The 144,179-nt window shown below is 43.9% G+C and overlaps 6 protein-coding genes across 10 annotated transcripts in view; 3 read left to right on the forward strand and 3 right to left on the reverse strand.

Annotated features, from left to right (window-relative positions):
• Window positions 1-9,778: 9,778 nt before the first annotated feature.
• lamp2 (lysosomal-associated membrane protein 2) lies at window positions 9,779-17,434 on the forward strand. 2 transcript variants are annotated; one of them, XM_060927709.1, is made up of 6 exons: window positions 9,779-9,942; window positions 12,738-13,318; window positions 13,423-13,560; window positions 13,756-13,810; window positions 13,901-14,071; window positions 15,902-17,434. In XM_060927709.1, the coding sequence occupies exons 1-6, from the start codon at window positions 9,900-9,902 to the stop codon at window positions 16,048-16,050; spliced, it is 1,137 nt and encodes a 378-aa protein (XP_060783692.1). In that variant the 5' UTR covers window positions 9,779-9,899; the 3' UTR covers window positions 16,051-17,434. The 2 variants fall into 2 exon arrangements, with proteins under 2 accessions (XP_060783692.1, XP_060783693.1); XM_060927710.1 differs by lacking the exon at window positions 15,902-17,434 and adding an exon at window positions 14,227-15,793.
• Window positions 17,425-68,420, reverse strand: atp1b4 (ATPase Na+/K+ transporting subunit beta 4). The gene is made up of 9 exons (XM_060927711.1): window positions 68,362-68,420; window positions 24,854-24,929; window positions 23,862-24,090; window positions 22,240-22,368; window positions 20,781-20,894; window positions 20,296-20,495; window positions 19,886-19,942; window positions 19,644-19,736; window positions 17,425-19,454 (listed from the first exon to the last, which is right to left on the reverse strand). Exons 2-9 carry the CDS (start codon window positions 24,917-24,919, stop codon window positions 19,293-19,295), a joined length of 1,050 nt encoding a protein of 349 aa, XP_060783694.1. The 5' UTR covers window positions 24,920-24,929; window positions 68,362-68,420; the 3' UTR covers window positions 17,425-19,292.
• Window positions 41,360-104,181, forward strand: tmem255a (transmembrane protein 255A). Its single transcript, XM_060927713.1, has 10 exons — window positions 41,360-41,465; window positions 42,994-43,136; window positions 43,542-43,604; window positions 54,619-54,708; window positions 54,810-54,875; window positions 58,240-58,328; window positions 58,520-58,591; window positions 59,028-59,190; window positions 71,333-71,473; window positions 101,633-104,181. Exons 1-10 carry the CDS (start codon window positions 41,411-41,413, stop codon window positions 101,774-101,776), a joined length of 1,026 nt encoding a protein of 341 aa, XP_060783696.1. The 5' UTR covers window positions 41,360-41,410; the 3' UTR covers window positions 101,777-104,181.
• LOC132890134 (uncharacterized) lies at window positions 97,757-99,573 on the reverse strand. Its single transcript, XM_060926922.1, has 2 exons — window positions 99,534-99,573; window positions 97,757-99,100 (listed from the first exon to the last, which is right to left on the reverse strand). The coding sequence occupies exons 1-2, from the start codon at window positions 99,562-99,564 to the stop codon at window positions 98,055-98,057; spliced, it is 1,077 nt and encodes a 358-aa protein (XP_060782905.1). The 5' UTR covers window positions 99,565-99,573; the 3' UTR covers window positions 97,757-98,054.
• zbtb33 (zinc finger and BTB domain containing 33) lies at window positions 103,217-107,352 on the reverse strand. Of its 4 annotated transcripts, none has more exons than XM_060927706.1 (2): window positions 107,231-107,352; window positions 103,217-106,521 (listed from the first exon to the last, which is right to left on the reverse strand). In XM_060927706.1, exon 2 carries the CDS (start codon window positions 106,517-106,519, stop codon window positions 104,603-104,605), a length of 1,917 nt encoding a protein of 638 aa, XP_060783689.1. In that variant the 5' UTR covers window positions 106,520-106,521; window positions 107,231-107,352; the 3' UTR covers window positions 103,217-104,602. The 4 variants fall into 4 exon arrangements, with proteins under 4 accessions (XP_060783689.1, XP_060783688.1, XP_060783691.1 ...); XM_060927705.1 differs by having other exon boundaries at window positions 107,218-107,352; XM_060927708.1 differs by having other exon boundaries at window positions 103,217-106,568; window positions 107,218-107,352.
• Window positions 107,353-128,264: 20,912 nt separating this feature from the next.
• The window catches only part of nkap (NFKB activating protein), a 19,434-nt gene continuing 3,519 nt past the window's right edge, over window positions 128,265-144,179 (forward strand). The window contains exons 1-7 of the mRNA XM_060927714.1: window positions 128,265-128,910; window positions 129,026-129,106; window positions 137,977-138,041; window positions 138,771-138,863; window positions 139,266-139,308; window positions 139,530-139,715; window positions 139,846-139,995. Coding sequence (XP_060783697.1) covers window positions 128,555-128,910; window positions 129,026-129,106; window positions 137,977-138,041; window positions 138,771-138,863; window positions 139,266-139,308; window positions 139,530-139,715; window positions 139,846-139,995 — 974 coding nt within the window. The 5' untranslated portion in view covers window positions 128,265-128,554. The remainder of the gene's footprint in view (window positions 128,911-129,025; window positions 129,107-137,976; window positions 138,042-138,770; window positions 138,864-139,265; window positions 139,309-139,529; window positions 139,716-139,845; window positions 139,996-144,179) is intronic.

Raw genomic sequence — 144,179 nt, forward strand, 5'->3', positions numbered from 1 at the left:
CCAAGCATCATCAAGACTGCTCCCCTCAAATCTGCCTCTGGGCAAGTCATCACTGATCATAGCAAACAGATGGAGAGGTGGGCAGAGCACTACCAGGAGTTCTACTCCAGGGAGAACACCGTCACATGCACGGCCATCAAAGAGACCACCCCACTGCCCATCATGGAGGAGCTGGACACCCCACCCACCATCAAGGAGCTCAGCAAGACCATTGACTCGCTAGCCTGTGGTAAAGCTCCAGGTAGCAATGGCATCCCGCCTGAAGTCATCAAAGCCGGCAAGGAAAGCTCCCTCTTGGGCCACCTACAAGAGCTTCTGCTACAGTGCTGGGAGGAAGGGACAGTACCCCAGGACATGCTTGATGCCAAGATCATCACACTGTACAAGAACAAAGGGGACCGCAGCAATTGCAACAACTATCGCGGTGCCTCGCTCCTCAGCATCGCTGGCAAAGCGTTTGCCCGCATCGTCCTCAACAGACTGCAGGTCCTCGCTGAGCGGGTGTACCCAGAGGCACAGTGTGGCTTTAGAATGGCCAGATCGACCATCAACATGGTTTTCTCCCTGAGACAGCTACAGGAGAAGTGCTGTGAGCAGAGATGACCCTTGCTCATCGCCTTCATCGACCTGACCAAGGCGTTCGACTTGGTCAGCAGAGAAGGACTCTTCACCCTCCTACACCGGATTGGATGTCTCCCCAAGCTCCTGAGGATGATCACATCCTTCCATGACAACATGAGCAGCACTGTTCAGTACGATGGATCATCCTCAGACCCCTTCCCAATCAAGAGCGGTGTCAAGCAGGGGTGCGTCCTCGCTCCAACTCTCTTCGGTGTGTTCTTCTCCCTGCTGTTGCGCCACGCCTTCCGACAGTCTGAAGACGGCATCTTCCTCCACACCAGGAGTGACAGGGGCCTCTTCAACCTGGCATGCCTCCAAGCAAAGATGAAGGTGCGGAAGGTCCTCATCAGAGAGATGCTCTCCGCGGACAATGCCGCCCTCACCGAGGAAGCGCTACAGCGACTCATCACCCGCTTCGCAGATGCCTGCCACGAGTTCGGGCTCACTATTAGCCTGAAGAAGACCAACATCATGGGCCAGGACGTCAGCAGTGCTCCCCACTTTGCCATCAGCAACCACACCCTCGAAGTGGTGGATAGGTTCACCTATCTGGGCTCCACCATCTCCAGCAACCTCTCTCTTGACACCGAGCTGAGCGTGCAGATCAGCAAATCAGCAACAGCAATGGCCTGTCTTGCGAAGAGAGTCTGGGACAACACCATGCTCACGACCAACACCAAAATGAGAGTGTATCAGGCCTGCGTGCTGAGCACTCTCCTCTATGGAAGCGAAGCATGGACCCTCTACTCCCGCCAAGAACGCAGACTGAATGCCTTCCACATGCGCTGTCTCAGAAGACTTCTGGGCATCACCTGGCAGGACCGTGTCACCAACACCAATGTCCTGGCCAAGGCAGGGATGCCCAGCATGTTTGACATGCTGACCCAGAGATGCCTGCACTGGCTAGGCCACGTCAGCTGCATGGACGATGGCCGCATCCCAAAGGACATGCTGTATGATGAGCTGGCCACAGGCTCCAGACCCACAGGACGACCCGCACTACGCTACAAGGACGTGTGCAAGCGCGACCTGAGGGCAGGCGGCTTCAACCCCGCAGACCTGGAGACGGCGGCCTCAGACCGCGCCGGCTGGCAGTCCACCACCAAGGCCATCATTGGGGAAGCCAAGGAAAGGAGAGAGACCCGGTGGGGGGAGAGGAGGCTCCGATGACAGCGGAGACTGCAGTCGGCACCAACAGACACCCGACCAAGCAACTTCACCTGCAGCAACTGTAGCAGACCGTGCGGCTCACACATCGGCCTATACAGTCATACCAGGTGCTGCAACTCGACAACTGATGGATGACCCCTGGCGCAGATCACCATGATCTTTTGAGATTGAAGGAGCCAACAACCTATGCACACTCCAGATTTATGTTTTGTCATCATAATTATTGTTTGTGCCACAATAAAAAAAAAAAAAAGTTTGTACCTTTTTAGTGGTAAGCATGCTGTGTAAATCAAATGGTGCTAATCCCCCCAAAATCCATTTTAATTCCAGCTTGTTATGCGACAAAATAGGACAAACACCAAGGGGCATGAATAGTTTTGCAAGATTGTGTGTGTGTGTGTGTGTGTGTGTGTGATTTTTTAATCGACTATATCTTTTAATGCTGAAGATTGTTTGAACCCGTTAGTATGTTGGGTATAAAATATATGGTATAAAAGTCATATCCCTATTTACCTGTGTGATATTTAATTTATCTACTCCTTCTTTTACTGTATTTATTCATATGCCAATCGTTGTTATTGTTGAATTGGTTTTTAGTCTATATACTTGTTTATTTACTTGTTGGCAGAAGTACCATGGGAAGGGTGGGTGGGTAACAGGAGGGTAAAGGTTTGTTTCTTCTAGTTTGTGTGTACATTTGTCAATTTACATGTGTTGAAAACCAAATAAAAGAATTGTACATGTATACACACACACATTATGTTATGGTGGTTTTTTTTTTCAGACACTATAGTAATCAAATATACCATGCACTGAGAGGCTCCGATTGAAATTATGGATTCTCTGAGGTGACTGGCATAGTACTATTTTCTGAGGGATGCAGCCAGAGTCACTGAAGAGAATCCATAATTACCGGTGCCTCTCAGTGCATGGTATATTTGATTTATATCCCTCATCAAAAAATTCCAAACTAAAAGCGTTGAGTGAATTTTGGCATAAACTTACTGGAGGCAGCCATGTTTGTTGTTTACATCAATGTGACCTTCGACCTGCGCATGTGCAATGTACCATGCTATTGCCTGCCTTGCTAGGCATTATCATGATACGTAGATCTACACACATAAAAATGCTCGCGGAGCCACAGCTGTGACTCGAGTCAGCCGTATAGCTTGAAATTGTGACGTCAGTTCGTGGTATATCCAAGATATACCATGACTAACTCATACCATATCCATCCATCCATTTTCTACCGCTTATCCTGGTCCGGGTCGCGGGGGTAGCAGTCTAAGCAGAGCTGCCCAGACTTCCCTCTCCCTGGCCACCTCCACCAGCTCTTCCAGGGAAATACCGAGGCATTCCCAGGCCATCATATCACCAGGAGGAGAACATATCCATATTTTTTTTGACGTCACAAGATACATTGCATAATCAATGGTGGAACTATTTTATGTCACGTGAGCTATCCTTGGCCAATCACTGCACGGAATTTTTTTTTTTTGGATGAGGGATATAATATTATTTAGGTCTTAACCAATCACTGTGCAATTCCCCACAACTCATCTAATACATGATCTACCAAGTCTGCCTAGAAGTTAGATTTATGTCTGCTGATATTAAGCTTAATCTGTTTATAGTGGTTTAGTATTTTTATACTATAGATCGATGTAAATGTATGGTGTTGACATATTTCATATATGCCGTAAGTCAGTCTGTAGGATGTGTACAGGGTCTGGTGGCTTGACATATACCGGTTTATTTTTTCGCGGTCTGGTTTCCATCAAATCGTGCGCTCTGATTGGCTCGCGAGCGGTCCAGAATCCTACGACCCAGACCCCGGTTACAGACCTTTGGTGACTCGCTCGTTCACAACAACAACAAACATAGTAGCAATTTTTTGTCAACATTTTTGTCGCCTAGATCAGGGAGGTGATCCAGATCAAGTTTTCTTTTGGGAAAATTCCGAGCTGACGTAGCTTGTCAAACAGGTTTTTAACGAGCTTGTCGGTTTGTTCTAAGCCCATGTTTACATTAGACCGTATCAGCGGATCATCAGATTAACGTTTTTAAAACGATTAGTGTGCACACAGCAACACCAATACACAATTTGTGTGCACACAGCAACACCAATACATGGATACGCTCGGCTCCGCAGGCATCCTGCGCTCCAAATCACTCCGCCCTGAACAGCGAGTGCCCTCTGGAGGGTGCGCACTCCGGTCCTGCGCAGCTCACAGAGCACGCGAGTGAAGTGCACAACCTGTGATTCGGGACTGAGCCACTGTGTGTGTGATCCCAGCGCATATCACTTACCACTTGCAAGTGGAAGGATGGCAAGCCTAAAGACAATCATAAGTACACAGTGGGCAGTATTTGCATCAGTATTTGCAGTATTTTCATACTTTTATACTCTTTAATGAAAGGTGATACAAGGCGGAAGTCCGCGCCGTTTTTCAGCAGTCGCGTCACATGACCAACGCCAGCGAATCAGGAAGGTGGATGTCACAGTGACGTTGTCCAATGACGACGCCAGCTAGAGCTCAGCACAGCGTATCCGCGTATCTCAATGTTTACACAGCACCGGACCACACACGATCTGGACTGAATACGTGGACCCTGGCGGATTCCCGTTTCTCGGCGTTTCCAGGCGGTTTAATGTAAACGGACAGTGCATCCGCGAAGAAAACGAGACAGATACGGTCTAATGTAAACTTGGCCTCAATATGGTTTCTCTTTCAGTCACTCTCATTTTCTGTTAGAATTTGGTAAAGAAAAAAATAAATATATTATTTATCTGCTTAAGGTCGGTCCGTATCATGAAATACCGTGACCTCAGCCTTGAAAATACTGACCTGATTTTGATTTTTTTTTTTTATTTGCCATAGCAAGATCTATATATGTACATACACTATGGCTGGGAAACCACTACAGCTTGCGCCAATTACAGTGGCCCTATTGTACCGAATCTGCATGTCTTTGAACTGTGGAGGAAACCCACACAGACACAGGGAGAACATGCAAACTCCACACAGAAAGGCCCCCGTCAGCTGCGAGGTTCGAACCCAGAGGCGACAGTGATAACAACTACACCATCGTGCTGCCCAAAGTGTGGCCCAGAGGCCTCGGTCAGTATTTTCAAGACTTCGGTCATGGTATTTCACGATACGGACCTCCCAGCTCGGCATAGTGGTGAAGTGGTTAGCACTATTGCCTCACAGCAAGAAGGTCCTGGGTTCGAGCCCAGCAGCCGACAAGGGCCTTTCTGTGTGGAGTTTGCATGTTCTCCCTGTGTCTGCGTGGGTTTCTTCCGGGTGCTCCGGTTTCCCCCACAGTCCAAAGACATGAAGGTTAGGTTAATTGGTGGCTCTAAATTGACCGTAGGTGTGAATGTGAGTGTGAATGGTTGTCTCTGTCAGCCCTGCAATAACCTGGCGACTTGTCCAGGGTGTAACCCGCCTCTCGCCCATAGTCAGCTGGGATAGGCTCCAGCTTTCCTGCGACCCTGTAGAACAGGATAAGTGGCTACAGATAATGAATGTATAGCACCTTCACTCAGTTAAACTTATATGTAACGAGTGGTCTGCTAACGTGGACTAGGTTCGGTTGAGGGGGAGTGAATTGACAAATTAAATATAATTATACAACTTTATTTACAAAATTAAGAGTTACAAAATACCTCTGTTCAGCGAGTATAAAAAATTAACACAAATAAAAGAGAGCTCATTCAAAGTAACAAATAAAATAGGGGAAAAAAAGTCTCTACCTAGGTAGTTATTGCGTGAAAGTATGACCAATGTTCGCACAAGAGAGTGAGGTTCCTGCTTGCCTGTATCATGTGGTGTAGACTATGTTGATCTTTAAAATCCAAGGGTCCAAGGTTCTTCAAACCGGTGTACAGAGTTCGCTCAGGATCCAGTGGGACTGACTCGCCATCAAAACTCATCCGTAGAAAAAAAAAACAAACAATCTTCAGTACATAACAGTGCAATGCAGTACAAATCAGTGTCATCGGTATCATGAGATCTCAATCAAAATTCAAGGATTAACTACAACGTTGACTACGGTAACCAAAATCTGTATGTATGAGTAGTTTAGGCTACTCATATCTGTAATTAGCTTTTAACTACAATTACACTTCCCTTCACAGGCCTAAAACGTGATGTTTTGCCCTTTTACTTTTACTACTTACTACTCAATGTATGAAAGAAAATGAACGTAACTGGGTTTTGCACCCATATCATTACACATCAACTTTCACACGGCTTCCATTTCGAGAGCGCTCGCTACATTCTCATTCTCACATTCCACGTGTGCCAACAGACCTAATGTGTTTAGCTATAGAACCACTTTCATAGAGAAACATACATGAACGGAGTACAACACAGATTACCATACGTACGACGAGTTTTACCACAGATTACCATACATAACTTCCAGTTACAACCCGAAATAATCTTCCAACCACGTCTATACAAGCACACCAATCACCTTGCATTGCTAGCAGACATCATACTACCCATTGGAGTACTCAAGAAACAACCAAAAAATATATATTCTTCAAGCTTTGTAACGGCCAATAGTGATACAATCTTGAAAAATAAACCTATTTTCAGTCAATATACTTCGAAATAAGGGCGGCACGGTGGTGTAGTGGTTAGCGCTGTCGCCTCACAGCAAGAAGGTCCGGGTTTGAGCCCCGTGGCCGGCGAGGGCCTTTCTGTGTGGAGTTTGCATGTTCTCCCTGTGTCTGCGTGGGTTTCCTCAGGGTGCTCCGGTTTCCCCCACAGTCCAAAGACATGCAGGTTAGGTTAACTGGTGACTCTAAATTGACCGTAGGTGTGAATGTGAGTGTGAATGATTGTCTGTGTCTATGTGTCAGCCCTGTGATGACCTGGCGACTTGTCCAGGGTGTACCCCGCCTTTCGCCCGTAGTCAGCTGGGATAGGCTCCAGCTTGCCTGCGACCCTGTAGAACAGGATAAAGCGGCTAGAGATAATGAGATGAGATACTTCGAAATAACCAAAAGTTTCCACTTTACGGTTCTTTACAGATCAGTATGGTTCAGCTGTGCTTCTCATGTATCTTGAGTGATTGGAGAATGAGAGAAAAAAATAAAAGTCCTCCCTTACAGGAAGTTACATCAAAATAAAAGACTTCCAGAAAATGTTTATTTTTACTAAACTACAAGATAATGAAATACAAATAAAATATATGCAATTGAATTTGTTTCCTTCTGGTTCCTTCTTAGTTTTTTTTTTCTTTACACAAAATACTTTGGCACAACTTTTATTGGAATTGCCTTTAGTAACCAATTTTAAAGTGCATATCCTGGACCAATTTCGGGGTTTTTTTTATACGAAAGTATGTCCCTTTACACACTCATCCAGAAGGGTCCTTTTGCCCAAGACCGTCTGTCTACAGCAGAAAAAATAATAAAATAACAAAACGCGTCTGGAAAAATCCCAAGCGAGTCTGGAGCCAGATTCGTGACATCACGTGCGGAAGCGCCAGCAGGCTGCGCGAGCTTTGCACGGTTTCAGTGCACAGCCTGTGTAGACCAAGCGCTCCCATTTCTCTCTCATTGTCCGGTCTTTTGGGAAACGATGAGTACTAATCCCATCATGATTGGTGTTGCTACACCCTCCTACGATACAGCTGTTCACCATTTTAATAATTACGTGATAACGTTGAAGAAATTTGCAGAAAACCACCAGGTCGTTTTCTCATAAACAAACCAGCACTGACATAGGATTCAGAGGGAGGCGTCCCGCAGATGACTTCATGAAAAACAATGTTTGCCAGGAAATCCAAATGCCAAGTTTTTACAGAGGCGGACCAATTCGCTTCAAATGGCTTGATTTCAACTGAATTTTTCTGGTATTGCATAAGGTAAAAAAAAATTGCACAAAATGCAAAATGTGACAGATACCGTATTTGACCAAAGTTTAATATAAAATAGGAGAATTACATTGATCTTGCTCCTGAATTTACCCGTGATATGCACTTTAAGGTGGGTTACAGATGGGTGGATGGATGGACCTCCCAGCTGGTAAATAACATATATTTATTTTTTTTGCAGTGCGGTTTTCATTAAATCCTACGCTCTGATTGGCTGGCGAGCGGGTCCGTATCCTACGGTACGGACCCCGGTTACGGACCTCTGGACTCGCTCATTCACAACAACAACAAACATAGTAGCAATTTTTGTCAACATTTATCTTTTTTATAAGATTTTTATCAAAAATCTTATACATTTTCGCCAGCATTTCTCAGCATAATAGCATTAATTTTACATCATGGATAGCGATAACGACAGTCTTCACAGCGAAAGCGAGTTTTACTACCCTGAGGAAGAAGAAATAAAAGAAAACATTTCAGGAGAAAGCTAAAAACCCGTAACTTGCTAACGCCGAGCAAAAACATGGCTGAATCCTGAATGACTCAATTTTGTATAAATGTATAAATGTATTTTTTTTCCTGCCATGGAAGTGCACTTGTATACAGAGGAGGAAGCAATCTGCATTACAGCCGTGAATGAGGATTCAAAACGGCGGCTCGGCTCGGTTTTCCCTTTCGGGCACTCTCGTTTTCTGTTAGAATTTGGTAAAGAAAAAAATCTCATCTCATTATCTCTAGCCGCTTTATCCTGTTCTACAGGGTCGCAGGCAAGCTGGAGCCTATCCCAGCTGACTACAGGTGAAAGGCGGGGTACACCCTGGACAAGTCGCCAGGTCATCACAGGGCCGACACATAGACACAGACAACCATTCACACTCACATTCACACCTACGGTCAATTTAGAGTCACCAGTTAACCTAACCTGCATGTCTTTGGACTGTGGGGGAAACCGGAGCACCCGGAGGAAACCCACGTGGACACAGGGAGAACATGCAAACTCCGCACAGAAAGGCCCTCGCCGGCCACGGGGCTCGAACCCGGACCTTCTTGCTGTGAGGCGACAGTGCTAACCACTACACCACCGTGCCACCCGTAAAGAAAAAAATTAATATGTTATTTAACAGCTTAAGGTCGGTCCGTATGGTGATATACCGTGACCTCGTCCTTGAATACCGACCTCGGCCCAGACGGCCTCGCTCAGTACTTTCAAGACTTCGGTCACGGTATTTCACCACACGGACCTCCCAGCTGGTAAATAACATATATCTCATCTCATCTCATTATCTCTAGCCGCTTTATCCTTCTACAGGGTCGCAGGCAAGCTGGAGCCTATCCCAGCTGACTACGGGCGAAAGGCGGGGTACACCCTGGACAAGTCGCCAGGTCATCACAGGGCTGACACATAGACACAGACAACCATTCACACTCACATTCACACCTACGGTCAATTTAGAGTCACCAGTTAACCTAACCTGCATGTCTTTGGACTGTGGGGGAAACCGGAGCACCCGGAGGAAACCCACGTGGACACGGGGAGAACATGCAAACTCCGCACAGAAAGGCCCTCGCCGGCCACGGGGCTCGAACCCGGACCTTCTTGCTGTGAGGCGACAGCGCTAACCACTACACCACCGTGCCGCCCGTAAAGAAAAAAATTAATATGTTATTTCACAGCTTACGGTCGGTCCGTATGGTGATATACCGTGACCTCGGCCTTGAATACCGACCTCGGCCCAGACGGCCTCGCTCAGTACTTTCAAGACTTCGGTCACGGTATTTCACTACACGGACCTCCCAGCTGGTAAATAACATATATATGTATGTAAATCTATCAGCTTCACTGCTGCAGTAATTTTCATACATGTTTTTATTATTATTATTATTATTATTATTATTATTATTATTATTATTATTATATAGTTTTGCAAAGGGGGCATATGAGGTGTGGTCACTCTGGACCACCACACGGCGCTAATCCAGGGCTGTTCACACAACCATCGACTTCAAAACTCCCCTCCTGTGGGGATTTCTGGTGAACCATGGCAACACTGTGGAGCAGCTCGCTTGTCATGTGACTTCCGATCAGCTGGGCTGATTTTCAGCCTTTTATAACGCCAGCTTCAGCTGCTCAGTCAGGTGTAGCTGCTCCTTTTTATTTTTTTTATTTCACACACTTGGTTTTCTAGGAGCTGTGTGGCGAAGTAACCGTGGATATGTTTCGCTGTGTTTGCTTGTTCATTTTGCTTCCTTCGTGTGGTAAATATCTATCCCTTTTAATTTGAATTCTCCATTGTAGTAACTTTTTATTCACTGAAATTTCAGGCCCGAATGCTAACGCTGGCTAGCTAAATAGCTTCCCAGTGTATTGGCAAAGCGGGCAGCTCGCCGTTAGTTAACAGTTGTTGTGTTTTTAACGTGTTTTTATTTATTTAAATGTCATGACGAGTTGTTTACTTGTAGAGTGCAGTTATGTTTGCTTGTTGAAATTTGACACGATTTGATGGCTCGCTAGAAACGGCTTCTCCTGGCTAGCTGTTTGTAGTTTCACTATTTCAAGCAAATGTTTTGCTAATGGTCAGTGATTGTTTCATTTTAATATAACATGCTTGTAGTAAAGACGGTGGTTTTTTTTTATTTTATTGTAATATCGCTTTTTTTTTTTTTTTTTTTTTTACTTCGATCAAATGAAGTGTGCTGTGGTAACTTATTGCCCTGTCGTTAAGGTGTTTGGCTTTTGGGCATGTGACCTGCTGAAGCTTTCCTTGCCAGTCTTTATTCGACACCATGTGACCAGGAGCCCTTGACATTTGAGTAACCTCTGTAAAATGTCTCCAGCTGATCATTTATATTGCTCTAGTTAGTCTAAACTGAAATCACGTCAATGTGAACTTCTAGTGTCCATTGTACTGTCAGGAGCACATTCAGTGAACGGCTGATTCTTCCACGCTGCACAACTGGGAGACACAGGAAATCATTCCTACCTGTTGCTGTACAATGCCACTGTGCAATATATGTATCTAGGAATCATTGTGTATATAAAGTCACTTCATCTTGCTTTTATTTAAAAATTTCAGGTTATCTTCTATTTTTAGACATGTTTACTACTTTTGATTCAGGAGCTTGGTTGCAAATATGAATTTCCCTCTAGGGATTAATCAAGGGATTCTGATTCTAAACTGCATTGCACTTTGCTTCCCCCTCCACCCAGTGTCTTTGACCTGATGTTGACAAACTGCAGCCAGGGACAGAAGCACAGGTTTTGGGTGTAATATGCATACTTGTTGCTTATCTGTGCCATTTCACTCCTGTTCCTGTCCTTTTAAAACATTACCCCTTAAATATTGCTAGCTTGTTAAATCGTTGGACCATGGGCTGTTTCAAAATAGACAATCCAGTCTGTACTCCTGCTGAAAGCAGCATGAACACGGTGATCTAATCTACTGAAGTTAGAGATGCTGACTAATACCCCTTTTCCACCAAATCAGTTCTGGTGCTGGTTCGCAACTTGTTCAACTTGCGAGCCAGCTGAGAACCAGTTTGCTTTTCCATAGCTCGGGGTGCTAAGGGGAGCTGCGTCAGTTACATCGCTGTGTTTGCATAAACCTTGGCACAAACATCGAAGCAGCAACAACAGTAATGAATGACTTTGCGTTTGTACAGCTGCTGCTTCTTGTTGCTTAAAAATGGTGACCTTTTGCGGTCTAAACCCCACCCCCCACATAAGCGGTTCTTTCCTCTGGCCCAGCAGAGAGTTGGTGCTAGCCTGGAACTGGTTTTTCTAGCCCCGGTGCTATCCTGGAACTGGTTTTTCTAGCCCCAGAGCCAGTTCTTTGTCAGTGGAAACAGAAAACCCGGTTCCAAACTAAGCACTGGCCCCGAACCAGCCTTGGAACTGCTTTGGTGGAAAAGGGGCATGATAGCTGGGACTTGTTAACCAGTGGTATTAAAATATACTTTTAGAATGTACAAGTGTCTGTGATCTGCTAAATAACAAAAGGAATAATCTAATGGGTTTATTTACTTTTTTAGCTGTGCACATAACAGTATAAACAGAACATGAGGATTCACCTTGTGTTGCAGTGCTGCTGTGAACGGAGTAAGATGGATCGATGGGGCTACATGAAAATTTGACCAAATGTGTTGTCCTTACTTTGTAAAGCCTTCTTGGGTTCATGAAGGGTGCTATATAAATTAAACTTGTTAAAGCAAATTGTAGCCAGACTTCCTGACGAACAAAACGAAGACCCCCATTGAATCCTCTGGTGCTGGATGCATGGTGTTGAATATTAATCAGCCAAGAGCCATCTTTATTTAAATGCTAATTATGAACATGCCTAATTGAAAGTGCAAAATGGGCTTTTTCCGGAGGAAGCACATATGGGCTAGGGATCTTCTATTTTGCCAGGCTGGAGTCTAGCAAGGTTCAATTTTACCACCAACTAATGATCTCTGTGCCAGTGTGGGGAAATGACAGGTTCCTGATGGTCCTTCCAGCAGAATCAAAAGTCCAGGGGTTGGTGCAGGATCTGAGCCAACTCCTCCCTATTAGCTTGAACCCATCACCCTAATCCACCCAGTGCTGTGCAACATGAAACAAACATTATCCAATCTGAAACATGGTCCACCAGAAGTGCCAAGATGGGAGTTGCTGGTATGGGTCTGACTCCACCCCATGGACTTTGTTTTGCCCTAAGGGGATTTTTGGGGGTTTCTCTCAGTTCATGACCTAGTTTAGAGTACCAGATTCATGAGATTGTTACTACCATAGTTCCTGTCTTAATCTAGATCACCTGATCCTATTAATCAAGGTCTTTAGATAATCTTAAGTGTCTTTGCCAGGTAGGTTGTCTGGGAAGAAATGCTGATCTTCAGAAGTGACCTTATTCACAAGTTTGTCTTAATACATGAGCTGCTACCCATGTTGGTGGTTTTGCTTTTGTTGGGGGTGGAAGTTCATTTGCTAGATAAAATCAGTATAGCATGCAGTTGGGTGTTTTTGTGTATGGCTGAAATGCAAGTTTAATACCTCCAATTTCTTTGCTCTTTTGTAGTTCTTGGGCAGGCTGATTTGCTTCTGGCAACACCTTCCAAGAGCTCTGTATCTTCCAATGATCAGCCAGTTTGGGAAGGTAACTATGCGTCTGTAGCCTTGCCTACCACAGAAGGCTCTGTCAAAGCTGTGATTGCAAGCACTCCTGAGCCATATGTGCCCGATGCTACAACTTCCCAGCCTGCTGCAGACAGCAGTGATGCAAAAGAAAAAACAACTCTGCAGTCTAATGCTACAACTGTTGCAACGACGGCTGCGCCAGCCCCTCAGCCCACCAATGCAACGACGGCTGCGCCAGCCCCTCAGCCCACCAATGCAACGACGGCTGCGCCAGCCCCTCAGCCCACCAATGCAACGACGGCTGCGCCAGCCCCTCAGCCCACCAATGCAACGACGGCTGCGCCAGCCCCTCAGCCCACCAATGCAACGACGGCTGCGCCAGCCCCTCAGCCCACCAATGCAACGACGGCTGCTCCTACAACTCCACCACTGCCTGAGATTGGTGACTATGTTGTCCGGGCTGAGTGGAACTCCTCTGCGTGTCTGATGGCAAGGATGGGTTTGCAATTTAGCTTCAGAATGGTATGTATATTCTGGCACAGTTATAAGCTGTTACAAGCTACTCAGTTCCTTTGAATATGACTTGGGCCTTTTTAAATGTTACCTTGTGTATTGCTTCCATTCAGGGAGACAGCTTTCAGACAATAAATCTCAACCCAAATCCTAATGTGACTACCACCAGTGGAACTTGTGGAAATAATGGCAGTGACTCTGCACTTGTGCTTAAATCTGACACAATTATTGTCCAGTTTATCTTCACCATTGTAAGTATTAAGTATGCTTAGACCAGTATACATTTGGCTGTTTAGATTTTGTGCAAGGTCTGCAAAATTAGAACCAAGATGTTCAGATTACTCTCCTTTGGGTTTAATCAAGCTGGTCAACCACTTCTGGTACTTTTTGAAGGATATTGGTGTACCATTAATCCACCCATGTCATGCTTCTCTGACTTTTTATAGCACTCAAGCAACTTCTTCATGCGTTCCTTGAATTTGACTGTGGTACCTGGAAGTGGTAAGTATCTTTTCAATGTGCAGCAATTGGTGTATTTTCTTCATGGCTCTCTCTGCAGTGACTTTCTTGCTAATCTCCCTTTGGTCCCAGGCCCCTCTTTCACTGCTGTCAATACTAGCTTATCTCTGTGGGAGGCATCATTGGGGAGCTCATACATGTGCAAGAAGGAGCAGAGCTTCAACATCACAGATGCTCTTATTTTGAATACATTTAACCTCCAAGTTCAGCCATTTGGTGTCTTAAATGACAAATTCAGCACAGGTAAGATCTGGCCACTTGTAAAACTTGACTCTCACTCAACCATGTGACTGTGTATAGAGATCCCATTTTTAATCAAGTTTTCCATGCTTCTTGGTTTGTTTGTCTGGTAATGTGAAATTGCAGCCTTATCATGTTCATCTTTTCTCTGCCTGCAGCCCATGAATGCTCAGTGGATGACACCAGCCTCTTAATCCCAATCATTGTTGGCGCAGCTCTGGCTGTCATGATTCTCATAGTAGTGATTGCATATATGATTGGTCGACGAAAGACCTATGTTGGCTATCAGACCCTGTAATGAAGTTCCTGAATCACAAATTACTTCATTAATTCAGGTTCTCTAACATAATCCTGGGGCAACTGCATCTGTTAACCTTTAATTGGCTAGGGCCACACTGTCAGATTTCTGTTTAATGTGATTTACTAATTTGGCAGCTCCTTAGATTCCATGTACTAAAATCTGAAGTGTGATGTGTCTGTTCTAGAATCATCAGCCCTGGTGATTTGTGTTTTTCCCCAGTTTTCTTGTACGTCTTTGCCTTTATTACAAGCAAGTGAAAGGTCATACTTTTCCACTTTCTGCAATTGGAGCTCTCAAATTCTGTGACTGACACTTTGCCCTATTTGTTTAGGGAGATTGGTCAAGTCATGTGGCAATTCCACTTTCATAGCTTTATAGTAGACCTTGCACTTTCTTCTGTTGCAGTGGCTTTTTCTCTTCCCCTCTGTGTACAAAGACATTAAGATGTACACTTGTTTTTGGGTCAGGTGAGGGGTTTATGGTTTGTATGATGCCATGTGGCATTAAATTGCACAGTTCGGTCTCAGTGTCATCTTGTCAAATTGCTTTATCAGCTTTGGAATAAGTTTCATAAAGGGAAGGCATTGCTTAGACACAGCCTTTGGTCGCTCTGTACATGAAGGAACCAAACTGGGTGGAGAGGAATACATACTTTTTCTATTGCGTATCTGAATTGCCTTTGCTGCAGGATCAGTTCTTGATGTCTGGGGCTTTTCCCCTCCAACCTAATACTCTGTAGTAGTTCCACTGGTTAACTATCTGCTGAATAGCTGCTCAGTTTAAACTTGAAGTGCAGTCTTCATCTGTTGGGTTTACTCTAAGAATTTAGACTATTGCATGAATATTTGACTGGCTGGCAGCACATGCAATCTTAATACCGCCTGAGGGTTTTAAGGTAATTCAGACTTTGGGGAAGGAATAAGTACCAAAAAGATGTGCATGTGATCAAACTACTTTGGACTTGATGCAGTTTTCATTTACTTTTGTATAACTAACTTTGGGTTGGAACATTAACTTCACTTTGAAACTGTGTGCTGTGGAGCTTTCAGACATGGTAGCATAAGCAGCAGTGAATAGGTATCCTATTGAATGCATGTATTTTCATGTCTCTCTCCAAAGTAGCTTTTTTTTTTTTATTTCACTTTTGGTGTGCATTTGATTCCATGTTGCTGAGAATCATTGTATCCATGTTCTTTCCCCACTGTTGACCTCTTAACTTTCTGTTCATGCTAAACTAATTGACCTGTTGCTGTCTGATCGGTTTGGCAATTTAGTCCTTCATGCATTGTTTAATGAAGGTGCAGTTAAGATCTATAAAGATGGATGTACATGTCAAATTTCCAGCTTGCTGATTTTATGCAATGTAATTTAATAAAGGGAATTCTAACTGGCACAGAATATTTAATAAACTGGTCATTGAAACAGCTAGTCATCAAGTGACTTCATAGCATGTTTTCTTTAGTGCTGTTAGATGAAGCATTTTTGTAAAGTGTTCCCTTCATCAGTTTCACAATGCATGCTCTCTTTCTCAGCTGAGGATTGCAAGGCTGATGAGGCAGGGAATTTCATCGTGCCTATTGCAGTTGGAGTTGTCCTCATTGTTCTTGTCGTGCTTGTCTTGATGGCCTATCTTGCTGGACGGCAGAGAAGCAGAGTCGCTGGCTATGAGCAATTCAAATAAATGATGCTCTTGATTTGTGCTGTTGGTACTACACTACATCTGACATGGGTTTAAAAATTGCCCCTATAATGTGAACTTCAATTCTAATACCTGGCTTTATGTGCATCTAAAAGGGCTCTTAATTTTCCCTTAAGCCAGCCCTCTGCTATTGAGGTCTGGCTTCTTCTTTTCTCCCCTTCTTTCTGTAATACCCTAACCTCTTTTCTTCTTTCCCCTGGCAGTGGAGGAGTGCTTTCTGGATACTGATTTAAGCTTTGTGCCGGTTGCTGTTGGCCTGGCTCTTGGCTTCCTAATCATCCTTGTGCTCATCTCTTACCTGATTGGTCAGAAGAAGAGCCACACTGGGTACCAGTCTGTGTAACTCTTCCTGCTGCCGCCCCCCCCAAAAAAAAAAAAAAATCAGTGCTTTGCCTATAGTCTTGAGCTTGTCCTGTGCTCTGCAACTGGTCCTCTTACTCCATCTTGCAAGTATCTACTGCTTCTGTGAAGTCCTCACTTGTCTGTCTGGTTTTTAAATTTGGCTTTTTCCCCTTAACAAGCAGCATGCCATGTTGCTACAGCGTCACTGGGTTGGATATTGTTAAATTAATCCCTGGCCTTGCACTGAATGCTTAAAATGCATGGAGAAATGATAGCTCCTTCAAGATTATCTATTTTGTGCTATATCCATGTGCTTTAATTTTCCCCTTCAGTGTAAATGGGTGGGTTTTTTCCCTTTTCCTCCCTGTACAACTTGGGCATGTATCACTTAATTTTGTGTTGGAAAGAAAAGTCTAGTACCTCTTGCACTTGGTACATTGTAAGGAAAAAAGGGACACTACTATTTGCAGTGAGCATTTGTAACTAAATTTCTCAACCCACTAACCTCCCTCTTGGAACAGTTAATATAATGTGGGTCAGTTGGCCAGAAGTGCTTTTTTTTTTTTTTTTTTTTTTTTTTAAATTGGATTAGGCTTTTAGTCAAGACTCACTCCATCTGGCAGTGGACCCCTTATTTGCTCCATTCTATTGACCATATAAATTTGTGTATAAAGTCAACCTTAAATATTGTGTGCCTTTTTCACTTTGTTCCTTAGCTTCACTAGAAGGTTCAATAAAATGCCTGACTTTGGTACCTTGGTCTGTTTTTGCATCAAATACTTAATGCAACTCATTGATCACACTTTTAGTTAAGGGTCATGTGAATTGACCTAGAATGATTGTAAAAGCTGGATCTGAGCAATTTTTGTGCAAAGGTCATAATAGTTTATTAAATAGCTTATGAAATTAAGCACAGTCCTTTATTTGCCAGTATAAGTTTGAAACAGCTCCCTGCTCAGCTTTGTTTTACTGCTGCATTTTGTTTTCTGCTATAGCCAATAAAAACACACTTCATTTGGTTAAATCTGGTCCATCTTTATTTTTATATGCCTAGAACATTAGGAGTGCTTGTTTTAAACATGAGACATTTGTGCTGTTCGTGGCGTTCAATGAACCACCACCAAAGAATTTACACTTTCCCTCTAGCCATCAGTTAATAACTATATGTCAATTATGCAAAGACAATTAATAAATAATACTGATATCTTTCTCACAGAGAACCAAAAGTATAGTATTTTCACCTTGAGTTTGTGGTTCTGTATATGCAGTCATGTAAAATGCTCTGTAGGGGTTTTCAGTGTAAATCCAGCAAAAAAATAACTTGATCAGAAGCATTGTTCCACACTTTAGAAAAATATATTTAAGACAATTTAGTTGTGAAAAGAAATCTAGTAAGATGTCTAATTTTTATTGCAAAGGAAGGCCATTCAAGCTTTAAAGTGCATATCATGGGTAAATTCAGGAGTAAGATCAATGTAATTCTCCCCTTTTATTAAACTTTGGTCATTTTTGTGCAAAATTTTAACCTTGCGCAATAGCAGGAAAATTCAGTTGTAATCAAGCCATTTGAGGTGAATTCGTCTGCCTTTGAGAAGTTGGCATTTGGATTTCCTGGGAAATATTGATTTTCGTGATGTCGGGGGTGGGACACCTCCTTCTGGATCCTACTGTACGTCAGCACTGGTCATTTTCTGCAAGTTTCTTCAACATTATCACAATTATTAAAATGCTTAACAGATGTATCGTAGGAGGGTGTAGCAACACTAATCTTGATGGGATTAGTACTCATCATTTTCCAGAAGACCGGACAACGAGAGAGAAATGGGAGCGCTTCGGGCGAGGCACTTGGAAGCCGAGGACCAAGCAGAGCCGAGAAAAAGACCAAGAAAATCAGCAATTCACAAGTTGGCTATTGCCAGGGTAAGAAATAATTCTGACATCTCATTCATCCAAAGGTGAAGTAACATTGCGCTCATGTGACAATTCCATATTTCAATACAAAATCGCTAGCTGTTAAACTTGGTCTACACAGGCTGTGCACTGAAACCATGCAAGCTCACGCAGCCTGCTGGCGCTTCCACAGGTAACGTCACAAATCTGGCTCCAGACTCCCTTGGGATTTTTCCAGATGCGTGTTATTTTTTCTGCTGTAGACAGATGGCCTTGTGCAAAATTACCCTTCTGGATGAGTGTGTAAAGGGACATACTTTCATAAAAAAAAATGAAATTGGTCCAGGATATGCACTTTAACACAACTGAAGGGGGGATCTTAAATCTAGCTTCATGCTGGAAACCTTTTGCAGTTGAGTTCAAATTGGCTGCCAATTGTTTAATACGGTTTTGATCTTTTTTTGAACTGTGTGGATATTTGTCATGTGATTTTTAGTGAGAATAATTTGCCATAGGAGAATTTTGTAGTTGATCAGTAACCCACATCTTGGTATGCACTTTTTGCCTTTTTTCATAAAGTGATTTGTTAATCACGTGTATGGCTTCAGAGCTAAACATCTCTTAATTTGTACAAAAGAAAAAACATACAACTGACTTTAGATATCTTAGTAAACTGACCCAATACTGACCCTCTTTACTGTACAGTGTATATCTACATTTTAACACATTTGGCTCACAACCTAACCTTTTTTTTTTAACTTAAAGTAGCAAATTTAATGTATGATCAACAATTTATGCTCTTGCACTATTCTAAATTATATACTGCAATGTTTTGCTCTTAGTAGCCTACTGGGGCATTTTGTAAGCATGTATGTGCTAAACACAAGTAAAAGGCACAGTGACAGGAAAATGGGTAAAGATGGTACATTTGACTATTTTAATCACAATGTACACAGAAGTTTGTTTAGCCCCATTGCATTCCTACTTCCACACTATGCACCAACTTGCAGATTAAAAGACACACTACCAAGGAAGCGGTCGGTTGGTGAATCATTGATTATCCCCTTGCCGTTTAGCTTACACTGCATGTGCAGATGAGCATCAAGCTTGAGATTGGGAAAGCGAACAGCCACCAGAGGAGAAGTGTAGTTTACCTGTACACAGTAATTTAATGAGATTAAAAATCATATTGTAAAATTAAATCATGATAATGAGGTTATCTTTCTTGGACATTCTGACTGTTAATTAAATTTAAATCTGAAAATGCATTTTTTTTTTTTTACAACATTTCAGAAATAAATATTCATTTAATAATTAGGTTAAAGTGTTGTGTGTCTACTTACATGCCTGAGCTTCCCATAATAAGGATAATACATCAAGTCAAAAATATTTTTTGGATAGAATTCTACTTCTCCGAGCTCCTCAGGCATCCCTTTCTAGACAGGCAGAAGGAAATGTAAAGATTATGACCATAAACTCACATCAGTGCATCCTCTCAATACATACTGACTGCTCAAGACTTAAGATGTACAAATTCACACCAAAAATGCAGCTTGCTATAATATTAATATAATATAATACTCACTTTAACAGTACATGTCACATTCACTGGAGTACCTTGACCTGGTAGATAGCCAAGAATCTACAAGATAACAAAAGTGAATAAAAACAAAAAATGGATGCATTTTAAATAGATTCAATCATCCACTATACAAATTGGTACATCAATCACGCCCGCGACCTTGCACAGGATAAACAGTTACGGATGATGGATAAATCAATCATAATACAAATACAAATCCCCCACTGGAATAATTTTGTGTATACACTCATTGTGTGAATCATTTTTAATAGTTATTCATTTTAAGAGCAAGATGTGGCTCAAGGCACAAGAAATAATTATAGTTACTCTGGGGTTTTTTTTTTTTACATAGTCCTCCATTCACTTCCTTTCTTTTTCTCAAAATTTGTTTATTCTTTTAATTATGCACTCACTCGGTTCATTTTGAGGAGGATGCAGGGCTTTCCATCAGCGTAGCCAAAGTCTCTCTGCTCCATGCCTGAGCATGGTCCCAGTGAAGACCTCTTAAACTGGCATGCTTTTCTCTCAGCGCTCTCCTCCAGGTTGTCCTGCATGAAGTACGTGCCCTGCTTGCATTCAATGTTACGCCTTTTCTGAACTGTGTCATCATAGGCTGGAGACATGCAGTACAGGAAGAGAGAGAGAAATAAACAAACCACACAATGACTAAACACCCTATAAGGCCTCTCAGTCTAAAGGATCAGCACAAAAGTGGGGCCCAAGCAGCCCAGTGTGACTGTGCTTAGCGTACAAAAGGGATTCCCCTTCCTCTGTTTCTCGAAAGCTGAGCAAAGTTGCCACAATAAAGAAGAGTGTACAAGGAGGAAGATTTGTAGATGCATACTTTAAAGAAGACAAGACTTCAGTCCATGAGAAGCACCTTTTCGACAACACTCACGTTTAAGCTGAATCTCCAGCGCTTTTGCGTATTTCTTCCATGAGCTGCGATCAGAGGCATTAAAGGTGATTTCAAATCCATGGACAACATCTACATGTGGCAGCATTATCATACCTGTTGGTTTGGTTTAAAAAAAAAGATTTAATTAAATTATTTTAATTTCAAGAACATGCATATTTTGCACAAATGAAAATATAAAAGGCTTGAGTAGCTTCTAATATTTGTTTTTCATGCAAAAGAGAAAGTATTGATGCACCAACACCAGAGATCATTAGCCAACAATTTACACTATTTTGATAACCTTTCTCAAGGTACTGATATTATCTCATCTCATTATCTCTAGCCGCTTTATCCTGTTCTACAGGGTCACAGGCAAGCTGGAGCCTATGCCAACTGACTACAGGCGAAAGGTGGGGTACACCCTGGACAAGTTGCCAGGTCATCACAGGGCTGACACACAGACACTCACATTCACACCTACGGTCAATTTAGAGTCACCAGTTAACCTAACCTGAATGTCTTTGGACTGTGGGGGAAACCGGAGCGCCCTGAGGAAACCCACGCGGACACGGGGAGAACATGCAAACTCCGCACAGAAAGGCCCTCGTCGGCCACAGGGCTCGAACCCGGACCTTCTTGCTATGAGGCGACAGCGCTAACCACTACACCACCGTGCCACCCCTCAATACTGTGATGATAGTGAAAATCACGATTAACTACTATTAAGTTATAATTTAGTTATTTAGCTTAGTATTTTGTTATAAGCCTTTTTTTTTTTTTTTGGCTTATTTATTGGTTCCTGTAGTATGAATTTCCCTTCTGAGTTTAATGAAGGCCCTGTGATGACCTGGCGACTCGTCCAGGGTGTACCCCGCCTTTCGCCCGTAGTCAGCTGGGATAGGCTCCAGCTCGCCTGCGACCCTGTAGAACAGGATAAAGCGGCTACAGATAATGAGATGAGATGAGATGAGTTTAATGAAGTGATATATTATCTTACTTGATTGGTCACATCAGTTGGATTAAACTTATGCATGTCGACCTAATGTATTTCTTCCTACTTCCTAACTTAAGGATCAATAGCTTCTGATTAAGTATAATTATATCAATTTAATGCATTTCAGTAAATCTTTAAGAAATTGAAAATCCGCGCCTTAACGTAGCAGGTTTGGGTTCGTTGGACCGAAAGTTCAGGAATAAAAATCTAATCTAAAAGTGATCTCAGAAAAGAAATACTGTATAATGGTACATATTTACTGAATGTACTTGGATTATGGTAATAAAGTAATTATTTTATGAATATTTGTTCGTTTGTTACTGACAGTGTTTTGCATCCATCCATTTCTTTCCACTAAAATGGGTCCCTGGCTGTAAATTTGAGAACTCCTGATCTAAAGTATCCTGATCTAATGGATTCATATGGACGCTATTTTCATGAATTTTAAAAGCACAAGACTTATACCTGGAGGCATCACCCGGTCATTGTAGGTCGGGGCATAAGGACTGATTGACCACATGAGACAGCACATACAGCCGGCAAACATAGCTGCCAGGAAAATGTACAATGCAGAGTAGAAAAAAAGAATGAGGCCTAAGACGAAACAAAGAAGAGGAAAAAACACTTATCAATAAGATGTTGTCAATAAGATGGAATTTTAACAGTTATATACATATTTAATTAAAATTGCTAGAAATTTGTTGGATTTATACAGTGGTTTACTTTTGTGTATGAAATCACCTGAATCAGGTAAAGACACAGAATTAACCAAATTAGATATCTACCTGACTATCACTTTTTTCATTCATGCTGCTTGCATGTCTGAAGCTTGGGCTATATTTGCACACTGAACACATGGGTTTGAATGGAAACAGACTGCAGCTATTAGGTTTATTTTTAATTTCCAATTAAGGGTCTCAACAGGATCAAATGAAGACTGAATGAAATTGGCTTTTGCTGCACAGGCATTTTTGCAGAGCCTAGCTGCAGCCAGACTTGTGTCCCTGAGCCACAATGGCCTTTCTGTTCAAGCTCAGTGAGAATTCTCCCAGCTGTCCTCTTACTCAGGAACATAGTGAACCTCCGGTTGCCATCAGAGTGACGCTCTTTAGCCACCGTCCAGAGCCACCAGCGGCTCCAAGGAGCCCGATCACCCCACTCTGGCATTGTGAGGCCTCTACACACTCTTCTACACTCTCTTTTCACAAGATTCACATCGTAGACTGAGGGGGCCCCTCCCCTGCTCGTGCAGCTTGCCAGGCCAGTTCATTTTATCTGCTCCTGAAACACTCTGCTAATGAAACCAAGCCTATTTCAATCAGGTCAGTATAGTTTAAAAGATACTATACTACATCAGCACTAGACAGGAGCAGTCCTGTTATTATTCATTTTATTTATGGGAACTTTGTGTCATTTGGACGACCAAACCAACAGGGATTCGGTGCGTTGTTGGTCCACCAACACTGTCTCAGCAAACCTCCACAGGAAGTGATAGTTGCCAAAAAAGTCAGCTTTAACCTTCTTTATAGGCGCGGCAAAGTTCCTGGGAGACAAGCACAATGCAAAGCTATGCTGCACTGGGGACGTGAGCGTGTATTCTTTTCGAGAGTTTGATGGGTTTTTGAGAATAAGAATGTGATTCCTGGCCAGCAAACGGACTGCGACAGTTGCTCTCCCGTCGTGAACCATTCCCCAGGCAGTCTGTTTTTGTCCAGCTTTCTCCAAGCTATCTGTGCACCTATGTAAACACTTAGTTCAGACCCACACAGTGACACATGCACACACACATGCACTTGCTTTCCCAGCAGAGTGTGCAGTGGCATGGATGAGAGAGGCATAGTTCAAAGCCCCCTCTTGTCTCATCCTGACCCAAAACCAATGCAAAAATAATAAGCTTTGCGCTCAATTGCCTTTGCTTGTTAGACATAGACAGAACATTGCTAATTAAAGCTTTTTGTTTCCAACCCAGGCTTAATCTGGAGGTGAGCTCAAAACACACTCACTAAAACAAGTGCTCATTGTTTTGCCACTTTGGTCATTAAACAGATTCACACACTCATTCATACACACTTTTACATTCTACTCACTCCAGCTCTTTCCTGATCGCCCCATAAACTCCTTGGTTTCAGGGTTCCACAGGTAAGTTTTCAGGTCATCTATCTTTTCATGCAGTGTCCTCTTGGGCTTTGGCTTGGGCTTCCATCTCTCAAAGTTGAGGTCGTCCTGCTCCAGAGGCTGGTGCTCCACCAGCCCTTCTTGCTCAACCTCCAAGGATTCAGCCAGCCCATGGCAGTGTTTGTGCATTGACCCGGCACGCTAATGTAAGAATAAAAGCACAAAGTAAAATGCATCCTTTTTTTTTAATTATTTTAAATTTCACAAACGAATCAGCTCAGATACATTTGGCAGAATTGTTTTCTTAAACACAAGCTCCAGAAATATGAATTCAATCCAGTATTACAGTCATCATGTTGTTACACGCACCTGCACTCAATGAAATCTATGAGTGATCACTGGGGATAGGGCAGTTAATTAATGAAGCAGACATTCTTTTCATGGTGTGAAAGTTTCATTCACAATCTCGGTGCAACATTCTTGTGAATAGCAGAAAAGAGAAGCACCGCTGACCCAAAAGAACCTCACTGGGGTGGGAGGATGGGGGGTTAATGTCCTCCCAGCTGCAAAGGAGAGCAGGGTCATTCTCTGTCCAGATGTTCTCAGCACTTTCGTTCTCAGAACAGAGTCACAGCACACACCGAGACCTCCATCTGAACACTGCAAAGGAGCCTCGAACCCCCATGGAGCAAGGCTTTCTTTTTCTCTTTTGCTTTCTTGAGCAAGTATGACACCCAGGATGTGGCCGGTGCGATAATCTATCCTTATCAAAGTGATTAAGAGAGAAGGGAGGTCCAATCCAATCCAATTTAAAGGCAATCTATAAAGCATGCGACTGTGTTCTGTCATAGAAGGACAGACCCTGGCATGGTGCCGACGTCAAATAAAGGATGAACTTTTTCCATCAGTGCTCATGACCCAAAATGGCAAAGTTGAAGCATGTTGGTGGAGTTTCTTTGCTTACCGCTTTTGGTGCTGAAGGTTCGAGCTGCAACTCTTCAGCTCCGCCTGCAGTGTTCTCGGCTTCCATGCTCCCTTCGCTGGAGAACAAAGGCACTTGTTAAACCAATCACATACACGAGCTTCTAACGCGCCGAAATAAAGATTGGCCCAAGTCAAAGAAGTGAAGTGAAGTGAAGTGAAGTAAGAGTGGTGGGGGGGAAGAAAAAAAAAAAGCTTACAACTTTCACAATGCAAGTGAACACGACCTAAAGGATATTTAAGTCCACCTGAAGAAAGTCTGAGCCAAGGCAAAAAAAAAAAAAACCAAAATGTACAAGAAAAAAAAGAGAGCAAATGTTACAAATTAATCTTCACGGTACCCAAAGGTAGGCCTAGTTCTTGTACGCTGGAAACCGAAACGTCGCATTGACACCGGATTTGATTCGAATTAAACTTTCAAGATTTGCTTTGATGTCATTGAGTTCCCTTTGAGAGCGGACAGTGCGCGCGGAGAGGCTCCTGCTACAGGGCCAGCATCCTAGTGAATGAGCTCGAAACTGCAGAGAGAAAGTGGGGGTGGGATAGAAGGTGGAGGAGGTTTTTTTTTTTTAAATCCCCGAAGATTTTTTTTTTTTTTTTTTTTGGGCTGAAGTCAGGGCCACTCTGTTTTTTATACGGTATTCTGCACACGCACAGTGCACTCTGGGTCTGAAATGAGACCCAGCCACAAGCGGTTCTGTCCTCATCCAAACGCACGGTTTGACAGCCTCTCCAAAACATCGAGCTATATTCTTAAAGCTGTTTTTGCCAGGAAAATTTCCTTAATGAACCTCTAAATTATTTTTTCTCAGTCATGCACTCACATACACACACACACACACACACACAGAGAAGCTTTCAGGATGTTCCCTCTCCTCTCTAGATTAAGAAAAGTTGTGGCCCCTGTGGATTATAATAAATTGCGCTACTTGACAACGGTTTAAATATTTGTATCCCGGTCACGTTGAACTCTGTTAGCTTGTGTGAACCCACTGTTTTTTTTTTTTTTTTTTTTTACATGAATGGAAATGTCGTCATGGAAAATTCGTTCTTCTTCTTTTTTTTCCTCCTCCCGCGTTTTTATTTATGAAGAGCACGTAGGACTGTGCACACACATTGAACTTTCACTAAATGAGGAATGGACTCAACACTTAAACTTTGTATTTGCTAAACTAGACCTGTATTGCCTTAATTCAATAGATTGCAAGAGGATGTGGATGGCCTTCTTGTGCACAACTTCATTGGGCAGCACGGTGGTGTAGTGGTCGCCTCACTGCAAGAAGGTTCCAGGTTCGAACCCAGGGCCTTTCTGTATGGAGTTTGCATGTTCTTGCTGTGTCTCTGGTTTCCCCCACGATCCAAAGGTTGACGTGGGGCAGCCTTGGGCTAAGGTGCAAGGTACCTGACCCCTGACTGCTCCTCGGGCGCTCTGCCCACTGCTCTGGGTGTGTGTGTGTGTGTGTGTCCACTGCTTCAGATGGGTTAAATGCAGAGGATGAATTTCACTGTGCTTGAAGTGTGCATGTGACAAATACAGGTTTGTTCTTGTTCTTCTGTTCTATACATCACACACTTGTGAAATTCCTCTCTGCATTTAACCCATCTGAAGCAGTGAACACACACACACACATACCCAGAGCAGTGGGCAGCCATGCTAACAGCGCCCGGGGAGCAGTTGGGAGTTAGGCGCCTCACTCAAGGGCACCTCAGCCCAAGGCCGTCCCATTTTAACCTAACTGCATGTCTTTGGACTGTGGGGGAAACTGGAGCACCTGGAGGAAACCCACACAGACACGGGGAGAACATGCAAACTCCACACAGAAAGGCCCCTGCTGGCCGATGGGCCCGAACCCAGAACCTTCTTGCTGTGAGGCGACCATGCTTACCACTTATGAATATATTTCCAAATAGAGGACGTTTGCATCACTTTGTCAGTGCAAACAGATAGATAGATAGATAGATAGATAGATAGATAGATAGATAGATAGATAGATAGTAAGCCCAAGCTCCTGATAGATAGTAAGTCCATATGCAACAGTAAGACTATGTTCACACTGCAAGGCTTAATGCTCAATTCCGATTTTTTTGTGAAATCCGATTTTTTTGTGAGGTCGTTCACATTAACAAATATATGCGACTTGTATGTGATCCTCAGTATGAACGAAAAGCGACCTAAAAGTGTTCCGTATGCGCATTGCAGGATACGACGACGTCACACGCAGTGAGCATGGCCAGTGTTTACGGAAGTAACCTAAAGTTTCCTGTGTATGACAGTAGCCAGCATGGAGTACCTGGCGATGATGCAGTTGTTGTTGTGACGGAGCCAGAACATGCACAATAGCCTGATGTTAAGTAGGAGGTTGAAAAGGAAGAGGGCAAGGGTTTTGGCTCAGGCGTTCTGCGGGGTAGTGACTGCAACCTCCGTTCAAAGGAACATCAAAGCCATGTTGTTGTAACTTTTTTTTTTTTGAGAGACCCGCCGCCTACTTCAGCGCAGAATAGTGACGTTTGTGGCTTGTTGATGACGTGTAAGTCGGATGAATGCGACCTGGCGGTTCAGACTGAAGTCGCATATGAAAAGATCGGATAGGAATCGGAATTAGGACCACATATCCAAACGGCCTGGGTCGGATTTGAAAAAAATCGGATCTGTGTCGTTCATATTGCCAATAAAAGCTCGGATACAGGTCACATATGGGCGAAAAAATCGGATTTGAGTCACTTCAGCCTGCAGTGTGAACGTACACTACGAGTAGTTTTTATATCATCACGACTGTGTTTCACAGACCTCCAGGGGCACCTTGGATTCGGCAATACTACAGTTGGCCACTGGGTGGCGAGGTTGACTCATGTTTACAAACCGGACAACCCCTACTGCACCTATTCCCTATTTTAAAGGCAGGGTAGGTAATTTATTTTAGAAGCAATTTTGTTATAGTACAACAAAATTAATTATAAAATTAGTCTTGAAATCATTTTTCAAATTACAAGATTTAAGTATTTAGAGTCCAACCGGAGTGGCTCCCCATTCAACTTATTAGACTACGTTCAGACTGCACCCTGAAACGACCCATATCCGATTTTTTTGCCCATATGCGACCTGTATCCGATTTGTTATTGACAATCTGAACGACACAGATCCGATTTTTTCACATGCGACCCAGGCCGCTTGGATATGTGGTCCTAAATCCGATGCATATCCGATATTTTCACATGCGACTGCAGTCTGACCGACAGGTTGCGTTCATGCGACCTACACGTCATCAACAAGAGACAAACGTCACTATTCTGCGTTGGCTAATCCCGCCTCTTTGGTGGAAAACAACAACATTTGTACAGTTTTCAGAATTTAAATAGACTTTTATAGAATTGATCAAGCTAATGGTGGATTTGGTAGGGACCTGGATGTTGATCTGTTAGCCTGATTAAATAAAACAGTTTCTATAACTGATTTATAACTTAAACCATCCTGTATTACAAGATTATAAGATTGTTCTGGAAATTTCCAGTAATTTGACACCTTCGGTCTCATTAGTCTGCTGCCCACATTAATCAGATTATTGTGTGAGTTCCGCCGCCACCACAAAAACCACATCGCCAGGTCTCGACTCATCTCCATAGCAAACTGCACTGGTGTTTATGCACCTTGAGCCAGCGCTGAGAGAAGTTGCAGAATTCAGCTGGCTATAAACAATCTAAATAAATATTTATAAAAATGTAGAAAAAGTTTATTAATATGACGAAATAAGTATGTGCAAATTATTAAGCCTGAATTAAGAGTTTGGTAATACAGTGGCCATATCCCAAATGACTGCCTACTGAAGCTCGAGTGCACTATATAGAGTTTAAAAATCCATTACTTCCTAGTAACATGTAGTGCACTTATATAGAAATTAGAGAGACATTTAGGAGTCAACCCTCGTTACCAGGCTACACGTTTTCAGTTCAGAAACAAAAACACACACGAGACCTCACACTTTAACACTAACCAGATAATTAAACAAACAAAAAAAAGAAATCATTAAACATGAAGAGTGCGCTTTTTTTTGTTTACGTATTACATAGATGTGGGGCGGCACGGTGGTGTAGTGGTTAGCGCTGTCGCCTCACAGCAAGAAGGTCCTGGGTTCGAGCCCCGTGGCCGGCGAGGGCCTTTCTGTGCGGAGTTTGCATGTTCTCCCCGTGTCCGCGTGGGTTTCCTCCGGGTGCTCCGGTTTCCCCCACAGTCCAAAGACATGCAGGTTAGGTTAACTGGTGACTCTAAATTGACCATAGGTGTGAATGTGAGTGTGAATGGTTGTCTGTGTCTATGTGTCAGCCCTGTGATGACCTGGCGACTTGTCCAGGGTGTACCCCGCCTTTCGCCCGTAGTCAGCTGGGATAGGCTCCAGCTTGCCTGCGACCCTGTAGAAGGATAAAGCGGCTAGAGATAATGAGATGAATGAGATTACATAGATGTGCTTATTACGTGTCAATTTGCGCATGCGGGACACTTTTGGGTCGTTTTCCGTTCATATTGGAGATCGCATACAAGTCTCATATAATTGGTAATGTGAACGGCCTAACAAAAAAATCGGATTTCACAACAAATCGGATATGGGTCGTTTCAGGTTGCAGTCTGAACGTAGTGATAGAGGATGACTGTGGTGCTGTTGAGTTTCCGTTCCCTTCCACCGGAGGCATGCTGGCTTTGGCATTCATCACCTTAAACTGGACCTTTGGTCCTGGATTGGGATTGTGTAAAGTGAGGACAGAACGCAGCCCGGTGCTCAAATAGCTACAAAATGGGCACACTGGAAGAATACGCAAACTTCACACAGAAAGGCCCCTATCAGTCATGAGGTTCGAACCCAGAGCCTTCTTGCTGTGAGGCAACAGTGCGAACCACTGCAATGCCATGCTGCTCATCAAATGCAACAATTGGATGGCCTATCTGCATGCACTTTGCCCATACACTAATTGCACTTGCAGGAGTCTCCCACAAGGCTCCATCCATACATTTTGGCATATCACTACAGTGACGTGGCCGCTCTCACAGCTTCAGCCATCAAAGTCTCTAGGGAACATTACAGTAGTGGTTTCCCGTTGCTTTCTACTGGATTATTATAGAGGTCTTCTCCTCTCAACCATTCACACTGACACCTACGGTCAATTTAGAGCCACCAATTAACCTAATCTGCATGTCTTTGGACTGTGGGGGGAAACTGGAGCACCTGGAAGAAACCCATGCAGACACAGGGAGAACATGCAAACTCCACACAGAAAGGCCTCCGTTGACTGCTGGGCTCAAACCAAGAACCTTCTTGCTGTGAGGTAACAGTGCTAACCACTTACAAAGCTGTAAAGCTGCTTTGCGACAATGTTTATTGTTAAAAGCGCTATACAAATAAACTTGACTTGACTTACACCACCATGCTGCCCCCCAAGGCTAGGCAGACATATCACAGACGCATTACAGACATATTGCTAAAGCTAATGAACTCATTGACAGCTGTGAGTTCTAACAATAGCCATGTTTGTTGTATACATTCATTATAATAATGTTAGGTGTTTTCTTAAAAGTGAATGAGGCATGAGGTGGTTGGATATGACAACGTTCCTCCCTCAACGCTCTCTCTTGTGGACTCATCCACCAGCAGTAGTCAGGCAGTGTGCGTTCATGTCTTTTGGAGATGTGGCCTTGGAGGGACTGCTGAAGGGAGGGGTGGGATTTTTCGGTCGGTTAGATACCTTCAAAATCTAGCTTTGTCTTGCTGGTTTCTCCAAAATTACCTGTTCTACCTTTAAAATACATTCTTACAGATATCACTACTACATTCAGCTGGGCACTTGATTATAATCAAAAATTCAATAACTCAACTTAATGTTGACTTGAATCCATTGACAATTTAAAAAATGTTTTCTATGAGTGATAAGTTTAAAAATTAAAAAGGTCTACGGATACAATATATAGGCACAATATTATACAAATTTAATGCATAAACAATGTGCAGTCTAATTGAATAGTTGGATTATGTTAATTAAAAAATTTTGCTTAGGGAGTTGATGGAAGGAGGCATGGTAGTGTAGTGGTTAGCACTGTCGCCTCACAGCAAGAAGGTTCTGGTTTCGAGCCCAGTGGCCAACGGGGGCGTTTCTGTGTGGAGTTTGCATAATCTCCCCGTGTTTGCGTGGGTTTCTTCCAGGTGCTCCAGTTTCCCTTCACAGTTCAAAGACATGTGGTTAGGTTAACATGGGGTGGCCTTAGGCTGAAGTGCCCTTGAGCAAGGCACCTAGCCCCCAACTGCTCCCTGGGCGCTGTAGCATGGCTGCCCACTGCTCTGGGTATGTATGTGTGTGTGCTCACTGCTCACTTGTGTGTAAGTGCATGTGTGTGTTTCCTGCTTCAGATGGATTAAATGCAGAGGACGAATTTCACTGTGCTTGAGTATGTGACAAATAAAGGCTTCTTCTTCCCGTGTCTGTGTGGGTTTCCTCCGGGTGCTCCGCTTTCCCCCATAGTCCAAAGACATGCAGGTTAGGTTAAATGGTGGCTCTAAATTGACCGTAGGTGTGAATGTGAGTGTGACTGGTTGTTTGTCTCTATGTGTCAGCCCTGCGATGACCTGGCGACTTATCCAGGGTGTACCCCGCCTCTCACCCACACTGTAAAAAATGTCCATAGAATTAGCAGTGAATTTATGTAAAATCATGACATAAAAAAACTGTAAATACAAAAACAATGAAGCAGCATGTAATTTACATCAATATACTGGAAAACTCCTAACCAAATACCACTGTTAATTTAACAGTAAGAATATGTTGAATTGATCATATTTTAGGGGCGGCACGGTGGTGTAGTGGTTAGCGCTGTCGCCTCACAGCAAGAAGGTCCTGGGTTCGAGCCCCGGGGCCGGCGAGGGCCTTTCTGTGTGGAGTTTGCATGTTCTCCCCGTGTCCGCGTGGGTTTCCTCCGGGTGCTCCGGTTTCCCCCACAGTCCAAAGACATGCAGGTTAGGTTAACTGGTGACTCTAAATTGACCGTAGGTGTGAATGTGAGTGTGAATGGTTGTCTGTGTCTATGTGTCAGCCCTGTGATGACCTGGCGACTTGTCCAGGGTGTACCCCGCCTTTCGCCCGTAGTCAGCTGGGATAGGCTCCAGCTTGCCTGCGACCCTGTAGAAGGATAAAGCGGCTAGAGATGATGAGAATGGGATGAGATGATCATATTTTTGTAGAATTTACAAATTGTTGTAGTTTAAACACAGACAGACTGTAATACAACCCCGATTCCAAAAAAGTTGGGACAAAGTACAAATTGTAAATAAAAACGGAATGCAATAATTTACAAATCTCAAAAACCGATACTGTATTCACAATAGAACATGGACAACATATCAAATGTCGAAAGTGAGACATTTTGAAATGTCATGCCAAATATTGGCTCATTTGAAATTTCATGACAGCAACACATCTCAAAAAAGTTGGGACAGGGGCAATAAGAGGCTGGAAAAGTTAAAGGTACAAAAAAGGAACAGCTGGAGGACCAAATTGCAACTTATTAGGTCAATTGGCAATAGGTCATTAACATGACTGGGTATAAAAAGAGCATCTTGGAGTGGCAGCGGCTCTCAGAAGTAAAGATGAGAAGAGGATCACCAATCCCCCTAATTCAGCGCCGACAAATAGCGGAGCAATATCAGAAAGGAGTTTGACAGTGTAAAATTGCAAAGAGTTTGAACATATCATCATCTACAGTGCATAATATCATCAAAAGATTCAGAGAATCTGGAAGAATCTCTGTGCGTAAGGGTCAAGGCCGGAAAACCATACTGGGTGCCTGTGATCTTTGGGCCCTTAGATGGCATTGCATCACATACAGGCATGTTTCTGAATTGGAAATCACAGAATGGGCTCAGGAATATTTCCAGAGAACATTATCTGTGAACACAATTCACCGTGCCATCCGCCGTTGCCAGCTAAAACTCTATAGTTCAAAGAAGAAGCCGTATCTAAACATGATCCAGAAGCGCAGACGTCTTCTCTGGGCCAAGGCTCATTTAAAATGGACTGTGGCAAAGTGGAAAACTGTTCTGTGGTCAGACGAATCAAAATTTGAAGTTCTTTATGGAAATCAGGGACGCCGTGTCATTCGGACTAAAGAGGAGAAGGACGACCCAAATTGTTATCAGCGCTCAGTTCAGAAGCCTGCATCTCTGATGGTATGGGGTTGCATTAGTGCGTGTGGCATGGGCAGCTTACACATCTGGAAAGACACCATCAATGCTGAAAGGTATATCCAGGTTCTAGAGCAACATATGCTCCCATCCAGACGACGTCTCTTTCAGGGAAGACCTTGCATTTTCCAACATGACAATGCCAAACCACGTACTGCATCAATTACAGCATCATGGCTGCATAGAAGAAGGGTCCGGGTACTGAACTGGCCAGCCTGCAGTCCAGATCTTTCACCCATAGAAAACATTTGGCGCATCATAAAACGGAAGATACGACAAAAAAGACCTAAGACTGTTGAGCAACTAGAGTCCTACATTAGACAAGAATGGGTTAACATTCCTATCCCTAAACTTGAGCAACTTGTCTCCTCAGTCCCCAGACGTTTACAGACTGTTGTAAAGAGAAAAGGGGATGTCTCACAGTGGTAAACATGGCCTTGTCCCAACTTTTTTGAGATGTGTTGTTGTCATGAAATTTAAAATCACCTAATTTTTCTCTTTAAATGATACATTTTCTCAGTTTAAACATTTGATATGTCATCTATGTTCTATTCTGAATAAAATATGGAATTTGAAACTTCCACATCATTGCATTCCGTTTTTATTCACAATTTGTACTTTGTCCCAACTTTTTTGGAATCGGGGTTGTACTAAAAGAGAATGTGATAGTTAAAATTACATCATTGCCCTGTTAAAAATTTTTTAAAAATGTCAGTAGAGGCTCTCTGGCACATTTCGTAAAACTCTAAATCAAATAAAATATCTGTCTAGTAGATCATTGCTTGTAACCATCATTTTGGAGCCACAAAAACCAATAATCAAGAACACTCGCAATTCATTCCTAGATGCTTTTTTATTGTACAATGAATATCCGTAATATTAACAGTTATGTATTGATTATTGTACGTTGAATACCTGTAAAGTTTACATTTAGTTATCATTAATTGTACATGGAATCCCAGTGAAATGTACAAGTTATTCTATAATGTTGTTTACATTTCACTGTATTTTTAACAGGATTATTCTGGCAACCACAGCTGCCAGTATTTTTCCGTAAAAACAACGGATTTTTTTTACAGTGCATAGTCAGCAGGGATAGGCTCCAGTTTGCCTGTGACCCTGTACAGGATAAGCGGTTATGGATGATGGATGGAGTTGATGGATTTTGTTTTACCTGTCTACAAAAAGTCTGAGAATCTCCCATTTTTTCCATCACAAATCACACACAGTCATGTTTCAGTGACTTGGTTTATACTTTACATCCATCCACTATCTGTATCCTGTTCTACAGGGTCGCAGGCAAGCTGGAGCCTATCCCAGCTGACTATGGGCGGGAGGCAGGGTACACCCTGGACAAGTCTCTGACACAGAGACAAGCAACCATTCACACCTACAGTCAATTTAGAGCCACCAATTAGCCTAACCTGCATGTTTTTGGGGGAACCAAGAGCACCCGGAGGAAACCCACACAGACACGGGGAGAATATACAAACTCCATACAGAAAGGCCCCTGTTGACCACTGGGCTCAAACCCAGGACCTTTTTGCTGTGAGGCGACAGTGTTAACCACTACACCACCATGCCGCCCTGGTTTATACTTTATCTTGTGTTATTTTTAGCGAAGAATAAACAAACAAAAACTGCTTCTTCGGTGGCACGGTGGTGTAGTGGTTAGCACTGTCGCTTCACAGCAAGAAGGTCCTGGGTTCGAGCCCAGCGGCTGACGAGGGCCTTTCTGCGTGGAGTTTGCATGCTCTCTAATGTCCGTGTGGGTTTCCTCCGGGTGCTCCGGTTTCCCCTACAGTCCAAAAGACATGCAGATTAGGCTAATTGGTGGCTCTAAATTGACCGGGAGAGTGAATGGTTGTCTGTGTCTATGTGTCAGCCCTGCAATGATCTGGTGACTTGTCAAGGGTGTACCCTGCCTCTCACCCATAGTCAGCTGGGATAGGCTCCAGCTTGCCTGCGACCCTGTAGGACAGGATAAGCGGCTACAGATAATGGATGGATAAACAAATAAAAACTGCTTCTTTGGGTAGCACTGTTGCCTCACAGCCTCACAGGTCCTGGGTTCGAGCCCAGTGGCTGACGAGGGCCTTTCTGTGTGGAGTTTGCATGCTCTCCCCATGTCTGTGTGGGTTTCCTTCGGGTGCTCCGGTTTCCTCTACAGTCCAAAAGACATGCAGGTTTGGCTAATTGGTGGCTCTAAATTGACCGTAGGTGTGAGTGAGAGTGTGAATGGTTGTCTGTGTCTATGGGTAGTATCTCACTGGGCTGCAACAGCCTGCGACTAGTTGGAGACACAACAATTGCGATAAAATATGCAAATTAGCAACAATTTTCACTTGGAATCACACTGAATTGATATTTGCATATTTTATCGCAATTATTGTGTCTCCAACTAGTCGCAGGCTGTCGCAACCCAGTGATTGTAGTATCTCACTGGGCTGCGACAGCTTGCGAACATCATTTGTGAGAGAGTTTCAAAAGTATCTTGAAACATTCGCGGGGCTTCTCAATTTCCTTGCATGAGTCGCAAAGTGTCGCTCCTTCGTTGCTGAAATTTTGAAAATGTTCAAAAAATTTGTGCGACAAAATTTCTCTCAAAATAATCACAGATGCATCGCTGGTGTCGCAAAGCCATCGCGAACCCTTCTCAAGTCAGTTTCCGTGAGGCTTCCTCTACTTCCCTGCCTGCCGAGGGAAAGCCAGGCTGTGACAGCCTGCGACTAGTTGGAGACACAACAATTGCGGTAAAATATGCGAATATCAATTCAGTGTGATTCCAAGTGAAAATTTTTGCTAATTTGCATATTTTATCGCAATTGTTGTGTCTCCAACTAGACGCAGACTGTCGCAGCCCAGTGAGATACTGGCTATACATTCGCACTTCCTGTCTCACGGAAACTGACTTGAGAAGGGTTCGGGATGGCTTTGTGACACCAGTGACGCATTTGCGGCTATTTTGAGAGAAATTTTGTCGCACAAATTTTTTGAACATGTTCAAAATTTCAGCAACAAAGGAGCGACACTTTGCGACTCATGCAAGGAAATTAAGAAGCCCCGCAAATGTTTCAAGACACGTTTGAAACTCTCTCGCGAATGACGTTCGCAATTTGTCACAAGCTGTCGCAGCCCAGTGAGATACTGGCTTATGTGTCAGCCCTGTAATGACCTGGCGACTTGTCCAGGGTGTACCCCGCCTCTCACCCGTAGTCAGCTGGGATAGGCTCCAGCTTGCCTGCGACCCTGTAGAACATGGATGGATGGAAACTGCTTCTTTGATTATAAGCAATTTTTATGTATTGTTTCTTATTGAGCAAACTCTTTGTAGAAAGTGAAAGCAGGAGCTATTCTGTGAGAAAAGTCAAGTCAAGTTTATTTGTATAGCACTTTTAACAATAAACATTGCCGCAAAACAGCTTTACAGAATTTGTACAACTTAAAATATGAGTTAATTTTATCCCTAATTTATCCACAATGAGCATGCCTGTGGCGACGGTGGCAAGGAAAAACTCCCTCAGACAACATGAGGAAAAAACCTTGAGAGGAACCAGACTCAAAAGGGAGCCCATCTTCATTTGGGCAACAACAGACAACATGACTAAAACATTAACAGTCCTAACATAAAGTCAGCTTCGTTGATGCTATAAACCCCCCACCGACGGAAACCCGAGCGCAAAACCATTCACGACAACCGCAGACCCAAAGTCAGCAAGTCAACCATAGTCCCAAAGTCAGCAAGCCAACCGCAGTCCTAAAGTCAGCAAGTCAACCGCAGTCCCAAAGTAAGCAAGTCAACCGCAGTCCCAAAGTCAGCATGTCAACCGCAGTCCCAAAGTCAGCAAGTCAACCGCAGTCCCAAAGTCAGCAAGTCAACCGCAGTCCCAAAGTCACCATGTCAACCGCAGTCCCAAAGTCAGCAAGTCAACCGCAGTCCCAAAGTCAGCATGTCAACCGCAGTCCCAAAGTCAGCAAGTCAATTGCAGTCCCAAAGTCAGCATGTCAACCGCAGTCCCAAAGTCAGCAAGTCAACCGCAGTCCCAAAGTCAGCATGTCAACCGCAGTCCCAAAGTCAGCATGTCAACCGCAGTCCCAAAGTCAGCATGTCAACCGCAGTCCCAAAGTCAGCATGTCAGCCGCAGTCCCAAAGTCAGCATGTCAGCCGCAGTCCCAAAGTCAGCAAGTCAGCCGCAGTCCCAAAGTCAGCAAGTCAACCGCAGTCCCAAAGTCAGCATGTCAACCGCAGTCCCAAAGTCAGCATGTCAACCGCAGTCCCAAAGTCAGCATGTCAACCGCAGTCCCAAAGTCAGCAAGTCAACCGCAGTCCCAAAGTCAGCATGTCAACCGCAGTCCCAAAGTCAGCATGTCAACCGCAGTCCCAAAGTCAGCATGTCAACCGCAGTCCCAAAGTCAGCAAGTCAACCGCAGTCCCAAAGTCAGCAAGTCAACCGCAGTCCCAAAGTCAGCATGTCAACCGCAGTCCCAAAGTCAGCAAGTCAACCGCAGTCCCAAAGTCAGCATGTCAACCTCAGTCCCAAAGTCAGCATGTCAACCGCAGTCCCAAAGTCAGCATGTCAACCTCAGTCCCAAAGTCAGCATGTCAACCGCAGTCCCAAAGTCAGCATGTCAACCGCAGTCCCAAAGTCAGCATGTCAACCGCAGTCCCAAAGTCAGCATGTCAACCGCAGTCCCAAAGTCAGCAAGTCAACCGCAGTCCCAAAGTCAGCAAGTCAACCGCAGTCCCAAAGTCAGCATGTCAACCGCAGTCCCAAAGTCAGCAAGTCAACCGCAGTCCCAAAGTCAGCATGTCAACCGCAGTCCCAAAGTCAGCATGTCAACCGCAGTCCCAAAGTCAGCATGTCAACCGCAGTCCCAAAGTCAGCATGTCAACCGCAGTCCAAGTCAGCATGTCAACCGCAGTCCCAAAGTCAGCAAGTCAACCGCAGTCCCAAAGTCAGCATGTCAACCGCAGTCCCAAAGTCAGCATGTCAACCGCAGTCCCAAAGTCAGCAAGTCAACCGCAGTCCCAAAGTCAGCATGTCAACCGCAGTCCCAAAGTCAGCATGTCAACCGCAGTCCCAAAGTCAGCATGTCAACCGCAGTCCCAAAGTCAGCATGTCAACCGCAGTCCCAAAGTCAGCATGTCAACCGCAGTCCCAAAGTCAGCAAGTCAACCGCAGTCCCAAAGTCAGCAAGTCAACCGCAGTCCCAAAGTCAGCATGTCAACCTCAGTCCCAAAGTCAGCATGTCAACCGCAGTCCCAAAGTCAGCATGTCAACCGCAGTCCCAAAGTCAGCATGTCAACCGCAGTCCCAAAGTCAGCACGTCAACCTCAGTCCCAAAGTCAGCACGTCAACCGCAGTCCCAAAGTCAGCAAGTCAACCGCAGTCCCAAAGTCAGCAAGTCAACCGCAGTCCCAAAGTCAGCAAGTCAACCGCAGTCCCAAAGTCAGCATGTCAACCGCAGTCCCAAAGTCAGCATGTCAACCGCAGTCCCAAAATCAGCATGTCAACCGCAGTCCCAAAGTCAGCATGTCAACCGCAGTCCCAAAGTCAGCATGTCAACCGCAGTCCCAAAGTCAGCATGTCAACCGCAGTCCCAAAGTCAGCATGTCAACCGCAGTCCCAAAGTCAGCATGTCAACCGCAGTCCCAAAGTCAGCATGTCAACCGCAGTCCCAAAGTCAGCATGTCAACCGCAGTCCCAAAGTCAGCATGTCAACCGCAGTCCCAAAGTCAGCATGTCAACCGCAGTCCCAAAGTCAGCATGTCAACCGCAGTCCCAAAGTCAGCATGTCAACCGCAGTCCCAAAGTCAGCAAGTCAACCGCAGTCCCAAAGTCAGCATGTCAACCGCAGTCCCAAAGTCAGCATGTCAACCGCAGTCCCAAAGTCAGCATGTCAACCGCAGTCCCAAAGTCAGCATGTCAACCGCAGTCCCAAAGTCAGCAAGTCAACCGCAGTCCCAAAGTCAGCATGTCAACCGCAGTCCCAAAGTCAGCATGTCAACCGCAGTCCCAAAGTCAGCATGTCAACCGCAGTCCCAAAGTCAGCATGTCAACCGCAGTCCCAAAATCAGCATGTCAACCGCAGTCCCAAAGTCAGCATGTCAACCGCAGTCCCAAAGTCAGCATGTCAACCGCAGTCCCAAAGTCAGCATGTCAACCGCAGTCCCAAAGTCAGCATGTCAACCGCAGTCCCAAAGTCAGCATGTCAACCGCAGTCCCAAAGTCAGCATGTCAACCGCAGTCCCAAAGTCAGCATGTCAACCGCAGTCCCAAAGTCAGCATGTCAACCGCAGTCCCAAAGTCAGCATGTCAACCGCAGTCCCAAAGTCAGCATGTCAACCGCAGTCCCAAAGTCAGCATGTCAACCGCAGTCCCAAAGTCAGCAAGTCAACCGCAGTCCCAAAGTCAGCATGTCAACCGCAGTCCCAAAGTCAGCATGTCAACCGCAGTCCCAAAGTCAGCATGTCAACCGCAGTCCCAAAGTCAGCATGTCAACCGCAGTCCCAAAGTCAGCAAGTCAACCGCAGTCCCAAAGTCAGCATGTCAACCGCAGTCCCAAAGTCAGCATGTCAACCGCAGTCCCAAAGTCAGCATGTCAACCGCAGTCCCAAAGTCAGCATGTCAACCGCAGTCCCAAAGTCAGCATGTCAACCGCAGTCCCAAAGTCAGCAAGTCAACCGCAGTCCCAAAGTCAGCATGTCAACCGCAGTCCCAAAGTCAGCATGTCAACCGCAGTCCCAAAGTCAGCATGTCAACCGCAGTCCCAAAGTCAGCATGTCAACCGCAGTCCCAAAGTCAGCATGTCAACCGCAGTCCCAAAGTCAGCATGTCAACCGCAGTCCCAAAGTCAGCATGTCAACCGCAGTCCCAAAGTCAGCATGTCAACCGCAGTCCCAAAGTCAGCATGTCAACCGCAGTCCCAAAGTCAGCATGTCAACCGCAGTCCCAAAGTCAGCAAGTCAACCGCAGTCCCAAAGTCAGCATGTCAACCGCAGTCCCAAAGTCACCATGTCAACCGCAGTCCCAAAGTCAGCAAGTCAACCGCAGTCCCAAAGTCAGCATGTCAACCGCAGTCCCAAAGTCAGCATGTCAACCGCAGTCCCAAAGTCAGCATGTCAACCGCAGTCCCAAAGTCAGCAAGTCAACCGCAGTCCCAAAGTCAGCATGTCAACCGCAGTCCCAAAGTCAGCATGTCAACCGCAGTCCCAAAGTCAGCATGTCAACCGCAGTCCCAAAGTCAGCATGTCAACCGCAGTCCCAAAGTCAGCAAGTCAGCCGCAGTCCCAAAGTCAGCAAGTCAACCGCAGTCCCAAAGTCAGCATGTCAACCGCAGTCCCAAAGTCAGCATGTCAACCGCAGTCCCAAAGTCAGCATGTCAACCGCAATCCCAAAGTCAGCATGTCAACCTCAGTCCCAAAGTCAGCATGTCAACCGCAGTCCCAAAGTCAGCATGTCAACCGCAGTCCCAAAGTCACCATGTCAACCGCAGTCCCAAAGTCAGCATGTCAACCGCAGTCCCAAAGTCAGCATGTCAACCGCAGTCCCAAAGTCAGCATGTCAACCGCAATCCCAAAGTCAGCATGTCAACCTCAGTCCCAAAGTCAGCATGTCAACCGCAGTCCCAAAGTCAGCATGTCAACCGCAGTCCCAAAGTCACCATGTCAACCGCAGTCCCAAAGTCAGCATGTCAACCGCAGTCCCAAAGTCAGCATGTCAACCGCAGTCCCAAAGTCAGCATGTCAACCGCAGTCCCAAAGTCAGCATGTCAACCGCAGTCCCAAAGTTCAGCATGTCAACCGCAGTCCCAAAGTCAGCAAGTCAACCGCAGTCCCCAGCCACAAAAGCACCACTGCAAGAGTCCAGAGCGTCCTCCAGGCGCGACCCTCAACTGTCCCCATACTGTCGGGCCGCCCTCCACAGGAGCGATGCGATGCGATGCGATGCGACTCCAACCAGACACAGGGCACCAAGATGGATCAGGCAGGTCTGAGGAGCAGAAGACGTCAGCATCTCGATCCCAGGACCGACATGTAACTAAAAATAATTATTGGGAAAATAATTCCCAACACTAAACGCATTGCCTTAGTTCAGATTTCTGTCCGACAAGAGCTCGCGCGTGTGGAGGACGGACAGTGCGCATGCGCAGATGCTGCGCGTTGGATGAAAACACGAGCACGGCTGCAGTGAGTTCGGAGCAGAGAAACGGACTAATGTGACAGCACAGGCATCGGGCTTGCTGTCAGAGAATGCTGCGGCAAACGAAGGCTTCCCAGAGTGGTTTCATTTTTAGTCTGAAAACATAACTGCAGTCCAGAAATGCCAGCAGGAGTGAATGCGCAGGCTGCTGGAATCCCGATGTCCGATGCTATGGGTACGTGCAAGGTCAATGCTGGACGGCTCGGCTTTGATCCGAACATCACCTTCTTTTCGGATATAGCAGTCGAAGAAATTCCACCATTTGTGTGTACGAATTAATATTAACATTACCGATGTCCTCGCTTATGAATTGTTTATATTATATGATATACGGTACAGGATTTCCCCATAGAAGCTTAACAATTCACCCTTACAGTCCTAACAGTAACAGTATATAGAGTAAATACATCGTCCTGCTCTAAACTAGTGTTATTTCTTATGTTGATGTGATCATTTAAGGGTATTTTTAACCTTGTAGGTGTGGCAGTGGATGTAATGGTCGCTAAATTGCTGACAAATGATTATCTTACTTGCACTCTGCGTTTTAACTCTACACTAGAGCAACTTGATCTGCTACAAACCAAAAAGAGTTGAGGGGTTTTCAAATTCATTGAGCTCTAGATCCGAGAGCCTGTAACTACTATGTTTGAAGCTCTGGATGCTTTGTTTACATTTTTTTAAATCTTGTAAACAATAAAATAAAGAGTCATCATTCATTATGCCATTTATAATTGATAACCATGCAACCAAGATGGCTTCCAAAATCAATATGGCTTTTAGTTATCAGCATAGCTGATGACAATACCTAGTGGTATTTGAGACAATGAAAATGCACTAAAGCATTCCAGATGTGTATAAATGATTGTGGGCGGCACGGTGGTGTAGTGGTTAGCGCTGTTGTCTCACAGCAAGAAGGTCCAGGTTCGAGCCCCGTGGCTGGCGAGGGCCTTTCTGTGTGGAGTTTGCATGTTGTCCGCGTGGGTTTCCTCCAGGTGCTCTGGTTTCCCCCACAGTCCAAAGACATGCAGGTTAGGTTAACTGGTGACTCTAAATTGACCGTGAGTATGGTTGTCTGTGTCTATGTGTCAGCCCTGTGATGACCTGGCGACTTGTCCAGGGTGTACCCCGCCTTTTGCCCGTAGTCAGCTCCAGCTTGCCTGCAGAACAGGATAAAGTGGCTAGAGATAATGAGATGAGATGAGATAAATTATTGTATTGAGTTTGGTTGGAGCTCACTCTAATCTGAAAAATCTCATCTCATTATCTGTAGCCGCTTTATCCTTCTACAGGGTCGCAGGCAAGCTGGAGCCTATCCCAGCTGACTACGGGCGAAAGGCGGGGTACACCCTGGACAAGTCGCCAGGTCATCACAGGGCTGACACATAGACACAGACAACCATTCACACTCACATTCACACCTACGGTCAATTTAGAGTCACCAGTTAACCTAACCTGCATGTCTTTGGACTGTGGGGGAAACCGGAGCACCCGGAGGAAACCCACACGGACACGGGGAGAACATGCAAACTCCGCACAGAAAGGCCCTCGCCGGCCATGGGGCTCGAACCCGGACCTTCTTGCTGTGAGGCGACAGCGCTAACCACTACACCACCGTGCCGCCCATCTGAAAAATCTGACCCAGCATGTGCACTCAGATAAGATCAAATGTTTTCATACCACTGACCTACTTATCGTCTTTATAGGTTCCTTCAAGAGGAGGAAGAGAAAGTCCATCACTGTGACTGCAATGTTGTTTGTCGTGTCTATACTTATTCTAGTCTTTGGCTTGGCTGCCACCACAAGGACACAGAACATCACGGTTGGAGGCTACTATCCTGGAGTCATTGTATGTAATCATGCTTATGTATTTAAAATCATCTTAGATGATCATTATTTAACGTTGATGACTCAGAAGGATTAGTCAGTAGTATTCTGTTATGTATATCTCAGAGAGAAGAAATCCATCTGTATAAACTGACTATAGCACATATAGTGACGTATAGTAATTTAATACTCGTTTAAGTACAAATTAGTAAATAATGAGCTACTTAAGTGTTTAATAGTTGTGACTGAAATGTAATGGTACTTGAATTGGCAACTTCAAAGCCTCTAGAAAAGCTGAGAGGAAAACAGAAGCTGAAAAAAGTGAATAGAAACTGTGTGAAAAATGAATGAGTGAGAGTTTGTAAAGCCGATACAGCTCTGACTCAAATGATAAAACCAGTAACAGCATCTATCTTGTTATTTTTAGCTTGGTTTTGGCTCCTTTCTCGGAATCATTGGGGCTCATTTAATAGAAAATAAGAGGCAGATGGTAAGAGGTTTTCCATTACATTCTTTCTTCATATCAATTTCTCTGTTTGTTTTTGTTTTGATTTTCTTCTGCTCACACATTTTAATTGAGCCATGACAATGACACAGCATTATATCTTTATATGAAAATCCACATTTCCTCCATTATGGGGCAGATAAACACACAGGTTATTGAACAGTGTGTTCATGTTTTTACTTGTGCTGTTACAAAAAAAAAAAAAAAAAAGAGGAACAGTTTGGTTCAGTAGTTTGAACATTAGACTATGTTCCAGGGACTTTGGTGAGCTGCACCCAGAAATAGCTCAGTGTAAGAGGAGCAGGATGAGAGTCCAGGCAGGAATTTATGGGAGAAAAAACTGCAGAGCAGAAGAAATATGAAATTGACATCATTGATTGCCAGGAGCAGTGGCCTAGTGGTTAGCGTGTCCGCCTCTCGATCGGGAGATCGTGAGTTCTACTCACGGTCGGGTAGTACCAAAGACCATCATAAAATTGGTACCTACTGCCATCTGGCAAGGCACGCTGCGAGTGGGGAGTCAAACTCTCGCGGTTACCAGAGGACTACCCCTCCACTGTAACCCTAGCTGTGTAATATAGGTGAGAGGCTGTGAAACAGAGATCGGCACCGCCAAACACGCCATTAAATGGTGCGGGAAGGACTTTGACTGCCAGGAGCAAGTGTCAGAATGGACACAATGCAATATATGGACATGACTGCATAAATATGGTTGTTTGTGAGAAGTTGGAGCCCCTAAAGGGGATAAGCAGATCACTAAAATTACATGTAATGTAAGGGCCAGTTAAGCAATAATAATTTAAGTTAAAACCAGTTAAAAATGAATGATGATAATTTCATTTTTGTTCATACAGACTTAGAGTATGTCAGTTTAAAATACACAATTAGTAACGTGTAAAAGGTTAAAAAAAAGTTTCTATGCTCTAAATCCTATGATGTGACGTCACTATATAATGGTAACTATGGTAACTGACTGTGTATACTTTAAGTTTCGAGTCAGAACATGGTGGAAGCAACACAGTCTTTTGACCGTGCGTCAGACCTTGTGATTTACCTTGTTGTTTTCAAGTAAACATTTTAAAAGACAAAGGAAGTTGTCATGTCTCGTCGCTCGCGTGGAAAAAGAGTGTTTTTTCGACTGACTCTAGAAGTGGTACAGTAAACAAAGAAGAGCTAACGGAGTGCCATTACATTTAGTTAAAAGACTAGCTTAACGAGCGGAGCAGCGGAGCTGGAATTGCACTGTGTATGTGTGTGTGAGCTGGGCCTGCTGCATGGAAGGAAAGAAGGAGAGCTCACCCAAGGATGCTGAAGCAGAAACGGACTATTGCTTGAAATATTCTCCAAGACAAGGTACTGTCAGATCCTCGTAATATCCAAGTGCATTAAGACAAGCAGACGTGAAGTGGATAATTACGGCGCTCGAGCCGAAATCAAAGGATGATTGCAAATAAAAAATGCAAGTTATGGATTTCTCCCTGTGAATTGTAATGCAAGCCTTGAGTCAAACAATGTGGAGTTTGGCATTATTTTGAAAGGTTGTATTGCACTCGTTTTTATGAAGAAAAGTGACTTTGAAGAAAAGTGCTTTTAAACTTTTGCATACTACTTGAGCCTTTACTCTGCAATATAAGATGGCTAATGAAAAGGGGGAAGTCATGGCCTAATGGTTAGAGAAACAGCTTTGGGACCAGAAGGTTGCTGGTTCAATTCCCCAGACTAGCAGGATTGACTTAAGTGCCCTTGAGCAAGGCACCTAACCCCCAACTGCTCCGGCAAGAGTGGTGGTGTACCTTGTGTCTGATTAGCCAAAAGAAAAACTGATGATGTGATCATCAGTTCGGGCATTGAACCCGACCAACTGAATGAAAAGGAGCCAAGATTTCTTGAGGATACAGTGGAACAGGGAAGGTCACGCAAGCTGACAGAGAAAGCACTACAGGAGAAATTACAAAGGCACATAGCACTGAGGAAACACAACTTAGGAGCTCTGACAAGTAAAATAAGGGACGTGGAGACATTGAAGGGTGATGCTCAAAATTTACAAAGAGTGAAAGAAGTGATGGGAAATGATTTTGCACTTAATCTACAGGAGTTTAGTCGCCTCAACAATGAAGTTGTAAATCTTTTGGCTGAAGATGAAAAAATATATGACCAGGAAAAATGGTTTGAACCCAAAATGGCATCCATCACAAAATTTATGAAAGAAACTAAAAAATGGATTGCAGATGTACATGAATCTGTACTGCAAAGAGAGAAGGATGAGGACGTTAACCCCCAAGATACTGTTAAACCAAGTGACAGCGTTTCTCAGGTTGATGTCAATGATGTTGGGCATGCCCACCCATGTGGATCTCAAGTTGGTTGCACGTCATGCACAACACGAGTCTCATCAACACGCATTAAACAAGAAGCTGAACATGCAGCCCTGCTTGAACGTGCGGCTGCACAGAAGAAAAGGCAGCAGCTTGAGCTTGAAATGACCAGACTTAAAGTTGCAAGGGAAGAACTTGAACTGGAGACTGCATTAGCTGAAAGTAGTGCAAAAATAAAGGTGCTCAAAGAATATGAGAACTCAGAAGATGGTTTGAGTAACCACAGACAAGCACAAAAGCTACAAGGTAGGAACGCGAAGCAAGAAAGAACCAGCTTTCCTCTTCAACCAGGCAGCATGAACTTTCACGCACCACCACAAACGCTGTGCATTGTGGCTCCACAAGATTTGAACTATAATGCACCAACCAACAGAGGTGAGGACATAATAAAAGTCATGCAAAATCAGAATGTAATTACTGAACTGCTAGTTAAACAACAGAAGCAATCTTAGGTGGTGTTTACATTAGACCGTATCCGTCTCGTTTTCGTCGCAGATGCACTGTCCGTGCACATTAAAACGCCGGGAAACGACTCCACAGGCGGAACAACTTGAATCCGCCAGGGCCCACGTATTCAACCCAGTTTGCATCTGATCCGGTGCTGTGTAAACATTGAGGAACTAGGAAACGCAGTGCTGAGCTCTAGCTGACGTCGTCACTGGACAACGTCACTGTGACATCCACCTTCCTGATTCGCTGGCGTTGGGATCACACACACAGCGGCTCAGTCCCGAATCACTGCTCGTGCGCTTCACTCGCGCGCTCTGTGAGCTGCGCAGGGCCGGAGTGCGCACCCTCCAGAGGGCACTCGCTGTTCAGGGCGGAGTGATTTGGAGCGCAGGAGGAAGCGCTGAGCCGCACTGAGGTTTATTTACACATTTCAACTTATTTACCTCCTTCAGGCGCTTAAACTCAGTGAGAACATGAACATCACAGCCAGGTGTGTTTATCTGCTGGAGAAGGTGTTCGCTTGCCATCCTTCCAGTTGCAAGTGGTGAGTGACTTGCACATGCCCTATATGCACTGGGATCATGTGACGTGCCGTCTAATTAGTCATGTGATTAGCGTATCCGTGTATTGGCGTTGCTGTGTGCACGCGAATCGTTTTAAAAGCGTTAATCTGATGATCCGCTCATACAGTCTAATGTAAACACCACCTTAACTACCAGTGAAGGATATTCCTGTCTTCAGAGGCGATGCACTGCAATACAAATCGTTCAACAGAGCATTTGAGCACTCAATAGAACAAAAGACAGACAATGATCAAGACAGATTGTATTTTTTAGAACAGTTTACAGCCGGTGAACCCCAAGAGTTAGTCCGCAGCTGTGCTCACATGTCACCCAGCAAAGGCTACTATGAAGCAAAGTGTCTGCTTCATAAACACTAGATAGATTAGATTAGATAAAATTTTATTGATCCCTTTGGGCGGGTTCCCTCAGGGAAATTAAGATTCCAGCAGCATCATTACAGATAAACAGAGAAAAGAAATAGAGAAAAGTTCTAGATAAATTAAAATAAATTAAGTATTTACATATACAAATATAAAAAGAATAAGATATGGGGAAGAGAAGGAGGGGGAAAGGGGGGAGAAGGGGGGCGGCGGCAGGAGAGATATTGCACTTTATATTGCACATTATTGCAATATAATTATATATATTATTGCACTATGGGGATGAACTACAGATCACCAGTGCATACATCGATATTGCATTAAAATGGCTACAGATCAAGTCAGATGATGGAAAGGCATTGAGTGCTTATGCAATGTTTTTGGTTGGATGTCGCAACTCTATGGAGGACATAGACTTCTTAGACAAGATGGACAATCCTACTAACCTACGAACAGTGGTACCCAAACTACCTTACAACATGAAAGAACGCTGGTGTGCTGAAGCTTTTGATATCAAAGAGCGAAGAGGCATAAGAGCAAGGTTTGCTGATTTAGTGAGTTACATAGACCGCCAAGCTAAAATAATGCTTGATCCCCTCTTTGGTAATATACCAGACAGCTGCTCAGTCACAACTGGAAAAACTGAGCACAAAGAAAGGTATCCTGCAAAGAGAGAGATCCGTGGAAGCAGTTTTGCCACAAACGTTTCAGCCGAAAACCAACAGTCTCCAGGATCATATGTGAAACCAGCAAACTCAAGCAAGACAGGGATTGCCTTTGAGAAGCCATGTTTGTACTGCTAGCAATCTCACACCCTAGCTACATGTAGCCAAATCAAAATGCAGCCACACAAAGAACGTGTGGAGTTCTTGAAGTTAAAGGGCCTGTGTTTTGGATGCTTCACCCCTGGCCATCTCAGCAAATTCTGCAAAAGAAGAATTGAGTGTAAAGAATGTGCATTAAGGCACCCAGACATTCTACACACACCAAAAAGGGAAGTTTCTGTCTCACCTGACAAGAGTGATGGTGGCTACGGAAATAAAGTAAGTTCTGTTTCATCTGAGAACGTTTATGGTGCTCACAAAGAAGTATCATGTGCTCGAGTTTCTATCACTCAAGAATCTTGCAGCCTCACAGGGGCCAGAGAACCTAAATGTGTGCTGTCAATAGTACCAGTGAAGATTAAGTCAGAAAAGAGTGACAAGTATGTGGAAATGTTTGCTTCATGGATCCAGGAAGTACAGCAACGTTCTGCACTGGAGACCTGCAAAAGAAACTGAACGTTAAAAGGAAACCAACACAAATACTTCTCAGCACCAAGGGTCAAAACAAACCTGGAGAACAGAAACTCATGAACAGTTATGTGATATCGGACCTGGAAGTGAGCGGACTGGAAGACAACAAGTATATTCAGTTACCCAAGGTGTACACTCACAGCAACATACCTGTTCACAGTGACAACATACCAAAGCAATCAGATATAGAGAAGTGGCCTTACCTCAAAGAGTACGCTTGCCAGAAATAGAAGCGGATGTAGGCCTACTTATTGGAGCAAACTGTCCAAAGGCAATGGAGCCATGGCACATCATCAACAGTAGAGATGGAGGACCTTATGCGGTGAAGACTGCTGTTGGCTGGGTCATGAATGGGCCCATAAGAAAAGAGCTGGACAACACAGAGAATAAACCACCTCAATGTTCAGTGAACAGGATCTCTGTGATGGAAATTGAGAAGTAGCTGGTCCAACAATACAATGCTGACTTCCCAGAGCGTAACTATGACGACAAAGAAGAGCTGTCACAAGAAGACAAACAATTCATGCAGTCTGTGCAGGAAACAGCAACTCTAGAGAATGGACATTACAGTATTGGATTGCCACTCAGGAACAGAAGGCTTCAAATGCCTAATAATCATTGTGTGGCAGAACAGCGCATAGCCACTCTGCTCAGAAAGTTCAAGAAGAATCCTGGGTTCTATGAAGAGTACAAAGCCTTCATGGACACCATTATTGACAAAGGCTACGCTGTTCAGTTCCAGCACATCAGCTGAACCGTGATGACAACAGGGTGTTCTACATTACCACATCACGGGGTGTACCACCCTAAAAAAGGAAGGTTAAGAGTGGTCTTCAACTGTACAGCCTTGTTTCAGGGCCGGTCCTTGAATGATGAGTTACTTCAGGGACCCGACATGACCACCACACTGGTTGGTGTCCTCTTAAGATTTCATGAGGAGCCAACAGCCATGATGGCAGACATCGAGTTGATGTTCTACCAAGTCAAGGTCCCAGAAGAGGACGCAGATCTCCTCTGCTTTCTATGGTGGCCCAAAGGCAATTTGGATGGGCCTATGGAGGAATTTAGGATGTCAGTGCACCTCTTTGGGGCCACCTCATCGCCAAGTGTCGCTTCATATGCACTGAGAAGAACTGCTGAGGACCACAAAACCACTGCATCCCCCGAAGCTGTGCAAAAAGTCCTGCATAACTTGTACGTAGATGACTGTCTGAAAAGTGTAGCTACAGAAGATGATGCAGTGACCTTGGCTCATGATCTTCGCACTTTGTGTGCCAGTGGAGGCTTCACTCTAACAAAATGGATGAGCCATAGCAGAAAGGTGTTAATGTCCATCCCAGAAGCACACCGAGCCAGTGAAGTAAAGGATCTGGATCTAAGCCATGACGCTCTACCAGTCGAGAGGGCTCTCGGCATACAGTGGAATACAGAAACAGATACTTTCACCTACAGTATGAAGCTGCAAGACAGACCGATGACAAGAAGGGGCATTTTATCCATCATCAATTCGATCTACGACCCCCTCAGTTTCCTGGCTCCAGTTGTCTTGCCTGCTAAACTCCTGCTGAAAAAGCTTTGTAAAGAGCAACGTGGTTGGGATGAGAACATAGCTGAAAAACATGCTGAGGATTGGAAAAAATGGAAAGATGATGTTACTCACCTCTCCAAGTTCTATGTGAACAGATGTTTGAAACCATCAGACTTCGGATGCATTGCTGCAGCACGTTTGCATCATTTCTCAGATACCTCAGAGTACGCATATGGCACTGTGTCTTATCTACTGCTAGAGAACAAGCAAAGCAAGAAGCATTGTTCTTTCCTGATGGGGAAAGCAAGAGTGGCTCCACTCAAACAGGTCACAATCCCCCGACTCAAACAGCAAAAAATCCTGCAGATCAAGCTAGCAGGGGCTTGAAGGCCAAGAGTTTGATGCAAGGAGGAACATGGATTAATGGACCGAACTTCTTGCTGAACAATGAATGTGATTGGCCAACACAACCTATAGAAAGGAAAGAAAGCCTTCAAGACAATCCAGAAGTCAAAAACACAGTTACAGTCAACACAATCGAAGTCAAAGATAACATGGAACCAATTAACAAGTTGATCTACTACTACTCTGACTGGCATAAGCTAAAAAGGTCGGTTGCCTGGATTTTAAAGGTAAAGAAAACTTTGCAGCAACTGAAGGATGAAAGAAAAGAGTTCATAAGAACAATCAGTCAAACTGAAAAGGACCCTGAAAGGCAAAGGTCAAAGTTAGGACAACATATGGAAAAATACAAAACAATGACAGAACGGAAATCACTTACCTTGGATGATCTGGTTGCCGCAGAAAATGAGATAATTATGTTCAGCCAAAGACAGAAATTTGGAGAAGAAATCAAAGCTCTGCAAAAAGGCAAGCAAGTCAGTTGCAACAGTCGGCTGTTCAAACTAGATCCAATTCTTCAAGATGGCACTTTGAGAGTCGGAGGAAGACTTAACAAGTCGGCTATGCCAGAAAACGTCAAAAATCCAGCGATACTCTCTAAGCACATTAGAGTCGCTACACTGATTTTGAGAGACATACACCAAAGAACAGGACACTGCGGTCAAGAGATACGGCGTGATGTTCACCTGCCTCACCCTCAGAGCTGTGCATATTGAAGTTGCAGACAGCCTCGATACAGACTCCTGTATTAATGCTATTTGACGTTTTGTAAGCAGAAGGGGTCAAGTCACCATCATGTGCTCTGACAACGGCACAAACTTTGTGGGCACTGAAAGAGAAATGAGAGAAGCCATACAGCACCTGGATAATGATAAGATTGAAAGAGCTTTGCAACCAAAAGGAATAAAGTGGATATTTAACAGTCCAGCAGCTTCCCACCAGGGCGGGATCTGGGAAAAACAGATTCGCACAGTGCGAAGAATCCTCAATTCCCTGTTGAAAAAACAAGCTGTGAATGATGATTGTCTTCAGACAATAATGTGTGAGGTCGAGAGTATCATCAATGGCAGGCCGTTCACAAGTATCTCTGGCCAAGTTTACATTAGACCGTATCTGTCTCGTTTTCTTCGCGGATGCACTGTCCGTTTACATTAAAACGCCTGGAAACGCTGGGAAACGGGAATCCGCCAGGGTCCACGTATTCAATCCAGATCGTGTCTGGTCCGGTGCTGTGTAAACATTGAGAATACGCGGATACGCTGTGCTGAGCTCTAGCTGGCGTCGTCATTGGACAACGTCACTGTGACATCCACCTTCCTGATTCGCTGGCGTTGGTCACGTGACGCGACTGCTGAAAAACAGCACGGACTTCCGCCTTGTATCACCTTTCATTAAAGAGTATAAAAGTATGAAAATACTGCAAATACTGATGCAAATACTGCCCATTGTGTAGTTATGATTGTCTTTAGGCTTGCCATCCTTCCACTTACAAGTGGTAAGTGATATGCACTGGGATCACACACACAGCGGCTCAGTCCCGAATCACTGCTCGTGCGCTATACTTGCGCGCTCTGTGAGCTGCGCAGGGCCGGAGTGCGCACCCTCCAGAGGGCACTCACTGTTCAGGGCGGAGTGATTTGGAGCGCAGGATGCCTGCGGAGCCGAGTGTATCCGTGTATTGGTGTTGCTGTGTGCACGCGAATCGTGTATTGGTGTTGCTGTGTGCACGCTAATCGTTTTAAAAACGTTAATCTGATGATCCGCTGATACGGTCTAATGTAAACCCCACCTCAGATGATGTGAATGGCCTTGAGCCTCTAACACCTAATCACTTATTGCTGCTGAAGTCTCAACCCAGCGGGCCACCAGGCATCTTCAGCAAAGATGACACATACACAAGAAAGCGATGGAAGCAAGTCCAATATCTTGCAGATTTATTCTGGACTAGATGGACACGCGAGTATCTTCCTCTCCTCCAAGAACGCCAGAAATGGTCAAGACCAAGGAGAAACTTTATTACTGGAGATGTCGTGTTACTAGTGGACAGCTCTTCTCCTCGCAATTCCTGGCTCATGGGAAGAGTAGTTGAAACATTACCGGATTCCAGCGGAATGGTGCGAAGAAAAACCAAGACCAATATCTTGGAAAGACCTGTCAACAAACTGTGCTTGTTGGAAGAAGCAGCATCAGGAGAGACGATTGAGTGAGAAGATGTGAAAAAAGGAAGAATCATAAGAAACCAGATTAAGTTGGACTGTTCAGAGATATTGAAAGTAATTTGAATGTTTGTAATTGCTTAGTTTTCTTGCCTAACCAATTAGGGGCCGGGTAATGTAAGGGCCAGTTAAGCAATAATAATTTAAGTTAAAAACAGTTAAAAATGAATGATGATAATTTCATTTTTATTCATACAGGCTTAGAGTATGTTAGTTTAAAATCCACAATTAGTAACGTGCAAAAGGTTAAAAAAAATGTTTCTATGCTCTAAATCCTATGATGTGACCTCACTATATAGTGGTAACTATGGTAACTGACTGTGTGTACCTTAAATTTCGAGTCAGAACATGGCGGAAGCAACACAGTCTTTTGACCGTGTGTCAGACCTTGTGATTTACCTTGTTGTTTTTAAGTAAACATTTTAAAAGACAAAGGAAGTTGTCGTGTCTCGTCGCTCGCGTGGAAAAAGAGTGGTTTTTTTGACTGACTGTAGAAGTGGTACAGTAAACAAAGAAGAGCTAACGGAGTGCCATTACATTCACATTTTTGTAAAATGTAGTTTGTAGAATGGTCATTAGGGTGCATCAGTTGCCCCCTAAAAATGAAAAGTTCCTCCGATCATGATGCATTTTTGTTCTTATGTTCCTTTTGGTAAGAAAACACACTGGGTGAAATATTTTGACAAAATTAAAAAGTTTAATGGTGGCACCAGGAGCTCAAAGTTATGGAAAAAGCTGCTATTTTATGACTTTTATGACAAAATTTCAATCACTTTTCATGAAACATTATGGCACCTTATAGAGTATCCCAAATATCTTAGATACACATTTTTAGTACATATTCTAAATATATTATCAAGCACAGTTTGAATTTTAGCTGTTCATTGAATCATTGTTCAACTACTTTTAAACAATACAAATGTATTATGACTCACATTAATGCTTCTCAATCCCTTGCAAAGGTTCTTAACATGATCTCTGGGTCACAAGAAATCAATAAATGGAGTCCAACATTGTGATTCAAACCTTACGCGAAAACATAAAATAAGCGTTTTTTGGCAAAAAATGAACCTCATGGTGCCACCATTAGACTTCTGAATATGGTCAAAAATTTTACAGGATGTCTTTATTGGTGAAAAGGAACACCCAAACAAAAATGCATCAGATTTTATGAAAGTGAGGGCAACTGATGCACCCTAATGGTCATGCAGTTTTGTTCAATGCAATGTTTGTACCTAGTCTGGCTCCATGGGGCTGTCAGTTGTAGAATGTAGTAAGTCATTGGGAGTGTTCAGATCCCTCCCTCTAGCAGAGCTGCGTGGACTACAGGAAGAATGGGATGACGTGAAATTGAATCCTCCCTGTTTCTGAGTCTGGGGAAGTAGAGAACTCATTCAGTGGGAGCTGGGCACAGAGCCAACTAGGGGGCACCAGAGAAAGGAACAAAATTACTCTAATCATATCCTCTACAAAGGGCTTCACACTTTATGACGCATGACTGCAAGGTAGAAGATACAACTAATGCCACAATCTTTATTAGTTGTATTGAAATACACAGAATTCAGGGTAATTAACACATCTGTGCAAAAGAAATGATCGTCTGATGTAACAATCATCATCCTCTGTTCAGAGAGAATGTTGACTTATAGCATGATATTACTCTGTAACAACACTGAAATGCATTATAAGTGGATATAAAACAAAAGTATTTGGACAAAGCAACTATAAAAATAAACAAATAGTAAGAATAGGTGGTGAGACTGCACAGTAAATTTCTGTCTGTGTTGCAGCTTGTAGCTTCCATTGTCTTCATCAGCTTTGGTGTGGTGGCTTCGTTCTGTTGTGCAATAGTGGATGGTGTCTTTGCTGCAAGACACATAGTGAGTTCTTCTATGTCTGATATTGCAAAAAGGATCTTTTGGGTCATATACAATATTTTCCCATTATTATGTACCTTTTTGGGTGTAATGTCATCCCACAGGACCTCCAACCTGTTTATGCTGGTCGATGTGAATACTACTCCAGTGTAACAGCTTTTGATTTAGATGTAAGTTCATTCTTCACTTTATAACCTTATAAATTTATTTCTCATAACCTAGATAATGGCATATGAGTGTAGTTTTTACTGCTTGCTTTTACAAACCCGGACCACAATGGAAATAAGTGTTATACACTTTGTGTTATCTGTGTATCTTAATGTACACTATATTTATGTATTTTGTGCATTATTTTAATAAATAAAATCAATCAACCAACCCCATTTGCAGAAAAGTTGGGATATATTCCAAAATGCAATAAAAACAAAAATCTGTGATTTGTTAATTCACGCGAAAGACAGTGGAAACGTGTGCTGTGGTCAGATGAGTCCACATTTCAGTTTGCTTTTGGGAAAAACAGACATTAAATACTCCATGCCAAAGGTGAAGACAACCATCCAGTTTGTTATCAGAGAAAGGTGCAAAAGCCAGCATTTGTGATGGTATGGGGGCGCATCAGTGCCCACGGCATGGGCGAGTTGAATGTGTGTGTGAAGGTACCATTGAAATGGAGCTGTACATTGGGATTTTAGAGAGACATACAGTGGGGCAAAAAAGTATTTAGTCAGCCACCAATTGTGCAAGTTCTCCCACTTAAAATTGCTGCTGGTGTATAAATCTCTAAATGGTACAGGGCCCAATTACCTCTCTGATATGTTGCAGCGGCCTAACCCAATCAGATCTACCAGATCGCAACAGAAAAATTTACTATTAAAACCAGTTGTTAAAACAAAGTGTGGTGAAGCAGCTTTTAGCTACTATGCAGTACATCTATGGAACCAACTGCCAGAGGACATTAAAAATGCTCCTGCTGTTGGCAGCTTCAAATCTAGGTTAAAGACCAAGCTGTTTTCAGATGCTTTCTGTTAAATAATTAATATTTTTACATTTTTTATAATCTTTACTTTCTCTGCATGTTTTAAATTTACTTCAATTTTATTCTATTTTATTCTGCTGGTTTCTTTTTCTTTTTCTCCTTTTTTCTTTTCGGCATTTTATTATTTTAGTTCTACTGTTGTTTAATTCTTATTATTTTCTTTTAATTCTTTTAATTAATTGTTTTAGATTAAAAATAAAATTATTTTATGTAATTTTATTTCTCTATTGTTTACTGTTTTTGTTTCTGTAAAGCACATTGAACTGCCATTGTGTATGAAATGTGCTATATAAATAAACTTGCCTTGCCTTGCCTTAAAAAGATGAGCGAGGCCTGTAATTTTCATCATAGGTACCCTTCAACTATGAGAGACAAAATGGGGGGAAAGGATGCAGGAAATCACATTGTAGGATTTTTAATGAATTAATTGGTAAATTCCTCGGTAAAATAAGTATTTGGTCACCTACAAACAAGCAAGATTTCTGGCTCTCACAGACCTGTAACAACTTCTGTAAGAGGCTCCTCTGTCCTCCACTCGTTACCTGTATTAATGGCACCTGTTTGAACTCGTTATCAGTATAAAAGACACCTGTCCACAACCTCAAACAGTCACACTCCAAACTCCACTATGGCCAAGACCAAAGAGCTGTCAAAGGACACCAGAAACAAAATTGTAGACCTGCACCAGGCTGGGAAGACTGAATCTGCAATAGGTAAGCAGCTTGGTGTGAAGAAATTAACTGTGGGAGCAATTATTAGAAAACGGAAGACATACAAGACCACTGATAATCTCCCTTGATCTGGGGCTCCACGCAAGATCTCACCCCGTGGGGTCAAAATGATCACAAGAACAGTGAGCAAAAATCCCAGAACCACACGGGGGGACCTAGTGAATGACCTGCAGAGAGCTGGGACCAAAGTAACAAAGGCTACCATCAGTAACACACTATGCCGCCAGGGACTCAAATCCTGCAGTGCCAGACGTGTCCCCCTGCTTAAGCCAGTACATGTCCAGGCCCATCTGAAGTTTGCTAGAGAGCATTTGGATGATCCAGAAGAGGATTGGGAGAATGTCATATGGTCAGATGAAACCAAAATAGAACTTTTGGTAAAAACTCAACTTGTCGTGTTTGGAGGAGAAAGAATGCTGAGTTGCATCCAAAGAACACCATACCTACTGTGAAGCATGGGGGTGGAAACATCGTGCTTTGGGGCTGTTTTTCTGCAAAGGGACCAGGACGACTGATCCGTGTAAAGGAAAGAATGAATGGGGCCATGTATCGTGAGATTTTGAGTGAAAACCTCCTTCCATCAGCAAGGGCATTGAAGATGAAACATGGCTGGGTCTTTCAGCATGACAATGATCCCAAACACACCACCCGGGCAATGAAGGAATGGCTTCGTAAGAAGCATTTCAAGGTCCTGGAGTGGCCTAGCCAGTCTCCAGATCTCAACCCCATAGAAAATCTTTGGAGGGAGTTGAAAGTCCATGTTGCCCAGCGACAGCCCCAAAACATCACTGCTCTAGAGGAGATCTGCATGGAGGAATGGGCCAAAATACCAGCAACAGTGTGTGAAAACCTTGTGAAGACTTACAGAAAACGTTTGACCTCTGTCATTGCCAACAAAGGGTATATAACAAAGTACTGAGATGAACTTTTGTTATTGACCAAATACTTAATTTCCACCATAATTTGCAAATAAATTCTTTAAAAATCAGACAATGTGATTTTCTGGATTTTTTTTTCTCATTTTGTCTCTCATAGTTGAGATATACCTATGATGAAAATTACAGGCCTCTCTCATCTTTTTAAGTGGGAGAACTTGCACAATTGGTGACTGAATAAATACTTTTTTGCCCCACTGTATGTTGCCATCAAAGCGACATGTCTTCCCAGGAAGTCCATGTTTATTTCAGCAGGACAATGCCAGGCTTCATTCTGTAAGGCTACAACAGCATAGCTTCGTAGACACAGAGTGCATGTGCTTGACTGGCCTGCTGCCAGTCTAGATCTGTCTCTTAATGAGAATTATGGCACATCGTGAAGAGGAGAATCAGACAACGGCGACCACGGACTGTTGAGCAGTTGAAGTCTTGTATCAAGCAAGAATGGACAAAAATTCCAGTTGCAAAACTGCAACAATTAGTATCCTCACATCCCAAGGGTTAAAAAGTGTTATTGTTTCATTACCCTTGAAAAAATGGTAATGATAATAATTACCATTTTTCACACAATGGTAATAATCCCTCTGTCCCAAATTCTAATTCTAATCCCATTCTATGTTTATTTATAAAATATAATTAATTTGGTCAGTAAAACTATTGAAAAGATTTTCTTTGTACTTTTCTCAGTTAAATAAAGGTTCACATGAATTAACAACTCGCACATTTTTGTTTTTATTGCATTTTGGAAAATTTCCCAACCTTTTCTGGAAATGGGGTTTGTAGATAGAGATGCAGTATTCACATATTCAGATTTTTTTTCTTCTGTTTTTAGGTTCACTGCCAGACAGCGTCACGTGTGTCATGTAATTTGCGTGTGAAGAGTAAGACATGCTACTGCTGTGACCTCTACAACTGTGGAAAGTATGTATAGACCCTTGGTCTCTCAGCGTATCCCTGTTTCTCAAGGCAGCTCTTAAGTGAAACACAGCTATCTTTGCTTTATCTTTCCTTTATCTTGCTCATGTTACAGTTTGTATTTTCTCTCACTAAGGGTGCTTTATTTTGCCTCAAACTCTGTTGGAAAAGACCGCCTGTGTTTACTTATGTTTCAGAGAACATCCTCTTTTGGGACTTCAGAATAAAGATGTTTTGAAAAAATTTAGGAAATCATCCATGATTTCAAAGTAGGTTGATTTTTTTTTTAGCCCCTTCAACAATATTGACAAGACCTGATTTGTTGTGGTTGAAGTACTCAGTGTGGCTGTGTACAGGTTGCGCAATTAGAAACATGGTATTTTTGAAATGAGAAAATTGTTTTCTGGTGCTTCTTCTTGAAGTGAAAACCAGGCCTCATCTCTCAATTCCGCAAGCAGCTGCACAGTATCCTAATGGAGTGCAACTTATTTGTGGTCTTAATAAAATCTTAAAAACCTTGCAGGCCAAATTTGGGGGTTGTATATATTATTTATGTCATGCTCTTCTTAAAAGTGACGTACACTTGGCAGACTTTTTATTTCATTGTTGTTCTTGCATGAAGGTCTTATTTCTGTTACTGGATTTCTTGTTGATACAAACTCATGAGTCTTTTGCTAAAATGCTTTTTTCTGCACTTTTGGACAGCCATGTTGACCCCAGAGGAGGTTACCACGAGTACACAGAAGTGCAGAGTTGCCAAGACGTTGTGTACCTTTACCACCTGTTGTGGTCTGCCACCATTCTCAATGTCATTGCCTTCTTCCTGGGTATCATCACAGCAGCAGTGCTCGGAACATTCAAAGACATGGTAGAATTTGAATATTGCATCTACTTTATGTAACTGTATCAAATATGCTTTGAATATGTAAACTTGTGAAAGGGTTCAAACATAGGGTTCCACTACTAGGGAATAATTCATTTATACGTTCATTTCTCTTCATGAACCGCTATAGTCCGGGAGCCATGGGGTCGGACCCGGAATTTTTGGTTAAAGTTTTTTTTTTTGCTTTATCTTATAGATTTGAGGTAGCTCTTCAAGATTTAAGAGAGTGCCCGGTGATATCCCTTGGGCAATTTAATATATTAACCCTTTAATGCACTATATGCCCAAATAATGGAAGAAAATACAAAAAAATAATATCAGTGTAAATACTGATATTAAATGCACCAAGTTGGCTGTATCTGATAGGTATTCACATTTTTCTCTATATTTGTCATTCAAATACATCAAATGTGGATTAATTAACCCTTTCATAACTTTTCCAAATTAGCGATTTTTATACAAGTATTACATAAACTCTACAGTTAATACAAAATAATGATCAATATCTATGTAAGAACTATACAGCATGCAAAAGAACTATATACAGCACACACACACACACACACACACACACACACACACACACACACACACTAATGACCAATAACTATGTAAAAGAACTATATACAGCATGCATACACTCACACCAATGATCCACTATGTAAACGAACTATCTACAGCATGTATACACTCACACCAGTGATCCACTATGTAAAAGAACTACAGCATGCAATAGAACTATATACAGCATGCATACACTCACACCAGTGATCCACTATGTAAAAGAACTACAGCATGCAATAGAACTATATACAGCATGCATACACTCACACCAGTGATCCACTATGTAAAAGAACTACAGCATGCAATAGAACTATATACAGCATGCATACACTCACACCAGTGATCCACTATGTAAAAGAACTACTGTATATACAGCATGAAATAGAAATATATAAAGCATGCATATACATTCACACCAGTGATCCACTATGTAAAAGAACTATATACAGCATGCAATAGAACTATATACAGCATGCATATACACTCACACCAGTGATCCACTATGTAAAACTACAGTATGCAATATATCAAGCATGCAAAATGGCATATACAGCATGCGCACACACACACAAGAATAGCAAAAGATACTGATTTTCAATTAACCAAATTGGCTGTACAGTATTCACGCTTTACTGTCATTCAAATTAGTCAAACATGTAATTGACCCTTTCATAAATTTGCAAAATTAACAATTTTGATACAAGAACTACAGTACATAAAGCATGTACGTGCATGCATGCATGCACACGCACACATACACATGCACACACACTAATGAGCAATAATTATGTAAAATAATTACATACAGTATGCAAACACACACACAAAACACAAAAACTATTTAAGGAAAGAACTAAGAGTTCAGATGAAAAAAAAAAACCTCTAAACCCTTTGCCATTGCTTAGTGTCTGTAAAAATATGCTTATGTACTGGATGCCAGCTAGTACAGAGGAGAATGTTAAGTAAACCTTACTCCCCAAAGTTTTAAAAGTCGTGCTAGTCAGTGGAAGAGCAGTGTGGTTTGGAGTGGGGGTGAATCGGGGACAATGCCCTGAATTTTACTAGGGAACCAGGAACATTACTATTTCAACAGTCAATATCGTAAAAATAAGCAATCTATTAGCTTAATGTATTAGCTTAAGGAAACCTTACTGCCCAACGTTTTAAAAGTCGTGCTAGTCAGTGGACTGGCTAGTGCACATGACTCTCAGTCCACAAGCAGTGTGGTTTGGAGTGGGGGTGAGGGTAAGGTTAACAGACTTTTGAGATGATAATCGGGGACAATGCCCTGAATTTTACTAGGGAACCAGGGACATTACTATTTCAACAGTCAATATCGTTAAAATAAGCAATCTATTAGCTTAATGTATTAGCTTAAAAAAATCAGTGACTAGCATTTACTAGGTGAGAGTTGGGTGTGCTAGCCAGTGTTGTGAAACTATGGGTCTAGTTCACTGGTGAGCAGTGAGTACATGTCACTGCTCTTTCATGATTACAGTCAAATAGTTTCTCTGCTTAGCTTATGCGTGCTGTGATCTTTTGGGGGCAGTGTGATTGACAGAGTTAGCAAGATAGCTACACAAGTTGGCTTGAATTAGCTAATTGTGTCCCTCATATGCCCCTGCAGAAGTAAACACAAGGATGACAATGGAGTGTATGCCTAATAATTTAAGGCTCGCATTAACAACCAAAGTAATAGAGTAATAAAGGGCTTTTTGGTATAAGCCCCGCCCCCAATTGCATGGCCCACACCCCCAACCATGGCTGGAACCCCACCCCCAGGCCTTAAACTCATCCTATTATGTTAACAAACACAAAAATAAGTATGATATATAGACTTTGGTGAACATAAAGTGAAGAATGTCAAAATGTCAGAATTTAGGCTATGACTGCAGCACATCCAACAATAAAGGGCCAATATCCGGAATTGCCCAAGGGATATCACCGGGCACCCTCTCTTATCTTAATGAGTAGACCTTGGACAACAACAAACAGCAAAAAAAAAAACTTTAACCGACGAAGCCAGGTTCAGCCAAATTTGGGCCTTTGGCTCCCGGACTACTATATCCTGGTCAGTATTGTGGTGGATCCAGAGCCAATCCTGAGAACAGTGGGTGCAAGGCAGGAATACACCCTGGATAAAACATCAGTCCATCACAGGGCACTACCAAAATCTGTTATGTTTTTTTAGTTTTGAAAATGCATAGAAATCCATTTTAATTGAGGGGAGACAAAATTACTTTGGAAGGTTTTCAGACCCCCTTCCTCTTTTCAGCATTTTATTGTATTAAAGATGTACAGTAATTTTAAAATGGATTAAATCACTTTTTTGGCCATTAACGTAAGATTAACTAAGATGCAACTAAGATTACTCTAAGATTGTTTTTCATATTTATTAAAAATCAATAACTAAAATCTCTGATTTAGATATGTATTCAGATAGGTTAAGAGCAGTCCAGGTGCAGGTGTTTTACTCTGATTGTCTTATGTTTTTAGAACTTGACTGTAGTCCACATATAGGAAATTCAACTAATTGGATGGATGATTTAGAAAGGCACACATCTGTGTGTATATGGTTCCACAAAGGAATTTTCTGCAGACCTTTGCAATCAGATTATGTCAAGACATTGATTTGGGCAAGGGTCCAAAACAATTTCTAAAGCTTCGACTGTTCTTAGGAGTACAGTGGGCTTTGTCATTGTGAAACAGAAGTATGGAACCACCAGGATTCTTCCTACAGCCAGACATCTGGCCAAATGGAGTAACTGCTAGAGGAGTACCCACTAAGAAGAAGCCTTTATTTGTCACATGCACACTCAAGCACAGTGAAATTCATCCTCTGCATTTAACCCATCTGAAGCGGAGAACACACGCATGCACACACAAGTGAGCAATGAGCAGACACATATACCCAGAGCAGTGGGCAGCTATGCTCCAGCACCCAGGGAGCAGCTGGGAGTTAGGCGCCTTGCTCAAGGGCACTTCAGGCCAAGGCCACCCCATGTTAACCTTACCACATGTCTTTGAACTGTGGGGGAAACCAGAGCTCCCGGAGGAAACCCACGCAGACACAGGGAGAACATACAAACTCCACACAGAAAGGCCCCTGTTGGCCGCTGGACTCAAACCCAGAACCTTCTTGCAGTGAGGTGACAGTGCTAACCACTACACCACCATGCCGCCACTAGAAGGGCCTTGGTGTGGGAGGTGCGCAAGAACCCAGTCATCACTTTAACAGAGATTCAGAAGTTCTCCGCAGAGATGTGAGAACCTGCTAGAAGGACAACCATCTCTGCAATATTCATTGAGACCTTTATGTTAGAGTGCATAGATGGGAGCTACTCCTGGGTAAAAGGCACGTAAAGGACTTGGAGCATGAGGAAAAAGATTCTCTGGGTTTATGAAACAAAAATTGAACCATTTGGGCTAAACCCCAAATGTTAAATCTGGCAAAAGCAGGTGCTGCTTATCAACTGGCTAATACCATCCCTGTGGTGAAGCATGGTGATGGCAACATCATGCTATGGTGTTGCTTCTCAGTGACAGAGACAGGGAGACTTAAAGAAAAGCATGGTCCACAGCTCACATGGCCTCAGATTGGTGTAAAGGTTCACCTTTCAGCATAACAATGACCTGAAGCATACAGTCAAGACAGTGCTGGACTGGCTTCGGGACAAATCTCTGAATGTCCTTGAGTGGCCTAACCAAAGTCAAGTTTCAAGTCAAGTCAAGTTTGTTTGTACAGCGCTTTTAACAATAGACATTGTCCCAAAGCAGCTTTACAGAATCTGAATGACCCAAGACATGAGCCAATTTTATCCCGAATCTATCCCCAATGAGCAAGCCTGTGGTGATGGTGGCAAGAAAAAACTCCCTCAGACGACATGAGGAAGAAACCTCAAGAGGAACCAGACTCAAAAGGGAACCCATCCTCATTTGGGCAACAACAGACAACATGACTATAGTATTAACAGTTTTAACATGAAGTCAGTTTCGTTGATGTTATAACTCATTAATGGAAACTTGAGTGCAAAACTGTTCATGACAACTGCAGTCCTAAAGTTAGCAAGTCAACTGTAATCCTCAGCCATAAAAGCATTACTGTAAGTGTCCAGAGCGTCTTCCAAGTGTGACTTTCAACTGTCCATATGGGGCCATCCTCCACAGGAGCGATGTGATGAGACTCCAACCAGACATAGGGCATCAGGATGGATCAGGCAGGTCTGAGGAGCAGAAGAGGTCAGCATCTCGATCTCAGGATTGACATGTAACTCAGAGGGACACACTTTTTTTTGGGGGGGGGGGACACAGGTTGTCAGGTATGCCCAATGTCACCTGAATAAGTAGGAACAGTATACATTTTGTGCTGAGTACAAGCAGGGACTCCGGCAAAACTAACTATGACAGCATAACTAAAAGGGAAGAGCCAGAAGGTAACACAGGCATGAGGGAGCCCCGGGACATAAAGCAGCCAGCCACTACACCGTCAACAAACTCGAGTGAGCAAGCGAGTGGGGGACTGACAGCATCCATACATCCCAGTTTACCAAAACACTCAATGTCTGAGGACCCTCCAGATCTACACCTTTACCTCATAAACACCATTAACAAAAGGCTTGACTGAACAGATATGTTTTCAGCCTAGACTTAAATGCTGAGACTGTGTCTGATTCCCGAACACTACTAGGAAGGCTGTTCCATAACTGTGGGGCTTTGTAAGAAAAGGCTCTGCCCCCTGATGTAGCCTTCACTATACGAGGTACCAGCAGATAGCCTGCACCTTTTGATCTAAGTAGGTGTGGTGAGTCATAAAGGACCAGAAGTTCGCTCAGGTACTGTGGTGCGAGAACATTCAGTGCTTTAAAGGTCAATAGTAGTACTTTATAATCAATACGAAATTTGATTGGGAGCCAATGCAGTGTGGATATGACGGGGTGATGTGGTCATATTTTCTAGTTCTAGTAAGGACTCTTGCTGCTGCATTTTGAACTAACTGGAGCTTGTTTATGCACTTATTGGAACATCCAGACAGTAAGGCATTACAATAATCCAACCTGGAGGTAACAAAAGCATGAACTAGTTTTTCTGCGTCATGTAGTGACATTAAATTTCTTATCTTAGCAATATTTCTGAGATGAAAGAAAGCTATCTGGGTACTGTTATCAATGTGAGTTTCGAATGAAAGACTGGGGTCAATAATCACCCCGAGGTCTTTTACTGCTGCACGTGAAGAAACAGAAAGGCCATCCAGAGTTACTATGTAATCAGAAAACTTACTTCTAGCTGCATGTGATCCTAGTACAAGTACTTCAGTCTTGTCAGAGTTAAGCAGAAGGAAGTTAATAAGCATCCAGTGTCTAATGTTCTTTACACATTCCTCAATTCTATTAAGCTGGTGTCTCTCATCTGGTTTTGCAGAAACATACAACTGTGTGTCATCAGCATAACAGTGGAGACTAATACAATGTTTATGAATAATATCACCCAGAGGTAACATATATAAAGAAAAAAGCAGTGGACCTAAGACAGAACTTTGTGGAACACCAAACTTTACCTCAGTATGTTTAGAAAAATCACCATTTACATCAACATACTGATAGCGATCAGTTAAATAAGACCTGAGCCAGGAGAGGGCCGTTCCCTTTACTCCCACAACATTTTCTAGTCTATCCAGAAGAATGAAATGATTAGTGGTATCAAATGCTGCACTAAGGTCAAGCAACACAAGCAGCGAGACACAGCCCTGATCAGACGCCAACAGTAGGTCATTTACTACTTTAACCAAAGCTGTCTCTCTAGTATGATGAGGTCTAAATCCTGACTGATACATTTCATGGATGTTATTCCTATGTAAATATGAGCATAACTGCTGTGCCACAGCTTTTTTAAGGATCTTGGAGATAAAGGGGAGGTTTGACATTGGCCGATAATTGGACAGCTGACAGGGATCAAGGTCAGGTTTTTTTAATCAGGGGTTTGATATCTGCTAGTTTAAAGGATTTGGGTACATAGCCAATCTTAAGAGAAGAATTTATTATTTTTAGAAGCGGTTCAATTACTTCAGGTATTATCTGTTTGAATAGACATGTAGGTAAGGGATCTAGTACACAAGTTGAGGCTTTTGATGCAGAGATTAATGAAAATAATTCAGTTTCTCTAAGGGGAGTAAAACATTCTAATTGCTGATCTGATACAGTTATATTGTTAACTACAGGGTCACTTACATTGTCTGACCTTAAATTAGTAGTTTGAATTTTTTGTTGGATATTTTCAATTTTGTCATTAAAAAAAATCATGAAGTCGTTGCTACTACATACTGCAGGTGTGCATGTGTCTATAGTGGACTTATTCCTGGTTAATTTTGCTACAGTATTAAATAGGAATCTAGGATTATTTTTGTATCTTCTGTTAGGGAGGAGAGATATGTTGATCTAGCAGCACTAAGAGCTTTTCTATACTTCAGGAAGCTCTCCTTCCAGGCTAATTTGAACGCTACCAATTTTGTTTGACGCCATTTATGTTCCAATTTTCAAGTGGTCTGTTTTAAAGTGCAAGTGACATCATTATACCAGGGTGCTATTTTTTTCTCTCTGATCATTTTCCTTTTAAGAGGAGCTACATTATCTAAAGTATAGCGGAACGTTGACTCTAAGCATTCAGTTCCCTGATCAAGTTCTGCAGGGGCTGACAGTGACCCAAAGTTGATAACTCTGGGAGATCATTTATAAAGCTCTGTGCAGTAGTTGACATGAATGTATGTTTAATACAGTAGTGTGGTGAGGTGCATATATTATTACTCAGACATATTTTGAATGAGAAGAGATAATGATCTGAGATAACTTCAGACTGTGGAAGTGTGACTATATTTTCTATGTTTAACCCGAATGTTAGTATTAGATTGAGGGTGTGACCACCATTATGGGTCGGTCCTATGGCATTCTGATTAACCCCTACTGAATCTAAAATGGACACAAACGCTGTTTTCAAAGGGTCTTCTGGGTTATCGAAGTGAATATTAAAATCTCCGACCACTAAAGCTTTGTCTAAGGAAATAACCAGGTCTGAGATAAAATCTGCAAATTCAGAAAGAAACTCAGAATATGGCCCCAGGGGCCTGTAAATAATCAATAACGGAATTAACTGGGTAGACTTATTTTTGAGGCTACATACATTATATTAGTATGAAGAACTTCAAATGTATTACATTTATAACCAGGTTTGTGGTTACACCTAGATAATCATTATAAATAACCACAATGCCTCCTCCTCTGCCAGTTAGACGAGGCTGGTGTATCCAGGAGGACTAGCTTCATTTAATGCTTTATATTCATTTGGCTTAATCCATGTTTTAGTTAAACAAAGTACATTAAACTCCTGATCAGTAATAAGTTCATTAACCATTAGCACTTTAGATGTACGAGATCTAATATTTAATAGTCCCACCTTTAGATCAAAGGTTCTGGCAGCGGCTGTACAGTTACCATAGTATGACCTAATTTTATATTGATTAGGTTACTGGAACAAACTCTCTGAGTATTTCTACTTTTTTGTTGAGCTCGGGGAACAGACACAGTCTTGATGTAGTGGACCCTGAGTGACGACTCTGTGCAGCTAGAAGACAGCCGGTTTATCCTGTTCATCTGCTCCCTGGCCTTGGCTCTGGATTGTCAGAAATTTACTAGGCCTGTTCTGAGACTATGACCTATGCTGCAAGAAATGAGAGCAGCACCTTCCCGAGTGGGATGGATACTGTCCCGCCCTAACAGGCCAGCAGTGCCCTCAAAATTAGCCCAATTATCTATAAAGCCCACACTGTTTTCAGAGCACCACCTGGACGACCAGCAGTTCAGCGACCATCACCTGCTGTAAGCTACATCACCATGCCGCATTGGGATGGGGCCAGAGCATACTACAGCATCGGACATCGCCTTCACTAATTTAAACACCTCTACAAAGTTACTCTTGGTAATCTCAGACTGACAAAGGCATATCTCATTAGCTCCTGCATGGATAACTATCTTTGAGAACCTGTGTTTGCCTAGGACCCTAAGATTACCTGCCATGTCTGGCGCCCTGGCTCCCGGTATACACCTGACTAAAGCTGCTGGTGCCCCTAAAGGCTGAGCTAATTTTACGTGCCATATGATCGAGTCCCCTATAACCAGAGCTCTTTCAGGTTTCTGAGTGGGTGCATCACTAAGGAGAGCAAACCTGTTCGACACATGAAGTGGAGGGGAGTGGTGCTCCCGTGGGCGAGGCTCAGAGGTAGCTTTGGCTCTATGCTTATGTTGCCGAGTCGTCACCCATTCACCCTGCTGTAAGGGCTCGAATGCCGGAGTTGGGGGATTACTAACTCCACCTAGGGCATCCAGACTTTCCCCTACAGAAACTACACTGTTCTCATTGTCACTGGCCTTCTCTAAAGCCTGGATATGTGCTTCTAAAACTGCAATTTTCTCCATCAGAGAGCTAACTAATCTGCACTTTTCACAAATAAAGCTGTCACTAGTGACGGAGGAAGAATGACTAAACATCCTGCACTCAGCACACTGAATAAGCTGAAGGTGGGCCATGATGAAAAGATTCACGTACCTTAATCGAAGATCTGTTGATATTAAAGCAGATTCGATGTGGATGGCCTCCACTTCTGGTCTTTACGCAGGAGGAGAAAAAAAGAAAGCTTCCGGTCTTGGCATTCTTCTGAAAAAAAAAAAGCGGAAAAAGGAAAGCCAAAGTGGAAAGTACAAAAAGGAAAGCGAAAGTACAATAAAAAAAATGAAGAGGATACTGGAAAATTATTTGTAGAAAAAATAAAAAAAAGATTAGTGATTAATGCCAACACTTGTGGAAAAAAAGACTCATCGCAAACAACTCGGAAACCAGGAAGTGCGTAGCACAGAATGCACATGCGCCAACTCAACTCAGCCCAAAGCCCTCATAGAACATCTGTGGAGAGACCTGAAGATGGTAATTCAGATACTCTCCTTTCAGTCTGGTCTGGATACTTTTAGAGATGGAAACTGAAATGAGAGATTTCAGGTTGTGGATGTTTTTAAAATAATTTTTTTCAAAATTGATTATGCTATGTCATCATAGGCTAGTGCATGCGTAGAACTTGGTGTGTGTGAAAGTGGGAAGGAGGACTTGGAATACAGGCAAACTTTTATCAGAACTTCAGGCTTGCTTTATTTTTCCCACTAGTGCATTTCAGCGAGCTTTGAACACTCGACAGAAAAAAAATAAAACTCCATCCCAAAATTTCAGGATTTCTCCCTGACTCAAGTCCATCAACCTTTTCCAAGCTCAAACTCCGGCATGTATGGGTGTGCATGAATGTTATCTGCACCCTCTGTCAACTCTGTCCCTGTCTCTTTGGTTCACAGCATTCTCTTTTTCTCCTGAAAGGATAAACAAAGCACACATAAGTCAACTCACCATGATTGCACAGAGGTGAGAAACATCATACATTACCTGCCAGTTTAATCAACCATCTCTCCATCCACAGCTGACACTCACCCCTGCCCTCAGTGCCATATACCTCCACCGCCCGACTCAGGCTGTGGAACCTTCCGGCCTGCAGCTGATACCACCACCACCAGGTCCCTGGCCTGTGGACCACCTCAAACTTGAATGGCAGCAGTGGCAGATTCCAATGAGTGAACTAGTCCACACAGAACTCAACTAACCTTGATAGGGCACAAAATCCGCAAGCGTGCTCCAATCACTGTGGGACTCCTTGATTACATGAGTTCCTCCTGAAGTACTTTTTTATTGTGTTTGGGTAAACAAAAGGGACAGCTGCACACACCCACACCTACAGAAGTCTTGATGTGGTGCAATACGAGATTTATGTGATTGGGTAGAGGCAAACGCGCATCAAAAAATTTCTCTTGCAACACAGCAACCTGTGCTCCCAAGGAGAACAAGAGTTGGTATTCACAGGGGACCAGGGTGGAATGAGCCAAGGCCACCTCCAGTCCTAGATCCTCTTTACAGAATCACCATTGTCAGAGCTGTAGGATTCTCCTCTCCGTGGTTTAAGGAGGCGGTATATTTGCAGTGCATCACTTCTGTCCATTTGCCTGTCTTTATAGTCAACTTCCCCAACTAACCGTGTGACCTCAAAGGGTTCTTTGCAAGTAATTTAGAGCTTGACATAGGAAACAATATGAGCACTTTTTCTCCCAGTGTGAATTCCCATCACCGGCCTGTCATACAGACAGCCTTTTTTAGGGCTGACGCAAATTCTCCTGTGTTAAGAGACTCATGGTGTGGTGTTTTGGTCTCAGGTCTAGAACATAATGAAGGTCCCTCCTCCTAATTTTCCCTAATGATATCTAATATGACACACAGCTTACATGAACTGCCATTGTGGGTCACACCATCATTCAGGGAGAAAACTGAACAATGGAATACTTTTTTTTTTTACACCACCTTTCCAACATGGACAAAACATGATCTGAACTCATAAATTAGTAGTATGCGAGACCATTATGGCTCACGACATGGCAGATATGTAACCTTTTAATTAATGTGATTGATCAAACCTACTGCCTATAACTAAATAAAATCATTGAATATTTTTGAAAGTTTTGTATTTTGTTTAGTTTAATAATTGGGCCAAAAAGAGGAGTGCCACCTTACCTTTGCGAGTGTTGCTGCCTTCATGTGCCATGTGAATTATGGTAAATCCTAGTTGCTGACTTGGAAGTTGCACATGAATGCCTTCTCAACTTGTAATTTCGAGCAAAAACTTCAGAAATAATTTTGATACCCAAGTTCCCAAGTTGGGAATACTTTCAACTTAGTGGAGAAGAGGACAGTTTCAGTAGTGGATGGTACATAATTAATTGTTTAACAATACAACTATCATTCATTGTTGCATGTGTACATAATCTAATCTGTATACACTTTACTTGATGTAGAACAATGTTATTTAGCATGTGCATTACTGAATTAAAATAGGGTTTCCCCAAGAATCAGGTAAGATGAAATCTTGCATCTGCCTTTTTTCATTTTGCTCTGACAACAAAGCAGTTGAACATGAACTATTTGTAATTCCGATTTCACAAGTGGGAAGTATAACCTTCTGACTAACACGTGAAAGCAGCATATGACTGTGCCCTCACAGTTGTCGACTTGTGAATTAGCAGATCTTGCACCCTGTCACTGCAAAACTGTTCATGAGCTTCTAGGGATTTGTAACTCACAAAGTATATGAAAAAATGTTTTATCAATATAATTGAATGTTCTGCTTCAGAGTTGTGAAATATTCTGCTGTTTGACAAGCGTTTGTGATGTTCTGATCATAAAGAATAGTTTAAAAACCATAATTAACCAACAGGTTTCTTCTACTTTCACTTAGGAGCAAAAAAAAAAAAATCAGCCTTCAAACTTTAAAGAAATAATGATTTTATATTTATTGTAATACTTATATCAATTGATAAGAAAAGTTTTCATTTTCTGATGATAAAGGTCATGGCTCTTTTGGACTCTTCGTTATTTGTTCTCACAGATAGAAGTTTAATTTATAATCATATCTGTTTTTTTTTTTTTTTTAAAGATGCCAACAGCTTCCCCTGACACATGTGAACCAGATTCTCTGGCCACCCCAGCAGCCCCTGAGACTCATGCCCCAACCACGCCCAACTCCTTCTACAACACTGCCCCCTGCCTTCCACCTTATACTGCCTATGACCTCCAGGTAATCAGCATTTAATTTGCTGCACTGTTGAGCACTGTTGGTTTGCCTTAGAAGTACTTACACCAGCCAGCAAACAACCAGTAGAGGCCCTACAGTTTTTAACCCTGCCCATTTCCATGTTAGTGACAACAAGCCAAACTTACACTGAAGTTACATTTTCAGGAATAGTGTCCTTTTTACTAGTTAAATGTGCTGACTGCAAAGTCATCTGAAATTAAAAAAAAAAATTATTGTGCATGGCATTTTCCTATGTCTCACAAGAATATCATGCGAACGAGATGTGATCATTTTCATGTGCTGAGGGTCACTTTTCTCCATTTTGGGACTGTTTTCCTACCTCCTGTGGTAAACAGTATAGTCCTATGGAAATAGCCAAATGTAAGGAGATTTTTTTAAATGCGAGGAGCTGTAACTAATTAGCATAACTATGGAATTGCGTCACACCAAGATGGCAACGTGCGGAAAACATCATGCCGATTACAAAAGTACAGATACATACATACAAAAGTACAAATGCCTACCAATACAATGTATTTCGAGGCAGGTTTCGTGCCAGAATATTTTGGGAAATTCCCGATAAAGAAAAATACCTTATTATGACAAAGGTAAGCTCAAATGTGGACTTCAAATAGTAATAAACAAGCCAGGGCCTAGATCTAGCATATTTTATGGTGTTTAGCCTTATCTACATTATCAGTACATAACAAACATGTTGCTAGCTGAGCCAAGCATTAGGTCTAATAAAATATACAGTCCCTGACAAAAGTCTTGTCGCTTGGGTACAAGTTGACCTTAAGTGCCCCTCAAATATATGTCTAATCAATTTTTTGACAAGAAATGGCTAATTTCAATCCCAACAGCTTTTGAAATAATGTTTTGGTGCCAAACGAAACTGCTGAAAAGCATTCTAACATTCACAGCTTGGTAAAGCCCACTGAGTCAGTTTTTGCAAAGACAAAAGTCTTGTCGCCTTGTCATATGTTGCACCCAATCATAGATTACAGCCTCACCTGTGATCAATAATTGATCAATCAATTAGTGGGTGTGTATAAAAAGAACCCCAGCACACCAGACCTTCACATCAACTGCAACTTGAACTCTGACAACATGCCTAAGATTCACCCTGAGACCAAAGCGTTGATTATCAAGAGGCTGAAGACCAGATCCACTGCTGAGGTGGCTGACACCTTCAATGTGTCTCAGCGTCAAGTACAAAGAATAAGAAAAAGATTTTAAGAGACTGGAGATGTTTTTGACAAGCCCAGGTCCGGCAGACCCTACAAGACAACTGCTCGGGAGGACCGTTTGTTGGCTCGAAAATCCAAGGCCAGCCCCTTTTCCGCTGCAGCAGAGCTCCACCAGGCCTGGTCACCTCAAGTCCCCATGTCAACCAGAACAGTTTGTAGAATTCTGTCTCGAAATGGCCTCCATGGTCGAATCAGTACCCAGAAACCAGCACTAAACAAAAGGCAATTAAGAAAACGTGTGGCATTTGCCAAAGCCCACAGCCTGCTAAAAGGATGGACGCTGGAAAAGTGGCAGAAGGTGGATTTCTCAGATGAATCTTCGGTTGAATTACATCACAGCCGCTGCAAATATTGCAGGAGACCTACTGGAGCCCGCATGGATCCGAGATTCACCCAGAAAACAGTTAAGTTTGGTGGCAGAAAAATCATTGTCTGGGGTTACATCCAGTATGGGGGTGTGCGAGAGATTTGCAGGGTGGAAGGCAATGTCAATAGCCTAAAATATCAAGAAGTATTAGCTACCTCTTACATTCCCAACCATAAAAGGGGTCAAATTTTGCAGCAGGATGGTGCTCCATCGCATACTTCCATTTCTACATCAAAGTTCCTCAAGGCGAAGAAGATCAAGGTGCTCCAGGACTGGCCAGCCCAGTCACCAGACATGAACATCATTGAGCATGTCTGGGGTAGAATGAAAGAGGAAGCATGGAAGACGAAACCAAAGAATCTTGATGAACTCTGGGAGGCATGTAAGACTGCTTTCCTTGCTATTCCTGATGACTTCATCAATAAATTGTATGAATCATTGTTGAACCGCATGGATGCAGTCCTTCAAGCTCATGGAAGTCATACAAGATATTAAATATGGATCTCACAGCACCACTACTTAATTCACTGATGTTATGCAACATATTTTTGTATTTGAAGTAAATTATTTGTTCAATTTTCACATTACTCTCTGTAGGCGACAAAACTTTTGTCTTGCCAAAATCTGACCTTTCTGTGTTCATTAAATGATCAATCTTTCTTCAGTGAAGCAAATTTATTTTAGCATATTAAACATAATTTGGGAGGGTTTTAGCTTTCATATGAGCCATTTCTAAAACCAATGGATTAATTCAAAGTCAGGTTATAAGCTGTTGTTTCTACAAAATGGATAAGTGACAAGACTCTTATCAGGGACTGTATCATGTCTAAAGTCCACATCCAAACATACATCTTCACGTTGCCCAAAGCTTTCACACTAACCTGACATAAAAGGCTCTCCACACACACGGGAATACTTTGTTGACAGCCAGTCATCCCGTTTAACTGCAGCTCGCCATTTTTCTCTTCTTTCTGGGTTTACCGGGAAGCGGTGAAAAGTTAAACCAGGCTTATCTTCATGTCTGTTATTACATCCAAAAGCACAACAAGTCTCTGGCATTGTTCTTTTAGATGTAACTTCTACAAGTTTATCTACAGATGTACTGAATTCAGCCTACAATCACTCACGTACTTGTGCCGGTTGCTGGCAAATACAAAGCTTGATCGGATAAACAAGTCCGCAGTTACGATGACATGTTAAAGGCCCCTATAACTCCATACTCACTACTGTGGAGTCAAGTCCATGCATTTTAAGGCCAAGATAGCTAAGCACTAGCTAGAAATGTAGCTATCTGTCCAGAAAAATGACAAGTCTTCTAACCTTAATCTATCTTGCAGTTGCACTTACTAGGCAGGCTTTCCTTTCCTTTTCCGCTGGTTTTTAGCTGGCGGGAGAGCAGAGTCCGCCATGTTTGCCCATGCTGACATGTTTTGGTTAAAAGTAGGTCAAACATGCCCCACGGTGGTCACGTGATATTGCTGCTCGCTTGCTTCAGCAATTTTCGTAATTGTAAAATGTGAGACACATTTTATCTCGGCAAAATGGTGACACGTAGGGTACACGGTGTGTGCAGTATCGTAACATTTCGAAACTCCAACAGCTATAGCCATAGAACATTTTGCCCAGAATTCAACTTTGCAGTCAGCACCTTTAAGTTGACCTTGATATCTCCCTGATATTTTTCTTTACAATAAATACATTTTATATTAATTGTTTCATGATAATTAAAATTGCATTGTTAATGAGGTACCTGACAGTTTTGGACATGACAGTCAAGTCTCATGAACTTTCACAACTTTTACAGTGTGCACCTGAAGCTGTTGACAGTTCTGTAACAAAGTCATGTTTTGTAAAACTTTCTTGTAACCTGTTCTAACAGACTCTAAGCAGTGAGTTCTTTGTAGGTTTTCTGGAACATTGCACATTTTGGTGTTTAAGCTAACTCACTGTATTGATATTATAACTGGAAATACAAAGTGGTGATAAACCAAAGCAGCTAACACTAGTCAAATTTCATAACAATTTACTATTGACTGCATGACCGGAGTGAAAACTTGATGTAGGTTGGTACGGTTAGCCAGTCACTCCGTTTTAAATGAACTTCACTGACAGAACAAGCAGAGCATAAAAGAACACATTTCTCCATTCAGAGGAATACCTTACTAGTGGTGTCAATTAGATGAAAATCATGAAGAGCTGCAATTTATTTCTTCAAAACTATGTTTGATTGCGGTTTACTCGTATATTTTCACTTAGTACATTACATTATATTTAAGTTATTGGTACAGCTACTGATACGTAACTTTCATTAACATATCAGCTACTATCAGTTATCTAGAAAATGGTAGCTCAAGTCAGCCATGACTCAAAGCTCAGAAAATGTTTTCCTGGCAGCAGTAAAATGAATATACAGTCCCCTCCAAAAGTATTGGAATGGCAAGGTCAATTTTTGTTTTTTCTATACAGTGAAGACATTTGGGTTTGAAAACAAAAGATGAATATGAGCTAATAGATCAGAATGTCAGCTTTCATTTCCTGATATCTACATCTAGATGTGTTACAAATTAGAACATGGCACCTTTTGTTTGTTCCTACTAATTTTTTCAAGTGATCAAAAAATTTTTGGAACATGTGACTGACAGGTGTTTCTTGTTGCCCAGGTGTGTCCTGTTAGATTGATAGTTAAACAATTAATAGCTCTGAATATCCACTCTTGGTTTGAGCCCTGGGTTTCACCTGTGAATTTGTTGTTTAAAAGAATAAATCAACATGAAGACCAGAGAGCTGTCTGTGGGAGAAAAGCAAGCCACCTTGAAGCTGAGAAAAGAGGGAAAATTGATCAGAGCCATGGCACAGACATTCGACATAGCCACTACAACAAATTGTAATGCCCTGAAAAAGGAAGAAACTGGTGGTGTACTAAACAACCACCATTGAACAAGTTGGCCAAAAAAAACCCCAGCAGAAACATTGTGAGAGCTGTGAAGAAAAACCCCAGAACAAGAGTTAGTGACGTGACATTACCAACAACCTCCACAGGGCAGGGGTATCACAATCCACCATTCAAAGAAGACTTTGAGGACATAAATATAGAGGCCATACCACAAGCTGCAAACCACTTATCAGCAATAAGAATTGGAAGACCAGATTGGACTTCACAAAGAAATACAAAGATGAGCCAAAAAAATTCTGGCTCACTTATTTTTATTGATGTACCTCATGATGACAGCAGAATGAATTCAGATGTCTACAGAAACAATGACTGAAACAGAAAGTTGCTGCCTTGCTTCCGTAATAGACTGGTGTCCCATAAGGCAGGACTTTCAACTGAAAGCTTCTTCTAAGGACGTTCATTTCAAACCAACTTTTAGGATAGCATTTACAGTAATGTGTGATGTCAGCACACCGCCTTACTAAACCAAAGATTTCACTAGGCTAAAAGATTGTGTAATACTTAAAAAAAAAAAACCTGGTGGAACATCTCACAACTAATTAGGTTAATTGGCAGTAGGTCAGTAACATGACTGGGTATAAATGGAGCATCCCAGAGAGGCAGAGTCTCTCTGTTGTGAAGATGATAGTGCAGTGGTTAGCACTGTCACCTCACAGCAAGAAGGTTCTGGGTTTGAACCTCACAGCCGATGGGGGCTTTTCTGTATGGAGTTTGCATGTTCTCCCCTTGTCTACATGGGTTTCCTCCCACTTCAAAAAAAGACATGCATATTAGGTACCTAACTGAATCTGTTGTACCGTGCTCTGGATAAAAGCATCTGGAAAATGCCTGTAATGGTAATGTTCACCACTCTGTGAAAGACTGTGTGGGCAAATAGTGCATTTTAAGGATAACATTCCTCAATGGGGATCATGACAACTACAGTGCATATCATTAAAAGATTCAGACAATCCAGAGAAATCTTTCTATGCAAGGGACAAGGCCAAAAAACAATAATGGATGCCCATGATCTTCAGGCCCTCAGGTGGCACTGCATTAAAAACGGACATAATTCTGTAGTGGAAATTGCTGCATGGGCTCAGGACCACTTCTGAAAACCATTGTCTGTGAAATACAGTTTGTCACTGCATCCACAAATACAAGTTAAAATTCTACCATGCAAAGAAAAAAACATTGTAAATGCAAGTGCCTTTACCACGAAGCAGACCCAGCGGGTCTGCTTCCAGGTATCATGTTGCATAGTCCACCAGGACTAAAATAAAGCAATGCCCTCATGCAGACTGGTCTAATGGTCTGACAAGATCCATACCAATTCTTTTGCAGGGGGTCTCAATCAGGGGAAGGGGGTGCAATGGCGCCTTGGGCGTGGCCAATGGATTCACCAGCTGGCATTCGCGGAATGCCACACACCACCTGTGGACATCCCCGCGAATCTCTGGCCAATAGAACCGGGCCATTACATGGGCTAGTGTCTTATCCTGTCCAAGGTGTCTGGCCATAGGGTTAAAATGAGCCGCATGGGATACAAGTTCCCTATGGGTCTTTGGAATTAACAACTGGGTTATTTTTTCACAGGTTTGAGTGTCCTGCATCACTCGGTGTAACCTATCTTTAATCACTACGAAGTACAGGCAGGAGAGTCTGGTGTTTGGCTGGAGGGTGTGACCATCGACTACTCTCACTGGGTAAAAGCATGATGCAGAGTCTCGTCTCGTTCTTGCTTTAAAGGGAAATCCTCGAGGGAATTCCCAACAGAGAGGAGGGGTGGGCCACTTCCCCTCTCCATGTCACTACTGGCCCTTTTCCACTACCCTTTTTCAGCTCACTTCAGCTCGCTTCAGCTCACTTCAGCCCGACACGGCTCGCGTTTCGACTACCAAAAACCAGCACGACTCAGCTCGCTTCAGCCCTGCTTAGCCCCTAAAACTCGCACCGTTTTGGAGTGGGGCTGAAGCGAGCCAAGCCGTGCCGAGTGAGGCTGGGGGCGTGAGCAGACACTCCCCTGTGCACTGATTGGTGAGGAGGAGTGTCCTCACATGCCCACACACGCCCCGCGAGCGCGCTGGGATCTGTAAACACCGCAAACCCGGAAGAAGAATAATTACGAATTATGAGAATTTCTGGAGCCTTATGCACCTCGCCTCATCTATACGCTCTTGCCAGTATCTGTCCGCGTTGTCGGTGACAACAAGCCACAGCACCAAGACCAGCAACACTAACGACTCCATGTCCTCCATGTTTATTGTTTACTATCCGGGTCGTGAGACTACCGCTTAAAAGATCACTGAATCAGTGACATACAGAGCATCGTGGACGAGTTCGCGGAGCGCAAGGCTCGTCGTATGCCCTTCAAATAATGCGCGCAGTAGGCTATTGATGTTTTATTATGAGCCATGTACAGTATGTCGCCTAATGTTTTTTTGTTTCTGAGTTACATGTTCGTTTGAAGGACTTAATGTACAAAATAACATAGTTGCACCCTGTAGTGTTGAAATTGGTAAACACAGTGCATTCAGTGAGGTTTGCACCGCCCTCCTTTTATTTCTGACTCTTCCTGTCACCGTTGCAACCTCTGAGCGCTCATTCGTATGCCCTTCAAATAATGTGCGCAGTATAGGCTATTGATGTTTTATTATGAGCCATGTACAGTATCCTAATGTTTTTTGTTTCTGAGTTACATGTTCGTTTGAAGGACTTGATGTACTAAATAATATAGTTGCACCCGGTAGTGTTGAAATTGGTAAACACCGCAGTTGCGGACATTTTGTAGCCTAAAATGATGTTATGATAAGCTTTAATAAAGGGCCCGGTCATTTGCCCCGCCCCCGGCCCGGCTCTGACTTGTTCCGCCACTGTCACTGATGTCACTGTTTGCGCTGCTTAACGACATCACGTGACGTCCACCCACTTTCGCTAACTCCACCCAATGTGTCCACCCACTTCCAGCCAGCACGGTTCAGCGCGGTTGTAGTCGAAATGCAACTCCAACAGCCCCGCTCAGCTCGACTCAGCCCAACTCAGCACGGCACGGCTCAGCCGCGTTTGTAGTGGAAAAGCGGCATATGATGTGGTGCTGACGTGGATGACTCTGAGACGGCTTCCCCAGACAATGCTACACTGGGATCCCGCCTGCTATTACATGCTCCATTAAACACTTAAACTTTGGCCAATCTGTTCCCAGAATCAGTGGGTGGGTGAGGCACAGGCTAACCGCTGCTTCTACGCTATGCTTTGTACCCTGAAATTAGATGAGAATGGACACTAGCAGATACTCAAAACATTCCCTGTACACCCAATACCTTCACCAATCATGCTCTCCACAACGCCTTACCTTGAATCAGGCTTTGGTGGATGGAGGTCTGATTGCAGCCTGAATCCACCAATGTGTGATATGTATCCCCTTGAATACTCACTGGTATGCGACACACTCCAGCTCGATCAAGGGAGGTTTCTGGCATGTCAGGGATCTGGACCACAACCCCTACTTTCATCGCATGGCACTGGTCCTGGAAATACCCAGGCTCCCCACAGTGCCAGCATACTGGCCCAGGCTTCAGCTCTGCACCGGTGGCTTGGGGATCACTTGTCTGAGGGGGAAAAGACACAGACACAAAAGGAGTGAGAGAGGAGCACCAAGGGCTTGACCAGCAGGCTGCGGGGCAGGGGGTTGTCCTTCTCTTCTGTGGTGCAGGGACAGGGCAGGAAGAGGGGGCAGGGGGAGAGAGAGAGAGAAGAGGCAGGATGTCCACCTGCTGCTGAAACCGCCATCAGATGGTCTTCCACTAACGCAAATCACTCGATCTAGCAATGCTGGGCAGTGGCACTAGACCCACTCTACTGTCTCTCCCGGCAACCGAGCAATGAACTGTTCCAGCACTACCGCATTGATGATCCACTTGGTGTTGCAATCTTCTGCCCTCAGCCACCATTGGCAGACATCCCAGAGCTGTTGGCAAAAAGCGAATGGCTGGCTGACCTCCTCCAGAGTCAGTCCTTGGAAGCACTGATGTTATTGTGGAGGTGCGGCCAACGCGTTGCAGGATGGCTCACTTCAGGTTAGCGTAGTCCAACTGCTTGTCGGTGGGGAGTTGTTGGGTGGTGAGCTGGGCCTCTCCGGTCAGAAGTAGCAGTAGGTTAGTTGCTCAACTGCCCCCCCAACGCCTCCGCGGCTTGCTCAAATAGGGCGAAGAAGGTCTCCGGGTTGTCATGATGCCCCAGCTTCACTAGGGTGATGTAGGGGAGGTCCTCAGGCACAGTGGCCAAAGGCCCCGCAGACACGAGTAGGTTCCAGAATGCCTGTCTTTCTTCCTGCTGAGCCTGCAGTAAGACTTTGAAGTACTGTTCCCGTCCCTTGTGCAGGGTGAGCAGAGCTTGGTGCTGGTTTTGTTGGGTGCTGGCGAGGGCATGTAAGAGATCCTTGAAGGCTGAGGACTCCATGCAGGCAGTTCCCTTCAGTGTCCCGGGTTTCAGCAGCAGTGTAAATGTCCCTGAGAGTGAGTGGAACACTGAAGCGCAGACAGGCAGGTAATGGTGGTAACTTTGCTCATTTTATTTCAGTATAGCTTTTCAGCTCTATCTATTGTGTCACTTCAGACACACACACACGAATGCTCTGGTCGGGAGACGAGCGCCACCTCTCCACTCTCTCCCTCCTTATCAGCCCTTAGCCATCACTGCAAAATACACACACACACAGCATCGATTAACCGCAGGTGTGATCAATTTGCCACTCACCTTCCCCGGCCTTGCCCTTCATTCACAAATTGACGCTTGACCATGCCCCCACTGCCACACATATATAAACAATATCCAGAAACACTGCCACCTTCTCTGTGCCCCAGTTCATTTATAATGGACTGAGGCAAAGTGGAAAATTTCAAATTCTTTTTGGAAATCATGGACACTGCATCCTCTGGGATAAAGAAGAGTGGGACCATCCAGCTAGAGCTGTAGCTGTTGATTATTTTAGTAATCAAGTATTCTACTGATTATTCTATTAATTAATCGAGTAATCGGATAAGAAACACTTTTGATTTAAAGAGTAATAGCAAATGTACAGGAGAAAAAAAAATTAACATTTTAATTCCTTATCACACATTACATCACGTTTTAAAGAAAATGTTTTCTGAAATGTAAAAACAAATAAAAATAACTAACTTTCAAGTTCCCCTCCTAGAACTGCCACCTTATTGTGGTGGAGGGGTTTGTGTGCTTGAATGATCCTAGGAGCTATGTTGTCGGGGGCATTATGCCCCTGTTAGGGTTTCCCAAGGCAGACAGGTCCTAGGTGACAGGCCAGACCAAGAGCAGTTCACCAAAAAACCCCTATGGAGAAAAAATCCAGGACCGTGACGTCGCCCGGTAGGACGCAGCCGGGGCCCCACCCTGGAGCCAGGCCCGGGGTTGGGGCTCGTATGCGAGCGCTTGGTGGTCGGGCCTTTGCCCATGGGGCCCGGCCGGGCTCAGCCCGAAGAGGCGACGTGGGCCCGACCTCCTGTGGGTTCACCACCCACAGAGGTAGCAGTAGGGGTTTGGTGCAGTGTGGATTGGGTGGCAGTCGAAGGCAGGGGCCTCGACGACCTGACCCCCGGACACAGCGGCTGGCTGTTGGGACATGGAATGTCACTTCGCTGGGGGGGAAGGAGCCTGAGCTTGTGCGGGAGGTTGAGAGGTACCGGCTAGAGATAGTCGGGCTCACCTCCACGCACAGCTTGGGCTCTGGAACCCAGCTCCTCGAGAGGGGCTGGACTTTCCACTTCTCTGGAGTCGCCCATGGTGAGCGGCGACGGGCTGGTGTGGGCTTCCTTATAGCTCCCCAGCTCAGCCGCCATGTGTTGGAGTTTACCCCAGTGAACGAGAGGGTCGCCTCTCTGCGCCTTCGGATTGGGGAGAGGGCTCTTGCTGTTGTTTGTGCCTACGGGCCAAATAGCAGTATAGAGTATCCGGCCTTCTTGGAGTCCCTGGGAGAGGTACTGAGGGGTGCTCAGACTGGGGACTCCATTGTGCTACTGGGGGACTTCAATGCTCACGTGGGCGATGACAGTGACACCTGGAGGGGCGTGGTTGGGAGGAACGGCCTCCCCGATCTGAACCCGAGTGGTGTTTTGTTATTGGACTTCTGTGCTAGTCACAGTTTGTCCATAACGAACACCATGTTCGAGCATAGGGGTGTCCATAAGTGCACGTGGCACCAGGACACCTTAGGTCGGAGGTCGATGATCGACTTTGTAGTCGTGTCATCTGATCTCCGACCCTATGTCTTGGACACTCGGGTGAAGAGAGGGGCTGAGTTGTCAACTGATCACCACCTGGTGGTGAGTTGGATCCGCTGGCGGAGGAGGAAGCTGGACAGACCTGGCAGGCCCAAACGTATGGTGAGGGTCTGCTGGGAACGTCTGGCCGAGCACTCTGTTGGGGAGGTCTTTAACTCCCACCTCCGGGAGAGCTTTTCCCAGCTTCCGAGGGAGGCGGGGGACATTGAGTCTGAGTGGACCATGTTCTCTACCTCCATTGTGGACGCAGCTGTTCGGAGCTGTGGCCGCAAGGTCTCCGGTGCCTGTCGTGGCGGCAATCCCCGAACCCGGTGGTGGACACCGGAAGTAAGGGATGCCGTCAAGCTGAAGAAGGAGTCCTATCGGGCCATGTTGACCTCCGGGACTCCTGAGGCAGCCGACGGGTATCGGCAGGCCAGGCGTGCTGCAGCTCGGGCAGTTGCGGAGGCAAAAACTCGGAACTGGGAGGAGTTCGGGGAGGCCATGGAGAAGGACTATCGGTCGGCCTCGAAGAAATTCTGGCAAACCGTCCGGCGCCTCAGGAGGGGGAAGCAGTACTCTGCCAACACTGTTTACAGTGCGGGTGGGGAGCTGTTGACCTCGACTGGGGACATTGTCGGGCGGTGGAAGGAATACTTTGAGGATCTCCTCAATCCCACCGTCATGTCTTCCACTGAGGAGACTGAGGCTGATGACTCAGAGGTGGACTCGTCCATTACCCAAGCCGAAGTCACTGAGGTGGTTTGCAAGCTCCTCGGTGGCAAGGCACCGGGGGTGGATGAGATCCGCCCTGAGTATCTCAAGTCTCTGGATGTTGTGGGGCTGTCTTGGTTGACACGCCTCTGCAACATCGCGTGGCGGTCGGGGACAGTGCCTCTGGAGTGGCAGACTGGGGTGGTGGTCCCTCTTTTTAAGAAAGGGGACCGGAGAGTGTGCTCCAATTATAGGGGAATCACACTTCTCAGCCTCCCAGGGAAAGTTTACTCCAGGGTACTGGAGAGGAGAATTCGACCGATAGTCGAACCTCGGATCCAGGAGGAACAATGCGGTTTTCGTCCTGGTCGCGGAACACTGGACCAGCTCTATACCCTTCATAGGGTGCTCGAGGGTTCATGGGAGTTTGCCCAACCAGTCCACATGTGCTTTGTGGATCTGGAGAAGGCATTCGACCGTGTCCCCCGTGGTATTCTGTGGGGGGTGCTTCGGGAGTATGGGGTTCGGGGCTCTTTGCTAAGGGCTGTCCGGTCCCTGTACGAACGGAGCAGGAGTCTGGTTCGCATTGCCGGCAGTAAGTCAGACCTGTTCCCAGTGCATGTTGGACTCCGTCAGGGCTGCCCTTTGTCACCGGTTCTGTTCATAATTTTTATGGACAGAATTTCTAGGCGCAGCCAGGGGCCGGAAGGAATCCTGTTTGGGAACCACAGGATTTCATCTCTGCTTTTTGCGGATGATGTTGTCCTGTTGGCTTCTTCAAACCAGGACCTTCAGCATGCACTGGGGCGGTTTGCAGTCGAGTGTGAAGCGGCTGGGATGAGAATCAGCACCTCCAAGTCCGAGGCCATGGTTCTCGACCGGAAAAGGGTGGCTTGCCCTCTCCAGGTTGGTGGAGAAGTCCTGCCTCAAGTGGAGGAGTTTAAGTATCTCGGGATCTTGTTCACGAGTGAGGGAAGGATGGAGCGTGAGATCGACAGGCGGATCGGTGCAGCCTCCGCAGTGATGCGGTCGCTTTACCGGTCCGTCGTGGTGAAGAAGGAGCTGAGCCAAAAGGCGAAGCTCTCAATTTACCGGTCGATCTACGTTCCGACTCTCACCTATGGTCATGAGCTTTGGGTAATGACAGAAAGAACAAGATCGCGGATACAAGCGGCTGAAATGAGTTTCCTTCGCAGGGTGGCTGGGCGCTCCCTTAGAGATAGGGTGAGAAGCACAGTCACTCGGGAGGAGCTCGGAGTAGAGCCGCTGCTCCTCCACATCGAGAGGAACCAGCTGAGGTGGCTCGGGCATCTTTTTCGGATGCCTCCTGGACGCCTCCCTGGGGAGGTGTTCCAGGCATGTCCCCCCGGGAGGAGGCCCCGGGGAAGACCCAGGACACGCTGGAGGGACTATGTCTCTCGGCTGGCCTGGGAACGCCTCGGTGTTCTTCCCGAGGAGCTGGCCGAGGTGTCTGGGGAAAGGGAAGTTTGGGCTTCCATGCTTAGACTGCTGCCTCCGCGACCCGGTCCTGGATAAGCGGAAGAAGACGAGACGAGACGAGAGACGAACTTTCAAGTTACCTTAAACCAGGGGTTCTCAAACATTTGCGATCTGGGGCCCCCTGACTGTAGCAAGTGTACTTTGAGGCCCCCCCCCCCCGAAAAAAGATAGATAAGCTATTATTATTATTATTACTGTTATTATTATCGTTAGGATTTTTTTATTGTTGTGTATTATTCTATTATTACAATATTAGACAACACAGTTCGAGACTTAAAATGTTCAATTTTGCCCTATATCCTTTTAAAAATTTCTGGATCCAGACGTGGTTCCGGATTACCTCCAAAATTTAAGTTCTTCATTGGCCCAAGACAAGTATCTAGTAAAATTTTCATGAAAATCTGTCTGTACATTTTTTTTTCTACAAAGTTGCTAACAAACATGAACAAACAAACAAACCCTACTGGAGTACCGGAGGTAGTGTTAACGAATGTCTCAGTGTGACACATGAGCCTGCTTTGTTTAGCAGAGTTCTCGAATTCTCAGCTTAATTTTAGTTAAACACAGCCTCAGGTCATCCTCAATCAGTGTGCGATTGCAGTACTTAGTTTTGAGCACGGTCAGTTTTGAAAAGCCTGCCTCACACAAGTATGTTGACGTGAAAGGTAGGAGAATTTTTAAGGCAACGTCAAAGAGCTGGGGGTACTCCTGCATCAGTGTTACCCAGAAGGATGTAAGAGAACAGGTGCTAAAAAGGTGCTTCAGCCTGCTGTCATTCTTCAGCTCAATAAGCTGCTCTTGCATTTGCAGTGACAAATTGTTTGCGATGCAAACAAATGGGTCCCGAACCCATGAAAATGACTTGAAATAAGAAACTAACTGTTGCTTAAGCCCAGACAGGTGATCTGCAGCTGATTGAAAAATAGAGGAGAAATCACTGCCGTGTACCTCAGTGATGAAGTCTGCAAGGCTGGGGAACGTCACAGTTTCTGACAATTATGCAGTCATGCCAGAGGACAAGTTTTTGGATGAAAGCATCCACTCTGTCAGCAAGGACCAACACATTGGAATCTCGGCCTTGCAAAGACAGATTCAAATGATTCAATCTGTCAAATATGTTGACCAAATACGACAAGGAAGCTAGCCACAGGGAATCATGGAGGTGCTTGGCCAGTTCCAAATTGCTTTCCAAACAACTTCACCTCTTCTCGCAGCTCATACAAGTGCTATAACACTCTCCCTCTGGAAAGCCAGCGGACCTCTGTGTGCAAGAGCAGCTGTTCATGCCCAGAACCCATTTCCTGACAGAGGACCCCCGAATAACCATGAGTTCAATGGACCCGACTTAATGTAATTTATCATCTGAACTGCCTTTTGAAGCACAGACTGGAACAGTGTCTGCTTTTTTTTTAGCTGCAAGTGCCAACAAGTCCATCTTGCTAACGGAGTTACCTGTTGAAGGCGTGTCGCTAGGCCACTCTCACGTCCTGTCATTGATCGCACCCCTTCGGTACAAATACCAACATACTTTTCCCAGACCAAGTCTGCATTTTTGACAGACAAGTCAATAAGATGAAAGATTGCTTCCCCAGTTGTACAGGATTGAAGAGGAAGACAAAACAGAACATCCTCTTCAATCCCCTGGTCTTTCACAAACCTTACATACAGTGGTGCTTGAAAGTTTGTGAACCCTTTAGAATTTTCTATATTTCTACATAAATATGACCTAAAACATCATCAGATTTTCACACAAGTCCTAAAAGTAGATAAAGAGAACCCAGTTAAACAAATGAGACAAAAATATTATACTTGATCATTTATTTATTGAGGAAAATGATCCAATATTACATATCTGTGAGTGGCAAAAGTATGTGAACCTTTGCTTTCAGTATCTGGTGTGACCCCCTTGTGCAGCAATAACTGCAACTAAACGTTTCCGGTAACTGTTGATCAGTCCTGCACACTGGCTTGGAGGAATTTTAGCCCGTTCCTCCATACAGAACAGCTTCAACTCTGGGATGTTGGTGGGTTTCCTCACATGAACTGCTCGCTTCAGGTACTTCCACAACATTTCAATTGGATTAAGGTCAGGACTTTGACTTGGCCATTCCAAAACTAACTTTATTCTTCTTTAACCACTCTTTGGTAGAGCGGCTTGTGTGCTTAGGGTCGTTGTCTTGCTGCATGACCCACCTTCTCTTGAGGTTCAGTTCATGGACATTTTTCCTTTAGAATTTGCTGGTATAATTCAGAATTCATTATCCCATCAATGATAGCAAGCCGTCCTGGCCCAGATGCAGCAAAACAGGCCCAAACCATGATAATACCACCACCATGTTTCGCAGATGGGATAAGGTTCTTATGCTGGAATGCAGTGTTTTCCTTTCTCCAAACATAACGCTGCTCATTTAAGCCAAAAAGTTCTATTTTGGTCTTATCCGTCCACAAAACATTTTTCCAGTAGCCTTCTGGCTTGCCCACGTGATCTTTAGCAAACTGCAGACAGTAGCAGCAGTGTTCTTTTTGGAAAGCAGTGTTCTTTTTGGAAAGCAGTGGCTTTCTCCTTGCAACCCTGCCATGCACACCATTGTTGTTCAGTGTTCTCCTGATGGTGGACTCATGAACATTAACATTAGCCAATGTGAGAGAGGCCTTCAGTTGCTTAGACGTTACCCTGGGGTCCTTTGGGACCTCGCCGACTATTACACGCCTTGCTCTTGGAGTGATGTTTGTTGGTCGACCACTCCGGGGGAGGGTAACAATGGTCTTGAATTTCCTCTATTTTTACACAATCTGTCTGACTGTGCATTGGTGGAGTCCAAACTCTTTAGAGATGGTTTTGTAACCTTTTCCAGCCTGATGAGCATCAACAACACTTTTTCTGAGGTCCTCAGAAACCTCCTTTGTTCATGCCATGATACACTTCCACAAACCTGTTGTGAAGATCAGACTTTGATTGATAGATCCCTGTTCTTTAAATAAAACAGGGTGTCCACCTCACACCTGATTGTCATCCCATTGATTGAAAACACCTGACTCTAATTTCACCTTCAAATTAACTGCTAATCCTAGAGGTTCACATACTTTTGCCACTCACAGACATGTAATATTGGATCATTTTCCTCAATAAATAAATGACCAAGTATAATATTTTCTCTCATTTGTTTAACTGGGTTCTCTTTATCTACTTTTAGGACTTGTGTGAAAATCTGATGATGTTTTGGATCATATTTATGCAGAAATATAGAAAATTTTAAGGGTTCACAAACTTTCAAGCACCACTGTAGGTAAGCACCTGAGCCTGCCCAGCAATATCAGTCGACTCATCTAACTGCAATGCATAGTAAGGACTCTAACTAGTTGTAGCAATTGCCCTTTAACATCACTGGCCAAATCAGAAATCCTGCGAGCTACAGTGTCATTGGATAGTGAAATGTCACTAAGTTTAGTGGCAGCGCTTTCCCCCAGCATTATTCTGCAAATACAGTGCCTTGAAAAAGTATTCATACCCCTTGAACTTTTTCACATTTTTCCACCTTACAACCATGAACTTAAAAGTTTTTTATTGAGATTTTATGTGATAAACCAACACAGAGTAGCACATAATTGTGAAGTGAAATGAAAATGATAAAAATCTCATCTCATCTCATTATCTCTAGCCGCTTTATCCTTCTACAGGGTCGCAGGCAAGCTGGAGCCTATCCCAGCTGACTACGGGTGAAAGGCGGGGTACACCCTGGACAAGTCGCCAGGTCATCACAGGGCTGACACATAGACACAGACAACCATTCACACTCACATTCACACCTACGGTCAATTTAGAGTCACCAGTTAACCTAACCTGCATGTCTTTGGACTGTGGGGGAAACCGGAGCACCCGGAGGAAACCCACGCGGACACGGGGAGAACATGCAAACTCCACACAGAAAGGCCCTCGCCGGCCCCGGGGCTCGAACCCAGGACCTTCTTGCTGTGAGGCGACAGCGCTAACCACTACACCACCGTGCCAAAATGATAAAAATGGTCTTCAAAATTTTAAACAAATAAAAATCTGAAAAATGTGGTGTGCATTAGTATTCAGCCCCCTGTCCTCTGATGCCTCTAAATACAATCCAGTGCAATCAATTGCCTTCAGAAGTCATCTAATTAGTTAGAGTCCGACTGTGTGTAATTTACTCTCAGCATAAATACACTTGTTCTGTGAAGGCCTCAGTGGCTTGTTAGAGAACACTGAAGAACAAACAGCATCATGAAGACCAAAGAACTCACCAGACAGGTCAGGGATAAAGTTCTGGAGAAGTTTAAAGCAGGGTTAGGTTATAAAAAAAATATCCCAAGCTCTGAACATCTCAAGAAGCACTGTTCAATCCATCATTCAAAAATGGAAAAAGTATGGCACAACTGCAAACCTACCAAGACATGGCCGTCCACCTAAACTGACAGAGTGAGCAAGGAGAGCACTGGTCAGAGAAGCAGCCAAGAGGCCCATGATCACTCTGGAGGAGCTACAGAAATCCACAGCTCAGGTGGGAGAACCTGTGCACAGGACAACTATAAGTCGTACACTCCACAAATCTGGCCTTTTTGGAAGAGTGGCAAGAAGAAAGCCATTGTTGAAAGACAGGCATAAGAAGTCCCGTTTGCAGTTTGCCAGAAGCCAGGTAGGGGACACAGCAAACATGTGGAAGAAGGTGCTTTGGTCAGATGAGACCTGTGGCAGCGGGGGTGTGGCCAAGCATCAGTCTGTGACAGGAGGGCAGAGTCAGGGAAGGTAAGTGGCAAAGTCACTACACCTGATGTCAATTAACCTGTGTTTGTGTGTCTTCCCAGTGACCACACCCTATATAAAGAGAGAGAGAGCAGAGGAAGGCAGCTCTCTCTGGAACCAGTCAACTGGTGTGTGTTGTGTGACTGGAGAGATTTGTCTCTGAAAAGAACAAATAAAAGAGCATTATGGAACTTTATTCTGGCCTGCTGTCTTTCTGTGCTCCTCCCCCTCCTACGAACTGCCACAGTGCTGCCGAAACCCGGGACGGAGCACAGGAAAAGAACAGCCCCTTGGAGCCCTCCACCTTCGCGGACCTGGTCCACGCCCTCGCCACGGCCCAGCAGAGCCAGCACCAGGCGCTAATCACCCTCCGGAAGGAGCAAGAGCGCCGGTTCGAGGCCCTGGTGCTGGCGCAGCAGGAAGATCGTCAGGTGTTCCGGCACCTCCTCGCGTCGGCGGGGTCCACCAGCGCTCCCACCGCGGGCCCGTCCCCCCTCATCCTAACCAAGATGGGCCCGCAGGACGACCCCGAGGCATTCATCACGCTCTTCGAGCAAGTTGCGGAGACCTCGGAGTGGCCGATGGAGCAGCGCGCGGCGTGCCTTCTCCCCCTGCTAACAGGAGAGGCGCAGCTGGCCGCGCTACAGCTCCCCGCTGACCGCCGGCTGGCCTACGCGGACCTTCGCCGGGCCGTCCTCCAGCAGGTGGGGCGCACCCCCGAACAACAACGACAGCGCTTCCGCGCTCTGCGGCTGGAGGAAGTCGGCCGGCCGGCCGTTCGCGTTTGGCCAGCAGCTCCGGGACGCCTGCTGGCGGTGGTTGAGGGCCAACAACTGTGACGCCGAGGGAATCCTCGATCAGGTGGTGCTGGAGCAGTTCATCAGCCGCCTGCCAGAGGGAACCGCGGAGTGGGTCCAGTGCCACTGCCCGGCGTCGCTGGATCAGGCCATCGAGTTGGCGGAGGACCATTTGGCAGCTGTTCTGACGGCAGGACAGCGAACATCCTCTTCTCTCCTCTCCTCTCTCTCTCCCCCTCTCTCCTCCTGTGTCTCGTCCTCACCCCGTTCCCCCACCGCGGAGGCGGGGGATGGCCCCACCCCAGCCGGCCTGTCGCACCCGCAGTGTCCTGCCGTTTTTCCCTTCTGTGTCTGTCTCTTCCCCCCCTCAGGTGAGTGAGCCCCGGGGCGCCGGTGCAGAGAGGAAGCCCGGGCCGGTTTTCTGGCGCTGCGGGGAGCCGGGCCACCTCCAACAGCAGTGTTCGGCAATGGAAGTGGGCGTGGTGGTTCGGATCCCCGACGCGCCAGGAGCTGCCCTCGATCGGGCCAGAGCGTATCGCATACCGGTGAGTATCCAAGGGGATACATATCGGGCATTGGTGGATTCCGGTTGTTATCAGACCTCAATCCACCAAAGCCTGGTGCAAGACGAGGCATTGGGGGGAGCACAGGGGGTGAAGGTGTTGTGTGTGCACAGGGATGTTCACAGCTACCCGTTGGTGTCGGTCCACATTTTGTTCCGAGGGGAAAAATTTATAGTAAAGGCGGCGGTTAATCCTCGCCTCACTCACTCGATAATTTTGGGGACTGATTGGCCGGGATTCGGGGAGTTGATGAGTCATCTAGTGAAGAGTGGGTCCTGCCATAGGTCAGCAGGGGGAGGTCCCGGTGTCGCTTTGGCGGGGGCAGCTGTCGCAGAGCCGTCCACGTCATCTTCGCGTCAGAGTGAGGAGCCACAGGCTCCTCCTCCCTCTCTCGGGGAATCCCTTGCGGATTTCCCGTTAGAGCAGTCACGAGACAAGACTCTGCGGCATGCGTTTGACCAAGTGAGAGTAATCGATGGTCAAACGCTCCTGCCGAACGCCACCCCGTCCTTCCCCTATTTTTCTATTATGAAAGATAGATTATACCGAGTGACGCAGGACACTCAGACGAAAGAGCAAATCACCCAGCTTTTGATTCCAAAAAGCCGCCGGGAATTGGTATTCCAGGCGGCTCACTTTAATCCCATGGCTGGACACTTAGGGCAGGATAAAACACTAGCCCGAATAATGGCCCGATTCTATTGGCCGGGGATTCGCGGCGATGTCCGTAGGTGGTGTACGGCGTGCCGCGAATGCCAGTTAGTAAATCCAGCGGCCATTCCAAAAGCGCCTTTGCGCCCCCTACCATTAATCGAGACCCCGTTCAAAAGGATTGGGATGGATCTCGTCGGGCCATTAGATCTGTCAACACGAGGGTACCGCTTTATATTAGTTCTGGTGGACTATGCAACGCGATACCCGGAAGCGGTGCCTCTTCGCAATATCTCCGCACGCAGTATTGCGGAGGCACTCTTCCGCATCATCTCCCGAGTTGGAATCCCGAAAGAGATTCTGACTGACCAAGGCACCTCGTTTATGTCACGAACACTGAGCGAACTGTATAGGCTATTAGGTATTAAGCCGATCCGCACCAGCGTTTATCACCCACAAACGGACGGTTTAGTTGAACGGTTCAATCGCACCCTCAAGAATATAATTTAAAAATTCGTAAGTGAGGACGCACGTAACTGGGATAAATGGCTCGAACCCTTGTTATTTGCAGTGCGAGAGGTCCCCCAAGCCTCCACGGGGTTCTCCCTGTTTGAATTGTTATACGGGCGTAAGCCGCGCGGCATTTTAGATGTGCTGCGAGAAAACTGGGAGGAGGGACCTTCACCCAGTAAAAATGAAATTCAATACGTTATTGACCTGCGCGCAAAACTCCACACGCTCACACACCTAACCCAGGAGAATTTGCGGCAGGCCCAAGAACGGCAAACCCGCCTGTATGACAGGGGTACGCGCCTTAGGGAGTTCGCACCGGGAGATAAAGTACTCGTACTGTTGCCCACATCGAGCTCCAAATTGATCGCCAGGTGGCAAGGACCCTTTGAGGTCACACGGCGAGTCGGGGACGTTGACTATGAGGTGAGGCGAACGGACAGGGGTGGGGCACTACAGATTTACCACCTCAATCTACTCAAACTCTGGAACGAGGAGGTCCCCGTAGCGTTGGTGTCGGTGGTTCCGGAGAAGGCGGAGCTGGGGCCAGAGGTTCAAAAGGGCACATTGGCATCGCATACCTCTCCGGTCCCCTGTGAAGACCACCTCTCCCCGACCCAACTCGCGGAGGTCGCCCAGTTGCAGACCGAGTTTTCGGACGTGTTCTCGCCCCTGCCCAGCCGCACCGACCTCATAGAGCACCACATTGAGACGCCCCCGGGGGTGGTAGTGCGTAGCCGCCCTTACAGGCTGCCCGAACACAAGAAAAAAGTGGTTCGGGAAGAACTCGAGGCCATGCTCGAGATGGGCATCGTCGAGGAGTCCCACAGTGACTGGAGCAGCCCAGTGGTCTTGGTTCCCAAGGCCGACGGGTCGGTCCGGTTCTGTGTGGACTACCAAAAAGTCAACGCGGTGTCTAAATTCGACGCGTACCCAATGCCTCGTATTGATGAGTTGCTCGATTGGCTAGGCACGGCTCGCTTTTACTCGACACTGGATTTGACAAAGGGTTATTGGCAGATCCCCTTGACTCCATTATCTCGAGAAAAAACGGCCTTTTCCACACTGTTCGGCTTACACCAGTTTGTCACACTTCCTTTTGGGCTGTTTGGGGCGCCCGCTACGTTTCAGCGGCTGATGGACAGGGTCCTCCGCCCCCACGCCACCTATGCGGCCGCATACCACGACAATATCATTATTTATAGTAATGACTGGCAGCGGCACTTACAACACCTGAGGGCCGTCCTTAAGTCGCTGAGGCGAGCGGGTCTCACAGCCAACCCAAAGAAGTGTGCGATTGGGCGGGTGGAAGTACGGTATCTGGGCTTCCACTTGGGCAACAGGCAGGTGCGTCCCCAAATTAACAAGACAGCAGCAATTGCGGCCTGCCCGAGGCCCAAGACCAAAAAGGGGGTGAGACAGTTCCTGGGGCTGGCTGGCTACTATCGTAGGTTTATACCTAACTATTCGGACGTCACCAGCCCGCTGACTGATCTCACTAAAAAGGGGGCACCAGATCTGGTCCAGTGGACGGAGCAATGCCAGCGGGCTTTCTCTGAGGTAAAGGCTGCACTGTGCGGGGGGCCACTATTACACTCCCCTGACTTTTCTCTCCCTTTTATGTTACAGACGGATGCGTCGGACGGAGGGCTGGGGGCCGTGTTGTCCCAGGAGGTGGAGGGGGAGGATCGTCCCGTGCTGTACATCAGCAGAAAGCTGTCGGTACGCGAGGGGCGCTACAGCACGATAGAGAAGGAGTGCCTCGCGATCAAGTGGGCGGTCCTCGCCCTCCGCTACTACCTGCTGGGACGCCCTTTCACCCTCTGTTCGGACCACGCGCCCCTCCAGTGGCTCCACTGCATGAAGGATGCCAACGCGCGGATCACCCGTTGGTATCTGGCACTCCAACCCTTTAATTTCAAGGTGATCCACAGGCCGGGGGAGCAGATGGTTGTGGCGGACTTTCTCTCCCGTCAAGGGGGGGGGAGTCGGCTGCAGGCCGGACAGCCGCCCGGCCTGAGTCGGGCGGTGGGGGTATGTGGCAGCGGGGGCGTGGCCAAGCATCAGTCTGTGACAGGAGGGCAGAGTCAGGGAAGGTAAGTGGCAAAGTCACTACACCTGATGTCAATTAACCTGTGTTTGTGTGTCTTCCCAGTGACCGCGCCCTATATAAAGAGAGAGAGAGCAGAGGAAGGCAGCTCTCTCTGGAACCAGTCAACTGGTGTGTGTTGTGTGACTGGAGAGATTTGTCTCTGAAAAGAACAAATAAAAGAGCATTATGGAACTTTATTCTGGCCTGCCGTCTTTCTGTGCTCCTCCCCCTCCTACGAACTGCCACAAGACCAAAGTTGAACTTTTTGGCCTAAATGCAAAGCGCTATGTGTGGTGGAAAACTAACACTGCTCATCACCCTGCACACACCATCCCCACTGTGAAACATGGTGGTGGCAGCATCATGCTATGGGGATCCTTTTCTTCAGCAGGGACAGGGAAGCTGGTCAGAGTTGATGGGAAGATGGATGGAGCTAAATACATGGCAATCCTGGAAGAAAACCTGTTGGAGGCTGCAAAAGACTTGAGACTGGAAAGGAGATTCACCTTCCAGCAAGACAATGACCCTAAACATACAGCCAGAGCTAACAGCATCATCTGTTGCAATTTCAGCTTTCTATCTTCTTCCTGATCGAACTTCTGGTGGGTTATCACGCATCTCTTGATCTTTTGAATAGTGCGGCATCATCACAGTCCAAGCTTTCCCAGCTTTATACTCTTCTACGATGGATGCCAAAGGTAGCTTCAGAGGACCGTCTTTTCCATAGAGTCCAGCAGTTGTTAATGATTTCGAAAGTCCTAGCCATTTCCAGATGTACACAACACCGTTGTTCGATTCTTTCAACTTTTGATACAGCTACCTCGTACATCGTTAATGGTCACAACAGATGTGGATAGAGGGCAAACTGTAAGCACCAGCATTTAAATTTCCCAGGCAAGGATGTCTTATCAGTCACCTTTAGCCCATCCTCAGCGGTTTGTTGGCTCTCTACACCTTGGCTTCTATTGCTCAGTGTCCCTTTGTACCATCGTCCAAACTTTTCACAGGTTTCTCCCTTACCGTAGGGATTTTCTCTCCTCCGATACTATATTTCACTTCATTTTGCACACCTTTCACATAAGTTACACTTTTGGATTTTCACACTTTAAATTTCAATCTGGACCACACAATCACCTCATCCAACTGACTAAGAATGCTTCTTATTGTCTTTTCTTTTTTTTAAAAGAAGGGTAACATCATCCATGAATGCTCTTAGTGGCGTTGTAACAGAGGTGTCCTTACAGTTACAGGATCGCAGCAGCATCTCCATTACCAGCACAAATAATATAATGGAGATTATACACCCAGCCGCTATCCTCACTTCAAGCCTTTGCCAACCGGTAGTGAATGATATTGTTGTAAATCTCATTTTGAACATGTCATAGTACTGTATCAGCATCTTCCTTACAGATGTTGGTATCCAGAAGAACTCCATTGCCTGATCAATCACCCTATGCAAATCTGAGCCATAGGCATTAGCGAGGTCCAGTCATACCACTGATGGGTCTCCTTTCCCACTCTTGGCATCCTGAATTGCCTCCAAAATTGCGAATGCGTGCTCCACACACCCAGGAACCCCAGCCTTCTGAGTTGATTGATCAATGAACCTGTTGTCTGTCACAAATTTGATGATTCTTTTTTCCACTATTCCAAACAAAATCTTTCCATCGATATTCGGCAAAGATCTGAACTGTCCCAGGACTCGAGAGTCTTCTTCTTTCAGGAACAACTTTTTCTTTACTTAGTCTTGTTTGAGTGAGACTATTGTAAATAATACTTCATCAGTTTTATTGTCCGCTCCAGGGTAGAGGTCTGCGCGGGACAGAATTTTCAGTCCCGCTCCCACCCGCTCCTGCATTGTGCAGTCCCGCTCCCGCCCGCTTCCGCAAAGAATTATGATTTTCAGTCCCTCTCCCGCCCGCGCCTGCCATATTTTGTCCTGCTCCCGCCCGCAAATCCCGTATGCTGCAGACGTTTGCGTTATTTCTCACGAAAGTTCTTGTCATTGGCTTGGGGAATTAAACATGCTGAGCTTAGCTGAGCTCTCCACTGACCGATCCTTCACCTAGCGCATGTAGCGAGGGTGCGCGTTGCCAGGCGGCATGTGCAGCTGAGGCTTTACAGAGATACCCAACACGCCTACCAAAATCTACAGTGGATATTAAGAATATTGTACATTGCACATAGCTTATATGTCACTCCTCACATGTACATTCTAGGAAATACAAGTAGGCCTATAAGAAATTAATATAATTTAAAGACACAGCGTGATGGTGCACCGCCCCCTACTTTGAGTGGATTTGAGTATAAATATCTACAGTTCACGTTCAGGGGTACGTTTCCCAAACAACCAACCAAGTTAGCATTAAACCAATATGGTACGATGCAAGTTTGAACTAACTAACATCCAAAAAATTACTGTTTCCCAAAGCTGTAGTGCCAACTTGGTCTGAACCAAGTTGATTTGAACCAACACAGTTCAAACCACGATGTTTTCAGATGTGTTCGGATGGTCTCGTTTATTGTCAGAATTCAGAGAAACAACCCGAAGTTGGCTGACAGTGCGAACGGCATTTCACCATTAAATGACCGTTAAGCCAAATTTGGTGCGTCCATAATCTTCCCCTGATGCTTGCAACTTGGTGTAGATGTTCATTTAGACTAATATAAAATTGCAATACCCCTCATTTGGAAATCACGTGTAAACAAAAGGCATCTCCATAAATTAAAGCATCATATACTAGTTTTGGCTATAAGGCTATTTGCCCTGATTAAAAATAGCTAAGCAAACTGCTGTGAGATGGCACAGATAACGTTATGTAGATCTACATGTTGTGTATTTATAGGTGGCATTGTTAGGTTTATTGTAAGTTTATTGTTTAGACTCTGACATTCTGCTGACACATTCCAAGTTGAGTGCTGCATGCGCTCATGATTGACAGCTCTCGCTTTGCGCACTCGCACTCCCACTTCTGAGTCTGTGGCATTATGATTCCAACCGCGATTTCATTCTCCTCTCATATGAAGTGTTGCGCAACCACAACCAGCTCCTCAGATTATACACTATTTCTCGCTTTAAATTGAACAATCTGTGTGATACACCGTCAAACAACTGAGATATTTAAACATCGAGACATTCCGTCCGCCATGTTGAATGCAGTTGACACCTTCAGACAAAGTTGGTTAGGTTGGTTAGGTGAAACTAAGCACTGAGAGCGGAAAGGAATCGGAAACGTACGCGAGATTAGACCACATCCACAAATTTAGGCATCTTAAAATGTTTTTATTAATGCCAAATAAAATATCCAGCACAAATTATACATGATAGACATAAATTAATAATTTATAAATTTTATTTTAAAAACACGTTTTTAGTTAGCGGGACTGCAGCTTATCACCTCTCCCGCCCGCTCCCGCATTGTGCACTCCCGCCCGCGCCCGCAATGAGCTTTCAAAATGTGTCCTGCGCCGCACTGCTTTGCGTCAGGTCCCGCGGGACTCCCGCGGGAGTGCAGGGCTCTACTCCAGGGTTCCCACTCTTTTTCACTGACAAAATTTCAAAACTTTTCCATGACTTTTTCATGACCTGAAGTGAATTTTCCAGGACTTAACAGCACCCTCTATGTTTAGAATTTAGCATGTACTTTTAGGCCTAAATAGGAAATGTTAACCCTTTCAACTCACCTTATGGTATGGTTTTATATTTTTTAAACATTCAAAATACTGTCAATGCATTTACTGTAGTGGTTATTAAACAAAAGACCTCACTGTGCATGTGAATAACTGTATTTAAATCCATTTATGGCAAACAGATTAACAGACACATGCAACTGATGTACGCACATAAGCACTTTATTAACTTAAGTCCCAGTCGCTACCACCAGTGTTCATACTGTATATAACAACAATTCCCAGAGCAAACACCTAGACTGTAGCCCAAAGCTAAGGGTTGTACTCACGATACCTATGCATGTAACACATTACATTAAAACATAATGCAAAAAACACTGCAGTGAAACAGCCCTCCGTTCCGTTCGTACTCTGTGAAGGTGAGAAATAATATGAAACGTTAACCTACGTTGAGTACTTGTCCATTTGTTCACAACATATCCCCTCAGCAATCAAATAAATTCCGCAACAATTGTAACAATCAAAATAATCATCAGGACTACTCTTCCATTTTTTTCTTTTTGCACTCAATGTCCTTGTCCAAAGCTAATAAGCTTGCTCTCTTTTCTTTGGCAGAGTGCCGCAGGCTGTTTGACTGAACAACAAATCCTATACTGTGTGTTGCTTCAGCCTTCATAGCCAATTCATCAGCTGACTTCTCAAGCTGTTGAATGTCAGACTCAAGACGCATTTTTTTTTGCCTCAGTTCTTTGAGTTCATCTGCTAGGCTCCTCTTCTTGGAGGCTTTTGTTTTGCTTTCGTTTTCCTTCCTCTGGTCATCAAGGTATGCGAGATACCTTTGTCTGGCACTTGAAGCAGACATTTGAAGCTCTTTGGTGATGATAATTTTCTCAAGGCCACCTGCTGCCCTAATGCTATCGGCAATCACACGCTGTGCAATGACTGATTCTGCCTTCATATTCTCCACCATGACTTGCTTATTCACAGAAAACCCTCGCTCTACACTGGCTTGTCCGTGGGACATGACCAAGAGAATTTGGATCACATGCCAAAGACTTTTCCATGCAGACTTGGAAGCAATGTTCTCATAGAGTAGAGTGCCAACACGGTCAGACATAGGGTCAAAATCAGCAAAAGCTGATGATGCTGCAGCAACATCAAGGAACTCTCTAAAATCCTGCAGCACTTTGTCACAAATTGAAACATCCACTTGGTTAGCGGCAGCCAAAGTATGCAGGATGCTTTTCATCTTCTCAACACACTGGTTCTTCTTAGAAACCATCATCCTGGGATCTAGACACTGCATATTTCTCACCAGCAGGTGATTTACTGGTGCCTTATGCAGGAGTTTAGTCAGAAGTTCGATAAGAAAAGTCTTGGTCTCCATTCTAACGTCTAGAACCTGCCTCTCTGTGATCTTGTCAGAGCCTCCGAGTTGTCTGATTAATGTTTCTGCCTGGAATCCGATGTCAATTTTGGAAGCGTCCTTGTGGAGGGAAGGATTGTTGATGCTGATCTGGAGAATTTTCTGCATGGTAGTAGCCTCTTTCAGCGCTGTGTCCTTCATGAACCTCTCCATTAGCCCTTATGAAAGAGAGAACAAATACCAATTTAATATAGACAGGTTCTTTACATTGACACTCCAACATGACAAATTATCATACAGTCCATTGCAACTGCTAGGTTAAGTAAATATATACATTAATTTAGACATTAAAACATAAATGTGAACCAATGGCAGAATGGTGAGCTTTTGTGCGTGCGTGCATGCGTGTGTGTGTGAAGCATCACATCCTGGCATTGGATATTATATTATTCTAAAAAAATTAGTAATAGTTGTGATTTCACCCATTAAGTAGCCTACAGTAGTATTTTCTAAATTGTAACCTACCTACAAGGCAAAAATTAACGCATAGTGAAATGCTTACCGGTATGCTATTATCAGAATAACCTTAAGACATGACATTTTTTAATCAAAGGAAATTAATTTCAATGTGGTGTTAATGTTAAAACGTACCTTTGATTAGTTTGTACATGTCTCCAGTCATGAAGGGGAGCATGGGTGCATCTGTCTGATAGGCTGTCATAAATGGAGTGACCTGTTTGGCAATGCTGGAAAATATTGCCACATGCACGGGGAAGATGTTGTTTGAAGCCTGCTTTTTGACTTCTTCGTAGGACTTGCACTTTGGTTCAGTGATGACCCGTCCCTTAGCCGCCTCCACGTAGTGCAGCACATCCGGCAAAATGGACAGAGCCCTGTCGCATACATCCACATTTTCTATCCAGCGGTGCTGGCAGAATTTCAAGGCGAATGTGTTGCTGCCGGTTACTTTTGTAAAATCCTCTCGATGGGAGGGGCTGTCCTTGAAGAGCCAGTACATGCTGTTTAGAGTATGGTCTACTTCCCATCCTGTGGCCTTAGCACTGCCACAAAATGCATTGTGCATTATGTGTAGTCCGCATGAACCGATGTTCAGGAGAGATCGGTTGATGTCAGCAAGCGGCTCGTTTTGTAGCAAGTCAAAGATCTTCCAGTTAACGTTAGGACCATCCATAGATACCTGTACAAGGTTTTTCAGTCCAATGTCACCTAGCACTTCGCTCATTTTATCCACCACATCTCTAGCGGTAGCTTGCCCAAAGAATTCAGAGCTGAGGTATCTGGTCTGGACAGTTCCACAGTCCCATATTCTAACGTGTAAATCCAACTGTTTCCTTTGGAGCTCGCGGTTAAGTGATTCATCAAACAGCACACAGTACCCAGACTGTCTAGATATCTCTCTGACTAAGTGAGATTTGAAGTAAGGTGCAATGCCAAATGTGCTGAGGTAGGCTACCTTTGTGCTGCCACATGTAAACCTCCTCGCAATTTCACTGTCCGGAAACATTTTCGAGAAGAGTGGTCCAATGTCACTGCAGGAATTGTACGAGTAATGCGATGTCGCCACCTTCAGAGCCCACAGGATTTCGGCATTAGATGCTGCCAAAGCGATCGGAGCTGGTGTCAAGTTTAACGTCGATTGGTGACACTGCGACTGAGGTGTTGGTGGCCTCACTCCTTGTGCTCCGCGGGTTCCGAAGAAACTATTGAGCGAGCCTTCTCTCGCCATACTCTCACACTTAACGTGCTTCAAGCCTTTTGCATGACTAGCGAGAGCAGCCTCTCCCATGTTGCTGACATCAAAACTTCTTTTACATAGCTTACATCTTGCTCGTGAGGCGTCACTATCCGCTGCTAACCAATTTTTATACTTCTCACTACTTAACCACGTAACATTAAACGAACATTTACCCGGCATTTTCTAGCCACTTCTTGCAACTCTCGAACTCATCGAAAGGAAACCGCCAAATGCAGACAAATAGCCTACGTCACATGACGCGTTTTCGTTTATGTTCAAATAAACAATTTTTTAAATGATATTATTGATATAATGATAATATTTCATCGTATGTCTAATTGTTAAATTGTGTTTTTAAGACAAATTATTATTACTACATAAACCAAAAGAGATATATTTGTTCAGTATTAGTTTTGTTGCTAGGCAACCCATCCCCTCCCCCTCCCTCACAGCCAGAGGCAGGGCCGTAGAGTCAACGTTCCCGTCGTGAGTCAAATTTCATGCTGGAGCGGCTGGCGCATACTTTCGTAAATAATCATAAATAATAATAACACTGCCTAATGATAACACTATAGTTGTGTGAACGAGATACTAAAATTCCATGACTTTTCCAAAACTTTCACTGAATTTACAAAATTCCATGACTTTTCCAGGCCTGGAAAATGACATTTTAAATTTCCATGACTTTTCCAGGATTTCCATGACCGTGGGAACCCTGCCGCTCATCTGTATGCATCTGAAAGAAATATTGTACAAGACCATAAAGCAATATAGAGGTTTTGTAGGTTCATACAATACAGATAGAGCAGCCAACATAATTTCCATTAGATATTTTAGTCTCGACTGAGTCCATCATTGGGGAACAACTGAGTGTTGCGTGTATTAGCATTTACTTTCCACAGCAACACTGTTCTTCAGTGTTTTTCTGTACTAAAGTACTGTATACCTACAAATAAAATTGAAGAAAGTACACTAATGATCTTTGTTATTTCAGATCTCCAACATGTTCCCTGACTCTTCTGGCCTTTCTGATGACTCACAGTCTGGAGCCAGTCACATGTGGCCAACAATGATCCCTCCACGCTATTCTCCTCCTTATTATCCACCTGATGATAAACCACCCCCATACAGTCCTTAAGGGACACTACAAAGAATCATGGAAACACTAACCTATGCCCTAGGGGTTGAGAGGTCAATGGGCATACAGTACATACCATTAAAAACGGCTACTGCTACCGTGGAGGGTCACTGCACAGGCAGTCCTGCTATGATGTGATGTCTGCAGAATGGAAGCAGATCAGCGCTGCAGTACAGATCCAGGATGTTCATCTCTACAGAGCAGATCTATACAGTGAGATTTCTGCAGATGTCCAATTAAGGTACATTGGGCAGTCTCACGACTCCATGCTATAACTAACATCAAGACTGTTCACAAATATGCCTTAAAAGTGTCATTCTGCTCCTGTCATGAGTCTTGTCTGTGAGCTGTTTGGACACAGTGACTGCCACCATGCGTCTCCCTTGCTGTATTAAGTGAATGTTTCAAAAGTGGCACAGAGTGTGCCATTTGTTTTTGTCTCACCTCAGCCAAAGAGGAATGAGGAGTCTTGTTTGTATCTATGTATGTGTTGTCTTGTTCATTTGCACTTTATTGTACCTGAATACAGCCGTAGAACATCAAGTTGCATCATCCTTCCATGTCAGTTTGGGCAGCTAGAAATAAGCTTGTGGAACCCAAAGCATACTTATGATATTCTATCTAAGCAGGATGCAACATGACAAAACACGGTCATTTTATTTAGCACTTCACCCAGGTACAAATAATATGAATTGTGCAGTCATGTTAATCACCTGCAGTGTAAATATCCTTTTCCTAAATTTGTGAATAATCCTATCAATGGCTAAACAGAGGAAACAACTCGGAACTCTAACATGCAGATCGACATCACCTCTGACTACTGTCTCAGGTTTGTAAATATTGAATTGCATCACTCATAGAAAGGTGACAACATGAAATATTTCAGAGCATTAAGTATAAATATGAACTGCAGATTTCATGGCAGGCCATTAAAACCTACTGATTAAAAAAAAATTTGTTACTGCAATAATAATATAAACTACCCATAATCTGTACACTTAAGCTGTTTATGTATGATCTAGTATTACATGTTTGAATTACAGGAACAGTTCATACTGCCTTCTCTTAGTATACATTTAATCATTTCTTGAAAGGTGTCTATTCACTGTGATGAGTCTAGATTTAGATGTACTTGATGTTTTTGTTTCATTTTAAGCAAATGTACAAATCGGGAAGCAAAAATCTGTAAATAACTGACAGGAAAAAAAAGTGCAGGAATCACATGCAGTCCTTTCTGTGTCTGTGTAAAATATATTTTGTGTATAAATATTATCTTTGCACTGCAGGGTTGGATTTGGTTTCAAACGAAAACAGACCTGACAAAGACAACCACCTTCTGTATACTCAATTATCAGACTTGCTATATTATACACCTTAGATAAGAAATTCAGAGCGATGCACCATGAGGAAAATGGTCACGTAATTGACAGCAATGAGAACTAAGTACTCGAAATTTTATTTCACATTGTACAGCACTAAGACCTAATAAATATAGTTGAACAAAATAGAAACAATTAAAATGGTCTTTAGTAGTATAAATTTGTTAATATGCAAGATTAACAAAAGTTAGGGCACTCACTTTCTGACTGTGCCAATATTGAGTCACATGATCATCCTAGTATCCAAACCATTACCAACTAACTAGAATACAATGGAATACATACATACATGTATATGCAAGAAGGAAATATAGAAAAGCACATGGGGGGATAAAAGAAAACAGCAGAAACTTATCTATTACTCTTTCCCCTACACTTAGATAATGGTCTGCTTAGTAGAGGCTCACCCATTTTACTTCATTAATTCACAATGATTCATGACTACACTCTTGGAAACGACCACAGTCTTATATGGCCAGCATATAAATAAAAATGTACAATTTTACAAGTGCAATGGACAATATTACTATACTAACATTCACACACGTCTTCCTTCCTCCTCTGCACTCAAATCATAAATACAAATGTTGCTTCTTTATGCTAGACAAGAAAACCAAGAGGATCATATAAAAAGAACGGTCTCCGTAATGGAACATTGTTTTATAACCTGTTGAGATGATCATTATGAAAGCCCCAAAACATTAAAACATTGTCCATAGAATGTTTTCATGTCTCCAGTATTGAATTGTAACAATTAAATTTTCTGCACATTTGTATTGTTTTCTGTGCTGGCATTATACACTGCCATTTGTAGACTCTGTATAAATGGTGTGCTCTCAGACTCATCATTAAGTTCCTACAAACTAGCAATATGGCAAAACTGTTGAACATGACTGTATAAAATGAAACTCACTATGCCATAACTCAAACATAACTAAAGCGAACATCTGTATTCATTCCCCCACTGATACCGCTCATCATTCTGTCCTAGCATTTCAACACTTTTCACAGATTAAAGGTACAATATGAACTGCTCTGATTGTTTCCTTGACGTAAATAAAATTTGTGACATAATGCAGAACACATGGCTGATTCACAAGGTTTATAAAGTAATACCTCCAGTCCAATTAATGTAGGAAAGAAAATAGCGTCCCTCACTTGTTTTGTTTGTTTTCGGCAAGCCCACGCTGTACCTTTAAAGTTAAAAGAAATCTATGATAAGAAGTACTGCCAAGATTTAAAGCATTAGACAAATGTACGTAATTAAGAGCTAATGAACAATTTCAAAAACACATGATTCAGACAAAACCCCTGAACCCCATCTTAAATGACATATATGTTCAATTAACTTACTAACTTTTCCAGTTGACTAAATTCAAGAACATATTTCTCCGACACCTGGAACATTAAAAGGCACCATAGTACTCAGAATTATGAACATGCCAGTTCAGTATGTTTCTGGTATGACAAATTCAAACTCTGTCGTGTTCTCTACATTCATTTGGTTTGCGGGTCGAGGAGGGGGTCCAGGTCGTGCCTGAGCCCCTGGTCGGGTGTGTGCATCAGACTCAACGAAGATATCATCCCAGGTCAACATTTTGCTGTGACTGGACGGGAGTTGATGGTTTATGAAGTGTGACCTGCCAGGGCTAACGTGCTGCACAAGTCCATCTTCATTTATGATCGGAATTCCCCCGCTCTCACCTGAGACGAAAGAGTACGGCTTGAACTGCAGCGTTTTACATGGAAGTAGGCGGTACAAGTTATTGTCCGTGTCGTCCTTCTCCTTCCTGCCTGAGGGGTCTTGATTGTGCATTTGCTTGCAGTGTGAGGACAACAACTGGTAGTTGAGGAACGTTTCATTACACAGTAAACATTGATACCTTCTCTCACCTGTGTGAGTGATCTCATGTTTGGTTCTGTATTCAGCCAGAGCAAATACTTTGTCGCAGTAACGACACGGGTACTTCCTCTCCCATGAGTGTGTGTTAAAGTGCCGCCGAAGGCTGGTCAGGCACACATAGGGACGCTTGCACACAACGCACACATAAAAGGTCTTTCCATCCATAACAAGTTCATAATGGTCCTCTTGCTCCGCTTTACCTTTTTTCTTACCTCGAGACGGGCCGGTGGTCAGATTGCTTGGACCATGCACTGAGGCCTGTGATTTTCGTCCAGAAGCAGGTCGAGCCTCTCCTTCACCCGAGTACTCTTTCACAGGAACAATGTCATAGGTGTTCTCTCCTATGTTGGCATAAACCTTACATCCTGACGACAGCGAATCGATTTCTGAGGCTTTGTCTAATGTAATCGTCTTCTTCATCAAAGCAGCATCTAGCCCAGTTCCATCATTAGTATTGAAGGCTGGCCTCACGTCCGACAGTCTAATCCTGCTTGGCCGATCCGGTGATTGCTCCAACAAAACCTTCTTCTTCTGAACTCCAAGCACTTCACTTGGTTCCAGAGTGGCATTTAGAGAGTCAGGGGTAAGACTGTTCACATGAGCTGGAGTAGAGGGTGCACTCTGTGTGGAAGATCTTACATCAGATATCATCACAACATCACTGGAGCTTGGGGACATTGGGACAGCTGCAGGGATCATATGGGCTTGTGCGTTGTCTTGGAATTTCTTTGGCACATCACCTTCTGAAGGAAGCATGCTCTCCTCATTTTGGAGTCTTCCCTGTTTAGGACTCCGCTCTTCCTCATTTGTGCCTTTTTGTCTTTTAGGCTCTGGTCCTTCCTCCGCATCCAAATCTATAATCTGAGATTGCTTCATCTTCTGGGCTTTCGGCGCCTCCAACTCTGACACAAAAAGAACATCATCGTTGTCTGGATCATCTCTCTCAATACTGCCACTTACCATTTTGAATTCCTCGGCAGATAAAGAGAACGATTCGGTGATGATCGGCATGCTCTCTGCTCCGATTTCATTCTTCTCAGCGACGTTAACAGCGCTCGCCTCTCCTTCTTTTGACAAGCCAGGCAGCCCCTTGACTTGTGAAAGTGGGGCTGCGAGATTGGCAATGAACTTGACTCCCAAGATCTGGCCTGCGCTGATGAGATCTTCAAGCTTGTCAGACCGAATGCGGTGGATTTTTGAAGTGTATATGTAATTCAGGACCTCTTCAAATATATCCGCCTTGATAAAATTTAGCTCGATCACTTGTCCTGCGACCGAAAAAAGCTGCCGAAAGTAAGTGCTCGATGCCGACAGCATTGTCTTGTGTGCCCTGAACTTGCGGTCCTGCACAATTATGGTCACATCACAGAATAATCCGTTGTTTCGCTGCTCACTGATGGCCTCCAGCAAGGACACAGGAAACTGTGTGTCAGTTACAGAGATCAGCTTTAATTTCGACATCCCTGTGAAGACAGTGGTGAGCACAGTGAAGTCAGTCGGTCAAGCTTTCCTAAACAAAATGATATTTATTACAGAGAATATAAAAATCATTATTATTATTATTATTCCCACAACATGAAGTTTAAAATATGGTGACGGGTTTTTGTAGCCAGAGTAAAGAAGAAGTGATACTATTAGTGGACGATAGAATACGTTTTTAAAAAAAAAAAAAAGAAAGAAAGAAAATATGAACTCTGAAACACACTTTTATTATTCTACTTGTATTAAAGGACACTCGCTGTGCCTAAACGCCGCTAACGAACACCTTTAAGCTAACAAGCTAAACTGAGGCGAAAGCAACAAAAAGGGACAAAAGTACGGTAATAAACTACCAGCAAGTTTCAAATCCGGTCGCTACACATTCAGGAAGCGCAGCATTCATACGCGGATATTTGTCTAATCTTATTACAAATACGTCCGATTAAGTATAAAAATCCAACCGATAAGGAATAAAATCAAAAATGAATTGGTTGTGCGGTTCCTGAATGCTCTCCTGGGTCGGCGCCAGGTTGCGGCCTACGATGCTAGCATTGCTAACCTCGCTAACAGGGTGTGAAATGCCAAGCTAGCTAGGTCGACTTAGCTGTCACATTTATTAATGGAAGAAAAGATCATTAGGTTTGTAAAATATCTACATTTGGCGATGCTTGAATGTGTACCTGCAGTACGAACCGGTTGTATCCAAGCTTCTATTGTTGATGTAAAAAGGAAAAACAATGCCGGTTTGTAGCAGCAGACAACAAAAAGTCTGTTGTTGGAGCTGAAGGAAGGCTGCGACTCTCTGTGGAACCAACAGGAGTCGCAAAACAGCGGCTACCAACATCTGCCTCCGAAATCAACCTGCATACACTGATGGTGCGTTCATGTGCTATGGGAATTATGGTAAATACCAAACGCCGACATGGAAAGCACACATGAACGCCCCCTCTTGTGGTATTTTCCACTGGGCAACTCGTAGAAAATTTTGATACACGAGTTGCCGAGATCACGGTGGTGTAGTGGTTAGCGCTGTCGCCTCACAGCAAGAAGGTCCGGGTTCGAGCCCCGGGGCCGGCGAGGGCCTTTCTGTGTGGAGTTTGCATGTTCTCCCCGTGTCCGCGTGGGTTTCCTCCGGGTGCTCCGGTTTCCCCCACAGTCCAAAGACATGCAGGTTAGGTTAACTGGTGACTCTAAATTGACCGTAGGTGTGAATGGTTGTCTGTGTCTATGTGTCAGCCCTGTGATGACCTGGCGACTTGTCCAGGGTGTACCCCGCCTTTCGCCCGTAGTCAGCTGGGATAGGCTCCAGCTCGCCTGCGACCCTGTAGAAGGATAAAGCGGCTAGAGATAATGAGATGAGATGAGATGAGTTGCCGAGATCACGGTGGTGTAGTGGTTAGCGCTGTCGCCTCACAGCAAGAAGGTCCGGGTTCGAGCCCCGTGGCCGGCGAGGGCCTTTCTGTGTGGAGTTTGCATGTTCTCCCCGTGTCCGCGTGGGTTTCCTCCGGGTGCTCTGGTTTCCCCCACAGTCCAAAGACATGCAGGTTAGGTTAACTGGTGTCTAAATTGACCGTGTGCCGTGATGCCCTGTGATGACCTGGCGACTTGTCCAGGGTGTACCCCGCCTTTCGCCCGTAGTCAGCTGGGATAGGCTCCAGCTTGCCTGCGACCCTGTAGAACAGGATAAAGCGGCTAGAGATAATGAGATGAGATGAGATGAGATGAGTTGCCGAGATGAGATGAACTTTAACCTTTTCAACATGGCGGCGAGCGGTACAAGACTAGCTTATGAACCAAGAAAGAAGTGGTTTTCACCTATGGAAAGCTGACTCTCACCTTTTAAACAAGTCATGTTATGTATATAATATGTATATTATAGCCTAATACAAAATATTCTGTGGCTGTCCAAAGAACGCCAACAATGATCTAGATACTGGCTACACTCATTGTGGCTACAGCCAAATTTCCAAAAACTGCATGGCATTCAATGTGTTAAGAAAATCTCTACTTGTCATGATCAGGAAATATTCAGCATTATTTACCTTTTGACTTTTGATAACTCATATTCCTGCTGCAGCTGATGAACAAGGCAATCTATAATTGTTTTAGCCAAATAACAGGCCTGATTCTGAATCTGGTCCACCATCTTTAATTTGTCAACAACAACAAAAGCATGTGAACACAACACACTGGTAAATACCACTTCCCAACTGGAAAATATCATCTTCCCATAGCACATGAACACAGCATGACTAATGATGATCAGCAATGATGGACACATCTCTCCTGTGGTTCTTAGAAACCCTTTAACCCTCCTGATCAGAGCATTTTTTAACATAGTTACTGGGAGACCAGATTTGGTCTCCTAGTCAATGCCAAACCAGCTTCACTGGGAGACCAAATTTTAAACCAAGTTATGTTAGATTGATGCTGAAAGGTCAAACTGAAATGGGATTATGGGAGATACTTGAATTGCTGGTCCAAATTCATAAGATTGTTTTCTTTGGATTGGAATGTTTAAGAAATATTGAAGTTGGGTTGTCAAGACTGTTCCAATTTCCAAATTATAGACTAAATATACAGTTATTTCTCATCTCATCTCATTATCTCTAGCCGCTTTATCCTTCAGGTCATCACAGGGCTGACACATAGACACAGACAACCATTCTCACTCACATTCACACCTACGGTCAATTTAGAGTCACCAGTTAACCTAACCTGCATGTCTTTGGACTGTGGGGGAAACCGGAGCACCCGGAGGAAACCCACGCGGACACGGGGAGAACATGCAAACTCCGCACAGAAAGGCCCTCGCCGGCCACGGGGCTCGAACCCGGACCTTCTTGCTGTGAGGCGACAGCGCTAACCACTACACCACCGTGCCGCCCCTTATTTTTCACTGTTTCTTAAAATACATAATATTATGAAAGTTGATAAAACAATAACTTAAACTCAGTGTAATTTTAGTATTTTACCATACTTATGATGAAGTTATGGTAACTTGGCACTGCATTAACTACGTTGATATTATGCTGGCTGAAACGAGGATTCGTAATGCAGCAATTTGCATCACAGAATATGCCGCAGCGGTGCAGCCGCATGGACTCTGGGGCCTGTGATTGTATTGCCCAGACCAGTTGGTCTCCTAGTGGAAAATCCTTAAAAAATGCTCTGCTCCTGATGGCTTTGTTTTCTGTATACACCCCTTGTCCTCCGGGTCAAAAATGACCCGTCCTCACTAAAGATCTGAAATAAACCAATTTAATTTCATTTTGCAGGAAGAAACAACTTGTCATTCATCAGAAACTGTGTGAATATCAGAGTTTTCCCTTTTTACAGTGCAGAAACACTGCATTCATTCAGTGGACAGCACTCGTTTTTATTACAACACAGCTGTAATATATGTTTTCTTTACTAAAGCAGATTATTTAATCTCATCTCATTATCTCTAGCCACTTTGTCCTTCTACAGGGTCGCAGGCGAGCTGGAGCCTATCCCAGCTGACTACGGGCGAAAGGCGGGGTACACCCTGGACAAGTCGCCAGGTCATCACAGGGCTGACACATAGACACAGACAACCATTCACACTCACATTCACACCTATGGTCAATTTATGGCCCTTTTCCACTACCCTTTTTCAGCTCACTTCAGCTCGCTTCAGCTCACTTCAGCCCGACACGGCTCGCGTTTCGACTACCAAAAAACAGCACGACTCAGCTCGCTTCAGCCCTGCTTAGCCCCTAAAACTCGCACCGTTTTGGAGTGGGGCTGAAGCGAGCCAAAGCGAGCCGAGTGAGGCTGGGGGCGTGAGCAGACACTCCCCTGTGCACTGATTGGTGAGGAGGAGTGTCCTCACATGCCCACACACGCCCCGCGAGCGCGCTGGGATCTGTAAACACCGTAAACCCGGAAGAAGAAGAATTACGAATTACGAGAATTTCTGAAGCCTTATGCGCCTCGCCTCATCTATACGCTCTTGCCAGTATCTGTCCGCGTTGTCGGTGACAACAAGCCACAGCACCAAGACCAGCAACACTAACGACTCCATGTCCTCCATGTTTATTGTTTACTATTCGGGTCGTGAGACTACCGCTTAAAAGCTCACTGATGTCACTGTTTGCGCTGCTTAACGACATCACCTGACGTCCACCCACTTTCGCTAACTCCACCCAATGTGTCCACCCACTTCCAGCCAGCACGGTTCAGCGCGGTTGTAGTCGAAATGCAACTCCAACAGCCCCGCTCAGCTCGACTCAGCACGGCACGGCTCAGCCCGACTCAGCCGCGTTTGTAGTGGAAAAGCAGCATTAGAGTCACCAGTTAACCTAACCTGCATGTCTTTGGACTGTGGGGGAAACCGGAGCACCCGGAGGAAACCCACGCGGACACGGGGAGAACATGCAAACTCCACACAGAAAGGCCCTCGCCGGCCACGGGGCTCGAACCCGGACCTTCTTGCTGTGAGGTGACAGCGCTAACCACTACACCACCGTGCCACCCGCAGTACCTTCTAAGGTAGGTATTTGTACCCTGCTGGGGAAGGGACTGAATGGTTCAAGGTGAAGGTGGGACTTCATTAAGGATCTGCTTTGAGTCCTTTCTTGTTTGAAGAAGAAACCTTTATTTGTCACATGCACACTTCAAGCACAGTGAAATTCATGCTCTGCATTTAACCCATCTGAAGCAGTGAACACATGCACACACACCCAGAGCCACACTAGAGCGCCCGGGGAGCAGTCAGGGGTTAGGTACCTTGCTCAAGAGCACTTCAACCTAACTGCATGTCTTTGGGGGAAACCAGAGCACCCGGAGGAAACCCACGCAGACGACATGCAAATTCCACACAGAAAGGCCCTCACCGGCCGCTGGGTTCGAACCCGGAACCTTCTTGCTGTGAGGCGACCGTGCTAACCACTACACCACCATGCCGCCAATGGTGGTTTGCCATAGTGATGGATAGCTTGACGGACGAAGTGAGGCGAAAGCCACCATGGAACATGATGTTTGCGGATGATATTGTGAAAGTGGAAAAGAGGTTGAGCTGGGTTTCGAGAGATGGAGGTATGCATTGGAACGAAGAGGAATGAAGGTGAGCAATAGCAAAACAGAATACATGTGCATCAATGAGAATGGGGCTGAGAGTGGAGTGAAGATGCAAGGAGTAGATGTAAAGAAAGTTGGTGAATTCAAGTACCTGGGGTCAACTGTGCAGGAAAATGGGGGCTGCGATAGTGAGGTGAGAAAGAGAGTGCAGGCAGGGTGGAGCAGTTGGAGAAGGATTTCAGGAGTCATTTGTGAGAGGAAAGTCCCAGCAAAAGTGAAAGGTAAGATGTATAAGACAGTAGTGAGACCAGCTGTGATGTCTGGATTGGAGACCGTACCCTTAGGCTGCTGGGCCATAGAAGGTTCACGCTGCACGCTGCATGCTGCACGCTACACGCTACACGTTCACGTGAAGAACCGGACCCTGGGCCATTAAACTTCATGCTTGGATGTTCACGTGTTGCGTCTGTTCTACTTTGACCGAGTAACCAACAATATGGACTCTTCGGATGACGACGATTGCCTCATTCTGCTTTTACTGAGACAGAGGAAGAGAAAAAGGAACAGAATTTGGAGCCGAGAACACTTCCTTCTGAGAGAAACCCGTGGTGAATTTCACCGAGCATTCTATAATCTGCTTGACAATCCCGATGAAGAACTATTTTTCAATTATACCATTCAATTATATTTTTTCTGAAGTTTTCCCCTGAAAGCATAGAGTTATCTCCCTAGACCCGTTCTGATTGGCTGGCGCGGCGGTGACCGCATGCATTGACTGGAATTTCCATCTTCACGCCTAGAAAAAAGTGTGCATGTTCATTTCACGCTTCACGCGTGAAGTGTGCAGCGTGCAACGTGAACGCCGTTCTATGACCCAGAGCAAGTCATGCTACGTTTGTCCACTTTTCTTTACACGCGTGTAGCGTGTAGTGTGCAGCATGCAGCGTGCAGCGTGAACCTTCTATGGCCCAGCTGCCTTAACGAAGAGACAGGAGGCAAAGTTGGAGGTGGCCGAGTTGAGGATGTTAAGGTTTGCGATGGGAGTGACAAGGTTGGACAGGATAAGGAACGAGCACATCAGAGGGACAGCACATGTGGAGAGCTTGGGAATTAAGCTAAGAGAGATGAGACTGAGATGGTATGGGCACATCCTGAGAAGAGATGCAGAGCATGTTGGAAGGAGAATGTTGAGGATGGAGCTGCCAGGCACATGAAAATGAGGAAGGCTAAAGAGGAGATACATGGATGTGGTGAGAGAGGACATGAAAGTGGCAGGTGTGGTAGAGAAGGATGCGGAAGACAGGGAGCAATGGAGACGAAAAATCAGTGGTGGTGACCCCTAATCGGGAGCAGCCAAAAGAAGAAAAAGAAGAAGATATACTGCTGGGGAACATATATGCGTCTTTTTGGCCTTAAAAAGGTACACGTATTTATCCTGAGGTCCAATAATGATCCCTAGGGAACACATCAGTGTAGACTGTACCTTGAGGGACAGAAATGGACTCCTACTGTACCCCTGTTTCTGACAGTGTGCAGTCTAAAGAGCTAGGATTAAAACACTGAGGCTATACTGTAGTGCCTCCACAAGATCTTCCTGATTGAAGGTGGGAGCAATTGTGGTAGCATCATCAATGAATTGTGGTATCATGCGTTAGGGTTGCTTTTCAGCAGGAGAAACTATACAACAGGACAACGAGCTAAATCACAGGACAGAAACTCCAAAGGAATAGCTGGTTAAAAACAAACACATAAACAAAACAAGGTTTGTGTTTTGGAATGGCTGACTGAAATCCCAGACTTGAATCCAACTGAAAATCTGTGGTATGACCTGAAAATTGTTGTCCACCAACTTTCTCCATCTAATTTGGCAAAGTTGGAGAAAATTTGCATTGAGGACTGGAAGAAAATTGCAAAATCAAAATGTGCAAGACTCACTTGGAGAGATGTGAGAAAACCTATTCTAAATATCTGTAATTGCTGAAGATAATTCACACTGAGATTTTTAGATTTTGTTTTTCAAATAATTCTGAGGACAACTAAATACTTGGATATAGAGGATTGATTACTCTCTGCATTTGAAAACAATCTCTTGTATTCTTCACATGCTTGGGTTATGTGGCTAGATGGAAGCCCTTTCTCACAAAAAACTTCCTCGCCCAACTAAATCGAAATCAGAAATCAAAACTAAATCATGCACTAAACCATCTGGCAAAACATTTTATGGTCTGATGAGACCAGTTACAAAAAGGTATAATAATTCCATAATGCCAAAACATTTGTTTGGTTCAAAAAAAAGCACATTACACAAATAACTCCATAACCATATTGAAGCATGGTGGTGGTGGCGGCATCATGCTTTAAGTCTGCTTTTCTTCAGCCAGAACTGGAGGTTTTGTCAAGGTGGAAACAATCATGAATATCTAAAAAATAAATACATTAAAAAAAAACTGTTTATTTTAGTGCAAAACATTCAGACATCTGCTAGTAAGCTGAAGATGAAAAGGAATTTCACCTTTCAGCATGACAATGTCCCAAAGCATATATCCAAATCATCAAAGGAATGGTTTAACCAAAAGAAGATTAATGCACTTATGTGCGTTAGTACGGAAGCATATTGTTGCCACAACAGAAAAAAAGAAAATAAATCAGTATCACATGATAAAGTGAAAATTTATTGTTATAACAATATATTTTTCACATTATAACAATATATTTTCACGTTGTTACGTGAAACATTTCCTGTTATAACGTTATAATTTGATATCACATTATAATGTCAGCATTTATATTGTTAAAATGTGAAACGTTTCACGTTATAACGTGATAACTTTAAACTCATGTTTGAATCTATGGTTTGAATGAGGTGTGTGGAGAATAAACTGGGTAGGCCTAATGTGGAGAATAAACTGGGTAATATGGCTCATTTACATGATTTAATCAAGGTCTATTTCATGTTTGGGTTGAGACATGGCGAGATTCTGCTGTTACTGAACACGATGGATGACTTTGTTCTACGTATGCACACTCTAAGAAGGATTTTAAAGTACATGGGGCTGGACAGAAGGAAGAATGAGTCCCACCTGCTAGAGGTAGACTGTAACCATGGAGCTATCCATGCCCCTCCAGCTGATCAATAAGAAATGATGCTACCTCCAGTGAGTCAGACTCATTCTTTCTTCTGTCCAGCCCCATGTATTTTAAAATCCTTCTTAGAGTGCGCATACTTATTACAATGTCATCTACCACTTGTGTTCAATAACAACAGAATCTCGCCATGTCTCAACCCAAGCATGAAATAAAACTGGATGAAATCATGTAAATGAGCCATATTACCCATTTATGCTCCATATTACCCAGTTTATTCTCCGTATTACCCATTTATTCTCCATATTACCCAGTTTATTCTCCATATTACCCATTTATTCTCCATATTACCCAGTTTATTCTCCGTATTACCATTTATTCTCCATATTACCCAGTTTATTCTCCATATTACCCATTTATTCTCCATATTACCCAGCTTATTCTCCATATTACCCATTTATTATCCATATTACCTTTTTATTTTCCATATTACCCAGTTTATTCTCCATATTACCCATTTATTCTCCATATTACCCATTTATTATCCATATTACCCAGTTTATTATCCATATTACCTTTTTATTTTCCATATTACCCATTTATTCTCCATATTACCCATTTATTCTCCATATTACCCAGTTTATTCTCCATATTACCCATTTATTCTCCATATTAAACAGTTTATTCTCCATATTACTTATTTATTCTCCATATTACTAATTTATTCTCCATATTACCCATTTATTCTTCATATTACCCAGTATATTCTCTGCACACCTCATTCAAAGCATAGATTTATAAATTTAGTTAACACATCTTCCAAAGACGGTGGCACGGTTGTGTAGTGGTTAGCGCTGTCGCCTCATAGCAAGAAGGTCCGGGTTCGAGCCCCGTGGCCGGCAAGGGCCTTTCTGTGTGGAGTTTGCATGTTCTCCCCGTGTCCGCGTGGGTTTCCTCCGGGTGCTCCGGTTTCCCCCACAGTCCAAAGACATGCAGGTTAGGTGAACTGGTGACTCTAAATTGACCGTAGGTGTGAATGTGAGTGTGAATGGTTGTTTGTGTCTATGTGTCAGCCCTGTGATGACCTGGCGACTTGTCCAGGGTGTACCCCGCCTTTCGCCCGTAGTCAGCTGGGATAGGCTCCAGCTTGCCTGCGACCCTGTAGAACAGGATAAAGCGGCTAGAGATAATGAGATGAGATCTTCCAAAGATGATTCCCAGTGTAAGTGCTTCCAGAAACGTGGTCTCCATTTTTTTTTCATCTAAACGCTCGAAGCCTTCTACCGAAGATTGAGGAGTTCCGCTTCGTCGCTCGAAGCTCAGATGAAGCTGTCATTGGTGTCATAGGTACTTGGATGGACAATTCCGACGAGGATTCTGAAGTGGACATTCCGGGATACATCATCCAACGTAAAGACAGACAGCATACCGGCGGAGGAGTCTACACCTACATTCACACTGATCTTGCTTTCAATCCTCATATAGACCTAGTAAGTGCAAATGATAATGAAACTGTCTGGGTGGAGATCTTGTTACTCAAATCTCGTCCCATCTTGACTGGTGTTTGTTACAGACCTCCGAAGCAGATGGATTTTTATGAACGCTTAGAAAAAGACTGTAATCTAAGTGAACATGAAACAATTATACTTGGAGATATCAATACGAACATTCTGAAGTCGGAAAATGTGTTAATTGGTGCTTTGAACAATTTTATGCATTTATGTGGATTGAAACAATGTTCCTACTAGAATCACAAATACATGTAGTTCTATTGATCTGATTATGGTGTCTGATCATACCAAAATATGTCTACATGTGCCGCTTTTCCACTACAAACGCGGCTGAGTCGGGCTGAGCCGTGCCGTGCTGAGTCGGGCTGAGTGGGGCTGTTGGAGTTGCATTTCGACTACAACCGCGCTGAACCGTGCTGGCTGGAAGTGGGTGGACACATTGGGTGGAGTTAGCGAAAGTGGGTGGACGTCAGGTGATGTCATTAAGCAGCGCAAACAGTGACATCAGTGAGCTTTTAAGCGGTAGTCTCACGACCCGAATAGTAAACAATAAACATGGAGTCGTTAGTGTTGCTGGTCTTGGTGCTGTGGCTTGTTGTCACCGACAACGCGGACAGATACTGGCAAGAGCGTATAGATGAGGCGAGGCGCATAAGGCTTCATAATTCTCGTAATTCGTAATTCTTCTTCTTCCGGGTTTACGGTGTTTACAGATCCCAGCGTGCTCGCGGGGCGTGTGTGGGCATGTGAGGACACTCCTCCTCACCAATCAGTACACAGGGGAGTGTCTGCTCATGCCCCCAGCCTCACTCGGCTCGCTTTGGCTCGCTTCAGCCCCACTCCAAAACTGTGCGAGTTTTAGGGGCTAAGCAGGGCTGAAGCGAGCCGAGTCGTGCTGGTTTTTGGTAGTCGAAACGCGAGCCGTGTCGGGCTGAAGTGAGCTGAAGTGAGCTGAAAAAGGGTAGTGGAAAAGGGCCAATGGTGTTACTGATATTGGAGTCAGTGATCACGTTAGTTTATTGTACACGTAAAGTAAAGCAAGCCGTGATCAACAAACATAATATTACTAAGTTATGTTCAATGAAACATTATTCCAAGGAAAGGTTGTTAGAGGATTTAGGAAATATTGATTGGTCTGTTATTAGTAATTGTATAGATGTTTGTGAAGCATGGTCTTGGTTTAAAACCATGTTTGTCAATATTATAGACACTTTTGCTTTCCATAAAGATATGAGGGTAAAACAGAGAACTTGACCTTGGATGTCAACTGAAATTCTGGAACTTATTAAAAATCGAGATAGAGTCTTGTGTAAATTTAGAAAAACTAAAAATCAGGAAGATTATGAGAAATTTCCGCTTTACAGAAATCAGGTCAAATTTATTTATTATGTAAATGTAGTTAATGAAAATAAGAATAAACCGAAAAAGCTATGGCAAATCTTGAAAGATCTAGGTACTTCGGCTAAATGTAAGACCAAAGCTAGTAATATTGGTCTTAAAATCAGTGATACTCTAACTTTTGACAAAGGCGCTGTAGCCAATCATTTTAATACATTTTTTCTACAACTATTGCTTCTAAATTTGTTAAAGTTCTACCAGTAGGCTCTGGTAGGTTTGGTGTAGATTTTGTGAAGAGTTTTTAAAGGCAACTCAATGTGTCAAGAAATGTTTTCCAGCTGAATAGAGTTACTTGTGAGGAAGTATTTAAAATTTTGGTGGATATGAGCCCCACCAAAGCAACAGGTATGGATAATATTCCTGCTAGGTTTGTAAAGGATGGTGCCAGTATTATTGCTCATCCTATTTCTCATATAGTAAACCTGTCAATAAGTACAGGTATTGTTCCTGAGGCCTTGAAGTTGGCCAGAGTAGTACCTTTATATAAGAATAGCAAAACAGATGTTGGTAATTACAGACCTGTCTCTATCCTGAGTATATTATCCAAAGTGTTTGAGCGTATTGTTTTTAATCAATTGAACCAGTATCTTACTCAAAATAACATATTACACGAGTTACAATCAGGCTTCCGCTCATCTTATTCAACTGATGCTTCATCTCATCTCATTATCTGTAGCCGCTTTATCCTGTTCTACAGGGTCGCAGGCAAGCTGGAGCCTATCCCAGCTGACTACGGGCGAAAGGCGGGGTACACCCTGGACAAGTCGCCAGGTCATTCAACTGATACTTGTTTGGTTTATTTATGATTATATTAGGCAGGAATGTGATAAGGGTAATTATACCGGTATGGTGAGGTTAGACTTACAGAAAGCCTTTGACACTGTTGATCATAATATATTGTTACAAAAACTGAATGCATTAGGTATGAATGATACAAAATGGCTCAAATATTATTTATCAGATAGAAAACAACTAGTCGATGTTAATGGTACTACTACTGATGCATATTTTGTTACCTGTGGTGTACTGCAGGGTTCTATTCTGGGACTGCTTCTGTTTCTGATAAATGTAAATGACATATCAGCTGCGGTAAACTACGCAGATGATTCTGCACTGATTGTGTCTGGAAAAGATGTGTCAGAGATAGAGGTGGCCCTCAGTGTGGAGCTCTCAGCTTTACAGGAATGGCTTATTGATAACAGGCTATTGTTACACCTATCGTAAACAGAAAGTATTTTATTTGCATCTAAGCGTAAATTGAAACAATGTAACCAAGTAAATGTAACGTGGTAGAAATTAAATTGTGTCAAAGCAGCAAGTAACATATTTAGGCATAACTTTGAATCAATTTTTATCTGGTGATGTTATTGCTGATAAAATTGTATCTAAATGTGCTAACAAAGTTAAATTCTTACATAGAAATGCTCAAGGGCGACATGGTGGTGTAGTGGTTAGCGCTGTCGCCTCACAGCAAGAAGGTCCGGGTTCGAGCCCCGTGGCCGGCGAGGGCCTTTCTGTGCGGAGTTTGCATGTTCTCCCCGTGTCCGCATGGGTTTCCTCCGGGTGCTCCGGTTTCCCCCACAGTCCAAAGACATGCAGGTTAGGTTAACTGGTGACTCTAAATTGACCGTAGGTGTGAATGTGAGTGTGAATGGTTGTCTGTGTCTATGTGTCAGCCCTGTGATGATCTGACGACTTGTCCAGGGTGTACCCCGCCTTTCGCCCGTAGTCAGCTGGGATAGGCTCCAGCTTGCCTGCGACCCTGTAGAAGGATAAAGCGGCTAGAGAATCATGTTTATAACAAATTAATTAATCCACTTACTGTATTCATTCGATGTTGCACTTTTTATTTTAATCTGCTGAATATTATATGGGTCAGGTTGAACTTCCACCTCCTGGTTAAATGAGGTTTCAGGTGTTAAGTTCATTATCCCTTGTAGATTTTTCTTCTTTATCCTGTATTTTAACTGTGCATTCCTCCATAATTCCCGAAGTTTCTCTCTTCTTGATGGTGGAAGAGAATTCACTCTGAATGTTTGTACCTCCCCTTTCAGTTTTTTCTCTTGATATCTGTCAACAGACAAATTCAATCATGTACACAAGCGTTTCAGAAACATATACTGCAAAAAAATAATCAGATTAATAATTTATTGCATTTACTTTGCATTCAAGAGTGATTGAGTGAGTCTGCATGCATGTCTGAGTGAGTGAGTGAATCTGCATGAGTGAGTGAGTGTGTGTGCGTGTGCCTACTCGTGCAAGCGTGTGTATGTTTATCTGTAGAGCTTTCTTTGAGCCGAGTTTTTCCAAGTACAATGTGCTTTTCAACTTGGTCTCAACATAACTGCACATTGTACTGAGGTATAAGATATAATGGCACCACGTATCGTGGCTTTTGCAGCTTCCCATAAAGTCAGGAGTTTTATTTTCAGCAAAAAAAACCTGGCATTGCGCTGTAATGAAATCAACAAAACACTGACTATTAAGCAGCACTGGAGACAATCACCAATGATAGCATGAGGGGTCTCTATAAGGCGGAGAGATGCTTATAACTACCGGGGAGTGGTCTGATAAAGACCGGGTACCAATCTTGCAATCCACTGTTCTGTTCAAAAACTCCCTTGAAGAAAAAAAATAGTCGATTCTGGAATGAACCTGATGAGGGAATGAGAAAAATGTATAATCCCTATCAAGGGGGTGAAGTATTCTCCAAACATCATATAAATCTAAATCTTTCAGAAATTCACGCAGGCTATTACTTTTGGAGGCAGAAGTAAAGCGAGAGGAAGACATATCCAACTCTAAATTAAGCGCACATCATATATGGTGAGGAGAATGACGCCACATCAGCAAGAAGTTTTGGAAGAAAGGCAGCTTCGTAATTATTTGGAGCAGAGACACATCCTAAAACAATAAGTTCACCATATAAATAGCCAGACAGAAGCACATATCGTCCCTCTTTGTCAGATATGCTTTTCACCAAAGTGAAGGGTAATGAGCGATGAATAAGAAGAGCAACCCCCCTGCTTTTGGAATTATATGAGGAGTAAAATACCTGGCCAACCCAACTCCTCCGTAGTTTTAAATGTTCTAAATCTGAAAGGTGAGTTTCTTGGATGAAGGCTAACTGGCATTTCTCTTTCTTGAAAAAGGAAAGTAGTTTCTGACGTTTAACAACATTATTGATGCCTTTAACATTGAGAGTGATTATTTTAATATCACTCATAGCTACATATCAATAAAAAATGTGATAACATGACAAAAGAAGTATGTATAATATTGAAAAATTGCTGTGAGACAATGAGAAAAACACACACACACACACACACACACACACACACACACACACACACACACACACACACACACACACAAGTAAAAAACAGAGGAGGAAGGGTAATACACCCAAAACAACACACGATCCGAGAGCAAATAGGACACGTGAAGAAAACGGTGAGCCTCTAATCCTTAGAAATACCAGTCCAACATCTTATACCAGTTCAATATCTTATACCTCAGCACGGAAAAAGGAGGCTTTAAAGAGACAATTAGAACTAGAAGAGGCTTTGAGAGACATTGAAACTCAATTTAAGCGCTCACCAAATAAATACCTGTTGAAACAATTGGAGGCAGCTCGTTCGGCACTTAATCAAATATTAACACAAAAGGCTGAAGCCCAAATATTTTTTGCTAAACATATGCCGCTTTTCCACTACCAACGCGGCTGAGTTGGGCTGAGCCGTGCGGTGCTGAGTTGGGCTGAGTCGAGCTGAGTGGGGCTGTTGGAGTTGCATTTCGACTACAACCGCGCTGAACTGTGCTGGCTGGAAGTGGGTGGACACATTGGGTGGAGTTAGCGAAAGTGGGTGGACGTCACGTGATGTCGTTAGGCGGCGCAAACAGTGACATCAGTGATCTTTTAAGCGGTAGTCTCACGACCCGGATAGTAAACAATAAACATGGAGGACATGGAGTCGTTAGTGTTGCTGGTCTTGGTTCTGTGGCTTGTTGTCACCGACAACGCCAACAGATACTGGCAAGAGCGTATAGATGAGGCGAGGCGCATAAGGCTTCAGAAATTCTCGTAATTCATAATTCTTCTTCTTCCGGGTTTACGGTGTTTACAGATCCCAGCGTGCTCGCGGGGCGTGTGTGGGCATGTGAGGACACTCCTCCTCACCTATCAGTGCACAGGGGAGTGTCTCCTCACGCCCCTAGCCCCACTCGGCTCAGTTTGGCTCGCTTCAGCCCTACTCCAAAACCGTGCGAGTTTTGGGTGCTAAGCAGGGCTGAAGCGAGCTGAGTCGTGCTGCTCTGAGGTAGTCGAAACGCGAGCCGTGTCGGGCTGAAGTGAGCTGAAAAAGGGTAGTGGAAAAGGGCCAATAGACTGTTTGAATCAGGCAATAAGCCAGGCCGTTTACTTGCTCGTCTGGCTCGTGGAAGGGTGGAGTCTAATATTATTCCCTCCCTCCTAGATAAACATGGAACTAGACATTTTAAGTCAACTGAAGTAAACAAGCTCATGAAATCATTTTATGAGGAGCTTTACAGCTCAGACTACACTGCGTCTTTGGAAGACAGGCGAAAATTTTTTGATAAGATAAACTTCCCATCTCTATCAGAGGATCAAAAAAAGATATTATGTAGGCCTATAACTGAGGAGGAAGTGTCAGATACTATCAAAACACTACAAAATGGGAAGGCGCCTGGCCCGGATGGCTTTGGCCCAGATTTTTATAAAACCTTTCGGAAAGTATTAGTGGGCCCCCTTACAGACATGTATGTTGACAGTCTTCCTCCAACTTTAAACCTTGCTCGTATCTCGGTTCTTTTGAAGAAGGGCAAGCCCTCTGACATATGCGGTTCTTACAGACCTATTAGCCTTATATCAGTAGATAGCAAACTACTTTCAAAGCTCTTGGCAAAGCGCCTTGAGAACCTGCTTCCAATTCTTATAAACCCAGACCAAACAGGTTTTATACATGGCCGCTACTCTTCCAGCAATGTTAGGAGACTTTTAAATATTGTGCATTCATCATTTCAAAATAAACTGAAAATACTAGCTTTATCCCTTGACGCCGACAAGGCCTTTGACAGAGTCGAATGGCCTTATCTGTTTGACATTATGGAAAGATATGGCCTTGGTGGAAACTTTTTAAAATGGACCCAAACTATATATCATGCGCCCCGAGCTGTTGTCATAACTAATGGTCGCCACTCCGAATCCTTTTCAGTGGCCAGAGGCGTCCGCCAGGGATGCCCCCTTAGCCCTCTTCTCTTTGCCTTGGCCCTAGAACCACTGGCAGAGGTAATACGGTTACACGCTGCAATAAGAGGAGTCTATTTGGGAAATAAAGAACACAAAATTGCCTTATATGCAGACAATATTCTTTTGTTTGTTTCATCCCCGGCGTTATCTATTCCTGCAATTATGAATACTTTTGATGAATTTAGTTTTGTGTCAGGGTATAAAATTAACTTTAATAAATCTGAAGCTATGCCACTGGGCCTGCGTAGGTAAATCTGATGTCCCAAACAATTTTCCTTTTACATGGTCAGGCTCCGGTTTTACATATCTAGGAGTTAGAATCTCACCAACTCTGTTGGATCTTTGGAAGCTTAATTTTGCCCCTACTCTTGCTGCTGTTAAAAAAGACCTCGAGCGTTGGCATAACCTTCCTATATCATTGTTTGGTCGAATTAGTCTCATTAAAATGAATGTACTCCCCCGGATGCTTTATCCTTTACAGATGCTCCCTCTGTACTTAGCAAAAAAAACCAATAGGGATTTAGAGAAGGCAGTTTCTAAGTTTATTTGGCATGGGAAAAAAACTAGGTTAAAACTTAAGGTACTTCAACTTTCTATAGATATGGGTGGGCGTGCTTTGCCCAATTTAATTTTTTATAATTGGGCCTGTCATGCTCACCACCTTTGGTCCTGGTTACATGCTCTTATGGACGGGGAATCTTGTGTTGATTCCTGGGCTTGCCATCCATTCGCTCCATGGAGTCTGGTTACGTATAATGCAAGTAACATTAACCCTGATGTCAAACACAATCCATTAATTTATAATAGCATTAGAGTTTGGCGTGATATCTCAAAATACGTTGGGGTAAATGGATCGAAATCTTTACTGGCACCTATCACTCAAAATCCTGACTTCCCGGCAGGTAGTAGTTCTTCTGTCTTTACCGCATGGCGAGATAAAGGAATCATTCTCCTTGGTCATTTGTTTAAAGATAACATTCTTATGTCCTTTCAGCAATTACAGGATACTTTTGATATCCCTAAGTCCAATTTCTTTGGCTACTTACAAATAAGACATTTTATTTCTTCTCTACCTAACTTCCCCCCTCCCACTTCTCACTCTCATAATCTAGAAACTTTCCTTTTGAATCGTAAAAATCTCAAACAGTTTATTTCAGCTTTTTATTCCCTATTGCTTTCCTGTGACATATATGAGCTATCTAACATTTCTCGTAAATGGGAGGGTGACTTAGGGACCGAATTTATTGAGGATGATTGAAGGGAGGCGATTGTTTCCATCAGGGAAGCATCTGCCTGTAATAGGCTAAGGGAAACTCAGTATAAAATATTGCATAGGTTACACATCACTCCGGTCATATTACACAAAATAGATTGCTCAATTTCTCCTCTCTGTATCAAGTGCAAGTCTGAAAGAGGGACATATTTTTACTATTTTTGGGACTGTAAGTATATATCAAGATTCTGGACTCTGGTGGCTAAAATAATTGAATTTGAGGTAAAAAAGGACCCTAGTGTCTTTCTGGTTGGGCTACCTTCTAAGATGCTACAGTTCCTGGCAACAAGCTACACACTGCTTGAGAAGCTCCTCCTATCTGCACGTAAGTGCATATTGTTGAACTGGACTAAAGAACGCCCACCTACAGTCACACTATGGTACAAGGAAATCTTTAATAATCTCCCACATGAAAGATTGATGGCTATGGCCAAGGGGAAAGAAGATATGTTTCGTAAAATTTGGTCCCCCTTTATAACCTATCTACCACAAGATCTAAGTGTACGTTCACACTGCAGGCTGAAGTGACTCAAATCCGATTTTTTCGCCCATATGTGACCTGTATCCGATCTTTTATTGACAATATGAATGACACAGATCCGATTTTTTCAAATCCGACCCAGGCCGTTTGGATATGTGGTCCTAATTCCGATTCCTATCCGATCTTTTCATATGCGACTTCAGTCTGAACCGCCAGGTCGCATTCATCCGACTTACACGTCATCAACAAGCCACAAACGCCACTATTCTGCGCTGAAGTAGGCGGCGGGTCTCTCAAAAAAAGTTACAACAACATGGCTTTGATGTTCCTTTGAACGGAGGTTGCAGTCACTACCCCGCAGAACGCCTGAGCCAAAACCCTTGCCCTCTTCCTTTTCAACCTCCTCCTTAACATCAGGCTATTGTGCATGTTCTGGCTCCGTCACAACAACAACTGCATCATCGCCAGGTACTCCATGCTGGCTACTGTCATACACAGGAAGCTTTAGGTTACTTCCGTAAACACTGGCCATGCTCACTGCGTGTGACGTCGTCGTATCCTGCAATGCGCATGCAGAACACTTTTAGGTCGCTTTTCGTTCATACTGAGGATCACATACAAGTCGCATATATTTGTTAATGTGAACGACCTCACAAAAAAATCGGATTTCACAAAAAAATCGGAATTGAGCATTAAGCCTTGCAGTGTGAACGTAGTCTAAGTTCCCTTCTCCTGAGAGGGGAGATGAGTGAGTTTTGGTCACAGACTAGGCCTAGATCGCCCTCATAGATGCCCAATTTTCTGTTTTTTGTGTGTGTGATAACATTGTCCTCCTGTGTTGTTGTTGCTGTGGACACACTTTTTTTTTTTTATTTATCATTTATGTATTTATTTTGAATTTTTTTTTTCTTTATGTATTTTGTATTTTTTTTTCTGTGCCCTTGTTGCTGTCTAGAGGGTGGGGGGTGGGAGGGGATTGTTTTGTAAGTTGTTGTATAATTTTGTGAAAAAAAAGCAATAAAAAGTATGTAAAAAAAACCCTGCACATTGTACAACTGGCATAGGCTATTTGATGCAGCCCCCTGCTTCACTATCAATAAGTTAAACGTTTCCATTTACTTTGCTCGTCTCTTCCTCAGGACCTCCTCTCTCCTTACAGAATCTGCATTTAATCTCTCCCTGTATTTCCTTGTTCTTTCTTTACTCGCCATCTCTCGCCATCCACTGAAATCTGCCTCAAACTGAAAATAAATAAATAAAAGGAAACATTTAAGTGGCAAAATACTGTAGTTTAACATGTATCCAGCTTCAAAATGGGATCTTATGGAAGTAGAGATTCACCAAATTGAGTTGGTGTATAAATGTTAAATTTGTGAATAATATCGTATCAAAATGTGTTAAAAGGACAAAATATTCAATAAACTTAACTATTAGTTATAAAATATGTATCTAAGAGCATTATTTATGTATTTAAATGCAGTTCATATCATATAGTGTGACAAAATAATCATATGGCGTGACAAGAAAACCCTGTCACACCTTATGATTTTGTGTCACACCATATGAGGTTTCATGTACTTACCATGATATTACGCAATGTGCCTTTATGCTAACATGCTAAAACCATGCTAACTACAATATAGTTTTAAAGATAATATTGACTGAAAAGTAATTTCATTTTGGCATTTTTGTGTAAAATGAGTTGCACCAAAAGACAGTGCAAAAAGGAACTGAAGCAGAAGTGCCGGATAGACTTGATTTTTTTTTTAAACATGAGCGATAACTCACCTTCTAACTTTCAGTGTCCTTCTGAGGTGTTGGTCTTCCTCCTGAAAGAAGTAGGACCCCCACTCCCCAAAGGTCTCCAAACAATTGCCCGTTTAAAAAAAGGAATATGGCGGCACACCCTGGACAAGTCGCCAGGTCATCACAGGGCTGACACATAGACACAGACAACCATTCACACTCACATTCACACCTACGGTCAATTTAGAGTCACCAGTTAACCTAACCTGCATGTCTTTGGACTGTGGGGGAAACCGGAGCACCCGGAGCACCCAAAAATGATATCCATTTTTGGGACGAATGTTTTAGTTAAGGGTGGCTTCAAAATATTATGTCTGAACTTTTAGCCAAGTAGTCTCACAAGTAGACATCTGGGTTATCAATATATCTCATCTCATTATCTCTAGCTGCTTTATCCTGTTCTACAGGGTCGCAGGCAAGCTGGAGCCTATCCCAGCTGACTACGGGCGAAAGGCAGGGTACACCCTGGACAAGTCGCCAGGTCATCACAGGGCTGACACATAGACACAGACAACCATTCACACTCACATTCACACCTACGGTCAATTTAGAGTCACCAGTTAACCTAACCTGCATGTCTTTGGACTGTGGGGGAAACCGGAGCACCCGGAGGAAACCCACGCGGAGAACATGCAAACTCCACACAGAAAGGCCCTCGCCGGCCACGGGGCTCGAACCCGGACCTTCTTGCTGTGAGGCGACAGCACTAACCACTACACCACCGTGCCACCGTTATCAATATATGATTGAATAAACAGAAAATAAATTCATTTTTCTTGTTTCTATTCAAAATCAAACTTTGTGAAATGTGCTTGGGACAGTCACGCCATATGAGTTTTTTCTGGTTTGGTTGAAAATTGTGAAAAAATGGAAAATTAATCACATGAATGCTCTGTATGTTCATATAAAACAGCACTTTCTGAACAATATCACCACATTTTTTGACATATTTTTCTATAACTTACTTATCTTTGACACATTGGACCAAAAAAAGGCCATGTGATGTCAACCACCCACATGCACTTTTATTACCAAAATCACATCAAATCAAATCAAAATCACGTTATAGCATGAAAATGTTCATGTTTTAACAATATAAATGATCACGTTGTAACGTGATACCAAATTATAACTATAATGTGAAACGTTTTACATATTAACATGAAAATATATTGTTAGAACAATAAACTTTTCACGTTATTATGAGATACTGATTTTTTTTTTTCCTTTCCGGGTATGGCAGCAATACGCTTCCGGAGCATTGCCCTTTGTCTTGTACAGCTTACAATTCTCCGCTTGACCAGCAGGTGGCTCTCGTGAGTATTTGAACCCGACCATTTTTCAACACAGGTGGCGAGAAAGTTTCAGTGCTTCATGATCTGCTCATCATAAGTATTTACATCCTGATTACGATTATTAAAATGTCCTGAGAAGTAAATAACATAATTGAGCCTGAAACTTTTTTTTCTCTTTTATTTCCAAAAACATTCAAAATACAAACAAATAGAGCACCATATATATACAGATCCAAAAACATAAAAGTAGTAAAACACACACATAGCAATAAAGTAAAAAATATGAACAAGAAAGGGGCTACTTAACTATCGTTACATATGTTAATCAAGTAAATCAAAGTCATCCAAAAAGGATATAAAATAACCAACATCCTTATTTTCAACTAACTTTAAAGATTTGGCAAAAAGCTTGAGGTCATTCTTCCAGTGTGTAACATAAGGTTTAGTTTTAAAAAAAAGAGCCTGAAACTTCAAGCCGCAACCCTTGTTTTGTTTTTAGCAGAAGGTACTTCCGGGTTAAAAAAAACCGGAAACAACTTATGACCCATTTCCGCCGGAAATAAGTTCATCTAGTGGCTTCTGATCCATACACTGTAGAGGGCGATGTTACAAGTTTAGAGCAACATAAATAACAGACTATAATTTTGTTTTTGTTCAAAAAGTGTTTATTTTCAATATGAGCTTGTAAATCACAGCTGAAGTCCATATTCGGCTGTTTACGTCTACTGCCGCTGAGGCCTGAGTGTTTTGGCGCACGCAGTAATGTAAATAAGGAGTCATTTTTAATCTCAGACGGCAGTGCTTTAAGTTCGCACCTAAAAAGAAGTGAGTGTTGGAACGCAGGAAAGCGTTTAACGATGCCCGAGCTCGGCGGAAAGTATTCGGAGGCCGGCAGCCCGAGAAAGCGCCGCCGGAGCCGCTCGAGCAGCGGAAGTTCGCGGAGTCGCTCGCGGGAGCGCGTCTCCAGTCCTGCGGCCGATAACCACAGACACGACGGGACAGAAGAGCGGAAGTCCAAATGGTCCGACAGCAGAGACAGGAGTCGGAACCGCTTCCGTGTTGGCGGCTCGCGCAGTCGGTCCAGATCGAGAGAACGCGAGAAGTTGGCCTGGGCTGAGGAGCGGGACCGAGGACACTATGCGGGATCAAGATCCGATTACTACGACAAGAGAGACGACATCCAAAGGCAAAGACAAGAGGCTTTCATTGCTCGGTAATATCTTACAGGCCTGGAGTCTGATTTCTACAGTTGGAGTTAAATAGTGTTCCCAGGTAAGGCTGGGAAAAGCCTTTTGTTAAACACGTGATCGTGTTTTGTTTTAATTCAGGCGCTTGCAAGAACGTGAGAGAATCGGTGAACTGGGATGTCCTGAGGTCTGGGGCTATTCACCAAGAGTCCGAGACCCCGAGTAAGTACGAGTCAGGGGCGTCGCTAGGAATTAAGCTTTACTGCCCCCGCCCGACACACACACAATGCACCTTAACGTTCCTGTCCCAGCCTATGCAAAGTGGATCATTCTCATGCTCTCGTGGATGAAGTTATGTGAGGAATAGGTCAACGAGACGGAAAACACATCCCAGTCCCCAAAAAATGTATTGTTGGCATTTGGGCTTTTAATGCATGCTGATGCTAAACGTGTCACCTCAACTCTCACGATTCACGAACTTAGCTGGTTAGTTATGACTGACTAGCACACAGCCTACAACCTTAATCTTACCTCTCTCACCCTCCTCCTCATCTGTCACATACCCCTTTTCCACCAAATCAGTTCCAGTGCTGGTGCTGGTTCACAACTCATTCAACTTGCGAGCCAGCTGAGAACCAGTTTGCTTTTCCATGGCTCGCGGTGCTAAGGGGAGCCACGTCATTACGTCGCTGTATACGTCAGTTACGTCGCTACGTTTGCATAAACCTTGGCGCGAATATCGAAGCAAAAACAACACGGAAGAAGCAGCAGCAACAACAATAATAATGGATGACTTCGCGTTTGTACAACTGCTGCTTCTCGTCACTTAAAAATGGCGATCTTTCGCGGTTTTGTTATTGTTGTTGGTCTTAAAGGTCCCATGGCATGAAATTTTCACTTTCTGAGGTTTTTTAACGTTAAAATGAGTTCCTCTGACCTTCTTAAGTCACCCCAGTGGCTAGAAATTTCATAATGTGTAAACCAAACTATGCCCAACATTTGAGAATGGCGCGTTGATGGGCTCTTCCCTTTACTACGTCAGCAAGGGAGATGATCCCCACGCCCCCCCTCTGGATACCCACCCACTGTATGGATTGCCCGTCCTACCAAGCCTACTGCGCATGCGCGAAATCCAGGAGGGTAGGAAAATTCAACAGTAGTTTTGTCCTACTGATCAGCTGGGCTGATAGAAAATCGGTGAGTATTTCACGCATGTGCCGATTTTTATGTTTTGTGCGTATTGGTCGAGTCTTTGGCTGAGTCAAATAATTTGTAATGACTTGTTTTGTATCATAAAACGGTCTGTATGAGAACTTGCTAATTGTAATGACGTCATGTGTTCTGCGCGTGCGCAGTAGGCTTCGCGCGTGCGCAGTAGGCTTCGCGCGTGCGCAGTAGGCTTGGTAGGACAAATCGAAGAGGTAGGATAACTTTACACCACCTATGTGAGCGAAACATGGAAATTGCGCTGCATCCCTGCTGCATCAGCCACAAACACTGAACAAGTAAGTGTATAACTATTAAGTCGTTTTGCCGTGTTTTAAAATCGGTGCGTTAGCCTAGCAATGGCTACATTAGCTGTGCAGCTAACCGCTTCCTGCAGTTAGCCAGGTAGCATGCCCGCAGCTTGGTCAAGCCCCGCCCCTCCCCACATTGGCCCGCCTCCATGCTTCTCATTAGCAAAACGATGCACTGGGAAAAGGGCTGAAATGGGGCTTTCTCCCAGGAGGCTATATTTACGTGCCGAGGGTTCATTTCGAGAAAGGCTGCGGATATAACATCCGGAAGCCTCCACGAGCCCGTTTAAAGCATCAACAAACCACCATGCCATGGGTCCTTTAACAACACACACACACACACACACACACACCCCGGTTGACGTAAGCGGTTCTTTCCTCTGGCCCAGCAGAGAGTTGGTGCTAGCCTGGAACCAGTTTTTCTGGCCCCAGAGCCAGTTCTTTGTCAGTGGAAACAGAAAACCCGGTTCCAAACTAAGCACTGGCCCCGAACCAGCCCTGGAACTGCTTTGGTGGAAAAGGGGCAGTTTCCCTGCCTCTGTCTCTGCTTCTTGAGAAGAATTGTCTGATATCCATCTGGAAAAGTAATTTAATATCGTTTAATTCGATGTAGTTTAATGGGTTTGTTAGAATATGGTTTGCTTAGTTTTGTTGCAAAAACTTTGTGCTACATTAATTCATCCAGATCCCATTCTCTGACTCAATCCAAAGAGTAGACTCATCTCTCCAATAGGCTAAATGGACTCATGGCACGCCACACGCACACTATGTTTACAGTGAGAATCTCCCAGACCAATCAGAAAATTAGTTAGAAAGAAGAGACGATAGAAGTTTGAAACACACTGTCCTACGACTTACAGTAGATCTGCCAACAAACTAGTTTGTTACGAAAATCTTTCAACATTTTCTTACTGGGGCACGTGCCCCAGTAAAAAAGGCCTAGTGACGCCCCTGGTATGAGTGAAAATTTAGTTGTGAAATTTTATACATACATATACAGTACCAGTCAAAAGTTTTTGGAAACGCCCTCTAATTCAGTGGTTTTTCATTATTTTAAAGTTTTCTGAATTGTAGATTAATACTAAAGTCCTCGACATTATAAAGAAGTATATATGGAATTATGTGGTAAACAAAAAAGTGTTACTCAAACCAGAATGTTTTATATTTTAGATTCTTCAAAGTAGGCACCTTTTGCTTAGATAACAGCTTTGCACATCTTGGCATTTTCTCAGTCAGCTTTACGAGGTAGTCACCTGGAATGGCTTTCAGTTTACAGCTGTGCCTTGTCAAGAGTTAATTTCTTGACCTCTTAATGTGTTTGAGACCATCAGTTGTGTTGTGAAGAGGTAGAGTTGGTATACAGTGAATGGTCCTATTTGAGTACTGCTCTACAACCCCGATTCCAAAAAAGTTGGGACAAAGTACAAATTGTAAATAAAAACAGAATGCAATGATGTATAAATTTCAAAATTCCATATTTTATTCAGAATAGAACATAGATGACATATCAAATGTTTAAACTGAGAAAATGTATCATTTAAAGAGAAAAATTAGGTGATTTTAAATTTCATGACAACACCACATCTCAAAGTTGGGACAAGACCATGTTTACCACTGTGAGACATCCCCTTTTCTCTTTACAACAGTCTGTAAACGTCAGGGGACTGAGGAGACAAGTTGCTCAAGTTTAGGGATAGGAATGTTAACCCATTCTTGTCTAATGTAGGATTCTAGTCGCTCAACTGTCTTAGGTCTTTTTTGTCGTATCTTCCATTTTATGATGCGCCAAATGTTTTCTATGGGTGAAAGATCTGGACTGCAGGCTGGCCAGTTCAGTACCCGGACCCTTCTTCTACGCAGCCATGATGCTGTAATTGATGCAGTATGTGGTTTGGCATTGTCATGTTGGAAAATGCAAGGTCTTCCCTGAAAGAGACGTCGTCTGGATGAGAGCATATGTTGCTCTAGAACCTGGATATACCTTTCAGCATTGATGGTGTCTTTCCAGATGTGTAAGCTGCCCGTGCCACATGCACTAATGCAACCCCATACCATCAGAGATGCAGGCTTCTGAACTGAGCGCTGATAACAACTTGGGTCATCCTTCTCCTCTTTAGTCCGAATGACACGGCGTCCTTGATTTCCATAAAGAACTTCAAATTTTGGTTCGTCTGACCACAGAACAGTTTTCCACTTTGCCACAGTCCATTTTAAATGAGCCTTGGCCCAGAGAAGACGTCTGCGCTTCTGGATCATGTTTAGATACGGCTTCTTCTTTGAACTATAGAGTTTTAGCTGGCAACGGTGGATGGCACGGTGAATTGTGTTCACAGATAATGTTCTCTGGAAATATTCCTGAGCCCATTTTGTGATTTCCAATACAGAAGCATGCCTGTATGTGATGCAGTGCCGTCTAAGGGCCCGAAGATCACGGGCACCCAGTCATGTTAATGACCTATTGCCAGTTGACCTAATGAGTTGCAATTTGTTCCTCCAGCTGTTCCTTTTTTGTACCTTTAATTTTTCCAGCCTCTTATTGCCCCTGTCCCAACTTTTTTGAGATGTGTTGCTGTCATGAAGTTTCAAATGAGCCAATATTTGTCATGAAATTTCAAAATGTCTCACTTTTGACATTTGATATGTTGTCTATGTTCTATTGTGAATACAATATCAGTTTTTGAGATTTATAAATTATTGCATTCCATTTTTATTTACAATTTGTACTTTGTCCCAACTTTTTTGGAATCGGGGTTGTAATCCATATTATGCCAAGAACTACTCAACTAGGTAAAGAAAAACGACAGTCCATCATTACTTTTAAGAAATGAATGTCAGTAAGTCCGAAAAATTTCAAGAACTTTGAAAGTATCCCCAGGTGCAGTCATAAAGACCATCAAACGTTATGATGAAACTGGCTCTCATCAGGACCGCCCCAGGAAAGGAAGACCTAAGGTTACCTCTGTTGCACAGGATAAGTTCATCAGAGTTGCCAGCCTCAGAAACCGCAAGTTAACAGCACCCCAGATAAGAGCCCACCTAAATGCTTCAGAGTTCAAGTAGCACACACATCTCAGCATCAACTGTTCAGCGAAGACTGCGTGAATCTAGACTTTGTGGTCGCATTGCTGCAAAGAAGCCACTTCTAAGAAAGAACAACAAGAGGAAGAGAATAGCTTGGGCCAAGGAACACAAGGAATGGACATTAGACCAGTGGAAACCTGTCCTTTGGTCTGACGAGTCCAAATTTGAGATTTTTGGTTCCAATCGCCATGTCTTTGTAAGACGCAGAGAAGGTGAGCGGATGGTTCCTACATGTGTGGTTCCCACAGTGAAGTATGGAGGAGGAAGTGTGATGGTATGGGGGTGCTTTGCTGGTGACACTGTTGGCGATTTATTCAAAATCGAAGGCACACTCAGTGTTTCCCACAGGCCAAGTAGCAATTTGTGGTGCTCCACTGTGCCGATGAGGGAATCGTGCGCGGTGGTGTCGTGGCGGTCGGTGGAGTCGGTCATTGGGGTGTATGCAAAGTGTTTACAGCGGGCAGTGTTCAAACACAGTATTTTTCTTCAAAGTCACCTGCTGGGACGATTTTAAAGCTACAAGAAGCATTTGAGATTATTCAGTTCAATCTAAATTCTTTTAAGTTCTCTAGACAGCTAAAACAATTTTTACCAGAACCCTGCCTGGTTTCATTCCTCGACCCAACTTTACATTACAGGGCAGGCCGGTAGTTTGCTGGGCTTGATGTTGGTGGAAAACCTGTCTTTTTAAATTTATGAAAATTACTCACCAAAACTGAAGTTAAAGTTTAGTTTTTACTAGAGATGCACCGATTGCAATTTTTTGGGCCGATTCCGATTTTCCATGGAGTGTGACCTGCCGATACCGATTTTGGCCGATTCCGATTTCATTTTTTCAAACCACTTCACAGCACACACAAAGACTATTTTCTTTTTATCTTTTCTTTAATAGAACATTCTGCCAGATTTTCAGTAATAAATTTTCAACACCTCAAAAGTTGAAAACAAACAAAAAGACATTGTTCTTTGTAAAATCTTTCTTCATGTTTGGTATTAACATATTAATTCCTGAAATAGGAAATTCACACAAACATTTTTTCTTTTCCCATCCAATATCTGGCACAAAAACAACGTCCCCCTCATATATTATTTGCCTACTGCTATGGAACACACTTTCATAAGCCTATTTAGATCTGAAAACTTATGCCTTATAGAACAACCCATTTCTTCATTCAGTATCAAAATACAAAAATAATTTCCAGTCATACTTATACCATAGCCATTCTATCATCTTTGTCAAATCTGTATTTGTAGAGTAATTTCCAGTGGAATCAAGTGCAACCAAGGTCGTAAAACAAACCAAAAGGCATTTTTTTTCTCTCTCTCTTTGTACAAATCTAACTAGATGTTTGGTAATAGGCTAACGTATTAATTCTTGTAATGGGAAATTCACACAACCACAAAGGTTTTCTTCTTTTCACATCCAATATCTGGCACAAAAAAAAAATTCACTATATGTGGATATCCAAATATAGTGAATTTTGTTGTTGTTAATGGCGCGCGCGCAGGACTGACACTGTTCTGCGCAAGCGCAACACAGTCGCACTAGAAAGCATGTTCAAGCTGCTAGTGGAGCTGCAGTCTTTTTAGTTGCGAATTACGAGTATTTCCACTTTCATCTCCATGTGATACACAAGTTTTGATCGGCAGAAAATCGGCATATTTTAATTTTGACCGGCCGATCGCCAGTCATGGCCGATCACGTGAAAATTGGCTGATTCCGATCAGCAGCCGGTCAATCGGTGCATCTCTGGTTTTGACCTTAGTTTTTTGCCTTTTTGGTGGCAATCTTTCAATCATTCTTTAGTTGACATTCAAGGACTAAATTGCAAAAAACAAGCTGGAGGTTTTTATTTTAAATATTGAACTCAACACTTACCTCAACCAATACTAAAATGAAATAAATAGTATAATGTAACAACAAAATAATAGTAAAATAAAATATCATAATTGGATGTAAGAAACCACTTAAGGTAACACCAAGACAACTAACAATAATGAAAAAGCATTACCCTAATTGGTGCAAAGCCTGCATGCCCTATCAGAACATTTAATTCTGCGTGGCTTCCTGAAAAAAAAAAACTCCAGTGCCCTATCGTAAGGGAAGTGATTGCTTAAACGGGATAATGCAATAAGGCCGGTTCCTCGCGTCAAGCTGCTACTGTATGCATCAAAATTGGTTTATAGCCTGACTCAGGGATGTCCGTTTCATGTAAGCCAAGAAGGCTATGATAAAGCTCATCACGAGCACGACGTAGGCTACCTTTTAAAATAAGGGGTCGGAAGGCGAATTGGGAAGGCTGCGTTATTTTTAATTAGCCTAACAGGCCTACCTGCAGTCCGGGTATATGCACACCAGCAGGCCTGTGTACACGCCTCTCCGTCGCTGTCTCTGTGTGTGCGTGTGAACGAGAAGAGCGAGCACTATGAATGAACGGAACGATACGCAACGGATTTTTTTTTTTCCAAAATCGCGAGTTTGATTGTGTGGCGCTAGGAATCCATTGTGTGGCGCCTGGCCACACAATGGTCTATGTATGGGAAACCCTGCACACTTAACCAGCATGGCTACCACAGCATTCTGCAGCGACATGCCATCCCATCTGGTTTGCGCTTAGTGGGCCCACCATTTGTCTTTCAACAGGACAATGACCCAAAACACACCTCTAGGCTATGTAAGGGCTATTTGACCAAGAAAGAGGGTGATGGAGTGCTTCGTCAGATGACGTTGTCTCCTCAATCACCTGATCTAAACCCAATTGAGATGGTTTGGGATGAGTTGGACCGCAGAGTGAAGGCAAAGCAGCCAACGAGTGCTCAGCACCTCCGGGAACTCCTTCAAGACTGTTGGAAAACCATTTAGAGTGATGACCTCGTGAAGCTGATTGAGAGAATGTCAAGAGTGTGCAAAGCTGTAATCAAAGCAAAAGGTGCCTACTTTGAAGAATCTAAAACATATTTTGGTTTGATTAACATTTTAAAGTTTACTAAATGATTCCTTACGTGTTGCTGCATAGTCTGGATGACTTCAGTATTCATTTACTATGTGGGGGGGAGAAAAATAAAAACATCAAATCTGAAGGTGTTTCCAAACTTTTGACTGGTGCTGTGTGTATGTGTAACACACGCACATACACACAGTGGTGTGAAAGTGTTTGCCCCCTTCCTGACTTTTTTTTTTGCATGTTTGTCATGCTTAAATGCTTCAGATCAAACAAATTTAAATATTAGACAAAGATGCAGTGCCTTGAAAAAGTATTCATACCCCTTGAACTTTTTCACATTTTTCCACCTTACAACCACGAAGTTTTTTTTGAGATTTTATGTGATAGACCAACACAAAGTAGCACATAATTGTGAAGTGAAACGAAAATGGTAAATGGTCTTCAAAATTTTAAACAAATAAAAATCTGAAAAATGTGATGTGCATTAGTATTCAGCCCCCCTGCATCAATACTTTGTAGAGCAATACTTTGTAGAGAAAACATAGAAATGCTCAAGGGCAGCACGGTGGTGTAGTGGTTAGCGCTGCCGCCTCACAGCAAGAAGGTCCGGGTTCGAGCCCAGTAGCCGATGAGGACCTTTCTGTGCGGAGTTTGCATGTTCTCCCTGTGTCCGCATGGGTTTCCTCCGGGTGCTCCGGTTTCTCCCACAGTCCTAAGACATGCAGGTTAGGTTAACTGGTGACTCTAAATTGACCGTGAGTGTCAATGGTTGTGTGTCTGTGTCAGCCCTGTGATGACCTGGTGACTTGTCCAGGGTGTACCCCGCCTTTCGCCCGTAGTCCGCTGGGATAGGCTCCAGCTTGCCCGTGACCTTGTAGAATATACAGTGCTCAGCGTAAATGAGTGCACCCCCTTTGAAAAGTAACATTTTAAACAATATCTCAATGAACACAATTTCCAAAATGTTGACAAGACACAGTTTAATATAACATCTGTTTAACTTATAACGTGAAAGTAAGGTTAATAATATAAACTTAGATTACACATTTTTCAGTTTTACTCAAATTAGGGTGGTGCAAAAATGAGTACACCCCACAACAAAAACTACTACATCTAGTACTTTGTATGGCCTCCGTGATTTTTAATGACAGCACCAAGTCTTCTAGGCATGGAATGAACAAGTTGGCGACATTTTGCAAAATCAATCTTTTTCCATTCTTCAACGATGACCTCTTTTAGTGACTGGATGCTGGATGGAGAGTGATGTTCAACTTGTCTCTTCAGAATTCCCCATAGTTGTTCGATTGGGTTCAGATCAGGTAGAGCTGGGCGATAAATCGATTTTATCGATTAATTTGAATTTACAGTTAAGGACGATGTGTTTTTTATGAAAACACAGAACCACATTTCATCAATGACAAAAGGAGATTAAAGGTTGCAAACATGTATATTATTAAAAAAAATAAAAAATTATGCCACTTGCTCTCCAACAGCAGACTGTGTGTAAGAGCTGTATGTGCTTAAATCAGTGCTGTTTTCTTCCCAACAGCTCAGATGAACACACTCCAGTTGAAAAAGATGTGAAGAGCAGCAGCTCTGAGACAAGTTCAGAAGGTATAGTGATTTTACATTTATATCAGCGTGGCTATTAAAGCTTTGTGTGTGTGTGTTTTTATAACACATGATGGTCCTGAGTATCACCCTGGGTTTGAAATATGCATTAGAAACATCCACCATGTTGAAAATGCCCTAACAACAGTGATGCATATGTTTCTTTCTCTAAGACGGACAATGTTCAGTATTGCTTTAGGTGATTTTGGTTTGATGTGTGTTCTGTTGACCAATCAGAGGTCGGTACCCTCCGATTGTGCGCTGCACAGTACACAGTACACGTTCACAAAAATTTGGAAACCAACAGAAGGTTCAGAACTGTTAAAAGATTACTTCAGAAGAACGACACAGTATTATTGGATTTGTCGAGATGAAAACAAAGAACCACATTTCATCAATGACAAAAGGAGATTAAAGGTTGCAAACCAACTTCTACTGTCTCCTTCATCCTTGACTGGATGCCTGTGGTGGCTGTAATTCTGCTTTAAAGAACTTTGCGAGTTCAAACCTTTGGAATCCACCATGTCATACACCAGCACTGATGCATGCTGTCAATCACACCCCAAAGCTCACAGCTTACGGACAGTCTCACTCCACAGGCCTGCACGAGCAGTGCTCTGACAGATCCTAAAAGAACTCTTAAACTGTTTCACAGTGATGGCTAATAATCATGGCTGAGAAAGTAAATTGATTTTAAATCGTACTGTTTGCTCCTCAATGTCTTATTTATAGAGGAAAAGAAGAAAAAGAAAAAGAAACGAAAATCGAAGAAAAAGAAAACTCGCAAGCACTCCGAAGACACGGAATCAGAAAGTGACTCAGAAGGTCGGTCTGTTTTGCTTTATTCAACAGTTAATCCGAATTGCTTTCCTACTCTCAGTATACTGTGTTACATACAGTATGGCTAATACTTACATTCACACAAGCATGCATAAATCACTGGAGGGTCTCTCAACTCCAGTACTGCAAAGTAGAGAGATTGTCTAACCCCAACATGCCATTACCAGCTCTTGTAGGATAGTTGTTGTTAATCAGCTGGTGAGCTCGATGAGGTGTGTTGGAAATGTTTTTAGAGTGGCACTGAGTTGAATGACAGTAATTATAGCGTAATGCATGTCAAATGGGGAGCGTGCCCCCCCCCCCCTTCCTTTTTTTTTTTTTTTTTTAACTGAGCCTCTGTTTTAATTAGACCAGTCATATATATAATGCTTTTGTTGTTGTTTATAGAAGAGGTAAAGAAGAAGAAGAAGAAAAAGAAGAAAAGTAAAAAGTGAGTAAGAATTTCTTCTTAATGTATGCTTCTAATACTTTTAATTTCCCACTTCTAAGAAATCAAAGGCTTGATCATGTAAAGGTTTTGGTAAATTGCTGATAAATCTCATCAGGTGTGTTGAAGGTAAAATGCAACGCTGGGCAGTGCTATGGCTCTCTGGACACCCCTTGCCGTGCGATGTAATGACATCCTCTTCTAATGTCTATTTCTTATGTCAGGAAGAAATCAAAGAAGAAGAAGGCTAAAAAGAACCGCAAAGAGTCGAGCAGTTCTAGCAGTGATCAGTCCGCAGAGGAAGATGATGACCTCGGAGAATTGTGGGTGGAGAAAACTCGTTTTGAGGATCATGTGGTTGGACCTGAAGCTCCTCTAACTCACCTGGCCCAAGATGATAAACCACTGGAGTGAGCATCTATATTTTTATTACTCATTAGGTTATTGTTGTACAGGCAACACCTGTACAATACACTGCTGTTGAATATCATTATTGTCTGGAGTTTAATGAAGTTTTACTACTTCTCCCTGCTTTTATAGTTTTGGTCATGCTCTGTTACCCGGTGAAGGTGCTGCCATGGCGGAATATGTAAAGGCAGGCAAGCGTATTCCAAGGAGAGGTGAAATTGGCCTTACCAGTGAAGAGATTGCTGACTTTGAGAAATCAGGCTATGTAATGAGTGGAAGCAGGTATGTGAGGTTTTTTTTTGGGGGGGTTAATAAAAGACTAATATACACACACACACACACAGTAATGCAGCTACGCTGTGGTTTAATTTATGTACTTGCGCACTTGCACTTGCTATTTTGAGTGCAAAAGTGCATTTCCACTGACCGATATGGCGAAATGCAGTACACTATGCGTATCTGGATGGTGTACTCATAATGGTTAAAAAGTTGAATGTGAAACAGTGGACACTCCTCACCTTCACTGGTCACCATCTTGGCTACATAGCGAAAGGGGTGGGACAACCAACCTAGTTTCAGACTTTGTGTTCACACTTTGTTTTTAATGCGGCCTATAATCTGACATTAGTCTGGACAGATCACACTCCTAAACTGACCTGCGTGCACAAATGAACAGTGTTTCACATGATGTGTTCAATCTCGCTATAAAAAAGGCACGTTATTTGGTTCGTGTTCGTGGTTTATTTAAATTTTGCTTTTAACCTTTTCCTTTGGTGCTGCAGCCAGGTTCTCCTATGGCCACGTTCTGCCAGTTAAAATTAGCGCCTTTTCATTTTGCTTGTATGGCAACAGCAACCAAAAAGTTGGTGAGGTCTGTTACCTCATTATCCTGCCATGGAAATCCTCCGTCACTGTTATCCTCCATCTCTCTTTCCTGGCAGTGCAAAGTTAAGATGAATGTTGAGTTGAATTGAAATACGGTGGTGCTTGAAAGTTTGTGAACCCTTTAGAATTTTCTATATTTCTGCATAAATATGACCTAAGACATCAGATTTTTACACAAGTCTTAAAAGTAGATAAAGAGAACCTAGTTAAATTAATGAGACAAAAATATTATATTTGGTCATTTATTTATTGAGGAAAATGATCCAATATTACATATCTGTGAGTGGCAAAAGTATGTGAATCTCTAGGATTAGCAGTTCATTTGAAGGTGAAATTAGAGTCAGGTGTTTTCAATCAATGGGATGACAATCAGGTGTGAGTGGGCACCCTGTTTTATTTAAAGAACAGGGATCTATCAGAGTCTGACCTTCACAACACATTTGTGGAAGTGTATTATGGGACGAACAAAGGAGATTTCTGAGGACCTCAGAAAAAGCGTTGTTGATGCTCATTGTAGAATCAGACCAGGTGGGTGGAGCACAGAAGCACGGCAGGCCAGAACTGAGTTCTCAAAAACCGCTTTTATTGTAGCTTTTCAGCTTTTACATTCACACTCCCAGGCACGCGCGCACACAAGTGTTCTAGTTGGGGGAGAGCCCCCTTTCCCTGCTCTCTCTCTCCTTTTAAAGGGCGCGGTCACTGGGGAAGACACACAAACACAGGTTAATTCCCATCAGGTGCAATGATTCCACCACTTACCTTCCCTGACTCCGCCCTCCATTCACAGACCGACGCTTGGCCACGCCCCTGCTGCCACATACCCCCACTGCCCAAATCCGCCACGACCATCTGCACCCTTGGCCTGTGGACCACCTCGAACTTAAATGGCTGGAGTGGCAGATACCAACGGGTGATCCACGCATTGGCATCTTTTATGTGGTGGAGTCACTGCAGGGGCATGTGGTCCGAACAGAGGGTGAAAGGGCGCCCCAGTAGGTAGTAGTGGAGGGCGAGGACCGCCCACTTGATGGCGAGGCACTCCTTTTCGATTGTGCTGTACCTGCCCTCACGCACCGACAGCTTCCGGCTGATGTACAGCACTGGACAGTCCTCCCCCTCCACCTCCTGAGACAGAACAGCCCTCAGCCCTCTGTCTGACGCGTCTGTCTGCAAAATAAAGGGGAGAGAAAAGTCAGGGGAGTGTAACAGTGGCCCCCCACACAGTGCAGCCTTTACCTCTGAGAAAGCCTGCTGGCATTGCTCCGTCCACTGGACCAGATCTGGTGCTCCCTTTTTAGTGAGATCAGTCAGCGGGCTGGTGTCGTCCAAATAATTAGGTATAAACCTACGATAGTAGCCAGCCAGCCCCAGGAACTCTCTCACCCCCTTTTTGGTCTTGGGCCTCGGGCAGGCCACAATCGCTGCTGTCTTATTAATTTGGGGACGCACCTGCCCATTGCCCAAGTGGAAACCCAGGTACCATACTTCCAGTCACACACTTCTTCGGGTTGGCTGTGAGACCCGCTCGCCTCAGCGACCTAAGGACGGCCCTTAGGTGTACCAAGTGCCGCGGCCAGTCATTACTGTAAAAAATAATGTCCAAGTAGGCGGCCACGTGGGGGCAGAGGACCCTATCCATGAGCCGCTGGAACGTAGCGGGCGCCCCAAACAGCCCAAAAGGAAGTGTGACTAACTGGTGTAAGCCAAACGGTGTGGAAAAGGCCATTTTCTCTCGGGATCGCAGAGTCAAGGGGATCTGCCAATGTCCCTTTGTCAAATCCAGTGTTGAATAAAAACGAGCCGTGCCTAGTCGCTCGAGCAACTCGTCAATACGAGGCATTGGGTATGCGTCAAATTTAGACACCGCGTTGACTTTTCTATAGTCCACACAGAACCAGACCGACCCGTCGGCCTTGGGAACCAAGACCACCGGGCTGCTGCAGTCACTGTGGGACTCCTCGATGATGCCCATTTCGAGCATGGCCTTGAGTTCTTCCTGAACCCCCCCCCTTTTTTTTGTGTTCAGGCAGTCTGTAAGGGTGGCTGCGCACTACTACCCCTGGGGGCATCTCAGTGTGGCGTTCTATGAGGTGGGTGTGGCCGGGCAGCGGCGAGAACACGTCAGAAAATTCTGTTTTTGAAGGTGCGATTAAACCGTTCGACTAAGTCATCCGTTTGTGGGTGATAAACGCTGGTGCAGATAGGCTTAATTCCCAGTAACCCATACAGTTCGTGCAGTGTCCGTGACATAAACGTAGTGCCTTGATCAGTCAGAATCTCTTTGGGGATTCCGACTCGGCAGATGGCGTGGAAGAGCACTTCTGCAATACTACGTTCTGAGATATTGCGAAGAGGTACTGCTTCCGGATATCGCATTGCATAGTCCACCAGAACTAAAATAAAGCAATATCCTTGTGTTGACCGATCTAATGGCCCGACGAGATCATCCCAATTCTTTTGAACGGGGTCTTGATTAATGGCAGAGGGCACAAAGGCGCTTTTGGAATGGCCGCGGGATTTACTAACTGGCATTTGTGGCACGCCGTACAACACCTACGGACATCGCCGTGAATCCCTGGCCAATAGAACCTGGCCATTATTCGGGCTAGTGTCTTATCCTGCCTCAAGTGTCCAGCCATGGGATTAAAGTGAGCCGCCTGGAATATAAATTCCTGACAGCTCTTTGGGATTAAAAGCTGTTGTTTGTTCCTTAGTCCGAGTGTCCTGCGTCACTCGGTATAATCTATCCTTAATAACGGAACAATAGGGGAAGGGCAGGGTGGTGTTTGACTGGAGAGTTTGACCATTGATGACTCTCACTTGGTCAAATGCATGCTGCAGAGTCTCGTCTCATGACTGCTCTAACGGGAAATCTGCGAGGGATTCCCCGAGAGAGGAGGAGCATACTGCTCCCCACTCTGACGCGGTGATGACGTAAATGGCTCTGTGACAGCTGCTCCCACTTATGCTACTCCGGGCCCTCCCCCCGCTGAACTACGGCAGGCCCCACTCTTCACCAAATGCATTCCCAAAATCCCGGCCAATCAGTCCCCAAAATTATCGAGTGGGTAAGGCGAGGATTAACCGCCGCCTTTACTCTAAATTTCTCCCCTCGAAATAGAATGTGGACCGACACTAAAGGGTAATTGTGAACATCTCTGTGCACACACGACACCTTCACCAGTTGTGCTCTTTCCAATGCCTCGTCTTGCACCAGGCTTTGGTGGATTGAGGTCTGATTACAGCCGGAGTCTACCAAAGCCTGATACGTATCCCCTTAGATACTCACCGGTATGCAGTACGCTCCGGCCCGATCGAGAGCGGTCCCTGGCGCGTCGGGAATCCGGACCGCCGAGCACCGATGCTGGAGGTGCCCCGGTTCTCCGCAGCGTCAGCATACCGGCCCAGGCTCTCTCTCTCTCTCTCTCTGCATCAGTGTTCCGGATATCACTCACCTGAAGGGGGGGACACAGACAAGGAAGTAGGAAATGGAAGGGCACCGCGGGTGGAGCTGGCTGGGGTGGAGCCGGCCCCCACCTCCACGGTGGGGGAATGGGGCGAGGATAAGGAACAGGGAGAGA

The sequence above is a fragment of the Neoarius graeffei genome, chromosome 8, assembly GCF_027579695.1.
Source record: "Neoarius graeffei isolate fNeoGra1 chromosome 8, fNeoGra1.pri, whole genome shotgun sequence".
NCBI classification, from domain to species: Eukaryota; Metazoa; Chordata; class Actinopteri; order Siluriformes; family Ariidae; genus Neoarius; species Neoarius graeffei.

Bases quoted from the DNA above. Each gene is read 5' to 3' on its own strand.
- lamp2 (XM_060927709.1), top strand. From the start codon at position 9,900: ATGTTTCGCTGTGTTTGCTTGTTCATTTTGCTTCCTTCGTGTG. The intron at 13,561-13,755 runs GTAAGTATTAAG...GACTTTTTATAG, and splicing joins TCCAGTTTATCTTCACCATT to CACTCAAGCAACTTCTTCAT. The intron at 13,811-13,900 runs GTAAGTATCTTT...CTTTGGTCCCAG, and splicing joins GACTGTGGTACCTGGAAGTG to GCCCCTCTTTCACTGCTGTC.
- atp1b4 (XM_060927711.1), bottom strand. From the start codon at position 24,919: ATGGAAGCCGAGAACACTGCAGGCGGAGCTGAAGAGTTGCAGCTCGAA. The intron at 20,496-20,780 runs GTGAGTGTTGTC...GCATGTCTCCAG, and splicing joins GCTGGAGATTCAGCTTAAAC to CCTATGATGACACAGTTCAG. The intron at 19,943-20,295 runs GTGAGTGCATAA...GTTATCTTGTAG, and splicing joins TCCTCCTCAAAATGAACCGA to ATTCTTGGCTATCTACCAGG.
- tmem255a (XM_060927713.1), top strand. From the start codon at position 41,411: ATGCCAGCAGGAGTGAATGCGCAGGCTGCTGGAATCCCGATGTCCGAT. The intron at 43,605-54,618 runs GTAAGAGGTTTT...TCTGTGTTGCAG, and splicing joins TAGAAAATAAGAGGCAGATG to CTTGTAGCTTCCATTGTCTT. The intron at 71,474-101,632 runs GTAATCAGCATT...TTGTTATTTCAG, and splicing joins ATACTGCCTATGACCTCCAG to ATCTCCAACATGTTCCCTGA.
- LOC132890134 (XM_060926922.1), bottom strand. From the start codon at position 99,564: ATGACTGGAGACATGTACAAACTAATCAAAG. The intron at 99,101-99,533 runs GTACGTTTTAAC...CTCTTTCATAAG, and splicing joins CATGTACAAACTAATCAAAG to GGCTAATGGAGAGGTTCATG.
- zbtb33 (XM_060927706.1), bottom strand. From the start codon at position 106,519: ATGTCGAAATTAAAGCTGATCTCTGTAACTGACACACAGTTTCCTGTG.